At 40.0% G+C, this 144,179-nt stretch overlaps 7 protein-coding genes across 12 annotated transcripts in view; 4 read left to right on the top strand and 3 right to left on the bottom strand.

Annotated features, from left to right (window-relative positions):
• The window catches only part of tspan15 (tetraspanin 15), a 50,746-nt gene extending 16,207 nt beyond the window's left edge, over positions 1–34,539 (top strand). Inside the window, exons 2-8 of the mRNA XM_050037242.1 lie at positions 2,227–2,412; positions 3,493–3,567; positions 9,303–9,398; positions 23,214–23,330; positions 27,516–27,566; positions 28,328–28,444; positions 31,955–34,539. Of these exons, the coding sequence (XP_049893199.1) occupies positions 2,227–2,412; positions 3,493–3,567; positions 9,303–9,398; positions 23,214–23,330; positions 27,516–27,566; positions 28,328–28,444; positions 31,955–32,119 (807 nt within the window). The 3' untranslated portion in view covers positions 32,120–34,539. The remainder of the gene's footprint in view (positions 1–2,226; positions 2,413–3,492; positions 3,568–9,302; positions 9,399–23,213; positions 23,331–27,515; positions 27,567–28,327; positions 28,445–31,954) is intronic.
• A 26,839-nt stretch (positions 34,540–61,378) lies between these two features.
• On the top strand, positions 61,379–64,676 carry LOC126385365 (histone-lysine N-methyltransferase PRDM9-like). Its single transcript, XM_050036983.1, has 2 exons — positions 61,379–61,612; positions 63,651–64,676. Exons 1-2 carry the CDS (start codon positions 61,447–61,449, stop codon positions 64,586–64,588), a joined length of 1,104 nt encoding a protein of 367 aa, XP_049892940.1. The 5' UTR covers positions 61,379–61,446; the 3' UTR covers positions 64,589–64,676.
• Positions 64,677–69,420: 4,744 nt separating this feature from the next.
• On the top strand, positions 69,421–83,121 carry dna2 (DNA replication helicase/nuclease 2). The gene is made up of 25 exons (XM_050035360.1): positions 69,421–69,750; positions 70,202–70,258; positions 71,565–72,465; positions 72,825–72,945; positions 73,184–73,333; positions 74,629–74,812; positions 74,950–75,098; positions 75,248–75,370; positions 75,552–75,789; positions 76,539–76,653; positions 76,902–77,058; positions 77,275–77,466; positions 77,600–77,842; positions 77,976–78,089; positions 78,225–78,334; positions 78,733–78,842; positions 79,027–79,155; positions 79,400–79,492; positions 79,798–79,991; positions 80,218–80,307; positions 80,639–80,852; positions 80,985–81,074; positions 81,245–81,430; positions 81,578–81,726; positions 82,081–83,121. Exons 1-25 carry the CDS (start codon positions 69,721–69,723, stop codon positions 82,130–82,132), a joined length of 4,191 nt encoding a protein of 1,396 aa, XP_049891317.1. The 5' UTR covers positions 69,421–69,720; the 3' UTR covers positions 82,133–83,121.
• A 143-nt stretch (positions 83,122–83,264) lies between these two features.
• Positions 83,265–89,953, bottom strand: LOC126385547 (phenazine biosynthesis-like domain-containing protein 1). The gene is made up of 10 exons (XM_050037357.1): positions 89,698–89,953; positions 89,266–89,365; positions 87,160–87,258; positions 85,756–85,865; positions 85,501–85,530; positions 85,279–85,367; positions 85,046–85,137; positions 84,483–84,566; positions 84,173–84,235; positions 83,265–83,984 (listed from the first exon to the last, which is right to left on the bottom strand). Exons 1-10 carry the CDS (start codon positions 89,779–89,781, stop codon positions 83,872–83,874), a joined length of 864 nt encoding a protein of 287 aa, XP_049893314.1. The 5' UTR covers positions 89,782–89,953; the 3' UTR covers positions 83,265–83,871.
• A 944-nt stretch (positions 89,954–90,897) lies between these two features.
• Positions 90,898–104,517, top strand: hnrnph3 (heterogeneous nuclear ribonucleoprotein H3 (2H9)). 2 transcript variants are annotated; one of them, XM_050036893.1, is made up of 11 exons: positions 90,898–91,035; positions 92,029–92,121; positions 92,549–92,704; positions 93,077–93,220; positions 94,994–95,132; positions 95,997–96,196; positions 97,127–97,222; positions 97,716–97,831; positions 98,716–98,851; positions 100,710–100,766; positions 100,915–104,517. In XM_050036893.1, exons 2-11 carry the CDS (start codon positions 92,034–92,036, stop codon positions 100,992–100,994), a joined length of 1,212 nt encoding a protein of 403 aa, XP_049892850.1. In that variant the 5' UTR covers positions 90,898–91,035; positions 92,029–92,033; the 3' UTR covers positions 100,995–104,517. The 2 variants fall into 2 exon arrangements, with proteins under 2 accessions (XP_049892850.1, XP_049892788.1); XM_050036831.1 differs by lacking the exon at positions 90,898–91,035 and adding an exon at positions 91,092–91,328.
• On the bottom strand, positions 102,155–136,002 carry rufy2 (RUN and FYVE domain containing 2). 5 transcript variants are annotated; one of them, XM_050036239.1, is made up of 21 exons: positions 135,573–136,002; positions 132,272–132,571; positions 127,870–128,173; positions 124,716–124,889; positions 124,473–124,590; positions 123,257–123,358; positions 121,627–121,750; positions 119,980–120,044; positions 119,814–119,879; positions 118,954–119,023; positions 118,340–118,441; positions 118,079–118,195; positions 117,894–117,986; positions 115,938–116,012; positions 115,752–115,849; positions 109,061–109,180; positions 108,611–108,740; positions 108,374–108,468; positions 107,047–107,095; positions 106,849–106,929; positions 102,155–105,734 (listed from the first exon to the last, which is right to left on the bottom strand). In XM_050036239.1, exons 3-21 carry the CDS (start codon positions 128,159–128,161, stop codon positions 105,591–105,593), a joined length of 2,115 nt encoding a protein of 704 aa, XP_049892196.1. In that variant the 5' UTR covers positions 128,162–128,173; positions 132,272–132,571; positions 135,573–136,002; the 3' UTR covers positions 102,155–105,590. The 5 variants fall into 5 exon arrangements, with proteins under 5 accessions (XP_049892196.1, XP_049892282.1, XP_049892359.1 ...); XM_050036325.1 differs by lacking the exon at positions 135,573–136,002 and adding an exon at positions 133,209–133,379; XM_050036402.1 differs by lacking the exon at positions 127,870–128,173.
• Positions 136,003–136,905: 903 nt separating this feature from the next.
• Positions 136,906–141,202, bottom strand: LOC126385623 (uncharacterized). The gene is made up of 2 exons (XM_050037481.1): positions 140,801–141,202; positions 136,906–138,335 (listed from the first exon to the last, which is right to left on the bottom strand). The coding sequence occupies exons 1-2, from the start codon at positions 141,140–141,142 to the stop codon at positions 138,006–138,008; spliced, it is 672 nt and encodes a 223-aa protein (XP_049893438.1). The 5' UTR covers positions 141,143–141,202; the 3' UTR covers positions 136,906–138,005.
• Between the last annotated feature and the right edge of the window lie 2,977 nt (positions 141,203–144,179).

Below are 144,179 nucleotides of genomic sequence, written 5' to 3'. Positions count from 1 at the left end.
ATCATTGAAAAAATCGAATTTTTAGATTTCTAGTCCAAAACCCTTCAGTAAGGATGCAGTAGCTTTGTCTTTGGAAGATCAGTTTCCATAAAGTGGGTTACTGGTTATATTTCTCTCAGACATAGGCACACTCACACGTGCGGAGATGGCGGGTCTTCTTCTTACATCCTCAGAGGACTCTCAGCTTGTGTCTCTGTATGTAACTGTCACATGATGACTCAACACAGTAAAATCTAATAATAAAAGTACGCACTTACAGCAACTTAACACCGCCTGTGCCGAAGTCTGGGGTATCATGAATCGAGCGATTCCACTCATCATCTTCTGCCCCTGCGCTGCTCAGACATGGTAGTCCCCTGCTGAATGTTGCTCAAGGATGGAACGACAGAAAATACTCTCATTGTACTCATTCCCACTGACTGGCCTGACCTTATCATGGTCCGGCTGCTATTCAGATCTGTTTTTGAACAGCGTCTTTCTTTCTATGTTCTGACTAGAGCTGCAGCTTCTCATTGACATTTAAGTACTATACAGGACGGGTGGCAATCCTTACTGCCAGTAGTGCTGCAACTAACAATTCATTTCATTGTCAGTTATTTTCTTGATTAATCAATTAGTAGTCTCGGCACCAGACAATCAAAGATCTCCACCTTCTGATAGCTAGTTTAGTTAAGCAAAGCATCTAAAGACTGACTTGTGAGTATAATCAATTAGTGGTTTGGTGTATAAAATAGAGGCAGCTGTGGCTCAGAGGTAGAGTGGGTTCAATCCCCGGCTCAGTGGGTTCAATCCCCGGCTCCTCCACTCCGCTTGTGGAAGTATCCTTCTGAACCCAAAATTGCTCCCAGTGGCTGCTCCATCGGTGTGTGAGTGCTTGTGAATAGTTACTGAGTAGCAGGTGGCACCATGTATGGTAACCTCAGCCACCAGTGTGTGAATGGGTGAATGTGACGTCGTGTAAAAGTGCTTTGAGTGGTCGGAAGACTAGAAAGGTGCTATAAAAGTGCAGTCCATCTACCATTTACCATTAAAATATAAAATGGTGAAAATTACAATGTTTCCCAAAGCCAAAGATGATGTCATCATAGTGTTCACAACCTTAGAAATATTTTGTGTACGGTCACGTTACTGATTAAAGCAGTGGTTCTCAACTTGTGGGGAGGCATCAAGCGACTGCAGATGGATGATGGATGACCAGGGAAAAAATATGGAGTGAAACAAAGCTGAATTAATATGATTTATGTCAGTAAAATAAACAAGAGTTTGCTGATGTTATCATTCTGACTTTTATTTCACCAAATGTAACATTGATACTTTTTCCTTAGTTTCTCCCGCAATTATTGTTGATGATTGATTTTTAAAAATGTGGGTGAGCGGCTTCTTAATTGGGGTCATGACAGAAAAAGTTTGAAAACCTTTGGATTAAAGAAACCACAAAATAGCCAGATTTAAGAGGTTGGAATCAAAGTATGACTTTTTTTCAATTATTTCAAATTACTTATACCGTCAGATTAGTTTGCAATTAATTTAATTGTTGACAACTAATCGATTAATAGTTGCGGCTCTAACTGCTAGTAGGTAATGTCATATAATTGATTGCCAGTAAGGCAAAAAGTTAAACATTTGCACCATTTCTTATATGTACATTATTCAGTATACTAGTATTTCTGCTAAGGAGTCAATGTTTTTGAAGGGTTGTAGATCTAATGAATCTCTTACTGTAAAAAAAGACAGTAGTTTGAGGTACTGTTGACCTGTTTTTTATTAATAACACATGTCCATAGAATTCAGGTCATCATCCAGCTGTAGAGCAGCTATACACAGAGAAGTGTAACTAGAGTTTTGAGTTTTAGTCAATCTTTTAAGTTCTACTTAAATAAATAAAGTAACTGAAAACTAAATGCTAAACCTAATAGCTAATGTAAGGGATCTGAAAATGAGAATCAGATTTAATAAACCAGCTGTTAAAGCCCAGTTTACAAATGTCTGATCACGTTTGCACATATCATATACTGTGTGTCGAAACCTGATGATTCCAAGGCTTTTTTCTGCCAGCACCTCCTCTACATATAGCCTGACTTGTTTCTCCAGCTCAGTGGTGGCTGTGTAAGCAACATGTAAATGAAGAAATCATGAAGCTTTGGTTTTATTTTGCTGACACCTGCTTGTTTCCCGTCATGTTCAAGCTGATGACTAACTCGTCCTAACTGCTCCTTGTGTTTCCAGTTGATAGGCGGCTTCATCCTGGCCATTGGCATCTATGCTGAGGTGGAGAGACAACGCTACAAAACGCTGGAGGGAGTGTTTCTAGCCCCGGCTATAATCCTGATCCTCCTGGGAATCATCATGTTTATTGTTTCACTCATTGGAGTCTTGGGCTCACTGAGGGATAATCTAGTCCTTCTGAAAGTGGTGAGTGATGTGCTGAGAGCTGAGTAATTTGTCTTTTTGAGCAACAAAGTGGCTTCTAGGGTAGGATGTGAATGTAAATGCTCTATTTATTCTTTGTTATTGTGAGTGACACTCTCTAAGAAAAGTGCATGCTTTTACTGTGTTAATTTTCTTATTTACAAAGCAGCAGTGGTTATGAAGCAGTGTTTGAATATTAACCTCTATTTTTACGGATAAATTCATTTTAAACACTAGAAAACCTGTGAAAAAGATAAAGGTGTAGCAGTTTTCATCTTAAACTGTGCAGAATGAATTGGCAGTAGTGGTTCTTCAGACACTGCTTCACTATAAAGCAAGGTGTGAAAGCATTGTTAGGTGGGAAAAGGCTGATAACATGAAGATGAAGAACTGATTCCTATACAGACCATTTCACTGTTGCAAACACAGATATGCTAAATGGGTTAATTTCCTGTTGTTTAGCTGGATAATAGCAGTACTAGAGAGAAAATGAGAAGCTGTTTCATGGCAACACAGTTATAATAAAACAGTATATTAGTTGTTGAAGACAGAGGGTAAGAAAGTCACTTGACTGGGCATGAGATGTTTCAGATGTTGTTGCAGATTATGTAGGTGGCCATACTGTAGCGTCCCAGGGGCTTGGCATGTAGAGACAGCCCAGAAGAAATGAAGACAGACAGTACTGCAAATGCAGAACTTAGAGACTACAGTTAAAGCTTGATCCAGAAAAACAAGCAACCTTTTATGTGATATGCCTGAGACACAAGTTGTCCTATATATACACAATATATTTAGAAAAGAACACTGGTGCCTGAGTTTAAGACCAGTTGCTGTTTCGTTGAGAAAAGCCATCAGTGGAAGAACATTATGCACACCCTAACTGTGCCTCTAAGTGAAAACACGATACGCATCCAAACTATTAAGAGATACAGCTTTAAGGCCGTGACAACCCTAATTTCATGGTATCGAAGTTCACTGATAACTTCAACAAGACAAAAAACATTATAAAAAAGATGAATGTTAAAATTTGAACTGTATAATGTCTAAGTGTGTAATGAGAAGAATTCCTCTTTGTTGTCACAGTTCATGTACACCCTGGTTGTGTGTCTGATCCTGGAGCTGCTGGGGGGAATATTAGCGCTGGTGTTCCGCAACCAGGTGAGCTGTCTGAGGTGTTGATTTATAACCTGACATTTAGAAACACACAGCAGGCTGACATGTATCCAACACTGCATGTCCCTTCTACATACACAATGTAGTATGAATGAATAAATGAACCATGACCAACTACTGTACATTACATCACACTTAAAGGAACAGTGTGTAAGATTTAGGGGGATTTAGTGGCATCTAGCAGTGAGGACTGCAGATTGAAACCAGCTGAAAATTCTCCTGGTTAGATTTCCTTCAGTGTTCAGGAGCCATATTAGCCTCAGCGGTGTCCTCCTCTCCAAAACAAATGGACCTGGTAATTTAAACCAGTAAGAACACTGAATGAAGCCGTTTTCAAGTAAGAAATAAGTGTTTCTACTACAGACAACTGTCCCTTGCCTACAGTCAAGTATAGTGGTGGCAGCATCATGGTTTGGGGCTGCATGAGTGCTGCCGGCTCTGGGGAGCTCGGTTCATTTAGGGAAACATGAATTCCAAGCAGAGCATGATCGCCCCTCTTCAGAAACTGGGCTGCAATACAGTTTTCCAATGTGATAATGACCCAAAACACACCTAGAAGATGACAACCGCCTTGCTGAGGAAGCTGAAGGTGAAGGTGAAGGTGATGAACTGGCCAAGTATGTATCCAGCCCTAAACTCACCTGTGCACCTGTGGGCCATCCTCAAGCTGAAGGTGGGGTAGCGCAAGGTGTCTTCACATCCATCTGCTCCATGATGTCATCATGGAGGAGTGGGAGAGGATTCCTGAAGCAACCTGTGAGCTCTGGTGAATTCCATGCCCACAAGGGTTAAGGCAGTGCTAGATAATAATGGTTGGCACACAAAATATTGACACTTTAGGCACAATTTGGACATGTTCACTGTGAGGTGTACTCACTTATGTTGCCAGCTGTTTAGATGTTGATGGCTGTGTTTTGAGTAATTTTCAGAGGAAGGTAAATCTATACTACTATACAAGCTGTACACTGACTACTTTAAGTTAAATCAGAGTGTCATTTCTATAGTGTTGTCCCATGAAAAGAGATAATGAAATATTTGCAAAAATGGGAGGGGTGTACTCACTTATGTGAGATACTGTATTTTCAAATTCAGACTTTCAGGAGGTTTTTATCAAGAGCCAAATTATCTGCAGAGGTCTCTTCCTCTCTAAAACAAACAGACCCGGTGATTTAAACCAGTAAAAGCATGGAATGGCACAGGTTAGTTACAAACAGTGTTTCTCCTTCACTGTTAGGCATGTTGAAGACAGGCTGCTAGCCTAGCACATGCTAATGTGTGCCCAGCTTTTTTCTCTGATAACTTAAAATCCAGATGTTCAGGAGGTTTCACTCAGAGGCAATTATCCGCAGAGGTCTCTTTCTCTTCAAAGCAAACAACCTGATGATTTAAACTGGTAAAAACACTGAACAAAGCAGTTTCACATTAAAAAATCTGTGCTTTTTCGAAGCTCCTGTCGTTGAGGGGCTAACTACTGTGCAGACGGAAAAAATGAGAAAACAATAAAACATGAATGGCCATATCTAGAAACCAGTGTTTTGTTTGTCCATTCTGGGCTACTGTAGAAACATGGCAGTGCAATATCACGATCTTCTTAGATGAGGACCCGCTCCCTATGTAGATATAGATGACTCATTCCAAGATCATGAAAACACAAAAATTCTTATTTTCAGGTGATTACACATTGAAAAAAAAATGTTTATCATACTATATTTAATCTCTGCCAATATATCCATCTAAATCCTACACACTGGGCCTTTAAAAAGGGCACTTATTTTATTTTCTCACATTTCTAGTCAGGAAATAAACAGGAACAGTCTAATCACAACCAATCTGTTCAGAGAGGAGATAGGATCAGTATGCTGATGAAACATCCTGCTCCCCTGACCGATCTTTGTGTTTCAGTTGCTTTCTTGTCTCCGTCTTTCTCACTTCTAATATCCCTCTCGTATTCCTCTCACATCCTTTCTTCATTTCTTCCATGTTGTGCTTACTATCGCTGTCTTCAGTTTTTGATCTCATTCCCTCCCTGGAACAAAATCCAATAAAGTTTGTGCGCATACTAACGCAGCATGACCGGTTGTTTTTTGCAGTGGTGACTAGACAAGCAGATTCCTTCAAAATGGGTCGTGATCATCACAAATGCTTTGTAGGGGGAAAAGACAGGAAGGAAAGACTATAAAGTGACATTAATAATTACCTGACATGTTAGGTCTGGAAGTCAACAGTTGATTTGGTGTTTGTATTCCTGGAAATTACTGACACATTGAATGTTGTAACCAGTTCAGGCGTCTAGACCACCTGCCAGGGAACAGTGTGCTCAGCTACTGTAAGAGCTAGACCACATGCTGCGTCTCTAACCACCAGTGAAAGGTAGGCACTGGGTGCTACTCTTGTGCCTACGTGGTGCCCGATTTCAAGGACATGGAACCAGGTTTTGTCTGAGGTTGCTAAGCGACCATAACCATCACTGTATTGTAACCAACTTACCAGACATCCCAAGTGCAGAGGTGATTTTCATCTGCAGACACTGCACTGCACACTTTCAACATTTTCATATTGCCCACCACACCTCCACCCATGCCACCACCACGGACACAAAGTGTATAGAAATGGATCAGGAGACATGGCCCTCTCTTTCTGTCTGTCTCTCAAATTCATTCATTCTGATCGAATATAAACCAAGATTATGTTGCTGCACTGCTTAAAATGTTTTCACATTCAACATATTTTAGTGCACTGTATAGCTGTAATAGTGAGAGTTTGTGAACAGCAAGTGGGCGCCATACTGTTTCCTGTATAGTGAAAATGGTGGTTGAAAAACCTGAGATGAAACAGTAAAACTAAGTAGTACTGATCAAATCTAAACCAAGATTATGTTACTGTGTTGCCTATTTCTACCATAAAATGATTCAGAATCATGTTTTAGCTTACTGTTAATCTGTATTATGAGATCATTTGTTACCAGCCGGGCCCTATTGTGTCAAGCGGACAAGTTTGCGTTACATCACCCACCTGGACTCATTGGTCCAGTATGATCCAGTGTATTCTGGTAGTTGTAGGTTTTTTACCTCTTGAGCAAAAGCAAATGCTGAAGCCCTTTTCCTCTGTTTTCTCTGGTCATGTTGCACCAATTTTAAGTATTTGTGGGGGGGTTTTTTTTTCTTTTTTTATAAAGACCATGTTTCCAGCAGAGAAATACTTCTTTAAGGAAGAAAGGCAAGCTATCTACCGGCCGTGATTGGTTGTTCCGTGTCACATAACATGGGGTGCACGTTGCTGCATTTCAAAAGTTACACTTTGTTCATCTCAGGGTGCAGTTGTCAAGCCCTGAAAAAAAAAATGGCCTTGAAAACGCTTTTGTGCTGCTCTCGCTTTTGAATGCACCTATCCAGCATCTTAATTGGAAACAGTGGAAACCAAAGAAGGCTGGTGACAGTGTTAATTCATCCGTCATCAAAGAGATCAAAACATGGACATTTCTCTGTGCTTCTTTTGGTAGAGGATTGGTTTTAGATTTTAGAAGGAATGAAAGAATAAAGAGGAAGCCATTATTTAGATGAACAGCTACAGGCGACAGAAGCATTTTGCAGTTTGAGTTAACGTACAACAGGTCATCAAAGTAAACACATTTAACTGTGCCGACTCTGAGCCTGGTGGAGAACCCCCTTGTTCCATGGCCAGAAATTCAGCATGTTGGGGATATATCAGGCAAGTCATGAAAATTTCATAAAATACTTTTCCCCAAAGTGATTTAACTTTTAATGCAAAGCAAACAGATGTTTTATAGACTTCAACTGACTGTCAAGTTCTTTTTTATTATTATTTAATTTTGTGACTAGATTTCTGAAATCATCATTTCAGTCCCAGCTATTACAGTATGTGACTTTAGTAGATTCTCTGTAGGAGTGAATAAGGTACTTGTTTCCTCTCATGATTCTCGAACAAACACAGCTGCAGTAAACGTCTATAAATTTGCATCCAAACTAGCAGAGGAGCCAAAGTACTCTTCATGACTAAAGCTAAACTTTTCATCAGATAAATGTCTGCTGTAGGTTGGAGTTAGTACACTGTTGAACTTACTGTGAACTTTTTCTTGTTTTGTTTTTGCATCAGTGCGACATTATGGAAGTCATTAGTAGAAGTAGCGAACATTAAAAAAAAAAAAACAGAGACGAATTTTGCAATATGTGTTTTTTTTAAATGTTTTTATCTCCATCTCATTTGCATGATGATCATGTTACAACCAACGATGCATGAGGCATTAAAGTGCCTCATGCTATTTGTGACAGATGACAAGCTTTTATGTATACAAAGTCAACAGTTTAGGAACTAAAAGGTGTTTCGATTCACGGTTATTACAGTCATAGAATAAATTGGTCGGGTCATTAGACTTCACACGGAAGAAAAATGACACCTCGAGAGTTGAGGAAGTGCTAATGTGGTGATAGGACCATGATCCATGATTACAGAGCCAAATGATTATGACAGTCTTTTAGGGAGATATTCATTACATCAATTTTCTTGATAAAATCTCTCATTCATGAGTTTCTTAATGTGGCTCTGAGGGGGAAAGCTCGATTATCAGGCTCTGATTTCTCCTCTTTTTAATGCTTTCAATCATCTCATTTGCATGACTGTTACATTAAGCATAATAATGGCCTGTCTTAGAGTAACTTTATTCAGCAGCACTGTGTGATGCATTTAAATGCCTATATGTGTTTGTCAAAAGAAAATCTCAATTGTCAACATAATGTCTGTACATTTCAGTGTGTTAACGGCAGCTTTATTTAAGTATATAGAGCTACAGATGTCATATTGTTAATTTACTGTTGTCCTATTTACACTGAGATTAAAAAGATATGGCAGTGCATTTAAACAAGATTTCATTTTCTAGTAGATTTTTAGATGGATTGCTTTTCCCCTCCAGCATCTAATTACCATGAACACATTTAAGATGATAATGCCTTGTGAGCCTACAGTGAGCTCTTTAATAACGGTCCAATGCCTTCTCTCTCAAAAGGAAACGCCTCAGTAGACTAACTCCAAGTCTATAAATTTGCCCTTTATAATGTGGTATAAATGTGGCTGCCCTGCTCCTATAGATTCATCGTGAAGACCTGATGTGTTCAGGGACCGAAGAAAGGAAATTAGATAAAAGGCTCAGTCCCTTTAATCTCAGTGACTCTCATACGGGGAGCGGTATTCTGTCTTTATTGTCTGTGGTTGAAAGAGAAATGACGGAGCATCGACAGCCTGAATGGGGTAAAAAGTCGAATGCTTTGTTGCCCCCATCTACAGTGAAGTATTAATAAGGTAGTGTATCCCAAACAAAGACTGAAGTGGAGTGACATTAGTGGAATATACGAGTAGATCATCGAGTAAAAAGCTCTACATGAGTGTACTCAGTGGAGTTTCAAGAGTTCAAAGTAGCAAATATTTATTCCTGGTCTCTGGATAGATTAATGCATTAACTGATGTGACCTCGCTGCACCAGATTGTGACTGACAGATGTGAGCTGTCCAACTGTCACATTTTAATATTTTGCAGTTCAATGGATCAGTCACCTTGACTAATGAGAGCATTTCCTCTGCAGAGCTGCTGGTCTGACACATTGATTGTAGATTAGCTGTGTCATGGAAACAAAACACATGCGCTCACATGACGTCCTTTATCCCATTAACACACAGACTGTTTGTCTTTTGTATTTCCTTCTCCTGCAGACGGTGGAGTTACTGAACAAGAACATCCGAAGAGGAATAGTGAACTACTATGATGACCTCGACTTCAAAAACATCATGGACTTTGTACAGAAGAAGGTACAGTATAACATTATGTCACTCCCCGTTTTCTGTCTTTTGAATGTTCCTGTTGAACAGGCGACAGGATTGAAAGGTCCATATGAGCTTTTCAAATATGTTATAATGCAACGCATAGTGTATATACACAACAAACTTGTTGAGCCTTACAAGGCTGGAGTCAGGATTTGAAGTGATCTCAGATGATCACAGCAAGTTGTATCCAGAATAGTCAGAGAACTGTGCAGAGCTCTCACACTGCACCTGCTTCCGGAGGACATCGTGCTGTCACACAGCCTGAGCGGAAGATCGTATTACCAAATTTCTCAAGCACATGGGGATGCAGTGTCTGACTCGCGAGATGAGATGAGACAGTGAAACGGAGGTTTAAGCATCTTCAGCTTCTGTACTGTGATGTATTTTCTAGTGAAACTGAATATTTTAGTGGTGCACAGTTACAGGATGAATTTATATCAAATCCTTTGCATTTGACTGAACCGCTAAAAAGGGGGCAGACTTAGGGTTCAGTGTGATACAAAGCCACAGCAGAGCGGACTGTTGGCTCCACACACACCTCCCTTGTTGTAGATCAGGAGGAAGACAAGGGCGAGATGAATGACTTAAATGTCCGCCACATTGTTTTGTAATTGAAAAAAAAAGGTTTTGCCCACTGATATCCAAACACACATCTCTTCCTACGTCTCTCCACAGTGCTGTTTTGGCTAGCGGCTAGTACAACCCACAAGCGGTGAAGTGTTATTTGACCAGTGTTGCTACTTAGTCGCCCAATCGAAGTCTGATTTGATTGAATAAAATTGTATAAACGACCCTGAGTGTAGCATGAGGCATCAACCATCTGAGACTGTTACACAGGAGGAGATAAGACAGGGATTTTGATGTAAAATACTCTGCTACTGATTTGTTTACATATATTTGACATATAATGAGATAAATGATTCATTTAACCAGGGACACAGGATTAAATGTTTTCACTGGGTCTTTAAAGTAGCTATAATCAGCATTATTATAACAACAATGTATGAAATGACAATATGAAAACAACATGAAAAGGGTCACATCACATGTAGTGAAGAACTAGAGAATTATCAGCTGCAGCTTCCCTCAGCTGCTACCTTTACTGAACTTTCTAAAGTTTTAGCTCATTGTTTAGCCTTCAAGCCCACAATGTTACTGTTTTGGTTCACCCTAAGCGCTATCATAGTGTCGTTTTCGGCGAAAAAGCTCCAAAAACCCCACTGCTGATGGCGTGCTCATCACCAAACAGCAGACTGATACAGTTAGAGACTAGCTGAAGAACGCAGTGAGACATTTAGCAGCTGAAGAGTCGAACATTTCCCTCAAGAGGTGGTGGAGACTAAAACAGAGCTAAAAGAGTGTCAATATTGAACTTAAATTTGCAAGGCAGACGTAAACATGACTACAAATTAATGGTAAAGTTGCTCCGTAGCTGCTGAACGTGCAATTAAGCAACTGTTTGCTGAAGGTCACTAGATCGACTGAAAAGGTGATGACAAGTCAAAGCTGTGGGCTAAACATAATTTATATCATAAATAATTGATTTTGGGGTTTTTTTCTGTTTTTGTTTGTCTGTTTTTTCAAACAGCAACTATGATTGTTGCACATTTAGTCATGAATATTTGTTTTTAAAGAGAAATAAGATATGGAGCCAGGTCGGGGCTGCTGTGATCAATATTCATTTATGAATATCTTCGTTGATCAAGAGACTCCACCATCTGTGTCAGCTGCTTCAGTGCTGCCAGGAGTTTTAAGTCAAAAAATGACTTTGCCAATTTATTTTGGCATCCCATCCAGTCCACATTCTCATCAGCTTTGGCAAACTTGTAGGTGTTTATTACCTTCAAAGGGAGTTCCACTTCATCATTACTCCAAACAAAAGAAGGCCAGCTTGCTTCGGAGCACATTTTTAATGTTTATCCTGTGATGTGATTTCTTGAAGATCTTAACTCACCAGCACTCTGATCTGCCTGCTCTGATAACAACAAACAGCGCCTCTGTAATGGTAGAAAGCCATTTGGCAGCTGCGGCCTAAAGCTTCTTCCACAGTATATTTTTCCTGTCATGGTGGAAAGCTGCTGGTTGGCTCAAGTGTCCTGCTCAAAGAGAGATTTAAGTGTTTTCCTCAAGGACTTGGGACGAAAAAACAATCAGAAAACCTTAGCTGTTTCCACATGTAAATGGACTTTGTGGATTGATCTGTGTTTGTGAGGACAGTGGCCTGAATGTGGCCGCGGTCATGTGTTGGTGTTGAGTAAATGAGTCGACGGTGACACATGTTTTCTTGGTTGTGACTAAAAGATGGGAAAAAACTCTTTGTTGTGTGTGGGTTAGTGACTGTGTCATGTGTCATGATGTGACACTTGGTGTGTACTAACAGTGGTTTGTCTCCCTGTTCTTTTTAGTGTGATGTGATGTCATGTTGTAATTGTAATGTGTTATGTGATGTGATGCTGTTAGTTGTTTACACCTCAAGATCAAATGAATGCATGTCTCACATATACACACGCACGCACACACACATACACACTTTCGACGTCAGAGTTGTTGGGGCTAAGTTTGACTATTTTTGTAAATAAGGTCAAGGGCACTTAATTCCTACTAAGCCTTTCAGCTATACCAGCTTGTGGTAGAAAAGATTTCCACACACTTACATCTGTGCAGTGTCTCACTTTATACTTGAGCGTTCGGCCTATTAGACCTTCATCAGGGCATACATGAATCAACAATGGACAGACAGGTAAAAGTAACCAATCTCAGTCTAATCATGGGCAGTATGCAACACACCTGTGCTCAACTCTGATGGAAGAAGCCCCACCTCCAGGAATTGGAGTTTTTAAGTATTAAGTGGAGAACTGTGGGGCAAACAAATGAGAGCCATACTTGTCGTGCAATATTGTATCCAAAATACAAAAAAGGGTGGAACACAGTGAACACAGAAAAACATGTACAATCACAAAGCACCTTATAACAGTATATATATGCTTTTCTACAGATTTGGACCGATTAATGTTTCCAGCATCTTGCCAAGACTAAACTGGGTGCAACATTGGCTATATCAGCTAAAAGGCCACAACATAAGCTGACACTCTTGGTTAACACCAAAAAGAAAAGGATTGGGCACCCAGTAGCACTGTGGGTAGAGCAGGCATCCCATATCCAAAGGCAATGTCCCTGCCACAGCGGCCATGCCACACACAACGCCGTCCCATTAATCAAAGGCAAAAAGCCCCAAAAATTATCTTTAATAAAAAAAAAGGATTCTGGCTTAAATGAAAAATTGGTCAGCTCAACAAAAGGAAAGGACAAAGGAGCATGCAACTGGAGCATTCCATAGTAAACTGTGAAAAGCTGTGTGTAAGCGATTCAGAAAAAAGGCATTGTCGTCTTCAGCAGGGAAAGCCAAATAAAAGCTTCAGATGATGGTGGTAAGAGCAAGTTTAATGATGAAATTATGAAAATGTGCATGTGGCAGTAAAGTGGCATTGAAAAGCAGCCAGCTCAGTGCCCTGATGTTCTCTGAACGCCCCCTGGGGGGTCGATACTGCCCCCGTTGAGAAAGGCTAATTTAGACGAACAAACAGGCTCAGACATAAAATGAACAAAAATATTGCAGGGATGAGGGTTACCATCTCTTACGTCTCATCAATAATGAACATGAACATTTGTGTTCTGACTGGCAGCTGAGGTGACAACCTGTGACCGAGACGCTTTCCCAAACTGACAAACTGACAAGCTCCTCCGTTTGATGCAGCGATTGGTCCGGTGTGCAGAGGTGCAAAAATAGGATTTCAACTTTCCTCTTGAGCTCAGTTGTTTTATTCTTCACACAACGGCTTTCATCATTTTTCATGTGTCCCAATAAGTGTGACACCCTGAATGCCTTCAAAGACCAGCTGTCTGAAGGTGTGTGTGCGTCTCATCACTCTCTATGATGACAGGTTTCTCTGCCCGCCTTTGAGTGCAGCATTTCAGAGCAGGTATGAACCTTTGTGCCTTTTAGATGCATTTGAGACACTGTGCCAAGCATACTAAATGTGCAGTGTTTCTCAGTTGTCAAAGCCCACCTATGCTGTTTGTTCCAGCTGTAAAATTGTGTAGCCCTAAATTTTATCAGGTGTGCAACAACAGGAAATGAGAAAAAATCTCATCCTGGAGCAATAAATCTGTGGATTAGTGGCAGGCCATATTAGATCTTCATTTCAAGATGACCTTTTTATCCATTACGCCTCCGTATTCTAACAGGAATGTGACATTTATTCCACCAGCAATGGCTGGTGAGGGCATTTTGTGTGGTCAAAATTACATAGTTAATCAAAAAAATAATCATCATATTATCTACTGCGGTGTTTTATTGCAAGAAGCTACCATTTTTCATTTCCCTCATCAGAGCGAATCCAAGCAACCACAAGTGATGCCAGCACACATAAATGCCACGCAGCTCAAATATTTGAGCCCATTTTTTATCAGACTTTACACAGCAGGCACAGCGTTCAGTGTTGTCACAGCCGTTGCATCAGGATTTTTGTGATTTATATTAAGACGTCTCGCAGCAGCGCAAACAACAAAGCCATTCAGTCATTTTGGGCAGACACTGACTTCACTTCCTCAGCGCTGTGTGGCTGTTTGATACAAAAGTGATCATGCATATTTATGAGTTCATTTTGGATTCATCACAGGAGGCATTGGTGGCATTTAGGCAAAGCAAGGCAACATAATTGTATTTACAGAACACATTTTATGACGTAAATTCAATGCGCTTTACACGGAAATGCAAACAGAAACAAGCCGTGTGTGCGTGTATGAAAATATGATGAATAATATCAGAGAAAGTGCAATAACAACAAACAGAAGAAAGATGTAGACAAACACTGAAAACACATTAATAAACCAAACACACACACACACACACACACACACACACACACACACATACACACACACACACACACAGTACCGAGGTTTTTAAATGTGAACACAGTTGTGATAGGCCTGAGAGGTCTGAATACTAAATGCTTTATGTTTTATACCCTTAAAGATTTTATAAACTGAATTTATTACAGATCTTGATTTTGTAATGTATTTGAGCCACTCTGTCAGCAGGTTTTATTGGGACTATTTCTTCAGCAGGAAGTAGGTCCAGTGACAACATTTTTTCATACGAATCATTCAGAGTAACAGGCCATTTTTTGACAGATGCTAAGAAAATTGGGACTCATTCAACAATATCTTTTTCAGTTTTTTCTTTAATTTGTTTCTGAGAAAGGTCCTCAGAAAGTCTGTCATATTGATAATGTGCTCTTCAACTGCAGAATTGTTTGCACCTGTGTTTGTATAATGATGAATCCCCTTGAAAGCAGACAGTTGATCATGCCTTTTGTCATATGTGCGTTTGTCTGTCCACAGCCAATCTCACAAACTACTGGACTAATCACTCTAATATTTAGTGTGATACACAAGTTTTTACGATCCTGTTTTATAGACTGTAACTTCCCGTCATTGTCTGCTGACTCCTCTCGCCACTAAGGCAGCTGCAAGTTTTCTGGAAATCATCTCAGCAAGGAACAACAAGCTTTACCATCTGTTGCGGGCCACATTTTGGCCTTTGTCATGGCTCATAAACCGACATCCATAGAAAAGTTAATCTAATTTTGAATCGGAGCATCTGCATATTAATTCCATATTCAATATATTATGATCCACTAACATTAGGCGTGATGTGACATCAATGAATCCCCCGCCATCTTGACTGTAAGGGAGCCCAGAGGGACAATTTCACAGGGTGGCAGCTCTCTGCGGTCAGCCTGTGACACAGTTTTGTTTCATCCGCCATAGAGTGTCGCAGTGTTTTTGAAGTAGAGGTTTTTGCTTGCCCAATTTTGCAGACTTGCAGATGTTGTTAACTTGGTCAATTTCTCGTGATATTTCTACTTCTACGTTAAATTTTTTTTTTTTTTTTTTTTTGTGTCTATTTTAATTATGTGTAGTGTAGTAAATATGCCATTGTGCGAGTAGACCTAGGATGCAGAAATAGGCCTGCTTTGGGCCTATAAATAGTGTGATCCATCACTAATTGTTGGACAGCATCTTTCCTAATTAACATAATTGTTATTGGGTGACCTGTAGTTCACCTGATAAGAATGTGCGCCCCATATAGGCTGAGTCCTCTGCAACAGCCCGGGTGTGATTCCGACCTGCGGCCCTTTGCTGCATGTCATCCCACCTCTCTCCCACCTTTCCTGTCACTCTGAGCTGTCCTATCAGTGAAAGCAAAAATCGCCTAAAATGATCTAAAAAAAGAAAAATTGTTAATGTGAATTTACAACACTAACACAATTACAAAATTCCACATCTAAGACGATATCTTTTTATGTCACAATATCGATATAATATCGATATATTGCCCAGCCTTTGTCAAGAATTCTCTAAGAACCGCATCGAACTGTACACAGTCTATGGGTAAAACTGGAACACATGTACTGGCTTTCTGGTAACAGTCACACAAACATGTAGCCGCTGTGGCAACTTCAGTCATGTGAGTCATAGAAGAAATTCATGTTTAATCACCTGACTGACGTATGACCATTCAACAGGAACTTATGTAACAATGTAACCAGAGATATTTAAAGGTGAATCCAGCATAGTGAATATAATCAATGTGTGGTGTTACTATTGAAGATATTTTAAATGGATAGGTCAACGTTGCCCTCTCAGAACAACAAATCAGTCACTTTGCTCGTCTGTTATTGATACCTGACTTGCTCTATTACACCCACAGAGGCCCTGATTGATCAGTTTGGTCTTTAAAGTGTGTCCATCCATCAGATAGGAGGCTGGCTTAACACTGGTGGGACCAGTCCATCATCCATGTGATATAGATTGTTTGTTTGTTTGTTTTGTTTACAGTAGATCCTCTGTAGCTGCTCGTATTCTTCACAAGAGCTTGTTTTCACTAAAATTACAGGCCATTATCCTCACATATCTACAGCTGCACATCATCGTAAGATGAGGTTCACACTTATATTGTGGCAGGAGTAGTGATTCTATCACATACTGTTTGTTTTTGTCCATTATGTCCTTTTGAAAAGAGAACATTGATTTTGCAATAGAGGAGCTATAGAAAGCCGAGTGAAGATAAGCAGTCTTAAGGGCTTTCATACAACATAGGACATTGGATTTAGGGGGAGATTATGTTAAGGACATCTTTATTTTATTGGAGTTTACAGTGGAAAAAACACCATACCTGTTAAAGTGCACTGATGTATACTCACTGTTGCATCATCATGTTTGGCATTCATCAAATATGTGGACTGTCATGTGTTGAAATCACCTAGACTTTTACTGTAGGCGTCTAAAAACCTTCTGAAGACTTCTTAGTTCAAATCAAACAAACGTGTACAGTATGAGTGCACAAGATTCAGATGTGCGCAAATAAATCTCTTTATAAAGTGTGGTAAATGTTTGGTCAAATATATGCTCCCAATACGTGAATATACTTTCTTGTAATAACATCAGCATTACAAGCATCTTTTTTATTTATTAAAGTTATCAACATGATGTAAATCTGTTTTTCACTGACTACTACAAAGTGCTGCTTTTTTGTTCTTACTTGTAGAAATATTGTTTTGTTTAGGTTTGTTTTGTTTTATCAGTGTATACTCTGTCTCAGGTGTAACATCCTTCTTTACCAGCATAGATACTGCAATCTCGAACCCATGTGTATTGGAGCTGGTGTCAGCTGTTGCCGTATATTTACTGGCAAAATTGTTTATTTATATGCCTTACGTTTTTTTAAAGCTATCTGCAGGACAGTTCAGATATGCACAAACATCAGCATATTCAACTACTTTTCATAACCTTTAGATTGTTTCATTTCACAGGTTCATTTTGGGGGTTTCGAGGTGCTGAACTCTTTATATGTGTGAGCAATAAGGCTGGGGAAATGGGATACACAACTCCTGTCAGGGGAAACAGAGGAAATAGGAGAGGGTCAGAACAAGAAACTAAGGGAAGGAAATTAAACTGTGTGGAGGAATGTCCACAGAGATAGATAGAATGTGTTTTTGCCTACAGTCCAGATGGATGGAGATTTGGAGGAAATTCTGTGAACGCTGCAGGTATTTTTTTCTGCTGAGGGAAACACTCTCCTGTGTCCACCAAACAGTGGATCTTTGTTTTGCAGAATGTTGACATTTTTGTAGCGTCTGATGCATAAAACTCATTCTGTGCTATAAAATGCAGCAGCCGTTCTCTTTAAAGGTATTTGTAACCAGGACCTGCAATTACCTGCACAGTTTCCATCTTCAATTAACTGATGTTGCAGTGATAGCAGATATCTGTGGGGGGTGAGACCCTTTTGTTTCTGTTGGTTTATTATTCCTTTGCTCCCTTGTCTTCTTTCTCTCTGTAGATAGAGAAAAGACATTTGGCAGAATGATGGTGATTAGTATGGAACTGATTATTTTAGATGGAACATTAGCAGTGGCGGTTAAAAGTGCAGGTAATCGGGTTATTAAAGAACCTATTGATCAGTGATTGGCTCCATTTTGTGTAAATAATGGGAGACACAGTATCACTGACTGTAGTACTGTCCTTATATGTTTACCTACATCTCTCTGTTTAGGAATTAAAGGAAAAGGGGTAAATGTTAGGGCTGACACATCTCGCTGATGGTCGGTTGTCAGTCAATGTCGAGCCGTCGGTCAGTGTCTGTTGCTATAGTTTGTGTGGTATGTCCCACACTGTTGGTACTACTCGTCCCTTGTTACTGTTTTACAAGATGCTAACTAGCATCTTGAATCCGTCCTGTTGGTCTTCTGGTTTCCATTTTTAATGACAATTACAGACTACCGCCGCCTGCTGGTATGGAGAGTTATTTCCTCTTTTACTACTATGTACTTGCTAGTTGGCTGTTGGATGTAGTCTCGCTATATATTCAAGCACACAACCAAGACACAGGGTGATGTGAGGTGACGCAACTGGTTACCTTTGTTAGCACTAGTTCTTTGATGTTGTTTTGGTGTGTCTGGGCCTTAACTGAGCAGTGTGTGGCAGAGGTTCCATAAAAGGATAATGGCTGATTAATCTTATGAAACTGGTCAGTAATGACCCAAAATAAGAGAGTGAAAATGAAAAAAAAAAAATGCCTTAACTGATGATAAATGTTAAAATAGAAAAGGTCAGGACTGACCACAGTATCCACCTCCCTCACATCCGAAATCTTGGCATCATTTTCGATAAATCCCTCTCCTTCGACCAACACATTAAACACATCACCAAAACAGCCTTCTTTCACCTCAAGAACATCTTCAAAAACCCTTAGTAAGCTTCATTTTATCCAGAACTCCGCTGCTCGGCTACTCACCCACTCTCGCATCCGTGACCACATCACCCCCGTTCTCCATAAGTTCCACTGGCCCCCCATCCCCCAGAGAATCCCCTTCACAATCCTCCTCATAACGTACGAAGTCCTCAGTAACCAGGCCCCACCCTACCTGTCTGAGCTCCTCCATCATCACACTCCCACACTCCGCTCTGCTGATGCACCCGCACCAAGCAAAAATCCTAGGGTGACAAAGCCTTCTTTATCGCTGCTCCGACCCTCTGGAACTCACTCCCCAAATCCATCTGAGACTCCCCCTCTCTCTCCATATTAAAAAAATTACTCAAGACTCACCTGTTCAACGCTGCATACAGTCACTGACAGTTTCTTGTGAGCCCTTCTGTGTGGAGCTTGCATGTTCTCCTTGTGTCAGAATGGGCCGAGTACTCCAGCTTCCTCCCACAGTCCAGAGACATGCACATTAGGTTAATTGGTGACTCTAATTTGGCTGTAGGTATGAATGGTGAATGGTTGTCTGTCTCTAGCCCTGCGATAGTCTGGTGACCCATCCAGGGTGAACCCCACCTCTCGCCCAATGTCAGCTGGGATGGGCTCCAGCACACCTGCAACCCCCAACAGAATTAGCGGTTATGGAAAATGAATGAATGAGTAACACTATAAGTGGTTTGCTTTTCAGCCTGAGTGTGTTTTGAAGGAAAGAAGACAGCCCTCAGCATAACTTCAGAGAGCGTCAGCTATTCGTTCAAAGATTTACTTTGGAAAAGCAAAACACAGAAATTAGAGACTGAGAATAAAGGAGCCAAGGCCTTGGTACACTTCAGTGTCTTTTACCATTATAAACAAGTTAATGTGGAGCGGTAGTAAATGAGAAGTTTGCCAAAACTGCCTTGAAACCCTTTTTTATGCTAACCTCTAATCATGCATGAAAGATCTGTCACAACACTGCTGCATGAATGCCATGTAATAATGAAGGCAGGGAGCACATGATTGGCTGACTTCTGTCTTGCAACCCACACTGTGAGAAGTCAGCTGGCCAATTAGCCACCCAGTTAGTCACTCAGTCAGCCAGTCTGCCAGTGAACAGCCGGTCATCAGTCAGTCAGACAGTTGGCTACAAAATCATTCTCTCCCTCAGCAATTATTTCATACTCAGAGACACGACTGACTCTTAGGACTGTCTCCAAGTAATTGGTCTCTGATAAATGGTTGTCACCCAGCAGTGACAGAGACAATACAAAACCACAGGAAAAAATGAAAAAGAAAATGGTAAAGAAAGGTTCATCTGTGACACCAGCAGAGCCAGAAACAACAGTATTTGATTGAAACAGAGATGAGGTTGAAGGAAAAAGCATGAAATTGATTTGTGTTGTATTTTACCATAACTGTAGTAAACAAATGGGTGTGTAGTCCGATCGTAATTCTGAAAGTGACAGGGTGAGTCTCTGTGGTCTCTTCCCTCGTCTCCTGCAATCTCACTGGTGTTGACAGATGTTTTGAGAGATTGGTCCTTCAGGTTTGTCTCGTGAGGATTTAAAACCCCCTGAACCAAAGTCGACATCAATCTTTCTAAAGATCAGACTTACTGCAGGACTGTTGGATTCCATTATACTGCACAGAGGCACCTGCTAAACTCGTAACTCAGTGTGATGTTGTCATATTTTTGGACTTACACCCAACACTTGCAGACATTAATTGCATCATAATTGTTGTGCCTTCCTGTGACCATTTTTTGGGTCCTGACCCAGTGCTGGATAAACAGTGCTGTGTGGAGTCACGCCAACGAGAGGAGGGAGTAACTTCCTGGCACACCGGCATCATGTCAGCATACTGATAACACAGCCTGGCGAAGAGCAGCTTCATATATATTCATTTATTCATCCCCTCTTTATCTCTTGTATCGTCCTCTCTCTCTGTCTGACTCATTGTCCGATAGAGTTCTGCAGGAATGAGGCCTGAAACACAGAAATGAGTTGGCAGGTTTGCACTTCTGGTTCCCTCATCCCTAAACTGATGTTTTTGCTTGTTTGTTTTTTATTAGTTTTTGGATAGAAGCTTGAAATAAAGTTGTGTTTGACACAAGCTTAAGAGACTTTCAAGTTTTGTTCTACAACATTAAATATATCAGTTAATCCCCCAATCATAACTTTTGAAGCTTTTACATGTCTTAAAAAAGGTTGAAGCTAACAAGTGGCTAACTGAGACTACAGAGGTTGTCGGGGCATTAAATGTCATCTACTCACTAGTTCCCCTTTCTATCATGGCCTTTACAGCCCTGTTGTGTTGTGTTAAACTGGCATTCTTGCAACTAGTTTAATTCAAACTTTTCACCTTGTAGATTTGTCACTTTATAGTATTTTTGAATTGAAATTAAGTTGGAAGCTTAGTGGTGTTGACGGTGTTGATGTCTTGCGACCATGGTGTAGTTCGTTTATAGCCTATTGTGAGCTTTTTACTTCTCGCAATTGCATTTACGCTTCAAAAATCATAAAAGTTGTATTCATTTGTGGGGATTAACTCGCTAAAGAGAACGTGTAAATATCATCAACTATTTGCAACAGAGCTCATTTTCTGCAATAATCCAAAATCCAATAGAAAAATCTAATAGAATTGTTGGCTGTTTTTTGAGGGCGATGTTACCCAACTGGCACCAGACATCAGTATGACAGTGTGTATGGCAATATTTTAAATGTCCAACATTGTAATTTCATTTTGTGTGGATGTGACATGTGATTGGGCATTGTTCCCCATACCTTCTGACTAAACGTTTTTATTCTACATCAAGGTGACATTTGCATGAGACGTTTGGAAGACACTGGATTCACAGCTTTAAACTGATGAAACATCACCGTCATCTGTTGTCAGTATTATACATCAAAATGACATTGGCATTAGATGTTGTCCTTACAATACATTTTAGTGACCTGACATCAAAACATAGATTTAACCCAATATCAGTCTGACAACATTGGTGGCCAGGAGTAGGAGTTCTTGCAAATGGACACAAACACACATTAACAGGTTTATTGCAGGAGTTAATGAGAAAAGAGATCACCAAGGTGAGTGAATGGAGGAAGCAGAGGGAATGAGTTGGCAGGTGGGCGAGCAGGGTTCCTGGAGCATAGGGAACAAACAAGCATAAGGCGATAACAAAATACACAAGTCACAAGATTGGTGCCCTAAACGTAGCTACCAGAGAGACTGGAACAGTCTGGCAATGAGTAAAAGGAAAGCTGGGGCTGATGGACTGATTGTAGCTTGATGTGTGGTAAACCTGGAGAGGGGAAGAGCTGATTGCCAGCAGGTGTGTTGGTAGGCTGGGTCCAGGTCAGCGTCAGCGCAATGAGATTCACATGCACACACACAGACAAACCTGGGACATGGAAGATAAGAGGAGTGAGGAACAAAGTGAAACACAAGGGAGACACAGGAGCGGTACTGTGGCGGTGACAGATAATGAAGTCGTCTAAAGCAGCCTTTTGTCAATGTGACTCAAAAGCTCTCAGCCAAAACCAATAATAATTAACGTCCTCTAGATAGCTTATCAAAGCTCGTTTGTTTTCCCCGGTGAAGTAATAAAATTTTTCTCTCCAGGGTTTTGTCAGTAATGGCTGATATAGAGGGCAATAAAAAATAATTGGTTGGTGTCACAGTATTTTGTGCAGGTATCAATTTGTTGATTTGTGCTGCAAGTGTTATTGATTCAGGGGCAAACTGTGTGTGAGGCTGCTGATTTCAGACGCTGGCTGAGTGTGGAGAATACAGCAGGGGATTTTTTATTAGAAAAATGTTTGATCCATAGTAATAATTGTTTTCTGACATTAGTTGGAGGACAAACAGAGCTTTAGGTTCCTTGAATTGCAAAGGTTTTGATTTGTTTGCGAGTAATCCGGATAATAACTTTTGAAAGCAGGTTTTTTGGATGTATTGTTGCTTCTGTTGTCCAAATTTATGATTCATTTCAGTCACTTTTTGTCATGTGATAATTTTGTGATTGATTTGCCAACTTTTATCTTTATATTGATGTCACAAAAAAGTTAGAATATTGTATTACAACAGTGTATTGTAATATAATACTGTTGATTTTAACCATATCACCCAGCACAGCTACCACCTGTACACTGATCTTGGCAAAGCAGTAGAGAAAGCAACGCACACACACAAACACACACACAAACATAAAACAGACTCATAATTATATGTAAATTGTTCTTAATTACGGCTCATTTCATTCTAAAATGTTACTGGCATTATGCCAGCACAGTGGAAAATGTTGTTTATCAAGTTGTTTATTTTCGTTTTATCCCTCCGCTCTCTCTCATCCCTGCCTCCCACCTCTCCGTGTCTGCCTCACCTTACATATCCTCCCCCATCACTCGCTCAATCTTTTTTTTTGTCTTTTCTTCTCCTTCTAATTTCTGCTCTTGTCTCTACTCCCCCATGTCTCTCATCTCTTGCAGTTTAAGTGTTGTGGAGGTCAGGAGTATACAGACTGGTCAGTCAACATGTACCACAATTGTTCCGCACCTGGTCCGCTGGCCTGCGGAGTCCCTTATACCTGCTGCATTACTACTAAGGTAGGTCTACCTGTTAGCATTACTGTAAGTATCATCATATAAAGTTCTATTCCACCTGCTGTTACTGTTATACAGTGACATATACTGGCTGTCTGTTGGGTTTCCTGTTGTATCAGATAAAGTGGCCACCATTGCTTCACCTCTTTGCACTAAACTGCTAATGGCACAAAAAAAAAAAAAACAATCAGAGCCGAGGAGTCTCTAATCCAGCTATTAATCACTATTGCTCATGAACTGTGATCAAACTGTCAGACTAGGCAGAGCTGATCAAATGTGAATCAAGATTCTGTTACTGCATTGCCTATTCCTCACCTCAGATGTTTTCAGAAACATATTTTAGTGTACTGTTTAGCTGTGAAATGAGAAGACTGGTGACTTGGCCGCCATGTTGAAAACAGTTGAGCCAAAAGGAAGCACCACACACCAGCCGGAGCACACTTCCATTTTACAGCTAAACAGTACAGCAGTCGGAATGAGAGCCAGCACCTCCAAGTCTCCAAGTTGCTGCCCCAAGTGAAGGAGTTCAAGTATCTTGGAGTATTGCTCACCAGTGAGAGTTAGGCAGTTTGGCATGGCATCAGCAGTGATGCGGGTGCTGCGCTGGACTGTCGTGGTGACGAGGGAGCTGAGCCTGAAGGCAAAGCTTCCAATTTACTGGTCCATCTACGTCCCAACCGTCATTGATGGTCATGAGCTCAGGGTAGAGACAGAAAGAATGAGATAGCGCATACAAGGGGCTAAAATGATTTTCCTCCATAGGGTGGCTGGGCTCAGCCTTAGAGATCGGATGGTGAGTTCAGACATCTGGAGGGAGTGCTCCTTCACATCAAAAGGGGCAGTTGAGGTAGTTGAGGCATCTGATCAGGATGCCTCCTGGGCACCTCCTATAAGAGGTTTTCCAGACACATCTAATTGGTAGGGGGCCCTGGGGCAGACCCAGAACCTGCTTGAGTGATCATATATTTCGCTGCCGCTGGATCCCCCAGGAGGAGCTGGAAAACGATGCTGGGGAGAGGGACATGTGGAGTACTTTTCTCAACCTGCTGCCCCTGCGACCCTGCAGCGGATAAGCAGATTTGGATGGATGGATGCATGGATGCATGGATGCATGGATGCATGGATGCATGGATGCATGGATGCATGGATGCATGGATGGATGGATGGATGGAGTGCACAAAATGTTTCTGAAAACATTTGCAGCAATAAATAGACAATGCAGTAACAGAATCTTGATTCATATTTGATCAGCTCTGCCTAGTCTGAGAGTTTGACCGCAGTTCATGAGTCGTGGTAGACATGATTTACAGCTGCTTGCAGACTCCTCTGCACTGATTGGTTGTTGTCATTCACTTGGGGTTAGGCCCTTATGAGTAATACAAGAAGGAGGAATATGAATTTTTTCTCAGACTATCCGTCTCATGTACTACTACAGTTTCAGCAAATTTGACAAAAGTTGATTTTATAAACATAACTGTAGCTATACACTGTAACAAGTTTTGAAGATCAGTGTTAGATACTATGTAACTTTACCTAATGAGCTTGGAAAAAGCAAATATTTCAATCTTTTTGGCTCTGTTCATTTAAAATGACCCTGAAGTCTTTAACACGGGGTTCATTTTGCATGTAATTAACGTAATAACTGTAATAGTGTGGAGTTACGTTTAAAAAACATCTCATCATCCTTATGATGGTGATTAAGCCTTTGCCATGCCAGACACACTCACGGGCAATTTTCTCCCACACAAAACAGCATGTGTGCTCCCTTTAATTTATTCACCTGCCTACGCTCCCCAGAGTTTAGAGAGAACGAGAGCAAACAAACAAAAACTTTTTAGCGAGACAAGAAAGAGTTTGATGACAGTGCCAACTCTGTCTGATAGCTGGGCTCAGGAAACCACAACTCTGTTATCCTCCTTTATTATTTATCTTTTTCTCTGTGGCCTGCATTTCACATTATTAACTACAACACAGTCCCTGATTGGCTGCTTACATCTTCAGCTATGGTGTCCAGATTGTATTTTGCATACAGAGAGTAAAACAGAATGTTGAGCTCACGTCATCAGGATCGTCTTACCAGGCTACTATGATTCATCATCCCTCTATATTATGTAACGAAAATTGTCATATTTGAGATATTGTGGTTCACAAATTTCCTTATGAATGAATAAATTAAATATGAAACACGTTAGGTGAAGGATGAGAAAGACTGACAAAATACATCACAGCGTATCCCAGAGACAGAGACTTATGGTAGGTGACAGGAGCTCCTGAAGCAAAACACATGACTTGTTGCACCTGATTGACAACTGTTGCCCTTCAAAAAGACTCGTCTTTGCTAACAAACAAGAAATGCACAGATTTAGAGATTTATTTGTACACTTTTTCCTCAGAAGTATTAAAAATACACTAAGCAGGATTTTCCTCCTTTGTCACCTATGACTCACTAGAAGTGCGTGGCGGTGTATTTTTCTGCAGAGACTTTGACCTCAGCCTGTGTGTTTTTATTTTCCTATTCTTTTCTGTGTTTGGAAAGTTTATGGGTGTGTTTCAGTAAGCAGGTGAGGTCGGAGCTTTCTACAAAGGTAGTGAAAACCGTGTCAGACCATGAGCAGCAGGCATCCAAGAGACACAGCCCCGGAAAAACCCAAATAATGTGAGGCGAAATGCCAAACGAGAGTGAATCTGGGGTTGGCTTTCACTTCCACTTTCACTGGAAAGTGTGTTTATAAACAGTACCCAACAATCGTATGCATTTAAAGGTTTAGTGTGTAGGGTATAGTGGCATGTAGCAGTGAGGCTGCGGAACTGAAACTTCTCCCCTGTGCCAAGAGAAGAACATGTAAAAGGCCCTGTCTAGAGCCAGTGTTTGATTTGTCCATTCTGGGATACTGTAAAGTAACATTTTGGACTCTGTGGCAGTGGTCCTACTCCATATTTGATTTTAAATGTCTCATTTTAGGGTAATGAAAACACAATAATTCAAATTTTCAGGTGATTATTCACAAACGAAAAGAATGGTTATGAATATTAAATACCATTTCTGCCAATAGATGCCCAAAAATCCTACACACTGGACCTTCAAGTGCCAGGTGCCAAGAACAGCCGGAGTCTGCACATATCATCATTAAAAATCTATGAGAATACATTACAATATATAACAAAGGACATTTCCTGCACTCCACTACACATACACTAAAAGTGATGTCTTTCTTGTCCAACAATTGTGTAATTAACATCTCAGATAATCTGGATTATATTTAGATAATACATTATGTTCGCATCCATGCATTGTGCATTATAAATTACTCATCAGTACTGGCTTTAATGACTGGTCAAAGTCGAGCGACGATAGCTCAAGAGTTCAGTTTTCTATTTTAATCTTTGTAATTATCTTTGTAATTGCAGGCCTGTGTGTTCATATTAACACAAAGCAGCAATTAACTCCACTTGATGGAACGTCGCGTTTTAAGTTTTACCACTTGATTCCTTGAAATGTGTAACAGCGCCTGCAGTCAAGCTCGTACCTGTACACTGATTTCAGCTGTTGCCGTTTAAGTTACATTACAGTCAATTATAGAAGAGTGTATCAAAGACAGTCACTTTGCAGAATCATGAGCAACAACTGATGACAGTGTGGTGTTGAGTAAATTACCATCCCATTCTTACTTCAAGTCATAATACCGTGGTAATGTTTAAAAAATCTAAAACAAATGTGATTAATAAAGCCAATAAACTGTGTAAAGTGACTTCAAGTGGGTGATCACTCCTCCCCTCCTCCTCTTCCTCTGCCAGACTGCTGAGAGCAGTTTGTCTCCTCTCATTTGAATATATGAATACATTTTAATATTTGAATATGGAAACTCACAAGCTCAAAGTCATAAGGCACATTTACACACACACACACACACACACACACACACACAGTTCCTCTGGTGGTGTCTTCAGCAGTCTTGTGGTTCAGGACTGTCATTTGTGTGTGCGCATGAGAGAGGCTGTGAGTCAGTGTGTGCGTTCCTCTGGTGGTCTACCGGTATTTGATGTTTTCAGTTAAATTCCAACTAAAAACTCACCTTCCTCTTTCTGCTGTTGATTCCTCTCAAGGCTAAAAGCTTTTCGCAGACTTCTGTTTTTTTTTTCCTACATCATATTAACTGTATCTCTTCCCTCTGCCTCTCTCCCCTCCAGCCTAATGAAGTGGCCAACACTCTGTGTGGGTACAAAGTGATGGAAAAAACGGTAAGACACTAAAGACTGACTCATATGACTGAATACGGAAAAGCCTGATGGCTCATTAAATCAGATCCTCTTCTTTAATGTCGGTTTTGAACATTTTGCCTGCTTTGACAGACAGACCAGTTTTTAAGGGGCCCTGCGATGCTCGATTTCAGGTTCATACATGTATTTAAGGTCTTTAAAAGAACATGTTTACATACTGTAATGTTCAAAAAACACATTTTTTTCTCATACTGTCTGTGGTGGAACACCTGTATTCACCCTTTGTCTGAGACACTATATTTTCGTGACCGTCTCTTTATGCCCCCCTCCAAGAAACACCCAGTCTGATCTGATTGGTCAGCGTTTCATATATTAGTATATCTGCACCGTCATTGCGGCTGGGGAATGACTGTAACACAGAATAGCAGTACTTTCTACCATAAAAAAATCACCAATAAAAGTTTTTAAACACAAACGCACATGTTCCAGCAGGAATATGATGTGAAATCAGGGGAGAAAATGAAAAACATCAGCAACCAATGACTGTAGTGACTGAATAGAAATCAGGCCCTGCAGATCCAGGATGTCACTGGGACTTGATCATTTGCATTTTAGTATTTTATAAAGCGAATAAAGTGTTTGTTTGTTTTTATGTAACATTACTTGGGCAGAGTGTTGGATGGTGTGCTGCTGGTCTTAGATAATTCATTTATTTAGAAGACAGCATAATGCCTCAACTGTAACCACCAACTGTAAAAACTGAAGCAGTTTGTGTTTTGCAGCGTTTGGACTTGATTGAGGTCATCCATATCAGAGGCTGCACTGATGCTTTCTTCATCTGGCTCATGGACAACTATAAGATTATGGCTGGACTACTTTTAGGGATCCTACTGCCTCAGGTACACCACACACACACACACACACACACACACACACAAAAACACAGACTTGTCACAAGCCCTTAAACTTGTCACAAACTGTCATTCAAAGGGACTGTTCACACCAAAATCAAAAATTTCAGGCATACCTACATTTGAACTTCTCTGGAATATAGCAGAACTAGATGACACTCAGCTTGTGGTGCTCAAAACACCAAAATAACACATTTAAAAAAACTTAACAGCAATGTCTCTTTCTAAAAATCATGACCTGGTTACTCAAGAAAAAATCAGATCTTGATGGATCAGTCATTCAAGTTGACAATCTTATGATGTACACTGTATAATTTGTTGAGAACAAAATTACTTAACAGTCAATGGAGACCAAAATCATCAACCCACTGAGGGCTGGATTAAAAATCACCCTGATAATCAAAGTAATAAACTGAAATTACAAGCTGATCTAACTTGTATGAGTTTTATCACGACAACTCATAATGTGACTCAGTAGTGTGTACGGTCCCCGTGTGCCTGTTAGCACTCCTGACAACATCTAGACATGCTCCTGATGAGTCAGCAGATGGTGTCCCGGGGATCTCCTCCCAGACCTGGATCAGGGCATCAGTGAGCTCCTGGACAGTCTGTGGCGGCACTTGGTGGTGACGGATGCACCGTTACATAAAGTCCCATAGGTGCTCAGTTGGATTTTGGTCAGAGGAACAAGAGGGCCAGTCAGTGGCATTAATGCCTTCATCATCCAGTAACTGCCTACACACTCTGGCCACATGAGAACAATTTTATGCAAATTGTGCCCACTGGTTCTGAAAAAACAAGACCGAAAGTCAGCCACATTGGCAACAAGCAGTCTTGGGGAGATATCTGTGGGTGAATAATGACCACAAGATTATTATTATTATTATTCTTTTTTAATGGAAGAAATGACTGTAAACTACCCTGAAGACTTGGTTTAAATACTGTATAGCCATGACCACAACATGCTTAACCCTAACTCCTTTCCATGTAGTTTGTCCTCATCCAAAAGTAACCTTAACCTTAAACCAAGTCTTAATTGAATGATTTCTTTTGTGAGGAATTGCATTTGTCCCCAAAAGGGAGGTGAGTCCCCACAATGTGCCCGTGTTAGCAGATTTATGTCCCCACAACACAGACTTAGATGGCCCACTTGTTCCACAAATGTATTGATATCATTGCACAGCATGTGTCACATAAATCTGACTTTTATCAACCTTTAACTAAACTTTTTGCGGCACTTGAAAGGTAGAGATGCCATTTATACCTGTGACTTTCACAGAACAACTTTTGTACTACATCTGTAGAATTTTTGCCAAAAAATACAAATACAGCTGGCAGAGATTTAACAGGTGAAGCTTTAATTTCAGTGTGTCCGGGAATATCAGAAGCGCACTGAAATAAAACTAAGTCAGGGAAAATGTAAATCACTTCACCTTGGCTACATCTGTCAAACCAGCAGTAAAAAATATGCAATTCACTTTTCACAAAATGCTTTACATGCTGGAACATTTAATTTAGGTATGCTGTACATTTTGTTACATCGACCTATCAGGGAAAAAAGTATTTTATAATAAAAGGTTTTGGAACCTGTCTGACTGGTAATTTCTTTCAACATTAAAAAAACATCATATGAAAGATACCTTGATGCTTCAACCCACATATACTCACATTATGCATTCACATTATACATCTGTCACTTTTCCTTTATATCCAGCTTTTTTCTAAATGATCCATTAGAGGATGTGAGCGTGACAGACACAGAAGTTTCATTACTGTGCCATTTCTGCTCTCTTGCATTTCATTTGAACTTGTGTCATACATCAAACTCATGAGATGCACACAGACACCCACTGACAGCCATGAATATAGAGTGTGCTTGCCGTTAATAAGCATGTTGGACTCCACTGAACTGTGAATTCAGGAAGGGAGAGCAGAGGCTGTCGTCCAATTCATATGTGAGGTGCTTTGCACTCTCTATGTGGAAATCGATCCGGGCTGCCTGACAGCTGCCTGACAGTTGAGGGGCGAGGAGGCTGTCTGGAGGAGAATCGAGAGAGAATATCAAAACTTTAGATTTTATTTGAGGTCTGAATTACTATTTAGTAAACATATTGAATCGGTGTTAACTGTAGGTCTGATTAATAAATTTAAAAAAAGCATAAAACTTTCAGAAATCTTCAAAAAGATTTTTTCTTTTAATTTTCGGTCTTTTATCATGAATAACATTATATCAGGGGTCTTTTGTGTTTCAGCTGTAAAACATTTTAATTAAATAACTGGATAAGACTTCTTGTGTGTCAGATAGAAAGTGTATTTTGACTTGAGTTATGTTAAGCAGTATCTTTACAAACTGTAGTTTTACGGATTTGTTTGCAATATAAATACAGAATACAAGTTTTTAATGATTGTGCGGATGTTTGTGATCAACTGTTTATTAACGTCAATACATGGAGACACATTCACTTTTATCAAGCTGGAGCACATCACTACATCACAGCACACCATCATATTGCATTACATTATCCATTTAAGTGTGATTGCAGCTGCGGCAGGGTGTTCCTCTTATGCATGACAGGGACCGCCAGGTAGACCATTGGTATAGGGAGGACAGGAATGTCAAGTAGCCACTGACCACCTTGTGTCTATGTTTTCTTTGATTTCTTGCCCAGTTACTTCACTGACTGTTCATGAAGTCAGTGGCTATGCATTTTATTTTCAGTGTGTTTTGTCAAAATCGTAAAGGAGCTCTTAACGATATCTAGAGCATATTTATGATTCAGAGGTTGTCTGTACACCGTTCTCAGCATGGAGGTTGGTGAGCCTGCAGCTAGTAGCTAACGGCGTTAACAGCGCGACAGTGTAATAGAAAACAAGTGTCCCACGGTCTTGCTCCATATGCATTTCTGTTATTTTGACGATGTTTCGGTCTTTGGGCCTTCTTCAACTTCAACAATCACACTGAGACACAGGTACACTGATCTGTAATACAGGCTGCACCGTAGTCACACAGAGCTGATGGGGGGAACTGGAAGGTGGGCACTACATTTCTGTGATGGTGCTGTGCCTCTAAACTGTTCCTGTGCCTGCATAAAACAATGATCCCGATGGTGTCATCGATCAGTCTATAAATCAAACGGTTTTATAGCACCTTTCAAGCAAACCAATGCGCTTTAAAGTGCTTTGCAGAGTGCTCATATTCGACAGGAACACCCCACCATGGTTGCATTCACATCTATCTATCACATTATGTGTGCAGATATCAAGGTTTGCAGGGCTGTTAACACCTGCAGAAGGACAGGTGATCCTATAAAAAGACATCTCATTCCTCTAAAAGTGGTCCCCTTCCGTCACTCTATTCCCAGTCTCTAACATGGGAGACATTAAGACACAAGGATAAGACCCAAGTGAGGGAAGCAAGGAGACATTTAAGACAAATGAGATGCACCCATGGTGACCTCCCTTACTTAACTTACTTTCCCTCTCTCTTTCTGTCTCCAGTTCTTTGGTGTGTTAGTCAGCTGGCTGTACATCACTCGTGTCGAAGACGCCATCAGTGAGTACGGTCACTATATGGACCTACTGGACTCAAGCGCACAAACGAGACAAGCCAAGAGGCAGGGCCACATGGCCAAATGGTTTAAATGTATGCCAGAGATGGACTGATGGAGGCAAAAACAACAGCGAATGGACTCGAGCCAACACTCACAGTTGGTTAAATTACTCCAGTGGATCCAGATACAGCTGCAGTCGCCTGCCTTTGAACTGCAGGTTTACTACACGCTCCCTCCACTGTGGAGGAATAAATGTGTTGATGTTATGTTTTTTAAGAAGGCAATGAAACCAGATTATTGCGAGTTTGATATTCAAGTGTTCCTTTTTCAGTTTTATTGTTAACTTACTGTTTGTATCCAACACAAAAACATTCGCAGGACCCACTTTGGTTAATTATTAATGACTGTGTTAACATGCAGTGTACTAATGCGTTAGTGGGTTCATTTGGATAGGTGCTTTTAGCTGCATTGTGCCTAAGAGAGTCTCAGGGATAAACGCAGACACCAGTACAACCACTCTAGCTCCTTGTTTTATAATATAACGTGAAATTAATCTGTTTAGTTCCATCACATAGCCAGAATATACAGCACTGACTTTTCTTACTTTTATACCTGTATTCATTCATTGTTTGTTTTTTAAAACCAATTAAAGCATTGCTCAGCTCTTCCATACAACCACTGATGAAGCCGGTCCATTTATCCAACCACTACTGTTGCCATAAACTATAATGCAGGCTATTGTTAGCGAAGACACTATTTATGTCATCTGGAAGCAGGACATGTTTGCCTTATTTGTACGTAGTGACTGGAAATACTCAAAGGTTTGAGACTGAAATGAATTTATATGTAAGTTTGAGTTTGTAGAATAAGTTTTATACACAGTACCGTGCACATCCCCCAGTGACCACAAATAGTCATTGCAACTTCATGATATGTCCAACACAAGTGTTGTCTGTAGTGCTCACATTTGTTTTATCAAAGCCTTAACTTTGACTCTTCAAAATGCATTTCCTGTTCATCTTCACTCAGTTTACTGATACAATGAGGAGAAAAGGCTGACCTGGCACTGTAGGGCCTGATGGTACGTTCCATTTTCACTGGGAATTTGGAATTGCAGAAATTTGTACTCGATCGCTCACTTAGGTCAGATTTCTGACTCGTTAAGTCATATAAGTTGGATGAACCTCACCAACCCTGACTACTAGGTTGGCTGCAGCTGGAGCAGCCACATGCCTCACCCACCGTCAGCCCCCTTTGCTCCTCCTTGGTTCGGAAGCAGAAGCCCTGGAGAAAATGCAAAGTTAGGGTTTAGCTAGCTGTGAAGTATTAGGTCAAAATAGAGGTGGTTATTGCTAAAGGAATACTTCAACCACCAGATGACCATTTGTATATCAATTACTCAAGTTTAAGATAAGTTATTAAGTTTTAATTTGTGAAGAAAACTCAGTGGCATTCATTTAAATACAGCAACCATGTCTCCTTTAAAGTTATTTGCTAGTAACCTTCAAAAACAAATCAATCTGTGACACATGCATTCCACCTGAATTTCATTTTTCAGCATCAAGGCAAAATGTTTTTAAGGAACAAATCCAAACAAGTCACAAAATGTTTACACGGAATGTACCTGAAGTCTTGTGCTTTGCAGGTCCTTTATCCACCCAGACCACTCTCCTGCAAATTATCTTATTATGTTTAATAAATGTTGCCACTGAACAAAATCTAGGCAGCAATTACATTATCTAAAAAATCAGCAAAATGAATCAAAAGTGTGATTTCCAGGAGACATGTTGCCTATAAAAATACCAAAATTGGCTCTCCAAGACTTAGTGTAGATAAAATTACCTTAGAACATCTACAACAGATAATCCAGTGTGATTTTCAGTTTTACAGTTTTGCCCTCATCATAAGTGAAAAATGTGAATTTAATGTGCAACTGAACTTGGTTTGGTTTGATGTGAAGTTGGAAACTGAGACCAAATACATACCTTTTTGAAGCAGATTCTTTTTAATTCACATTACACTTCCTTTGTGTTTTTAAGTGACTTCACTCTACATTCACACTGATACAGTATTATAGTATACTGTACTGTACTTACATCACTGCCAAAACATGTTTGCAAGCATTTCTAGTTGATTCTACTCAGTTATATTTTGTATTCATTAGGATACAAGGCTAAACAGGTTAACATGTTAGCCCTATTTGCACTGCAGGGTCAAATAGAGGTTGCCAGAACTTTATCCTTGTACGTATGATTACATATCAGGGCCAAATATCTACTTATCCAAATTAAAATAATTCAGCTTTTGTACATGTTTCTGTAGAAAAGAATTAAATTTGATTTAAATGTTATTACATGTTGTGTTGTCCCCAGTCTCTGAACCCATCACCTGTCAGTCTGACAGTGAATAAGCCCATGGGGGCACCTGCCAGCAGATGGCCTGGATATCCATTATCCAGACAAGACTTCCTCTTCTGTGCACCATTTTGGCTAATCTCTATAAACTGATATCTACATTTGAATGCAGATTTTTTTTTTAAAAACAGGCTAATCTAAAGCTATGTCATGGTCAGACAATAGCTAATGGGTTCAGAGAGTGCATCTTGGTCAATGTGTTTCGCCTCTTTTGCTCTCCACACAGAGCTTTTCCTACCTGTAATTCAAACATGATTGGTCAATACTACTCAGACTACAAACCAGACCGCTTCAGATACCAAACTCTTGTCCCTCACCCTGATTCGTTCTGTCAGGCCTCAGTTATAAGAATCCTTTTATTACTTAACTGTAACATTATCGGCTGGTGGGTTGAAGGTATAAGTTATTTGTATATAATTAAATAATTGAGGCTTTATTTAATATGTGCCACACTTACTACCTACATTTTGCTGTATGGGTTGTGTTGTTTTATGACGTAATGGTTTGGAAGTAAAGACTTTTTTGGGGGGTTTCCATCCAGGTCACTTCATTTGTCAGCCTCAATAAATCAGGCATATCTAATGATAATGAGTTAAAAGGAGCGTCTTGGCTAATTAACAACACATCACACATTTGAAAGCCTCACTGGTCAGTCCAGAACATCAGGGGAATTGGCAGTCTAAAACTATTTGGATATGGCTACAGAATCATGACACCATCTGCATTCAGATTGGCTCCCTAAAAGCGTAGTTTTCACTGTGCAATCCTGTCTGCCTGCGGGTACGGTCTCCTGGGAAAATATAGCGCTCTTGCTATCAGTAACTATTCCCAGTTACCAAAGAGGATCAGTGTACGTTCTTTGCAGGGACTATCCCCCATAGCAGAAATGTTGAACAGTGAAACAACAGGAATAAGTGTGGAAACTGAACCTTGTAAAAGAAAAAGAGCCCCTTGCTAGTCTCTGAAGAAAACGAAGGGTGATCTGGTTGCCTCTACTTACAGCTTGGAAACACCTTGTGAAGTCTAAGCATACTGTATAATTTATAACCAAAGAAGATCCATACAGTTCCTGCTACCTTTAACGTGTACAGCATTTAAGATGTTTTTCAAGTATGCCACATAATATAAAGTAATGATGAACTTTCTGTAAATATCATCACTGTTGTCTACAATTACAGTACGTACCAAAGCGCCAGTGTAGTCCCTTTATAGGAATAGGATGGTCCTATTAGTTCAATAGTTGTAAAGACATCCAGCACACCACCCTTCAGTATGCCATGTTTTGTGTGCACATCATTTGTCATGTGCTGTATACAAGGAGTGCATACATTCAGTCTGTGGGTGGCCTCACTGGGAGTTGCATCATCTGTCCTTAAAACTTATCGTCACCGTCAGTTCATTAAGATGCCTGAAACTGCACTAATTGAAAAAGTGTGTTGTCAAGTTGTTTTGCCTGGTTGAGGGTGGAGAATAAAATTAATTAAAACTGTTGTGTTGTTTATCTTTGAGTGGACTGTAACACTGAATAAATCTTCCTGTACAGAGATATTTGGAGGTTTGGCTGTTGTTAAATAAATGATGATACAGTATCATGCTGTGTATGTACGAGTCACAAGCAGTGTCTAAATATTTCATGCAAAGGTACGCACACATGTATGTGTACAGTTCTAGGTATGAATCTAATATGGATGGAAATATAGTGCAGACCTTGTCAGAGGACTTCAAAGATTTTTTTCTACTTCTATATTTTAAATAAAGCATATGATTTCAATCGAATTACTTGGATGTGAAACTTTAAATGTCATAAATTGTGGAGCATGCAGTATACTACATAAGCAGTAATAATCATTATTTAATATTCAGCACATACTTAATTTGGTTGAATATTCAGTGAACAATTCAGAAAAAGGCTAATATCATCCCAGAAATATGGCACACTCTGGAGGTCTTTACAGGTCCAAAATGACAGAACCAGAAACTTAAATCAACCCAGAAAATTCACCCAATTGGACCCAATGAAAAATAAAGTTAAAAAAAAAAAAAGGCCCATTTGTGCCTGAGATATAACAGACTCGACTAGGTCTTGGATCTCTCTAGCCTTAGTCATGTACCGGGTCGGGTCCTGTCTGGGTCTCAGTTTTTGGGTCTATTTTATGGACCCCATAAACCCAGTAATTAAGATTCCTACTAAAATGTTTTACTGCTAAAACATTGTGTCATGTAAAACACAACATAGTGTTCTATCCCATCTCACTGTATATAATATGTAATGATGTTTCTGATGTCTTTTTTTTCCCCTTTATTTTTTATTCTCTTGCGACACTTATTTTGTTGTTGTTGATGTTGTTGTGAGCTGCACTTGCCCACCAGCAACCAGTTTACTTTAATTATTAGTGGCTTAATTAGATTGGGTGATGTGAAAATACCTGGGGGGGGACAGCTACTCCTCACATCATATGGTTATTAAAAAACAACGAAAAAATCACATACAAATGAGACAAACACAACTGTTTCATCTTTTTTTTTTTAAATATATTTTTGAGGGCTTTTTAGCCTTTAATGTATAGGACAGACAAGTGTGAAGGTGGGGGGGGGCTGGAGTCAAACCCGGGCCACTGCGGCAACAGCCTTGTACATGGGGCGCCTGCTCTACCACTAAGCCACCGGCGCCCCAACAACTGTTTCATCTTTTAATGAAAAAGTATTCAACTTTCCACCGTTCCTTAAAGCGGCAGCTCAAAATGTCTGCTTAACGCTTTTTTTCTGTGACCATATCTGCTACCTATAGCAGGAAATGTTAGGTAATTACGAACAGTCCATATTAAGGTCTGTTTGTGAAAACACAGTTGTGCCTGCAAAGTTTCTACTTGATGCATGTCTCCAGACTGTATGATAGTCCTGCCATCATGACGTGGAGGAATAAAATGTAAAGTCATCTTGCTTGATTAACCAGTACTGTGTGTGGCAGGCCACATTTATTTTGAAAGACAAGCTGCGGGCTATTTAAAATCGGTCCATGGGCCACCATTGGCCCCCAGGCCGGACTTTGGACATGCCTAGGTTAGATTCTCCTCAATTCAACTGTTCAGTTGATTTTACGGAAACCATGAGCACCAAAGTGTAACTTTGTATGGCATGGTTAACAAGTGTGAGTGACAAAAAATGGTGACTCCCAACATTTGAAGTGATCATTAAGTCTGAATATGTGTCCATTCCCTGATTATTTTATTCCTTTAGCCTGTAAGAGTGTAGCTATTGATCAATAAAATCAAGGGTGTTTCATACAATTAATTTGTGAATATTGTTGGGCTCACTCTCCATCTTTCCTCCACACCGCCTCCAACTCATTGACGCTGTTGTGCCAGTTGGCGCATTGAGTTGCTCTTGTAATCTGATCCTAAGTCAACTTAATCATCATGCAAGTTACATACACAGCACTTGTGTTTTTCTCTCATGATCAGGTCTGATCACGAGTCTTCTCGGATCCACTCAGGTATTTCACATAATGATAAACAGACCCACGGTAATAGAATGGGACCCCGGACCAGTACTCTGAACACTTGCCACTAAGTTTAAATTGGAACAAAATGTAATTGTTGCTTCACATTAAGAACATAAGTGAATAGATTGTTTAATCAGCATGTTCAGATTGGAACTTTCTCTTGAATTAAGACAGGATTAAGCTGCCATAAGATTCTTTCAGAAACATTACCATGCAAAACATTCACTTTTCACATCTCAGTGTTCTTGGCAGTGGTTAAAACGACGTCAGCTCCTTTACACATTAGAGGAGCTCGTGTGGAAACTGTTGCAAAGGAGTATACAGAGGGATTTGGTGTTTGTTTGTTGTATTCTCTTTCTCCCTCTTTCTCCTGTTTCTCCTGCTGCTTCGAGGACTTCCTGCTGGATGGAACCTATTAATATTTTACTCCTACCACCACCACAGAGGAGAAAATTATTTCCCCACCTTATCAACAACAAAGGAAGGAGCTGTTGTGAATGGTCTGGGAGGAGTGGTCGTGTTGTTCTGCTCCACCAACACACAGCTTAAAATAACTTGTTTGGTTTCTTCCCACCTGCTCATATTCTCTACAACTCCACAACCATTATTAATGATACCCGCAGTCTCAGGCTTGAGTTCAAAGTACAGTCACAGCTGTGCAAGGCCAGTCCTCCAATTATTTTTGCTGAGGATTGGATGTACTATGTGTCTAAATGAAATCTTGATCATATTGTAAGCTACGTCTTACGTCAGATATCAGAATAAATTGGCATATGACACATGCAGCGTGTGATGTGCAGGGAGTGTTGTCACGGATGTCACAAGATTCACTTAATGGTGTGATCATGTAGCTCAGTATGTGAGAGCAATCTTTGCATGAGATTATTCAACCCTTAAATACACTGAAAACATTCTTCAATATTTAATCAACACTGCCCCACTCCGGAAACACCCATGAGAGTCAGAAATATTTGTATTACTGTCAGCAAATACTCACTGATATGACATTTAAATTCTTACCAAGAAGTATCTGCATCTATAAGTGTTGGAAGATTATATAACGCACTGTGTGTGCACATATGAGATTGGTCACAGTGGTTCTGCTGCAGCATGAAGCGTCACTGACCTTGCTGACAGTGTTTGTTTCCCTTCTGTCTCTCCTGTGAGAAACTTTGAGTCGATGTGTGTGACTGTTGGTCATCTCTGCCCGTCTCACTCTCAATCTGTCTATCCCTCGACTTTCACTTCTCCTCTTCAGCTGTTCACACCGAGCGACATGAGCAGGCAGATGTACAGACAGCAGAGGAGAGTGAGGGCTGTGCTCTGTCTTACATCACTGTGGGGATAGAAGCAGACAGTATGTTCTAGGTGTCTTTTATAGCAGATGCTATTTGCAGTCATGTATCTGGAGCCAGCAATGCTATTGGTACTCAGGGTATAAATAGCATCATGACAAAGGCAAGCACCCAGCAAGCAACCGGTCTATTTAGCTGTTCTGCTAAAGTTCATGTACACAGTGTGCACTCATCAGCTTTATACTTCCTAAAAACTCAGAATGATAAGTCAACTAAGGTTAAATAAAGATGTCAACCCACACAAGACTCAAACCCGTCTCCTCAGACCATTCTCATTCCCAGGGCATCACATACCGCCATTTTGTTATGCCCCTCAGCATGCGATATCAGCAATGAAGGCGATTTTTGGTGTCTTTATGAGATGCAACAGGCTTTTAACTGTCTTCTGTAATACTTGATGCTGAGAGCAACTGACATAGTGAAAAGAGTGAGAAGGTTGATACCAGATTTTCATCCTGGACGCCACGGTTCATGTCCAATGTGAAACGGGAAGTCAGTATTGTTTTGATGTTACAATTTAAACATGGTCGTCACACACTGATGTCACTCACATGACGTATTTATGTGATGATACATTTTAAACATACGTATTTTAACCAAAAACATAATCTTTTTTCTAAACCTATCCACAGCTGTTTCACAAATTTAACCATGAGTTATACCTGTCACAGTCTGCTTCTCTCCCTCGCCTGCACCCTGCCATCCAGCCACGCCCAGGGATGGGCAGTATTTCTATTACTTGTATTTAAAATACCTATTTCAATTACATTTGAGTATTTTGTAATTTGTATTTGATAAGGCCGATAAAAAGCAAATGTAATTTGTAACAAAATACTTTTGAGTGGAGTAATTTTGTATTTAAAATACTCAAAATACTTTCTCCACAAATCAAAAAACAAAAATAATAGGCTACACATTCTTTTAATATTGGATGTAAAAATATACATTTACTTATTTTTTTAAAAATAAGTTTTTTTAAACTTGGGCCATTCAATGTGCCCTTCAATGACCTAGTGGTCTGTTTTACTGGACTGTGCATAACATAGGAAATTGTATGTTGTTGTGGTTGATGCTTGGGATGAGTATGCTACAAATGAATTGCCTCACGTGGGATCAATAAAGTTGTCTGAATCTAAATCTGAATCAATAAATAATATTTTAGGGTAGCCTACACCAAATTGTGAGAAAACAAGCGCAAATTTACAATAGCTGCGACCGAATTTGCTACTATCACACCATTAATGGATGAGTCATGGTTGTTCTTTCTGGCATAGTTACTTGTGGTCTCTAATTGCAGCATGTACATTCTGAGCATTTTTGGTCAAGGACTTTTTGAGTTATTCACAAAAACATTTGAATCGGTTAGTATAGCGCCACCTATGGACGAATCGTGGGCATTCTTTCTGGTATAGTTACCTCCGCCAAGGAGGTTATGTTTTCGCCGGCGTTGGTCTGTTTGTCTGTCTGTCTGCAAAATAACAAAAAAGTTTTGAACGGATTTTGATGAAATTTTCAGGAAAGGTTGATAATGGCACAAGGAACAGATGATAAAATTTTGGTGGTGATCAGTTGAAGCGAAGTGGATAAAATAATAAAATACATGTATTTTATTTTGATACATTTTGTGGCACCAGTATTTTGTATTTTATTTTGATACATTTATTTGAGGGGTATTTTGTATTTTGTATCAAAATACATTTTGATGTATTTTTGCCCATCTCTGGCCCGCCCCCCTCATCAAGCCCACTCCACTCACCTGTGCACACAGCTGCTTCTCATCAGCACTCCCTGCTTATAAGCAGCTGCTGGCTTTATTCCCCAGTACCCATCCTGCCTGTTCTTGACCCTGACCCTGACCCTGACCTGGTACTCACCTCAGCCGTCTCCAACTCCAATTCCTGCCTGCTCCCTGCCTGGTTCTCGTCTGCTCAGCTCTGTGGCTGCACATTGCTACATCAATCCTGCCTCCCTCAGCTCTCCTGCTTCGGCTCGCTACTTCAGTCTTCACTCCACTAACAGCCTCATGAGAAAACCCACCTGCACTCAAGGTCCAGTCCCCAGAGTGTTGGCTGCCTGCTCTTGTCTCACTCACTCACTGCAGAGACTACAAGCAAGCTGAACCCAAAGACCGCAGAACTGTTGTATATTGGTGTGTGCATTAAAGCTAATAACCAACTGTCTGCCTGCCTCAGTATGCTGCATTTGGTCTGCACTTAACCCCTGACAACAAGGTGTTTTAGCTGTGCAGCCTTTGTGTCGTTATTAGACGTCAAGGACAGTGACAGTTCATCTGTATTTGGTGACCTAGGATGAGAACAGGTTGGTTTCCTATGTGAAAGTCCTGTATTTAACTCATTCACCTGCCACATCTTAATATCTTCGTGGACTGTGTCGCTCTTTTTACTGCATCACGACTTTCCTCACTTACTTTTGTGCACATTTTTTTTGTGTAAATTTTTCAATCTCCGAGAATATGTGAGATTGGCTAGTGGCCCTAACCATGACCTTTATGCACTAATCCTTAACACCTCCAACCTTGGTGGGTCAATGTGGTATATAAGAGCCAATCACAGTACGCAGTGGGGCCCATAATAACGCGTCATTGGGATTGATGGGATTGTTTGAATAGCCTAACAGCAGCAGCGTGATTGTTCTCACTTGGGTGCAGAATAATCGCTGGTGTCGATTTTGATATATTATTTGTAGTCATACAGTATAGTGGACTACATCCAATTTTTGATTTACCAGCAGTAGAGATTCTTTGAGAGTCTTTAATCTTCCCACTCAGTAATACAAGACATATTTTGCGACTAAAAGGATGCCCGTTGACTGTGGCTCAGCTACGACCAACAGTTTAAATCCTGCAGTGAAATATAAATCAGTTCTCTCTCCAAAGGTCCGTACAGCAGCATAACACACTGACACAAAGGCATAAATCTACCTTTGGCTCGTCAGGGCAGTTTACAAGATTTCACTCCACCAGCTTATAACTACAAATTCAGTTCTTATGTGTTGTCTTTTATCTCGTCAACCCTCCTGAGTCAAAGCTCATTTTTTAGTTGAAGTTGCATCCAGAGCTTTCACTGTGTTATCAGTGCACAGATGAGTAACTGAGTTTATTTGCTGTTTGGTTTTTATCTAATTATCTAATAGAAGAGCGCTGAAAGCTAAAAGTACATCAGCAAATACCTTATAGAGAAACTAATGTTCCAGTACAGATGATTTAAAGCTCTCTGATGGCTCGTAGGCAGCGCTGCTGCAGTGTTATTATTACTGTCAAACTTAAACACAACATACAGAGACCAGAGCTGTGACACAAGCTATATTTCCCACTCCTCTGGGAACATTTGGACCCACCAAGCTGGCAAACACACACACACACACACACACACACACACACACACACACACACACACACGCAGAGTCTCCTCCCACCCATTCAACCTCAGCTAATGGACTGCTTGCATGAAGTTAATGGCCGCAGCGCAACTAGCAAATTGTTAAATTAAAAACATGCTCTGGTTGACAATACCAATAAGCTCAATTGAAATCTGAGTCAGTGGAGTGGGAGTGAAGCACTGTACACCATATTTGATAAATCAAAATTGAGCATAAGCTCTGTAGTTGTCAGTACACACACACACACACACACACACACACACACACACACACACACACACACAGTGAAATGGGCCAAAAACATATAGTTCAGTAATATCACAACTTATGACTGTGAAAGCTTCACTTAAATGTTTGAGGTTTGAGTCAAGAAGAAGAAGCAGTTGTGTGCCTCTGCGAACCAGTCAGCAGTTAGCATTTACATCCGTGTCTGTTCAGACTCATGTATAGCCATGACAGTAGATGCTTTAAGTAAGGGATAATGTGTAGTAAGCCGGTGACTGTTGAAAAATAACTCCCTTCAGGGGAATGGGTTCCATTCAAGGGAGTTATTTTTCAACAGTCACCGGCTCACTATACATTATCCCACTTAGAACATGGCTTACTACTAAAACATTCAGAAATGTTAAAAGTCAAGCGTTTTGTCCTCTCCAAAAATGTTAAAAGTGATGTCCTGAAAATTCTGCATTTTGCCACTCCGATCCTATTTGGCCTGTGTGGACTAACGTTAACTGATTTTGATGCTCCTCAGTCTAAGGCCATTGTTATGGCGTCCCTAGCAACGGAGCAGCAGAGCAGCGGTGATACCTCAAGAAATAAACACTGCAGGATTTTGTTGATTGACCAATCAGAATCAAGTTTTTAAGAGTGCCATGTTCTAAATATGGATGTTGCTGCAAAGAAGCAACATTCTAAATTCTAAAATGTTAATGCTTCACACACGTCTTCAACCCAGCAGCACCGAAGATCTGTACGATCAGCAGAGTTTCAAGCTGGACACCCAAGATTAGTGTCACCAATTCAGCGTCTGACCAGATTTCTCCCCTTCTGTTCCTGAAATATGGTGTTGAACAATGGCAAGAAAAGTATTTTTGCAGAACTTCATTGTGTCACGGTGAGGATGACCTTTGACCTTTTAGATATGAAATGTCATCACTTCGTTATTATATCCTTTTACACATTTGTGTGGGAAAATTGTCATAATTAGCACATGAATTCTTGAGTTATGGCCAAAAACATGTTTTGAGAGGTCACAGTGACCTTTGACCATTAAAATGTAATCAGTTCATTGTTGAGTCCAAGTTCCCTCAAGGTGTTCTTGAGATATTGCATTCACAAGAATGGAACAGATCAGGGGTCAGCAACTTTTATGACTAACGGAGCCATTGCTGACCAAAAACAATATTTAAAAAAGTCTGCTTGGGGGGCGTCGGTGGCTTAGTGGTAGAGCAGACACCCCATGTACAAGGCTGTTGCCGCAGCGGCCCGGGTTCAACTCCAGCCTGTGGCCCTTTGCTGCATGTCACTCCCTCTCTCTCCCCCTTTCACACTTGTCTGTCCTATCAAATAAAGGCTAAAAAATCCCCAAAAAAAATATCTTAAAAAAAAAAAAAAGTCTGCTTGGAGCCATAAAACATATTTGAGCCTGTTTATGATTATTTTGTACTTTCACTTTGCAGCGTTGGCGGTGATAGCAAATCAATCTGTCCACACACTATTACATTTTATAATTTGTTTGTTTGTTTGTAATTTTGAATAGTCACTGGCGCCAGGCTGTAAAAGTACATTTTAATTGACGAAATGTTAAAACATTTTTATTTAGTGTATAGGCTCACATTTTTACCACTGGAGAATGGGATTCTTTCTTTCGGCCCACAACAATGATAAATGACAATTAGAATGTAAAAAATATGAATAAATAAATATTGTTAATTTCCATGTATTTTTTGTCAAATCCACATGTAGCCACTGGAGAGGGGCTAAAGAGCAGCAAGTGGCTCCGGAGGTGCAGGTTGCCTATCCCTGGGACAGATGGACAAACTGAAAACATAATGCCTCTGGCCGCAGCTATCGCCAGCGTAGAGGCATAAAAAAAAATTAAAAAATGATCACTTAAATGTCCAGTGTGACGGATTTGGGGGCATCTATTGGCAGAAATAGTATATAATATAAATAACACTGTTTTTATTAGTTTATCATCACCTGAAAGTTAGAGCCATTGTGTTTTTGTTACCTTAGAATGAGCCATTTATTGCTAAAACAGAGCAGGTCCTCCTCCACAGAGTCCACCATGTTGTTTCTACAGTAGCCCAGAATGGACAAATCAAATACTGTCTCTAGATAGGGACATTCACGTTTTTCCATAGGCCACTGGTAGACATTTCAGATCTGCAACCCTCATACAAATAAATCCTACACACTGGACTTTAAATGCAATAATATGAACACAATTTGGCAACACAAATAGGCAAAGGAACATTTATTTCAATGCAGCCAAATTCATCAATATGAAGGAAAAATAAGCCTGAGCAACACACAAAGTAATGCAACACATCTTTATTTTTATATAACACACTCATTTTTTTTATGTTGTTAATGTGCATCACAAAACAAAAATGTGCAACGTTATTCTGTGAAAACATAGCATGAAGTTACTTTCACTTTGCACAAATGTAAATTATTATCTTTCCAAAGACATATCTGAATTTGGCTGCCTGCCCACCAACAGTGCAACAGAAAGTCTTTCATGTGCATTTAAATTCCATTTAACAGCTTAGTGTAGATAATGGGTTGTTTGCTATTAGCTTGTGTCTGCGAAGTTCAATCAGAGAACTAATGAAGACATAAAAGAATGACAGATCTTTTTATCATCTAATTAATTTGGCTGACAGCAAAGGATTTTTTTCAACAAACTATATTCGACAAAATTGTAACTTCTAAGAGAATAACTGAAGAAGTAAACCTGAGAAGCTGTTCAAGTGGACTCGTGTTAACTTTTTTGCCTCTCTTTTTTCCAACTTTAAACACACACACACTTACACACTCTACCTCACACGCACGCTGACACTGTGTCACTGTGTCCAATAATGTGTGGGAGGGTGCTGGTCATTTATTAGTCTGGTAGATAGCCTGGTGTCTGGTCTGATGCTGACATTTAGCTGCACACAACGTAACAAAGTGAGCTAATCAGTTAGTGTGGACAGCAGCAGGAACACAGATGGAGAGCTGTGTCTTCAGAGCCACGTGGCTTTTCACAGACTTACAGAGTGGAACTATAACTAACTGGTTCATGATGCAACTTGTTTCTCAGCTCCAACACGTGTATGTACACATACCACATCAGAGACATGTCTAGAGGTCATATCTTCATGCATATAATCCTCTCTCACTGTGACTGGGTACAGATGAGATGTTTATCTCTCTGAGCAGATACACTGTTTTGAATGTATCAACCAAATGACCACACCATGACAACCAATATTATGTGAGACTCATTTATTGCTCTGGTAATCAGTCTGATCTGATGCTGGCATTTACCACTGAAGACAGCACTCAATAGACTAACAACAGAGATAGATTGAGTCTGAAAAGCAACAACAAACACAACATGCTCTGAGCCAGCCACAATCAAAGATCCAATTATCCAGATAACATGAAACAAATTATATTTTGGATATTTCCCCACAGCTGCTAAAATATGAAGTCAACACTTGTCTAGTCTGCGATCTTTAATGCACGTACACCACCTCTGTTCCTCCGTCTGCACAGTAATTGAAGTGGTCCTGCAGTAAGGGAAACTGAAAATGAAGAGTATGTTTTTTGTAGTGAAAGAGGGCCCCAGGTGACAAATATTTTTACTCTGTTTGGGTTTCAAGTTGTTCAGAGATCATGAGCCAGTGAGCCTGAAAATTAAAAGGTCAGCTAGAGAGACTGAATGATGGACGGAATCTAAAGGAACAAACAAAGATTGAATATTTATAATTAAGTGTGTACCGAATTCCAGTGGCAATCCATGTTACAGTTGTGGAGGCATTTCACTCAAAAGCAAAAATGTCAATCTCATGGTGACACTAGAGGAAAGGTCAGAGCATTACCAAAGTTATATGGGCTCATCCTCCAGGTGCCATGACTGCCTGTCACAAATGTTGAGTAATGCAGTAAGCACCTGAGCTGTTTAGGTCTGGACCACAGTGATTGACTGACTATTGCCATACTTATAGCCATGCTGTTAGCATGGCCACAACACATTTCACAAATTTAGATATAGAACACCCACTGACAGGGGTGTAAATATAGACAGTGCAGGCAGGGTGGTTGCACTGGGGCCCATGAGATGCGGGGGCCCATAGAGAGAGCAGGCCCTCCAAGGCTGAATCCAAATGTCCGTCCTCTGGACTTGCAGACTGAGCCCTCGTGGACTTCAGGCGTATGTAATGTGACGTCTTCACCGTCATCATGTAAAGTCTGCAAGCGCGGGAGACTGCAGTATTATAAAAAGAGCTAATAGACAGGCTTGGAGTCTGTTTCACTCGTTTCCGTGGGAACATCTGAGAGACTATCATGTATACAGTGATCACTGCAGCACTCGCCTACATGGTCGTTCTACTCCTTACGAGATACCGGAGGTCGAGGGTTGTTTTACCCGACCCAGTTATCCAGGCGTTTGCTCTGCAAGACAAACAGGTGAGTTTGGCAGTGACTGTGAAAAGTTACTATGATGACGTTTGTGGTAGCCTATGGCTGTTGGGGTCTCACAGATGGTGATGATGTTAAGAAGAAGAAGAAGAAGAAGAAGAAGAATTTGTATTACAAAATCAATTTTAAAGCTTTATATTAGCTGGTAATTTGGGTATTTCTTTTTCTCTTGTTGCAGACAAGGGCCCCTTACACAACTTTAAACACAAACACAATATACAATTACAATATTACAATTTATGATAAGTTTATGTGGTTTTGTGTGTATTTTTCTTTTCTGTCAGCAATTTGGAAAAATTAAAACGTCACGTCCGTATTGCAATGAATTGTGGGTAATTAAAGTAGTGACGTCTGTTGAAGTCTGCACCCCAAGCAGACTCTCTGGAAGTCTGCAGAAAGTCCGCTTGAGGCCCCTTGTGGACTGAATGAATTGTGGATTTGGACAGCCCTAAGCACTCCTGGACCTCCCTTGAACGTGCCCGCAAAGTCCGCAAGTCTGCAAGTGCGGTGAAGTGCGGACATTTGGATTGGGGCCTTGTGGGTAATTCCGATTGCCACCTTAAATATATTCCTGTCTAAAAAGACAAAAAACCTCACACTAAATACTTTTTTTTTTTTTTTTAAATCTATGACAAAATATGTTATAGAATAAATGCTTTTTTACATAAACTATAAATAAGCTATAAGCTAGTCTCGTTAGAGTCTCGTTTGTCCCTCCCTGATCCCAAAATCTTCCCATCATACCTGTTATATATTAGTCTTATTTGCTCCACCCTAGTGTTCCCAACCACACCCTTGTTGTAAGCCAATCCCCATTTACCTTCTTTTGCCTGTGTCCACCTACTCCAGCTGTGTCTTGTTCTTTTGTTTTCTGTGTGTATATATATATATATATAGAGAGAGAGAGAGAGAGAGAGAGAGAGAGAGAGAGAGAGAGAGAGAGAGAGAGAGAGAGAGAGAGATACCTGTGTGTTTCCCTTTGTTCTTAGTTCGTCTGACTTCATACATGTTCATCCCTGTGTTCTTGGTGTCATTCCCTGCCTGGTATCTTGTGTTCTGTTTGGATTTATTTAACCTGAGTTCATCATGTTATCCTGGTTGGTTTTCAGTTAGTTTTGGTTCTTCTGTTATTTGGACTTTTTGTGACCTGCCTCTTCTGGATGTTTTTCATCAGCTTTATTAAAGCTCGCTTTTTGTTAAACCTCAAACCTGGCTGCTGCTCTGCATTTAGGTCTTGAACTGATATTTGACAATTTCCTTATTTTCTTTGGTATTTTTGTCATACATGTATATGCAATTATCAATTCTGGGTTATATGCATGTTGGTGATATACAATTTCAGTTCTCCATTTGGTCATGGTCATGAGCTCTGGGTAGTGACCGAAAGAATGAGATCGCAGATACAAACGACTGAAATGAGTTTCCTCCATGGGGTGGCTGGGCTCAGCCTTAGAGATAGGGTGAGGAGCTCAGAGTAGAGCTGCTGCTCCTTCACGTCGAAAGGGGTCAGTTGAGGTGGTTCGGGCTTCTGACTAGGATGCCTCCTGGGCGCCTCCTGCTGGTGGTGTGCCGGGGCAGACCCAGAATATGCTGGAGGGATTACATATCTTGTCTGGCCTGGGAACACCTTGGAGTCCCCCAGGAGGACCTGGAAAGCGTTGCCGGAGAGAGGGATGTCTGTGGTGCTTTGCTCGGCCTGCTGCCCCCGCGACCCAGCCCTGGATGAGCGGATGAAAATGGATGGATGGATGGATGGATGGATGGATGGATGGATGGATGGATAGATGGATGGATGGAAGTCTCCATTTGATCATGTGATGAGATGATGTACACAGTAACTAGATTAGGCATATAAATAGTAGCGTGCACAAGGGACCGTCATAATAGGGTGCACCGGGGCCTGCTGTAATTACCTCATGCCACTGCCCCCTGACATCACTCTGAGCTTGAAATTGTATCTATACTTAATGCCATCAGATGTTTTTGCCTTATCTTGTTTTTGGACCTAGCCTACATCATCCACCAGCACAGCTCCTTGTGTCTAAAGAAGTGAAGTAGTTCTGATGGCAGGGGGATGTAGGCTACTTGTGCTGTTTGTGACTGTAGTTATGTACACGATCAAAAGGAGAAACACCACAATGATCTATTATCTTTGCAGGTTTACTGAAAATGCTGAAGTGTGAGATGAAAGAACAGTGACATGTGGGATTCATCACACTGTGTCTGAGCAATCCGCACAAATGTTTGACAGTGTAGACAAAACCATTCATCAGCTCCAATAGCAACAGCTGCACACTTGTTGATAGTGTTGTGTTTTTGTTGCGTTACTGTGCTTTGTACTTTGGGGCCAACACAGTAAATGCCTCCTACTGTATTAGAGTGTATTCCACTTATCTCTGTGACTTCTGCTCCAGATTTATGAGCTGATCTGAAAATCTCTTACACCATCTCACTGGTGTAATATAGGCTACTTAAGAGGAAATATTGGTTGCTATGACTGCAAAGGCAATATTCTTGAGGTCATTGCAAGCCATTACTGTGAAATGCTGTGACAACCACTTTTATTCAGTACATTTGAAATGTCCCAGCTGAGTGAGTCTCTCTCTCTCTCTCTCTCTCTCTCTCTCTGCTCCTGAAGCTATTGGAAGCATCATTTTTATGACAGCCTAAAAACACTGAAAAACAAACAAACAGGAACGTGAATTCCCTCACACCATTATGATGTAATCTACCACTGTATATTTCCGTGTAACCTTCAGTGTGTGTTATTTGGCTGCATTTTATGATTGTTTTAATTTACTGAGTTCCATGTGTGATCATGTGCTCCAGTGCACGCTTCATGGCATCGCTGTGGTTTGAAAATCTGACTTGCTATTAAAATCACCTCTCATCTCAGTTTTATGAAAACAATACAAACTCACACACTTTTGCTGCTGAAGCTGATTTTCTGGGTATATTTATTTCTGCTGGGAGGTGGAGGAGCGGTGGTGCAGGTTGCATTGATTGCACAGTAGCATTCCATTAAAATTTGATGACAGGGTTGTTATCACACAACAGTTTCATAAAATGGATCCCATTTTCAGCATCACGTTGTTCGGCGCGGTGACTGTGACACAGAGCGGTGATTACTGGGTCAGGTACATGGCAAAGATCACAGGTATCATGGTGCACAGCAACAGTTCATGAATACTGGAGCAGCAAATCTTTAGTGTTGGACATAATGATAAAGAAGAAGAGGAAAGAAGTGTGACCTTGCCAGTTCACATTGATGAATGAACCCTCGCCTGCTTTAATACCTTTTGTCCAGGTGCCCTTGAAAAATGCTGTCACCTTCGATCGGCTCTGGTGGAGCTGCTCAATGAGCAACGGTCACGGTCCAGTGGTTGTGGTTGTACTGAACGCATGTGAAGAGGGAGAATTATATGCTCTTTAATACACTGTGCTCCCAAACAAGGGAATACAGGTTACTAATGTCCTCAAAAATAGAGAATAATCACTTACTTATGTCTTATTTTAGAATCTTTACCTTTATTTGACAGATAACAGAGTAGATGGTGGACGGTGAGAGGGTTGTAAGCTTTAAGTTCCTGGGGGTGCACATAGCTGAGGACCTGACCTGGAGTCTGAACACCTCCCACATCATCAAAAGAGCCCAGCAAAGGATCTTCTTTCTGAGGACCCTGAAACGTAACACGCTTCCTCAGGAACTTCTGATCCACTTGTACCACTGCACACTTGAGAGCATAATAACATACTGCTGTACTGTTTGATACTCCAGCTGAAAAAAAGGCCTGCAAGACGGCTGAGAGGATCATCGGCTCCCTTCTACCAAACTTTTGTGACATCCATTCAGGCTGTCTTCTCACACACACCTCAGACACCCCCTCTCCACCACCCTCCCCTCAAGCAGATTGAAAACCCCCATCACACGCACAAACAGACTGTGGAACAGCTTTTTCCCCAGAGCCGTGGACAGACTCCAGAGACTATTAATGGACTCTGTGCAATAACTGTTATGTTTCACTGATTTATTGTTGGAATTTATCACATATCTTGAAAATATAGATATGAATGTGTATGTGGTCATGAGAAGGATGTGAATATGTGAGTGTGTGTTGGTGCATGTGTATGCATTTATATGCTGCTAACTGGATTGCTACATTAAAGTTTTGTTGTATAACACCCAACAACAATAAAGGATCTATCTATCTATCTATCTATCTATCTATCTATCTATCTATCTATCTATCTGTTTTAGCATTTTGTCTGCAATAAAAAATTTAGCAGGATACAGGGATAGAAAACACGAGGAACACGAGGAGAGGAGGGCGGGTGCCATGTAACAAAGGTCAAACCAGATACATCGACTTTACCAGAAAGCATCACAAAAACAGATTTAAAAGGGCAGCCAACAAGGGGCAGAAAGTACAAATGAGTCAGAGTCATTCATTAAAGTAACATAAATACCATCTAAGGTGGGAAGCAGCAAGGAAATGCCATGCTTCACTGAAAAGTCACGCATTACATTAGCTGGAAACAAATGATTCACATTTTTCAACCAAAAAAATGTGCAACTTTTGGATGAATTGCAGCTGCCCATCATAAACATACTAAACAAACTCTCACACAACTCAGGCAGTATAATCCAAGTCTGATTTATGCACTCATATTCTCAGCACTTCCCAAACACATGCATTATCATTAAAACCCTGCTATTCAAAACACTTTTAAATCAACAGTTTCATGCACGCCGAATTGTGCACCTGGGCAAGCATATGCGTTTGGACTCTGCATAATGGAATACACAAGCAGAGTTTAAACACGCAAGACAAACAAAATTTCCCTCATTAATTCAGCATAACATGGGATCAGTAATGTATACACAAATGATTGCTTTGTTGGTGAGGTATTCCTTTAAATTCATGTAACTTGTGCACTAAAGTGACAATAACTCCATGGAAAGGAACCTTGGTCATGTCAAGGCAAAGATACACTGTGAAAATCTGACATGTTGCCAGCCCAAACCAGCAGAGCTCAGTCTGAACATGATATCTACCTGCTGGCAGTACAGGTTGAGTCTGGAGGTGTGTGCTGTGCTATCTGTGTATTCCTGTGTCGTTGTGCTTTATGTGTGCACTGTTTGTCCCCACGTTGTGTTTCATGGGTGTGTGCTCCTTTTTATAATTGTGTGATGACATTTTCAACTCATCCATTATAATTAATTCCTACACCACGCACCACATCCCAGCATGCCCACACACGTACACACATAGCCAGGCAGGTGTCACTGCGCAGGAGGGCCCCTGTTGCTGCTCTGCTCTGAGACTGTTTTTTATTCCATCATCGGCTTACTGAGTGATTGCACTTAAATCTGCATATATGTGGTGCTTTCACCTGTGTTTTATTGTAGGGTTAATTAGAATTGGTCTTATCCTGAGGGTCATCTGCCTCTTTCTCTGTGGTGTTCTTACATATTGAAAGTTTTACATACGGCCTCTAGTACACCATAAGTCTCTTGCATGTCACAGTGGTAAAAGTTCAGTGAGAATAATAAAATTAATGGTGGTTGAATTCCTCGTATCTGCTTTAGTTTCAGGTTTTGTGCATGCAGGTTCACTGACTACATTTGCATGTACAATTTTCCCATTGATCTGTTTACATGGCTAATGAAAATGAATATTCCACTTATTTTCGTGTTTACATGCAGCCATGCATACTCCGAATAACTTGTCCTAACATGTTGTTTATTACAATTAAATATGATAAAGTGGAATGGCTGAGGCCGCTTGTGCCTCTTTGCATCAAAAAAGGAGTTTTTAAAAGTTTTCCATTGGTGGCGGACTTGTTCAATGGTCATACACAGCCTCCCTCTGTCATTCCTTCAACCACCTTGTTGAAGTGTGTTTTTTCGTCTGACCAGAAATGTGGACTTTTCTTTAGGGCATGCATCTCTAAACCAGCCTTGAAAACCTTGACAAGAGGTCGCGTGTTGCAAACTGTGGTAAAATCTTAATTGAGACGCATATTCCAAATGCACTTTATACATGTCCAAAGAATGATCCTAAAACCTAAATAATACCAGCAGATCCCATCCATCCATCCATCCAACCATTTTCTAACCGCTTATCCTCTTGAGGGTCGTGGGGGGGGCTGCAGCCTATCCCAGCTGACATCGGGCGAGTGGCGAGGTACACCCTGGACAGGTCGCCAGACTATCACAGGGCTGACACATAGAGACAGACAACCATTCACACTCACATTCACACCTACAGCCAATTTAGAGTCACCAATTAACCTATCAGCAGATCCCACCTGTCTTAATCAGAAAATGCTTCATTTGGAATATGACGTCATTCGGAATATCCAAACAAAATATGTTGTTTACACGACCCGTATCAAATTCAGAATATACATTCAGAACTTGAGTATTTATTAGGGACACTATTGTAATCCTAGGTATTCTTCTTCTTTCTTCTTTCTTCTTTCTTCTTTCTTCTTTCTTCTTTCTTCTTTCTTCTTTCTTCTTTCTTCTTTCTTCTTTCTTCTTTCTTCTTTCTTCTTTCTTCTTTCTTCTTTCTTCTTTCTTCTTTCTTCTTTCTTCTTTCTTCTTTCTTCTTTCTTCTTTCTTCTTTCTTCTTTCTTCTTTCTTCTTTCTTCTTTCTTCTTTCTTCTTTCTTCTTTCTTCTTTCTTCTTTCTTCTTTCTTCTTTCTTCTTTCTTCTTTCTTCTTTCTTCTTTCTTCTTTCTTCTTTCTTCTTTCTTCTTTCTTCTTCCTTCTTTCTTCTTTCTTCTTCCGAGGAAATCATACTTCCCATGGGTGAAAACTCACCAAACTTTGCACAAAGGTCCAGTCTCATGCCAGATATCCTCAGCTGTAAACTCAAGCCAATAGTCCTGATGGTGGCGCTACAGCAAGCGTCTAAAGTTCAAAACTTTGAAAATTCATAACAAATCAACCATACGTGCTACAACTTCACAACTTTCATCAAACTGTAGCCCCAATACTGAAGAAACTTTTGTACATTTAAACCTATTAAAAATTATGAAGTTCATCACTCTGTTTTTTTCAAAAACTGTAAAACTTCTTAAACCTATCTCCTCCCACAATTTCAATTGACACCAAACTTGCTACAAAGCATCTTCAGACTGTCCTACAAAAACTACAGCCTACAGTGCATCAAAATGTTTGACTGTAAACGGTACTGTAAACATATACATGCAAATTCTTGCTAAATAAATCTTCAACGTCATGAAAAAAATGACAAAATTCTAGAGTCATGGTAGATGATGTGTGGCTAATTTCAGAATTTTATCTCAAAAACTGAATTTTTGACAGCATTTTGAATTTTGCTCTAATGTGAACAATTGGAGTCAATGTAAAAATGGTAATTTTAAACATCAGTTTTTCACTTATGGAGCAAATCAATCATTGTTATAAACAAATTACCAACATCTCCATGCTGTCCAGATGCAATATGTGTATTTTCAGATTTTTGTCTTAATAACTGAATTTTTACAGTGGTTTCAACTCTGCCTTTCCATGCACGGATGGCTGCTTTCCTACACAACAGTGAATGGCTTACTCAATTTGTAAAGCCACTGTTGAGTTGCTACTTGCCAATTAGCTCAGAGCGGTAGATGACCGTCTTAGGTTCCAGAGGTTGCTCAGAATTGCCTAAAAAGGCCCGGACCCGACCCATCGCTGCGCAGCAGCTATAATTTGCATAGTCATTGTCACACTGTCATGGCTTACTTACTGGGAAACTTGAACAGAACTAAACTGTGAATTACTTTTCACGGCTTTGACACAAAATGCATTCACTGACCATATCTTTCAAAATTCAATAACTGTTATCTCACTCAGAGTCAGCACCACCGAAACTCTGTGGATTCATAAAGTAAATGTTGGATGTCTGGACGTGTCTGCAGGAGACTGCCAGGGATGGATCAGGCATGCATAAACATTCTTTCCCAGGTGTTTTGTAAGAGAGGACATCAGGTGATAGTTATCCTGTAGGACTACATGTTTATATAGTGAATATGTATAGTTTCGTATAAAGTGTTTGTATATAGCATATCTGATTTATTTCTGTGACATGTACTGTAAGATATTTTATCATGTTAGTCATCTGACATTTCCACTTTCAGTCTTGCCATCTCTCTATTATCGTTTTATTGTACTACATTATGTATTATTGACTTTGATGCACCTTTTATTTCTTTAATTTAATAATGTATACCTGCATTGCGGCAGATCCTAACAGTATGTGTTTGGGTTTGTTTATTTCTACTTGTGCTTCTTAGCATGAACAGCACAATTAGGGAATATACATAGCTCATACATCATGCCGACCACTGTAAAATCCATGTGGTGACCTCTGTGGAAGACTTGAGAAGACAGCAGGAGGAGGAGAACAAAAGGTGACAGAATGTAAAACACCACTGGGAGGTATAAACACAAGAATGTCAATGAGGAAAAATATAAAGGACAGGAAATTAGAGGAGGGGAATATAAAGGGCAAAAACTGAGGTAAGAGGAGAATAGATAAGTGAGGAAAGACAAAGGAGAGGCAACATGGGTAATTTTATGTACAGGTTAACCTTGAAATTGGTCTTTCTCCAAACGTGTTACTGCTTCCTGGATGACATTTATGTAATATGGTTATGATCCTTTGTCTCTCCACATCATGTCAACTTCTGCCTGTTACATGCATTGTCTGTTTTCAAAATAAACCTCCATTTTCACAGAAGATGTAGAGTTTGCATACAGTCTCTTTCAAAATAAATGCACAACCCACCCAAAAAAAGCACATGGTTGGGTGTAGTTAAAAAAAAGAACAGGATATGGCTTTCTTAAATCTTGCAGGAAGTGAACACAAGCTTCCTGGATGAAAGTCAGTGATTATCCCATCACATTTCCCCCTGACGCCGCCGCCAACTTTAAACGATAACAGCGTCCAGCCACGTATCATGCTAAAGTTAAAGGACACCTTTTTCGTTGGTGTCTGATGCTGGAAGTCAGATTTTGACAACTTTGGAGTGAGACCAGGTTGTACAAACACATAAATGTATTTTCTATGAGAGCCATGTGTAGACAATCTATGAATTATAGATAGATAGCTCCTTCAAGTAGGTAGAAAGAAAGAAATAAAAATAGGAGTCCTTTTCCTTATAAGCTGAATCTGCTTGTGAAAATCCTTTGTTTGATAAACTGAGTTCTCAATGAGCTACACATGACTGTGTGTATTTAATAGCTCAATCATTAATATGTAGAAGGAGATCGAAAGGTCAGTCTTGTCAGCCATTTGGTGCTTTGTTAAATGTATGATGATAATGAGTCTACCAAAGAGCAATTATCCATCTGTCCTTTCTCTCTAATACCCATCTATTTCTTTCTTTCTTTCTGTCTTTCTTTGGCTAAATTTGGCTTTGGCCTTTGAAAGAAGAGGTGGTGAGGCAGGGAAACCTCTCGGGCCTGTGCTTTGACAGAGACATAATGAAACTGTACAAAAAAGGGAAATGAGTGAATGGATGTGTGAGTCAGGGGAAGTGATCGGATCAGATTGTGTAAATATGCAGTAAACACCACAGATTACTGAATGTCATCCTCATCCCTCAGAGGGCTGCGGCCGCTTGATAAATGCATCATGGAGGTTCATAGCCAGCTCGTGGCAGAAACTCTCTCACTATCTGACAAGATAACAGAAGTTTTCAGCAGCGGTGACCTGACAGCTCTGCAGCAAATTCATATCACTGGATTTCAGATGCACAACAGGTGACTTCTGCAAGCTCCATATTATAAAAGTACAATTTGATTGTGTCAAGAAGAAAGTAATACTAAACATGTGGAAATTATGAGATCTGCTGATATTTAAAATATAAAGATTACTCCAACAAATTGGTGAATTCAATAGACTGTTTTTTAGGAGTAACACTACGCTTTTAAAGTTATACAACAGCATTAAGTGATACTAGATGTGCTACAGTTATATTGTTCTTTTACATTTTGGAGGATTGACACTCTGTGGTACAATGACAGAACAATTACAGCTCTTTGGCAAACATCTAACATAGCTGTTCAGAAGGAAATTACCGAGGCTGAATCACATTTCAGGAGAGTGTGAGCGGCTTTCATGGGTAGAACAATTGAAGGAGAGCTTTCATATTAACCGAACTCCTGAACTGAAAGAATCTAATAGACCCAGTCCTCCTGAGAATTACTCATGTGAGGAAGATTAAACTCTTCAAGTGCTATAATTGACACTAGAATATTTTCTTTCTTGTGTTAATAATAATAAAATGAACCTGTGAAGGAGCATGAAAGCAAAGGAAGTGCTAATGTTGCCGCTCTGCATGTGTGACTGACAGTTACACCTGCAGGGGGACAGGAAGGCGATGTAATAAATAAAAATGTTCAGGTAATTACAGTTTACACGTAGTTCATTTCATTAAGGGTAATTGTTCCACTAGACCAGTGGTTCCCAACTGGTTCAGCCCCGGGGTCCAGATTTCTCCTTAGTCATTAGATAAAGGTCCACACAGTTAAATATATTAAGCGTCATACTTGCATTTGACCATGTCGTTGAGCTAGTTCGCTGTCTCTGTCAAGTAGCTGCCCAGTGTCCAGCTGTCAGTCACTCACTCTACAGCAGGAAACAATTGCAAGTCACTTGTGATCCATTCAGAGTGGACCCACGACCCGCTTTTGGACTGCGACCCACCAGTTGGGAACCTCTGCACCAGACTTACTTTATTTTGTTTGTTTGCAACAGGGTCTGTCCAAACAACACTATAATTCTTATAAGATTAACAGTGTTGGGAAAGTTTCTTTTGAAATGTAATAAATTACAGAGTAGTAGTTACCCAGTCAAAGTGATGTAACTAATTACATTTTATTACTTTTGATTACTTTTCTAACACATGTTTTTAACCAGACAATAAAGCTGAAAAAGCTAAAAAGACGTACAGCAACAGAATGAATGTTAAATTCTACATATAAACTTTTTACCAAAAAGAATAAATTCGGCTGTAACTCTTATGTAATGACCAACATTTTCCTCTGTATTTGTAATTTAATTAAATATTTCTCTCAGTAACTATGACTGATTACAATTTTTAATCTATTTACATGTAACCAGTTGATCCCCAACAGTGATGAAAAAGTTACAGATATGAGCTAAAAGATGATGCAACAGTGAAGTAATATCATCTTTATTTTTAGTCTGTCGTACCTGCTGAGAACTCTTTTGCACATGTTTATACCAGCTCACAGGAGAGAGTAAACACACACTATACACAGTGTAACGATGTGCACATGTCATACCAGAAACATTCACAAAAGTGCCACCTGTCAGAGTATCCACTTTAAACGCTTCATTTTACTCTTCTTCTACCCCATTTTTCATTTGACTAACAGCTGAGGACGAAGACCAGATACCAAAACACTATATTGCTCTATGTTGCGTCACTTTAAAAGTGAGGTGTGTGTAGAACAAGCTGGTATGGTATCTGTCACGTTGGCATGTAAGGTTTACATGATGGCTGACCTAATCCTTGTTCTGTTCTGTGTGTGTGTGTGTGTGCGTGTGTGTGTGGGCCCCCACTGGTATGTTATTGTCTGACCACTCTGAAACAGAGGATGTAAATCCTCACGTCTAAACTAACAATACCATGAATGGTATTTCTGGTATTTTTCAAAAGCCAGGCTGGAACATATAGGAGCGAGCTCACAGAAAAAAGCATGTGCATATAGAGTAAGACAGAGTATTATGGTAAAAGCCTCAGTAGTAAAGCAGGATCCATAAATCATAACTAATTAGTCATTGATAATTATTTATCCTTATAATATCTTTAATATTTTTACAATGGACTCATGACAAAAAAAGCATTTTAAAAGGGAATCACTGCAGCTTGTTGCATTTAGGTTAGAAGATAATCACCAAAACTGCATAAGACTGAACCTAAATGATAAAGCATACGATGATGACTCAGGCTGTATAGGACAGGTTTGAGGAGAGTATTTGCTCTGATAAAGCAGGTTGGCAGGTGTCCATCCATCTATTTGAGGATTGAGGGGAAACATGACGAAACAAAGAAAAAACACCACAAACATCTGTAACAAAGTGTCAATTAATCTATCCTGCCTTGTTTTGCATTATTTATCCTGACAACTCTGACAGAGTATCACCACCTTCTGGCTGCAGCTCTGACTGAAGCAAATATCATTCATGACGATAACAGCGTTGGCAGTTTAAAGTGTCTAATGAAAGTAAAGCAGTCATTAATATCATGAAGGCAGTCAAGTGTCTCAAGCTGACTTAACTTTTCTCTAATGTTTTGTGAGTTTCACTCATTGACTGTAGGTCTAATCTGGGCATCTGCTGTCATCTCCTGGTCAGCAGCTGCAACTGCAAACTGGTTAATTCTAACTAAGGCAGGCAGATAGGCATTTAGGTATAGGTAGGTGGTTTCACAGAATAAAACAATCCTGAATTTGCACCTGATTCATTTTCAACATTTCACATTGAAACTGAAAAGTGAATATCCATATAACCTGATATAAACTGACACAAACCACTGTTGATATGGCCTGTAAATGTTTATCAGATAGGCAATTTGTTGAAATAGTTCATTCCTCTGGTTTTGTTTCAGTGAACTGTTTCATGGCCAGTGGGTGGCAGCAAAGCTTTATCATGTAGAGGGAGCAGTCTGTGTTGCCATGTCCAATTATTGTGCTTTAGCTTCCTGAGACTTTCTCAGACCTTTCTCTTTGCTATAGGATTACTAGGACTTGATAAGTATGAAAAAAATCATTGTCTTTTAACAGTAAATACTTTTTGGAAATAAAATGATGTCCTCTCACAAGGACATTGGGTTTATTTCTAGTCACAAGTGTGTAATGAAGTATAAAACAGTTTATTTCAATGCCCGAGCATTATTTGCAACAACTAAACTGAAAACAATGCAATATTTTCTGACTCTATGGGTTAGGGGTCACTGTTCAAGTCTAAAACTGTTCATTTCAATACAATAACTTTGTTATCGTCACATCTGAGGACATTGGGACTTATTACTTATACTATTATCATTGAAAATGTTTAGTTTTTTATACTTATTAGGTCCTACTAATCCCAAATAGGTAGGAGAAATAAAAAATGTGAATCAAACAAAAGTTCAGATCTCAGGAGACCATGAACCATCCAGACCTCTCATCTGGGACAGGTCTGCTTTGTGTCCCCAGAGTCAAGACTAAACATAGAGAAGCAGAGTTTTTATCCACCATACATCTGGAACAAACTCTATGAAAACTGCAGGTCGGCACCAACTCTCACTTCTTTTAAATCAAGGTTGAAGACTTCTCTGTTTGCCACTGCTTTTTATCAAATCAAATATTTATTCATCTCCTACACTTATTATTCAAATTATTTTAGTGATTTTAACTGCACTGTAACTTTTATTCTTGTATGTTATGCCTGCCTTAGTATATTTTAACCTTTTGTTTTCTATTCTTTAGACCTTTACTGAATTGCATTTAAATGTCCTTTTATAATTTTATTTTATTTTTTATGCACCCTGTCTAGATGCTTTTGATGTTTTATGAAGAGCATAGTAAACTCCTTCTTCCAGTTGATTTTTCTGTTATAATAGAAATATTTTATGTCATATTTCTCATGTGTTACATTACACACATACACTCTATTAATGTAGGATCTAAAAATAAAATAAAAACATTTTGGTCCAAGACAGTCGCCCTATAAATATTTAGATTGTGTTTGGGGCAGTGGAACACAGGTCCAGATAGTCGTCACAAAAATCAGATTCACCCTGGCTTCTTTAATATGACATGATTTATTTTAATATATTGATAAATTATTGATTAGTTAACGTCATAGGGTATTTAAGGTTTAAAACCATAGACTGTATATAAACCCGTTTTATTCCCAAGACATTAGGGTGTGTCTATATTTAGGGAATCATTTGCTTGTTTCTCTCGCGATATCTGGCAACTCCGTGAGCAGCCAGTCTCGTGTCAGCCCGTCAGGAGCAGAGCGGAGATCTCTCTGTCAGCCGCGGAAATGTTCAAAACAGAGAAACTAAAAGCTTTGGTGAATGAGCGACTGAAAGCCGCCGCCGAGGAAATATTCAGCCTCTTTGAAACAACTCTTAAAGACTACGAGGAGATAGTTTTACGGTCACAGCAGGAGGTGGACCAGCAGCGGAGGAGGCTGACCGGGTGGAGAGGTGAGGTAACGGTTAACGGCAGGTTAACTCCAGTCTGTAACGTTAGACAGCTGTGACACTGAGGCTCTTTACTCCTGGTTTAATCACACTGACGTTTATTAAGATGTGCTGAAACCTTCAGTCAGCTGGACCACTCCCTAAATACACAGGAGACAGCGAGTAGCGCCATTTTGCATCCCTGAAGGGAGGAGGGGGACGCAAAATGGCTGTTCCTGGCAAAATGCACACTGGTGGGGAATATAGGCAACAGGGTGTGGATCCCATTTTCTACCTCACCTCCACCTCTATTGTGTCAAACAGGTTGAGAGGGAAAAAGATGGAGTTTAAAGGGCAGGCTAAAGCCAATGGGAACAGTTTATTTGATACTTAATTATAAAAAGTAAAAGAAAATATCTTTCATTATGAAGAGGTCCTGTCCTAAATCTACAATATGCCTCATAATAAGTATTAATGCATGCCCAAAATATGATTAATTTAGTACTCAATATTTTGGGCTTTATGCTGTCCTGTTCATTTATAATTCATGGTGGCTATAAAGTAAGTCATATTAATGTTGCTGAACTGAACTGAAAAAAATGTCATCTGAATAAAAGAGAAATTTATTTATTGATTTATTCATTCACTTACACATTTTGGTCTGTTTTACAGTTAGACTAGTTGGTACATCATTTTATTATATTGAGTTATTATTCTGCTTTGTGCTCTTATATTTTAATTAACTTCTTATTATTCACTTGGAGTTTTTATTTATCGATTTATCTTTTTTATATTTTTACCTTTCTGTTGTTCGGTGTTATCTTGCCTCTGGTGTTTCCTCTATTCCTCAGTGCCTGCTCTTAATGAGTACTCTTATTTTAGTGCGTGTGTGTGTTTAATTGTGTGAAACACTTAGTGTTGCAGTGTTGTTTGTATAAAAGTGCTCAAATAAAATCAGACTGAGTGATCAATTGATTGAAATGCATTTGGAGCCACAGTATGTGACACTTTTTCCCCACTCTCAAGTTTAGTGCCAGTAGTCAGCACTTCAGTACAACCCTTGGTGTGTGTTACTTCTCTGTATTGTAAGTGATATTTATAGGCATGTTTGTTTACAGATTTAGTTAATAATATTATGACCCAGGCCACAGTGGATTTAAACCCCCACCATGTTGACAAATCTTTACAATATGAAGAAGGCAGCAACTAATATGGTGGTGTATAATTTGGTTAAACACGTGACTATAATCAGTATGATTGTGTGTGTCTGTGATGCCTTGTGAGCTCAAGGCAAAGAGACAAATTAACACAAAACCTAACATACTTGTAGCCACGAGCATAGGTGTAGATTCTGGAGAGGACTGAGGGGACACGCCCCCTCAATATTTAGACCATGTGCTTTTGCTCAATAAAAACATGAAAGTGGCAGAGGACTTTTACACCATTTACACATTTACACCATAAATTGAAGTAGAAAAGGCACAAATTTTTGCATAAAAATTCACCAAGAAATTAAGCGTTTGACACTCAAAATTTCCTTGTGGTGGATTTTCATATGTGTCCCCCCCAGCGTTGACATATAACCTACACCCTTGGCCATGAGCAAACACAGAGGCACTTGCACCACCTTTATCTAGTCTTTCTAATGGCATTAAAAACACGATGAACCATGACCCCAAAACTTACACCTATTAAACCATGAATTGTTCATAACGTAATACCAAACGAGTGGAGCAAAGCAAACGTATTAACTCTATACAAATTTTAAATCATTGCACTTGTGAGTTGATCTAGGCCTATGTTTTTATACGCTTTTGTTTGAAAAGACATTATCACAAAGCAGACCCTTTAATTTCACAAACTTTTACTGTTGCTGTTACCTTCTTTTCATCAGCAGACCACACATAGTAACAAAACAATGCAAAATTCTAAGATATTTATAATCTTGGACACATTTTGATGTTTTACCTGTCTTGTCTAGCACTCTGCTTAATATCTACAAATCAAAATATTTCATAAAACTACAACTACATTTTCTTTTTTCCCATGTGATGTTGTCCAGGCCCCCTGCAGCTCTCTGTCCAGGAAGAGGACGCTCCCTCTGAGCAGGATCCCTGTGAGAAGAAGACTGACCTGTGTGAGGATGACCAGGAGCCTCCACAGATTAAAGAAGAGCAGGAGGAGGCACCGTGGACCGCTCAGACAGGTGAAAAGCAGCAGGAGGGAGCTGATACCAAAGACTCTATGTTCAGTATAATTTACGTGCAAAGGAATGAAGAAGAAGGCAGACAGCTCCCACATCTAAACCAGAAGGTTGAGGATAGGGGAGACAGTCTGCCCAGCAGCTCATGTGAACAGTTGAAATCTGAACCTGATAAAGAAGACTGTGGTGCGTCAGAGCCAAACAGTGACTGTCAGATGAGCGAAGTAAGTGACGATGAATTGAGAGACAGGATGACGCCACAGCAAGCCGGTGAGACAGCAGACAGACCGTACACCTGCAGCATCTGCAACAAGAATTTCAGGATTAAATCTATTCTGACCCGCCACATGAAGACACACACGGGAGAGAAACCCTACAGCTGCAGTGTCTGTGGTAAAAGCTTCATCCAGCGCTCCTATCTGCAGACTCACATGAACTCTCACTCCGGACAGAAGCCGCACACGTGTAGCTTCTGTGGCAGAGGGTTCACACAAGTCGGAAACATGAATGCCCACATACGAATCCACACGGGAGAGAAACCTCACAGCTGCACTGACTGTGGTAAAAGTTTCAGAGAGAAGGCCGATCTCATCAAGCACACCATAATTCACACCGGTGAGAAACCTTACATTTGCACTGTATGTAATATGAAATTTAGTGCTCAGTCTAATTTAACGCGCCACATGAAGACTCATTCAGGGGAAAGGCCATATAGTTGCACTGCCTGTGGGAAAAGATTCATTCGGCGCTCACATTTAATTATTCATATGAAGACGCACACAGGAGAGAATCCCTAGAATGGAGAAATTATATTTGCTCTATGGTGTTTACTTGATAATTTCCTAGTTAGAATAAACTCATAAAATAAAAACTTTGTACAAACCATTTTCTATGTGTGTTGCTAGTTTTGTACTGAAGAATGAAGGACTTGGCAATAGGGATGAGACTCGAGAACCGGTTCCAAATTGTCCTATTCACTGATATTTGCCTCCGAGCTTATCAGTGCCTCTTATCAATGCTGGCATGATTTTATGACAGTTGCGCATTGCAAAACAATATTGTCAAACTCATGCTTCTATGCTGCTGGAAACTTGTAATAAAAGGTCATGGTGGAGAAGAAGAAACAGCCTCAAGCGTGGCTTCCTTTTTGTGAAGAAAGATGACAACAGTGCTGCGTGTAATGTCTGTAAAATTATCATTTTTGATCATCCTGTAATCCCGGTTCCAAATTAAACAATGGAGCTTTTGCACACCTCAGACACATGCATGCCTTCTTTTATTGTACTCTGCTTCCACACTGTTTGGCCAGGAATCGATAAGGGAATCTAAAAAGAATCAGACTGATAAGCAGAATTCATAACGGCATTGATACCAGTGAAATCTTGTCATTTCCCGTCCCTGCTCAGCAAACTGAGACTGCATGTTTCTCCAATTGACAATCATTTGTGTTGGGTGCAGACATCAAATTTAATCTTTGTTGTTAATTTCTTGTCAACAAGGCACTCCGAATAAAGCAAGGCAGTTTTACCCTCTTCAAAATCATCATCAGTTTGTAAGCGATGTTCGTGGATGATCCATTTTCTTAGTTAACTCCACCAAGGAGGTTGTGTTTTCAGTTCAGTTTGTTTATTTGTTGGTTTATTTGTCTGTTTGTCAGCAGGATTACAGAAAAACTAGGTGGACAGGTGGGCCAGAGAAGAACCCGTTAAATTTCAGAGCACTTTGAATCACGGAGCGGACACATGAGCCATCTTTCACTTTCGTTAACATTGCAGATCGTGAATTTGGCCTTGGTAAAGATCTGCACCTTCCAAGTGCCCTTCTAGTCACTAAATCCCAATAGAGAGAAAAGCTAACTATCTCTCAATACTTTCCAACTTCCCCCCTTTGACTCACCCCTGAGCCAATATATACCTGCTAAAGATATTAATCTTTAAGATCCAGTCACAAGCATGTAGTTTCATTTTTTTAAAGGCTCAAATTCCTAAAACAGCATTGTATTGTTGTTGGTTTTTGGATGTCACTCTAAAAATCATTGAAACATACTGTATTTGTTGGGGACTAATGCCCATGTTCATGAGTGAGACGTGTGGCTTACTGATGCGTTTTGAATAGTTTTTGGACGACAGTGGAGCTGGACAACACAGACCAATACAGGCTAACAATACCAGGATCAATGAAAAATTAGTGTGGTTTCACGGCACAGTTTTATGACACTGTTAGGAAAAAAATAGGGGTTAACTGGTTATGACCTCCATTCTAATGATTCAGACAAAAACTTTCTTTTACATTAAGCAATCCTCCGGTCTATCTTAAATGTTGGGATTATGAATCTGTAGAAATGGCAAAATGGATACTGATCATAGATAATCAAACAGGAGCTGGTATAGGTGAAGGGAAATATTATAGTATTATAGAGATCAGGGAATTTAAAAGATGTTTCTCTTGACATTGTAGAGGAAACCTCCCAACTCCTGGGGTGTAACCTGACTGATCTTCACTTTACTTTAACGGCCACACGACTGAAGGCAGTGGAATTTGCACAGACTAAACATACTTGACAGTAACTGATACTCACAATGGTAATAGACAATAAAGTGTTGTATCTATCTTTCTTTTTTTTTAAATTACGCCTTGTTTAATGTTCGTGTTTTTCGTATGTTGATTTCAAAAGCAGATTTTATATAATCAGTCAAGGTTAAATTAAACACAGTGCTACTGAAAAATTGTCTTTTTGTCTGTCTCCAGAGTCAGAACACTGATTATCACAGTTTCCCCCAGGTGAACATCCTGATTAAACACAGATCAATTTTAGAACCAAGATTTTACTGTAATAAGGAACTTTTTTTTTTTTTTTAAAGATACCAAATTCAGCAAACGTTGACCAGTAAACACCTAAAAACCAACAAAAAACAGAATGTCTGCTTTTGAGAATGACATTTAAAGGGACAGTTCCCCCCAAAATCAAAAATACACATTTTCCCTCTCCCCTGTAGTGCTATTTATCAAACTAGATTGTTTTGTTGTGAGTTGCTGAGTGTTGGAGATGATGTCTTCTCGAGTTGTTCTCTCAAATAAAATGAACTAGATGGCACTCAGCTTGTGGTGCTCACAGCGCTAAAAAATACATTTTAAAAAAACTCAACAGCAATGTCTCTTTCCAGAAATCATGACCTGGTTACTCAAGATAATCCACAGACCTTGTTGTGAGCAGTTTCATGTAGGAACTATTTTCTTTCTATCAGAATACATTCGCCAACTGTATCACTGCGCAGATGGAAGTGTGCATCTGCTCACGGATGAGAGGCCTGTGGTCATGACAGGCTTTGATGTAAACATTAATGGCGTCCTCCTCAGCTGCGTTGTTACATTAACTAGCTCAGTGGTGCTAGTTCCATTATACTCAAGAGAAGGCAGACAACTCTGCGGCCGATATCTCTAACATTCGGCAACTCACATAAAAACAATCTAGAGTGATAAATGGCACTACAGGTAAGAGGAAAAATATATATTTTGATTTTGGGTTGAACTGACCCTTTAAAATCCAAAGCTGAATTGAATTTTATCTTTTACCTTTTTCCCTGTTCTTGTACTTTAAATGTAAGGCAAGGTAACAAAGGTTTTTTTGTGTCGGTCATAAGCAAAGGAACTAAGTGAATTCTTTAAATTGCTGCTGCTTTAAAATAAAAGATAATAATAATTAATTAAAAAAAAACAGTACCAACAAAAATCATTTGGTTAAATAAAATCCATTGTATCAACTGTGGCTGTTGTTTTAAGGTGGAGCCAACTTTATAACATCAGCTGTTCAGCCGCAATTCATGTGACCCATACATGAACATTTGTAACTTCTGATCAAAGTCCACTTTAAAGATTAATATAGAAATTCCAGCCAGGTGTCTGAAACCTGAGCAGAAAAACACCAACAGACCAACAGCAGCTGAGATACTATTTTTTATTTTCCTTTTATTTTTATTGATTTATTTTTGCACATCGAAAGACAAAGACTGTGCTGTACCCATCACCCTTCCTGAGGACACAGGTCAGTGAACACTGCACATTAAAACAGCACAAGTTATGTTCATACTCACTCCACCTGGGTAAGGGCTATATAAAACAGCAACATACAGTACTGTATTTCATTCAAGGCAGTTTTTAAAAGATTAAAGAAAGAATGTTCAAGGAAGGGAGTGCTTCTTAAAGGCAACAACATTTTGAGGCTCATTCCACACCTGGGTGCATGAGAAGAGAAAGCAGCTTTATCAAGCTCTGTGTGCACCCTGTGGACATTTTAAAGAATATGATATGAAGGAGTGCAATAGTTGCTGGTATATAAGGACAAACGACTGGATTTTTAAGTAAAAACCGTGCATTTTTCTCCTCTGATACAGAGAGGACCATCCTAAAGAATCTCCTTCTGCTCTTCACAAAGGGGTGTGATCCCATCGGAATATTGAGCATTTTCCATCCATCTTTTGAGCAGGTTTTATTGGGGTTTTCAATTATAAAAGATATTACAGTCTTACCAGGAAATATGGTCAAGCATCAAATGAAAATGCAATAAATAAATAAATAAATATGAACAGATGTTGCAGTGGTGAACAGTAATCATGAAGTACACATGGGCTACTACACTTTATGATCTTAATTTAGTTGCTCCACACGCACTCCAGTCTTTGGGTTTATTAAACATCGTCACCCTTGTTTCAAGTAGTCAGTGGATCTCCCAGATATTGTCAAACACTGCCAGCTGTGCTTCATGATGATGTACCAGAACAAGACATACTGTGCATCTTTGATGGGATGGAATAGGAAACACATACGGGGCAGTAGAGGAAACATCTATTTGTTATGGTCGAAAGCATTTTGGGAAATTGGTGGTGATCGTGTTTTATTGGCCCAGGTCAGAATTTTCACTAACTGGTACCACCCAAGGTGGCAAATTCTAGTTTAGTATTATGTTGTTTTTTTTAATCTCTAGATTATATTTCAACAAAATAACGCTTCCCAGACGTCAACCTTCAATGGCACCAACAGTTCAACAAAAGAATGAACAAGCCAAGGCGTGTTTCAAGTCTCAGTTTGAGTGCTGATATGCATCATGGTTTTCATGGACAAACACATTTGTATGTGCAGAAAACTGAATGAAAATATGCTTCATCACCCAATTTTACAGACTGTCTGGATTCAATATAGGTCATTGTGAGGTACGGGTACCCCCTAATTGCACATATACATCCAGAACAGGTCATATCTGATGGTTATATGTGAAAGAACATCCTAAAAACTAATGTTTAGACATAAATTATATGATAATGTCATGTTCAGGAGCAGAGATATGCACTTCTTTGTGTGATGCTGTGAGATAATGGCCCCAAATTTCGAGCCTTGAATCGAACTTGATCCACGAGGTATATAATAGTATACTTGTATATGCTTTTATAGTTTTATAACATACTTTTATATTACTTTAATATGTTATTTAGATGTCCCAAGAGATCACAAAAAACCTTGAGAACTCCTTGTCACCTCTGCTATGATGTGTGGCCGTGGACTGCCCCCTAGTTGCGCGCTTCTAAAGGAAAGAAGAAAAGCGGAACTTCATGTGACGTCATTTCCGTTGCGCGAAGCTGAAACTTTGGCGCCCCAGAGACATCAAGAGGATGGCTTTAAACATCGAATCAGTCCAGTAACGTTAATTTACACGGGAAAATAACGTCAGCTAAGTGTGTAAGGGTACTCTCCTGGTTGTGGAGATGCACTTTTCATGTAGGTGTAGCGGTTAGCTGTCCGTTGACAACACCGTCGGTCCGTTAGCTAAAAACATATCGCTAACAAACAGCTCCTTTACCTCTGTTAGACAGGCTGGCTGTGTGGCGTAAACACACATAGTTACACACACACACCTGGCTGTTTAATCAGAGTCACCATGAACAGGACCAAACTGAAGAAGACCCAGGTGAGTTCAGGAGATTTAGCTAACTTCACTTTGTTTCTCTGTGGTAACAATAAAAGCATTTAACGTAAAGTAACGACACCTGTCATCGTTTATTATGTGTGCAGTCTGTTATTAACTCAGTTGTGTCTGTCTGCTCTGACTGACTTTTATTCATCCCTCCAGTGCAGCCATCTTTTATTTGTTTATGGTCAACAGTGAAGGATATAAACACTCAGAACACCTATGTACATACAAACAATGCGACGTTTCACACAAGTGAGGTTTTAAATTGATACATATGTAACTTACATATCCATGTACTGTCTAAATGAACATGAACAATGAGTTATTGCTGTTACCTGGAGCTTCAGTGTGTGTGTGGAGGATCCAGTTTAAACAACATGCTGTGTTTCAATATGCTGGACAACAGCAGTGAAATGTTGGTAACTGTTTGGTTTATGATTTCTGTCAGGCTCCAGGAGGGCAGAGGAACATCTCCTCTTTCTTTTCCTCTCAGAATCACCAGAAGGTACATTTTATTTTATTTTTCTTTCAGTGAGTTGTTTCTGTCTTTGCTGCTTTTTGTCATTTGAAATCTCACCATGACATTATTACGTAATGTCAGTTATTGATAACTCAGTCAGATGAAAAAATTGGGAGATAATTAGTAGTAAAGTGCATATAGCACTTTAATAAGTAGAGGTTTATAGAAAATTTTAGCATTTGACTGTTAATAGCTATAATACCAGGAAAATCAAAATTCCCAGACAGTTAATATTTTTTATAATTTTCTTTTTATTTAAATTCAAAAAAGAAATCATCAGGTACAAAGCCACTTGCACAACATACTTTTTTGAAGCTGACAAAATGCCATGCATTAAATAGACAAATAATAACAGAAAGACGAATTAATTAAACCCTACCATTTAAACAAACTAACTAACTAGCTAGCTAACAAACAAAAACAAGGTAATACAAATTATTAAATAAATACTTGTAGTCAAAAGAAAGGACCCTAAGGTCCAAGTGTAGCAGGTTCCCAGGGGATCCTGTAGTGCTGGGCGGTATGATCGAACAACTGCATCACGATATATCTTTGGATTTTGGCGGTATCACAGTGCATCACAGCACCTCTTGGAGTATCTAGTTTGGGCGTTTTACATTGAATTGCCCATTGAATGCATCACCTTTAGGCCCTCACAGCATGACAGCACACATAGAGTTAGCATCATTCAGGAAATTAACAACAGTACACTGATTCATTAGGTACATCGGCCAGCAGTCTGTGCTATATGGCTTAATAAATTCAGTTTATCCCGTCCAATTTTTCCAAATAAAGCTCTCTTAATTCTCAGCTCAAAGGTTAATTTTTCCATAATATGAATTTCATGCATCACATTAAGCCAGTCAATTAAAGTTAATTAAAATTAAAGTTAATTAAAATTAAAGTTAATTAAAATTCCCAGACATTTTATATTACATCAATATAGTATCTACCATGTGTAATTGCTCTGTGCTTTTTGGTTGTTTGCGACATGGCACATTCTGCTTTTCATGTAAAGTCATTACACTCCTCTTGAAGTTGCTTTTGCCAAGGATGTTATTGTCTTACTCATTTTATTCCTTTTATCCAGTGCATTTGTGTATTGTCTTTTATTCACATTATCTTCTGTTATTTCCTAGCTCGTCTCTTTTTCACCTTTGTTGTTTTTATGTACTTTTGTTTCTTCTTGTGTTGTAAGGCATTATTGCATCTCTCTCTAATTTATATAAACAATCTACTAATAATTTTTAGCTTATATTTTAAAATGCTTATTTGACTGTGTTGTTTTTAGGTCTTGTCATCGTCCACAAAATTATCTGTGGCTGGCTCTGCACTGGCCAAGACTGAACCTCACATCAAAGATGGTGAAACCTCTACATTCAGATGCCATTCCCCCTTAAAGAGGAGTGTCCTTGGGGACCTTGAAAACCTCCTACCCTCCTCGCCAGATCTTGTCCTCTCTGTGCCTGAGACCCCCAACAGTCAGATCAGGCTTGCTTGCTGTTCTCCCTCCAGAGACCAGACCAGCAGAGAGGTGGCGAGCCTGGAGAAGCTCATCCAACTGTCCCCCATCTGCCGTAGTCCGCGCGCCAGAGGGAAGAGTATACGGAGAGTTATGACTGAGGAGGGAGGAAACACCAAGAGGGAGAAGGGATTGTCTGGGCCTGTAAAAAGACTCATCAGCCCTCCTCAACAGTCTCAGGGTGCCAAAAGATCAAGAAATGCGAATCCACTGGCACAAAGAATTGCGCTCAGTCCCACAGGTGGCAACCTGAAAGCAACGACACCTTTGATCGGCCCTTTGAAGACACCTCATTTCTCCAGCTACCAGTCAGAGGGTCGGTCTAAAAGATTAGAGGGTCACAGCAGAGGCGCTGAAGTAGTTTTTAATGACAACAAAATCTCTGTTGGGGAACAGGGAAAACATCAGGTAGAGAGAAATGTGAATGAGAAAAATTCTGGTTTTACTGTGATAACTGATCAGAAAACACCTGAGACAAACCCACACACTCATCTGGATAAGGACACTCTTACTACTCACATGTACAAACCTAGTGAAACTGTCACACCTGTGACGCAGAGAAGAGCCACAGAGGGAAAGATTGATGTTAAGACAGGAGCTTCAAGAACAGCATTGACATCAACAAAAGATGGAGATGACGGGACAAAGTCGGATCAGGAGCGAGCTGGAGGTACACTGATAGAGCTGAAATATTAATTGCAAGCTACTTTTTTTGTTTGTTTGTTTTAGATAAAACTGCATGTTGTTAACATGATAAAATGTTACTATTTTTGACTCTAACGAAAAAGCAGGTGTGTTGCACTGGCTCCACTTGAATGAATCTGCAAGGTTCAAAAGTGTTTTCTCTGAAACAAAGTGTCTGTGTGATGAACCCTAAGTTATTAAAACTGAATGCAGTTTTTTATTTATTTAACAGTGACATCAGTATTATGTTATTACAGTATTCTCAACCATTTCTTTGTACTTAGTTTGCTTTTATTCCCTGCTAACCTCTTTTTTTATTTTTAATTTTGCTATTTTGTTGCACAGAAGAAAATACAGGAACGATGTCTGCGTGTCCTGTGGAAGAGAGGTTGGACGAGAGCTGGTTTGCGGAGCAGATGGATCACAATGAAGGTCTTGTCAAAGAGCATCAATCCAAAAAGCCCAGGTGAGAGAACCATGAATACGCTTGCTTGGACAATGTTGCTGCATCGTTTGACCAGGTTATGTGATGATGAATTTTCTTGTGTCAATAATAGATGGAAATAGGGCACATGACACGTGGAGTATTTGTGTTCAAGCACTTGACTTAGTAAAGAATAAGCTTCACTCAATAAGAAATGATGCACCATGGATGATTGACAAAACATAAGCATATATGACATAAGTCCTCTTTGTCCCTGCAGTAAGGTGCCAGACCATGTGATCCTTTCTGGAGGCCTAAACAACCGCTACTGGGTTTCAGACGTGGAGGAGAGGCCTGGCCACAAAACACTGACCATCTCATGCTCCAGATCTCTAAATCCAACGGAGACATGTCTGCTGAAAGATGGATGGTAAATATGATGAACACTGTATGCTGGTGTATGCATGTGTCTATTTCTATTCTCTTCTTTTTTCTTGTGTATTTGAATTTAACTTGTGAAGTTTTTGACGTCTAGTAGCACTATGGAGCTGTTTATTTATGAACTGATTCCCTTTTAGCGTACACTGACAAGTCATGTTAGCAAACTACTGCAGCAACACACCAACTTAAACCCAGTTCAGACCAAAGATTTGCGACAAGATGAAACCGTTATAGAACATGCAGAGAAAAGTTGCAGCAGTGTGAACCAGGCGGTCTGAGCTCGACTCAAGCCGGCTGATGGTGTCACCTGCAACTCAGCTGGTCAAATCACCAGCGGTGTGTTTGCCTGCTACGGCAGGTGCTCTGTCCCTGCCAAGCCTTCTGTTTCCGTCCTCACGCATGCTGGTTTTGGACAGTGGGTCACTGCTGCTGCTCGCTGTATGTGCTTATGCCCCAGCACACACACATTCTCATTTACTAACTAATTGGCACTGCGTATTTATTATGAGTACAGTCCATCTGATGCTTGCTTTGTTTGTTTTTCACCGTTGCATCACTACTACAAATGCAGCTGTAGCCCGTATCTCACTATCACTATCCTCACTCATATTTTAAGAAGCTACAAGTTATATTCAGCCACAAAATAAGCCTGGAAAGCTGCAATCGGAGCAGAGGTACAGAGAGTGGTTGCATAGAGATGATACACTGTCTCATCTAGTTATATTGGTGTGAACTGGCAGGTTTTTAGAATGTTGTAGAACAGCACATTGCAAGAAGTTGCATGTTTCAACTCGTGTTGTCGCAAATCTTTGGTCTAAACTGGGCGTAACAGACATATGAAACACATAACTAAGATGCTACACAAACAAACATGTGACTTCTTTTGCAGGAAAGATTTCTTTGACCTGCTCCGATGCTGAGCGTGCCTCATTTGGAGATGTCTCTCCAATTTGTTCATTTTTAAGCTCTCATTACTCGTTGTTATTTTCAGGTGTTTATGAACTAATTAAATCATAGCTAGAATTATTACATACAGTTTCTGCGAATAGATGCCCCTAAATCCGACACACTGGACCGGTTGTCATTTCTTTTTGTGTATAGATGTTTGTACATTGATATATGATGTGCATTTGAATTTATTTTCTCTGTCTGATAAATTGACCAAGTGTGATGATCAGGGACTGTGTGTTTGGGTGTATTGATGTATCTTATGCATTAGGTCTTCAGTATGCATGTTTGTGTGTCTGTATTGGTATACATTTTTTATTCTTTGGGCATTTTTAGGGAGATGACGCCTGTTTGTCGAGGTGATGTGGTGCATCTAGAGGGCCGCTCTGATGGTGGATCCTGGGTGATAGATAGGGAGCAGGGTTTCCTAGTTTTACTACCTGATAGCCTCATTTCTGGTACCAGCATCTCAAGCTCCATCCGCTGCATGAGGCGTGCAGTACTGGGAGATATGTTCAAGGTAATACAACTAATATCATGGCCTAATTTTTATGTTATGGTTGATTTGTTTTTCTTAAATTTCCAATTTCATTTTGAAATGGACAGCCCAGATACACTCTTGACCCTCTCCTGTTTTTTCTGTTTGCTGTGACGCAGAGTTTTGACGGTGGCTCCAAGCAAATGCTGAACGGCACCATGGTCCATGAAGTCTTCCAGAGAGCAGCTACAGCTAAAGATTTTTCTTTGGCGACACTGTCTAAGCTGGCTGACGAAGCCCTGTGTCGTCCTCAGTACTTGGGAGACATGTAAGTGGTCAGGTGAAACCCTGCAGGGTGCTGCAGAACTTTTCATGTGTGTAAACATACATTTTACAGATGTTCATAATGGAAAACGGCTTTTGTGTGTATTCTTTGTCTCTTTCAGTTATGTTTGTGTTTTGTCCATTTGTCTGTAGGTACAGTTTGGGTGTAAGTCAGGAAGAGATGAAGCAGGAACTACACGATTATCTGCCCTCACTGGAGCATTGGGCAAAGGAATACCTCTGCTCTCCAACCCCAAAAGCTATCAGCCTCAAAATGTATGTGTATGCACGCGCACACACACACACAGCGCTACAGATTTTCTAATAAAACCTTATTAGTTCTGCTAGAGTCTACCAATTGTTTTGTATCCATGTCTTGCAGTAATCATTGTAATGCTTATGAAAAAAGTGCAGTTACCTAAACCCAGTGGGAAAATAAGGTTTTATCACCTTACAGCAGCAAAGCTCCGAGCAGGTGTCAGGATTCGTCAACTGTTGTCACCGTAGCAGAGCTGGCAGACATAGAAGAGAATGTGTGGTCACCGAGATTTGGTCTGAAAGGGAAAATCGATGTGACGGCACGAGTTCGAATCCAAAGACCACGAGGTGGTAGTCACAGAGCCCTGGAGGAGAAGACTGTCCCCCTGGAGCTGAAAACTGGAAAAGAGTCAAACTCGATTGAGCATCGTAGTCAGGTTGGTAGATCACAGCATGCTCAACGAACATGTCACCTGGTTGGGTCAGGTAAAAAGCAGGTTTAAGGCCTATGCACACCGAGTCTTTACTTTTCGTTGGAAATTGCAAGTTTAGAAATAAATACGACCTCATGTTATGTCAGTTAGACTCCAAAACTTTCGTTTGTCATTAACATTTTCTGATCACGTTTGATTTTCGGCATTTTTTCGCATCCGTCAGAAGCCTTCAGAGAGTTGTGTGATCAACAAGCAGTGAAGACAGTGTGGTGTAACCTGCAAGACATCCGCAACAAGAGACAGGAACTGGGCTATGAGTAATATTTTATAACACAGATAGCTTACTTTTAACAGCTCAGATAGTAATATTGAGGTGGATGATGATGATGACAAAGAGGAGGATATAATAGAGGATGAAGACTGCACACAGACAGAGAGATAGTGGCAGTGTGGAGACGGAGAGGGAGGACAGCTCAGCCCCTTCAGGTAGCAGCAGTGCCAAATGCAAGAAGCCAAAGAGTGGCAACAGCCAGGGAGGTACCTCAAGGGGAGAGAAGCAAGAAAGAAAACGTCTCTTTTGTGCCTAACAATTTTTTATCATATGACAGATTTTTTTTAAAAATACGCCTAAGAAAAAATGTGGCATGGTGTGCAAAGGCCTTTACACTGATATACACAAATTTAATGAGGCTGACTGACTTGCACAACTGTGGTTTTAAGATATCCATATAGATGTGTTTGTCTGTGTGTAGGTGATTCTTTACACTCTGATGAGCTTGGAAAGATACAATTCTGATGCTGGCTTCCTGCTTTACCTCAAGACGGGCAACCTGCACCCTGTAGTGGCCAGCCACATGGACCGCAGAGGTACAGTACATCCACATGTGCTTAACCACCCTGCTCAACATCAGTTGTGACCAATAATATTATAATAAAATTATTTTGTACAATTAACAATTGTAGACTGTCTATAAATGATTAAACACAAACACGCAGCCCCCTTTCAACTAAATTGTTTGCTTGAATTACGACATGATGGTGCCTTGTCTTACTACACTCTCTCACAGCAGTGTCTCCTCCATCTCCTTCATTGGTGAATTTTATGTTTATCACAGAGCTGCTGAAGCTGAGGAACACCTTGGTTCATCACATTCACAACTGTGTGGAGAAAGAGGCGAAGCGAAGTCGTCTGTCTCGACTTCCTGAGATCCTGACCAACAGACAGACCTGCCAGTACTGTCCTCAGAAGAGAAACTGTGCTTTATATGAGAGGTGAACTTTTTAAACTCATTTTAAAAGCCATGGAAATGACGAGCATTAGAATTTATTGTTAGCATAACCCAGTTCATGCAATAAACTGTTAATTCAGAGGGTTGAAATGGCGAGTTTAAACCATAGTGAAATGGTCTCATTAAGCTCTTCCTCTATCTTGTGCTCTTTCCTCTCTTCCTACCTCCTCTCTTTCCTCGTTCTTTACCCTTCCTTCAGGGCGCTTGATGGCAACTCTGCAGACATCAGCGAGGATGTTGTGCGCGACTTCCTGCAGGAGGAGACAGGTCACCTGACCCCACCTCATCTGAGCTATTTCTCCCATTGGCTGCTGCTCTGCTGCCTTGAGGCCGCCAGCATGGAGGCCAAGAATAGCAGAAAGCGTGTGTGGCTTCAGACATCTGAGGAGAGGTAAACAGCTCATATTTAGACATGTAAACACTCCCAGTAAAGTCAAATCCCCCAAAAATCTTGTATAAAATCAGCCCCTTCATACTGTATGAAATACTTAGAAGTATTTGCCCACTCTGACCTGTGTTTCTAGTGAGAAGAATGGGAGCTGTGTGGGGAACGTGCAGCTCAGTGGCCCGGTGACCGAGCCGTCTGAAGGGGTTTTCCTCCATCGTTTCCAGCGCAGCACTGTGGTTCCACAGAAAGGGTTGGCCAGCAGTGGTTTGGCCAGTGGTGATCGCATCGTTGTTAGCGACCAGGAAGGTAATCTGGTTGGTTTGGCAACAGGATACCTGTGTGAGGTCAGCAGAACATCAGTTGGCTGCACTCTGGACAGGTGAGAAGGAACCCACACGTAACTGCTGACTGAAGTATTTCAACCGAAGGCAAAGACGACTGTGGGACATTGAATTGTTTGGACTTTTCTTCCTTGGCTGCTCAATTGAAGTCATTTTGTTTGTGTTTTATAGGGACCTGTCTAAGTTCCGGGGTGTGTTGTTTCGACTGGACAGTGATGAAGGTGTGGTGGGCCTCAGCACTCACCTCACCAATCTCTCCAGACTGATGGAAAACTGTCAGGACAGGTAGGTACAGTAAAATGCAGTATGCATTATGATAGCATAGTACAGCATGTATGTAATGGCAAAACTAACTTATCCCTAGAAAATTAATCAGGTGACAGTTAAAATAAAAGCCTCACACACTTTATGTTTGCGCAGCGATCGTCTGAGGGAGCTGGTTGTTGACCTTCGCTCCCCTGAGTTTATTTCCAACCTCAGTTCTGTTCTGCCAAGAGAGGCCAAGGACACAGTGGCCAACATCCTCAAAGGTGACCAAGCTGCTTTGCTCTTCCTCTTTGCCTGTCTCGTTTACTTTCTTTTGTTTTTCTTTTTTTCTTTTGGCTGTTAAGCAGAGAGTAAAGTCTCTGTCAGTATAGCTTGTGTTCAGATCTTCACTGTACCCTTATCCTGTGAGATATTTAATATCTTGAATAATAACCTAAACTTTAAAAATGACAATTTAATTTAGTTTTCTCTGTCTTCAAAGGAATGATTGAAATGCTGAGATACAGGCCTACTGTTTATATATTTTCAAAGTTTTTTTTTTTTACACCTCTTAAAATCAAGAAGGCCTCGCAACCTCCATAAAGCTTTGGTGACCCCCGGGTTGAGAAACAAGTCTGCATGTTAGGTCAGTTCATACATTTGTGTGTGTGTGTCTTTGCAGGTCTCAATAAACCCCAGAAGCAGGCCATGAAGAAGGTTTTGTTATCTAAAGACTACACACTCATTGTCGGCATGCCAGGCACAGGCAAAACCACGACCATCTGCACCCTGGTAAACTCCTAACATGATCGACTAATTTCACCTGAGCCATAAATCAGCATTATATACTTCCTAGTGAGAGCAGAACTGTAACCCTCTGTCACCCCACCTTTGTCTCTGTCTTTTCTGATGTGCCACCGTCCATCATTCTCTCTTTCTTTCTTGCTCTTTGTCTCTTCTTCACTTTTTTATTCAGGTTCGCATCCTTCACGCGTGTGGGTTCAGTGTGTTACTGACCAGCTACACCCACTCCGCTGTTGACAACATCCTACTGAAGCTAAAGCGCTTCCGGGTTGGGTTTCTGCGTCTTGGGCAAGGGCAGAAGGTGCGCTATAGTTTGACGTCTGTTATTCAGTGTGTACAGCACAGAAAATAAGTCTTCACTTCCAACATTTGTTTTACAGCAATTAAAATAAACTGTGTCATACTGTAGGTACAAATCACTGTTAGATATTAAAGTTATAAAGTAATATGGTAAAATTATTTTTTAAATATTTAACAGTTAAAAAAAGAACATTTTAAAAACTCAAAAGTGTTTTGTCCCCTCTGACTCTTATTTTCTGCTGCAGGTTCATCCAGACATCTTGCCTTACACAGAGGAAAGTGCGAGAAAGAAAGGACTTCACACTCTGTCAGAGTTAGAGCAGCTTTATAACAAGGAGGTGAGGCGCCAGCTACGGCTGGAGGCATTGTTACTGCTTTGTTCGTCTGTTCGTCCCGTTCTCATGAACACGATACTTCAAGAAGACCTTGAGGGAATTTTTTCATGGATGTAAACTGTCACTGCAACTTGACAAGATTCACAGAGGCATTCAACTGTGAGGCAGTGATCCTAGTTGTTTAGAATATTTGATATGAGACCTCAACGTCATCAAGACATGTCACTTATTCATATTGTAACTTACAACAATTTAAAAAAATGACTAAACTTCCGACCACTCAGTACTGATCTTCTCCCTCTGTTTAGCTGGTAGTGGCAACCACCTGTATGGGCATCAAGCATCCCCTGTTCACACGTCGGCGGTTTGACTTCTGCATCGTAGACGAAGCCTCACAAATCAGTCAGCCCATCTGTCTGGGACCGCTGTTCTATGCCAAGAGATTTGTCCTGGTTGGAGACCACCAACAGCTGCCACCAATAGTACAAAACCAGGAGGCTAGGTAAAGTATGCGTGAGTGTAGATGAGGTGTATTTTGATAAAATGAGAAATAAAATATTGCCTCAAGTACATTAATTGTATTCATTTGTCATGAGGGTAAAACATGACAGTTTTCATGGTTAATGTTAAAGTGTGATACGTAAAATGTGACAGTATCAGTTTGGTTATTAATACAGAGTTTAACATTGTCAATAGAAATATCAATTTTGGTCTGTTTTTTTCTGCAGGTCACTTGGGATGGACGAAAGTCTATTTAAGCGACTTGAGCTCCACGGTGAAGCTGTGGTTCAACTCAATGTTCAGTACCGGATGAATAGGTACACCTACATACACATTCGACACTGTACGCCTCAGTCATCTTGTCTTGTTTATTATGTGCTTATCCATTCTTAACTCTACTTGAACTTGAACTTCTGACTGCTAACAGTGCATTAGTACACGCTTTATTATCTTGAATAAAAAAAAAAAATCTGAATTCACTTTGATCTCAGACAGAGAAACTGTGAATAGCGCTCTCTCTTGCTTTAGCCTTGCAGAGAGAACTTAATTCTATTCACATTACAACCACAAAACAGCACAGCAGGAGTCTTTAGGACAAACAGAAAGATTGCCCCTCCATAATTAACAGTGTGTGCTCTGTGTTTGTAGGCCAATTATGTCTCTCAGTAACTCCCTGATGTACGAGGGCCGGCTGGAGTGCGGATCAGAGAGGACCGCCACGGCCCTGCTCACCCTGCCCTTCTTGCTGTCCGTCCAGTCAGAGCTTAGGTCCTACTCTGAGACTCATCCGCAGCACAACCTGGATTGGATACAGGGCACCTTGTTGCCCAGCAACCCTGTTTGCTTCCTAGATTGCTCCATGGTTGGTATACGATGCAAATGTGCTGTGTTGGGGTAGAAATAAGTTGAGAGAGCAGATCTTGGGCTGTCGTTGTGAGTAAGACAGTGAAGGTGTGCTGGTCAACATCTTGTTTCTCTCGACTGTTCCCTTTAGGTGCCAGCACTGGAGTCTGTGGAGCAGGGAGGTGTAAGCAATCACACTGAGGCTGCTCTTATACACAAGTTGCTGTCACTGCTGTTAAAGGTACATTAGTTGCCTAATTCATGCTCAAGTGTTTATGTCATAATGCAGCAGGTTTTTAAAGTCCTGGTGTAAGCTTTAGGGTCATAACGTGTTTTTAATACAGTGAATGAAAGTGAAATAATTGGTGTAACTTACTCGGTTCGACCCCCTGTTCATTTAACTTTCTCCAGGCAGGGTGTAAGCCCAGTGATATAGGTGTGATCGCCCCCTACAGGCAGCAGTTAAAGAGCATCTCTGCTCTGCTGCAGTCCTCTGCTTTCACCGGTGTAGAAGTGAATACAGTGGACAGGTACCAAGGACGGGACAAAAGTCTGATCATTTTCTCTTTTGTCAAGAGCACTGCAGAGGAAGGACACGTAAGTGCATCTCCTCCCATCTGCTTTTTTTTTTGACTCCTCCATCTACATTTCTTTTCTCTGTGCCTCATTTCTGCATGGGGGAACAAGCAAGTGAACAGGTGAGTGATAACCTGATCTGACTCTCTGCTGCGTCTCCTTTCATAGTTGGGAGAGCTGTTGAAGGACTGGCGTCGCCTGAATGTAGCCATCACCAGAGCTAAACACAAGCTGCTGATGGTGGGCTCTGCCACAACGCTACGACGCTACGCACCTGTGGAGAAACTACTCAGCCATCTCCAGCAAGAGAACATGATATCCTTTAATTACAGTATATATTACTCTTCAATGTGAGGATTACTTACTTACAGTTGCTCGGTTTCAACCAGGGTATTATGTAAATGAACTGTGGTAATCTTCCCTCCATCTTACCAGTGCCCAGATCCTCCTGCTCATTTCCCAGCTCAAATTGTTTGCTGGCACTGGGGCTGTTTTCTGTTGAACAGTTGAAGTCGTCAGTGTTCCCAACAAATTGTGGCTGATGCTACAAGACTGCTTCTGTGCAGTTTTTGGATGACTTAACCAGAGTTTTTGTTACATGTCATGTTTGTTTTATCTTTTTTCATGTATCCTGTGTCTACACTGTTTTTTCCTGAACCCTTACTTCACATTATCCAGCTCCCACCAGCTGCTCACAAGGCCTTACCGAGCATGTCCCTGTGATAGAAGTCTGCGAAGCCTTGATGGTGTTCCAGGTCACCTGTCTGTCTCACAGTGGAGCTGCCAGTGAATGTGGATCACCTCAACAGCACTGAGATTTCGTGCCAATCTGCAAACACACTGACTGATCTGGAGGCTGCGATCAGCTGTGATCAGTGGCATTTGCATCCTACAGTCAGTGCTTGTCGCCTAATTTTACAGCCTCATCTCCAAATATTTTGTGTCCCTTTTGACAAAGATTTGATGATGTTTAACTGGAGATACAGATTGCACTAATCAGAACACTAGGAATGACACAAGAGGAACATGTAGGTGTTAGAGGGGATGCTGTCTTTGATTTTTACATTACAAGTTTGATAATAGAATAATTTTAATCAGTCTCTGTTAAACAAAGCACTCTGGAACAGGGGTGGCTTTGTTGTATAAAATGTAAACACTGAAACACATGCTCTGCTCAGCACCTTTCCGGTTGCTGCATGCTTTTGCTGATCAATAAATGGTCAGTTTGGACCAGTAATTCAAACTAAACCTCCACGCTGAACCTCTACAAGCCACCGCTGCTATTTTTAATGTTGATTAATTGTAAACACACTTGAAGCACTCAATATTTAAAAGCAAATATAGACTGTTTCAAGTACTTAGATATTCAGCTGTTATAACACATAACATTGCACTGCATCTGTGAAACTGACAGTGGTGGGTTACTGTACTATGCATTAAACCTGAACAAGGACTGGTCACTATTTATAAACGCAAATATTTTTAGATCAGATATCTCTGTTGATACACTGTGACTATTTTAGACTTGACTTTTGGTGCTTTCTGTAAGTATTCACACACACAACACAGAAAGTCGGTATTTATGTGAACATGGAGACCAAACTATTTATAGCTCATGTTGCTCAACAGTCAGATAAGCTCAGGGATGTCTATCAGTCAGTATACCAGGGACTTCACACCGAAAAATGAAGCATCACAATGTCACAAGAACCAGAATTATTTGTAGTCCTAAGTTACTAAATCAGTTTTTTTTCCAGCTCAACATAAGAAATCTTGCATCAGCAGTACTCTATTTAAATCTGTGAATGAGCTACATTGGTCCACACAGCAAAGAAAGTGAAACAACACGTGTATATAAATCTTAATTTCTCTTTATTCATCAGTTTACAGTGTTAAACTGTAACAATTGGCTGAGGTTTCTGAGTCTGTTCCTTTGTGTACGCAGACAAAATGAATACAAAGGAAACTACCTGCTATCTTGACACCAGTTAAAACTCCAGGAGTTTGTAGGAAACCATCATCTTTAAGAAATATATTTGCCTCAGATGTAATCTAATGTTAATGACCTGCGATGATTTAACTGATGATTAAGTTTTTCTGTAGAGTAGAGCATGTCAGATAACGTCCCGTCAGAAGCTAACTGTGATTCTACTTCGACACAACCTCTGATTTTACCCGTCTTGTCTGTATTTTATTTTTACTTTTTTAACATTGTGATTTTTGCCTTTGTGTGGTGAATAAATAATACAAATACTATCAAAGCGTGAGAGCTTCTTTTCATCTTGTATTGTGTTGCTTGGTGATGTTTAAATATTAGATGATCCAGTCTGGACAATAAGCTGTTTTTCTTTTTATTTAAACCATCTCTATCAAATGTTGGAAACCCTGTGTCTGCTCCTGTGTGCAGGTACATACTGACAGTTCCGTCATCCCCAACTCTCTTTGCTTGCATGTGTCCTCGGCTATAGTGTGATCGTTCCCAGCAGCACAGTGACGGCCTGTCCACCTATGTTGATTCTTCCGTCGTCTCTCACTTCCAGTTCCAGCTCTCCACCTCGCCTGGAGCACTGGTAAGCTACACAAACACACACAGGAGATGATACGAGTGTCACTGTGTTTCAGTTCAGTAGTTATAGACTGTTTATAGCGGGACATGACACATTGTTTAATGTTTTTTTCTGTGGCTTGTTAAAGTGGACTGGTTTAAAGTGACAAGTTGCTGATGAACTCAAATGTTAATGTGGATTTGGCTAAACAAATTACCCAGCATTCTCTTCTTTCCTAGTTTCTTAGACCAGTAGCTACCCAGCACGGTGTGAGCCGACCCTGCAGGGACACAAAATAAATAAAATCAGAACACTAACAGAATTTTACATTTAAAAGACACATACTGAACATTTACCTATTTTACTGTGTGATTGCGCCACATCTGGCACTGTACATGCTTTTGCATTTTTGCCAGTGAGCTACGTGTTGCCATGATATCACACTCTGTAACCCGACAAAGACTGTGTCTGAATGTGTGGCCACTGGGGCTGCTGTAGTACAAGTAGAAGTAGTCGTAGTAGTGTACCAGTGACGGGATCCTCAGGGATGCCATTCCACGGAGCAAAGTATCTGGAGTAGAAGTCGTATCCTGGCTGGCAGTCTGGGGATCCTGTTGGCAGATAGATGAGGACATTTTTATGATCCATACTAATAAACTTTATTTACATAGCCTTTCAAAGCACAGTTACAAAGTGCTTTACAATAAAAAAAAAACACATTAAAAAACATAAAGAATGAAATGAATTAAGAGCCAAAAACCAGGCACATTGTAAGATTAACTAAAAATATAAAAAGACAAAACAAAAAAACCATAAGTGAAATCACAGATCTCTCCAGGCAGATCATCCTTTATCAACAATAACATAAAATCTATTCTATGAGCAAAGGGTAGCCAGTGTAAGAAAGCCAGGGTCGTTAAATGTGGTCATGTTTCCTAGCCCAAATAAAAATGATGGCAGCAGAGTTTTGGATGAGCTGAGGGCAGGAGAGTTAAGGACTTAACAGTGTTCTGTTAACGTGTCAAAATATGTAATTATACATCACATCCCTCCGGTCTAACCGAAGGATCTAATTTTAAGCGCTCGTCACCTTTCATGGTGAGGATTAGTCCTTTGACTCTTCCACTCCTATCACTGCTCTGCAAAGCGACAGGATCAACTCTCAGACTGGTTAGTGCTGACCTGCAGAAACACACACATGCAAAACAAATGTAAAGCTACTCATAAGCATGGCAAAACACAAGTGAGGGATTTAGGAACTGCTGTCCACGTGTAAAGATGAATAACTATTATACTACAAGTGTGTATGAGTATGATTGTAACCTGTCACAGCTGTCAGCCAGTCGAACCATCAGTTTCTTGGTGGTGGAGCTCAGATAAACATCCTGGATTGGGAGGTTTCCAACTGCAGCCTGTATCCCGCAGCGACACAGTTAAACATTCACTCACAAACACACAGGAACATATTCACACCGGCACATGCTGCACATACAGATTCTGCTGTGAAACATGCTCTCACAGAGAGAGAGTAGGTGCCTTACTGACCTGGATGATGTCTCTGAAGTCATTGGGATCCTGTGAAAATGGATTTTTAGAAAAAAACTCTTAAAATAATAGCATTTTGTTGTATTTTAAAATACTTTGCAAAGTTTCTTTTGGAAAATCTAATCTTAATTTAACCTTAAAGCCCTTATGTATCCCTCACTTATTAACATAAATACACATTTTGAGACAAATAATTGAACCTATAACAGTAGATTTCAGCCAGGAGTGCCTTGTCCTTCTGACCACATACTGTACCTGCTGGGTGGGTGGGTTGAGAGGAAAGTCCATGAGGTATCCCTCCCCCTGCTGGATGACAGCCAGATCTCCACTCCTGGTCTCAAACACCAGTTTGGGGTTGACATTCTCTGACAGACATAATATATTCAAAGATAACATTGTGCTCACAGGTGGATGATGAACAATGGTGAGGAGTAAGTAGTTACATTTAACAGAGTTATATGTTGTTATTGTAATCTGTTACAGTAACTATGAAATTATAAGATTGTTGGTGATTACAAAGAAGAAAAACTTAATACTTCGATCAAAACATTCATTTTGTTATTTTGCATCTTTGCGCCGTGCAGGAATGTTTTCTAATATGTTTGGCATGTTTACGGACAAAGCAGGTCACCAAAGCTGTTGGGACAAATTTAAATGCAACACCACCAAGCAGGGGTGTCCAGACTGTTGAAACTTCTTGGAATGGGGGATTAGGTAAAGTGAAAATACCTGGGGACCAGCTGCTTCTCTCATATAAATGGATTATTAAAAACACACACACACACACACACACACACACACACACACACACACACACATAGACATAGAAATGAGACAAACGCAACTGTTTAGTCTTTAAGCTTTAAGAGAAAAAATATTCAACTTTCCACCGCTCCTGAAAGCAACATCTCTTGCTGTTGACTTTAAGCTTCTTCGCTGTGGCCATGTCTGCTACCTAGCAGGAAATGTCTTCTGCTAGGTGACTGTTTAACGCTTGTTAATAATGTGCTATCATGAGGTGAACAGAAAAAAAATGCAAGGTGATCTTGCTTCATTAACCAATATTGTGTGGCAGGCTACATACAGTATATTTTGAGAGACAATGATTGACCATGATTGGCGCCTGGGCTGGATTTATGACATGCCTGCAATCAAGGGTAGGATGGCTTACAAGATGCTGTCTCTACATCCAGACAGGCTCCATTCATTGTGGTTGGTTCTCTTGTTTTAATTTGCATCACTTCCTGTCTGCCATTCAAATCACTGCGCTTTGCTCTAAGCAACAGGAGTCTCCCATTGCCTGGCTGAGACCGGCTGACCACACCAAGGCAGACGGCCATGTCGTTGAAAAAAAAACATGCCTTTAGAGCCACAAATTCAACCGTACTTTCCTTTTGAAATCAGAAATGGCTCTAACACTACTGTACAGTGTAAAGCTGGCTGACAATACTTTAGATTACTTAAGAATTTCAACACGTCTCTCAATTAAACTTCATGAAATTCAGTGTTTCTGTCCCTGTGTTAAAAATTAAGCCAGTGCATGAACGGGATTATAACTGGCAATGAACCTTGATGCACTGTGTGTATTAGTGTGTGTGTGTGTGTGTGTGTGTGTGTGTGTGTGTGTGTGTGTGTGTGTGTGTTTGCTTTGTAACTTACTCTTACAGTTGAAAAGCACTGCAGCAGAGGCAAGAGTGGCATGACCACACAGGTTCACTTCATTGGTTGGTGTAAACCATCGAAGTTTGAAGCGTGATCCTGTTAATCACATATCGGACAGGTGATTTAACACATACAGAACTTGAACATATAGTCTAAAACAGTTGAATATAACACATTGAATATTTCTTAAATGGATAAAAAATGTGTTGATGTGTACAATAAGTTACTGCTTAACTGCAAGAAAAATGTGAAACCATGGAGACTGAATAATATTCACTTGAGGCTTTATTACTTATTCTGTCATGACTGCAAGAGATTAGTCTTTTGGTATAATGGCACATCAATCCTGTTTATTCACGTCCATACAGTGACATTTACAAATGCAGTGTATTTGCAGTAAAATTGCATGTAAACTGTAAAATAGCCGATACTTGAGGTGCAAGCACAGTAACTATGAAGTTAATTTCTTTATCAAATGAAGCCTGAGACCTGTTTAAGTTTTACAGTAATATATGGTGACTTTAGTTGAAAGATTCTTCTGAGTGTAAATAACACACATTCCTCTCTGTGTGGAGACTGAGTGACTGCACGCTGCATTTTTAACTGGCAGCTCACTGCATTGTCCTTCTCACTCCTAACAATGCAAGTCTTAGCTGTGTGGTTAACGTACCTGTCAAAATGCTGAGGACAGGTATTTTTTCTGAACACATAAAGGAAAAATGGCCTCAGCAAACCGCACAAAGGTTCACAGCTATGTCTCTTTAACCTGCAGCCGGCATGTCTTTAAAGGAATACTTAACCCCCTGAATGACCTTTTGTGTATCAGTTACCCACCTGGTGTTTTGCAGAATTTGGAAGAAAACTTTGTGTTTCTGGCATACGAACTCTGGCACAACCCGTGCAGTTTAATCAAAGTCACATTTATCCAGTCGTGTGTTCAGTGCTTCACAAACAGACAGTCCTATTTGGAAACTGAAATAAAAGTGAAACTTAGCCATGACAAAAACAGTCATTTTCCCTCACTGAACACAAGAGCTGCTGGTCCAATGCTGCCTCGATCAGCTTTGTTTGCATTATTGTGTGACTTTGGTGTTTTTAATGGTTAGTTTGGATTCACCAAAGTCACACAAATAATAAAACAAACCACCAATCGAGGCAGTGGTAGACCAGCTGCTTCCATGTTCAGCCTGGTAAAATTAATGTTTTTGTTATTGGAGTCTGGCTGTGAAGACACCATTGATAAGTTTGAATTTTAGTTCAGCTCCGTGTCAAATCTGTTTTGTTTTGTTCTTCGTTTACTGGAGGCATCCGAGAAAAATGAATTCGGTATAATACGAGGTAACTGACATACAAATAAAAATCACTTGGGGTTGAGGTGTTCCTTTATCAGTATCTGACATGCCATTCTAACCTTGTGTCTTACAGCCACTTAATTACTTGCAATCATTAACATGTTCATTATGACTTTATCAGAGCAGCCGCTGAAGTCAGAGGCATCAGTTTGATGTTCGTCTGTTTGCTTCTCATCAGTGCACCTGGATTTTCCAAACCAATCTATGGTGAAGGCAGCAACGGTAAGTGGGGGTCGCCCACACTTAAAAATAAAGCCTGCTCTTTCCTCTAAAGGTAAAAGTGTTTGTGTTTTTCATCCCATGAGCTCTGTGCTTTCTATATTGTAGGCTACTCATAGCTACACAGTATGTAAAGGTGTGCCTATTTCGCATATTGCATACTGTATATTAGGTGGCTTATCCTGTAATGCCATTCTGTGAACAAATGTTGACGCTCTAACCATAAAAAAAATCACTGTTTTTTTTATCCAACACTAATAATTTAAGGTTCAGTCAGGGTCACAGCTTCTACTGGCCACTAGCAGGTACTTACATCTTCATTAACATGTCCTTATTGTTTCCAATATCCACTTATTTGCTTGCAACAGTTTTATTCCCAGTCAAAGAGCCTCAACAATACATGGTTGCACATAGGCAAAGGATCATAATAATACTGGGGTTCATTCTTGTGGTGAAATGCAAACCTGTCCCACAGATGTGCATTTCTATTAAATCCATCTACAGATATATAATTAACTCTGTATTATCTGACCTGTTGTAAAACTATCAGAGGGGTTGATCCTGGTGATGAAAGCTGTTTCTGACAGGTTCATCTCTACTGCTATCTTCTGATACAAGTCATCGCTCAGTTCCTGTTGGAAACGCACACACAATGCACAAATATACACCTTCACTTGTGACATGTAATTATTTCAAACAGGTACATGCACATAGATGGATAGATTAAAAACATGCCAGGGTGCTATAACTATGCCCTGTTCATTTTACAATAAATTATGTAACATGAGCAATAAAACTGGCAAACTTTACTCACTGAAAATGTCCCTTTAATCAGTAAATGTAACAAGGAGCAAACCACCAAACACACACCAAAAGCAACAAGCAGAAGTGTCTTTAAGTCCTAATGCACACCGCCATATGCTCCTCTGCATTATGACATAACTGTACAGTAATCCTTACTCACATGCATCAGTGGACAAATGGCCGCAGGGTTTCCCTTGAAAGGTAAATTAGTGAAGGCATCCAGAGTGAACACTTGAATCTCCATTATGTTCTAAATATGAAAATGACTAAAAGGGTCTCCAGTGAGGACATGGGCTATGACACAATCAGTCCACTGCTGTCTATGGACTTTACACCCAGTCTGTTTGGTTTTATTTCAGGGCCATACTGCCAACGAAGTGCTGCGAAGCGTAGCGCCCCCCTCACTCTGACATCTCTCCAATCTGTGCATGTATAGGTCCTGTTTGTGCATGTGTGTGTCTTTCGGACCTGTGTGTAATTGACAAGCAAGAGTGAAAACATTGAATTTCCCCTCAGGGGGATTAATAAAGGAATTAAACTTAACTTAAACATAATATAACAAAAAAATTTAAAAAAAAAACAAAAAACAAAGTTAATGAAGTACTGGGGAAAAAAAAACAAAAAACAAAGTTAATGAAGTACTGGGGTTGCCAGACAATTCAAAGTCCTTTTTGATGAGTGTGAAATCTACATTTTCAGGGATCAAATTTTCTTGCAATTTCCAAACTGTATCCAAATCATGCTTTTGTAGATGATCATTAATTATAAGCATGTTTTTAATCTGCCTGTCTGAATGCAACAGCCTCCTGAGGCATGATTAGGGTCAAGTTTTTTATTCTTATCAAAAGTGCAACAGTTATGAAGTTGTGAAGTCATGCAAGTAAAAGCAAAATCTAAATTCAAGATATAAAATAGAGCAAGGTAAATATGTGTCCAAAAATATAAGTGAAGTAACAAAACTTTGTGCAGGGTATTGTAAATGAATAAACTGCGTATAAACAGGAATATAGTAAATGTAAATGCATAATGAGAAGTAATAAATAGGCTATATGAAGAGGTGTAAACAGACAGTAGAAGAATATATGGGGGAAAATAATCAGTTAACTGAACGGGCATTCAAAGAATAGGTTGAATAAATAGCCTAAATTTCATTATATATATATATTATACACAGGATGTCCCTATGGTATTATACATTCTCAATTATTTGTTTGGATAAAACTTTAAGACATAACATGCGTTTACACTCCTCCTCCCATAACTCCTCCTCTTAAAACAAGTTTATTTATTATTTTTTATTGTAACGTCATCACTGTTTTTGCTATTAATAATAAGTTGTTATTAAAAAGATAAAAAGATAAACGGTCCAAACGGTCATGATTTTTTTTTTTACCCCGTACCCAAGTCTCGCGATAACATACCTGAGCGGGTTTGCTGGAAACGGTAGTGACACCTGAGGCTCGGGACAGGAGCAGGAGACCGGGGACGAGAGGCGACTGTGAGATAATTTCACTGTTTTCAGACATCTGTCACTGTCGTCTGACATATGTCTGTCCGGGGATATATTTTGATGTCCCTTGGCGGCGCACGGCCGTTGGGAATTAAACTAGTCTGCCCTGTACGTTTGACCGCTGTCAGTGTCCTACAGTTAGCCGTAGCCGTTAGCCTGCTAACTGCTAATGTGCTCAAGCTAACGTTAGCACGTCAGCCTGACAGCAGAGAGACGTTAGCATCTTGAGGGAACCCAGAGTCCAGGCTGACAAATATCCTCCTGTGGCGACCTGCAAAGAAGTAACTTAACTAAAGAATAGATAAAGTCTGTTCAGGATATGTTTGGAAATGTCTTAGGGAGTCGAAGTTTAACTGTGGTTACCGTAGCTAGCAGAGCTCCAGGTTTTACCAACACTTTGAGATACAGTTGGAAGGAGGAAGTAATAAACGTTAGCTTGTATGACTGCTGTGACAGCTGCAGGGACCTGCATTATAGAGCTAAATTATCGGATATTTCCTACTGAGGTTATGTTATTGCATACTGTTTATAATCTCGGGTACGCTGTTTTAGTCTTTGACATGTGTTTGGTTTCCTATAGACTGCAAAACTTGTTTATAACACCGTTGTAAGCTTCGTGTAGAAATTCTATGGTGCTGTTGATGTCTGTCAATTAATTGCATATTTCATAGTTGATTGCTCTGGTTATTATGTACCTTACTCATAAAACACAAGGCTTTTATAATCTCTTTCTTTCAGTAAAGTTAGCTATTGCTAGACTATAAAGACATTTTTAAAGCAGCTTGTTAAACACACATTTATTAAAGACACCTGCACTGATAATGCTCAAGTGGGCCCAGGACTCCACAGTGAAGTGTGCTAGGAGGTCAGGGGACACTGGAAGCACAGTGTTTTTAATCATGATTGTGATGGGCGAATTGTATAAAAGTATTATTGACAGTAAGTTGATGTGTGGCTGCTGTGTTGTTTTGTCTGTGGCAGTGAGGATGTCTTTGAATGAAGAGGGTTATGTGGTTCGAATCAGAGGACTACCATGGTCTTGCACGCAGGAGGAGGTTGCCAGTTTCTTCTCTGGTAAGAATACACACACATTATCTTTACAGCTTGAGGCATGAAAGGTTTTAATAAGTTTATAAGTGCATTTTAGTGACTTCAGGGCTGCACTGCAACATCATTTTTTTGGTTGTCTAGGTTTAAGTGGAATTTAGCTGGCCTCATTGACATTTGATTTGTTTCCAAGAGTCCTCTCTCCCTCCTATAGCCTCTCTTGTTGTTAAGCACAGACGCAACCTGTGGTTTCAACTTTTTCTAAGCTGTTACCTGATTTTTATGTTTCAAATTTCATTAGAGAGAATGCTGTAAGGATCTCAGAATGATAGTGATCGTTTCATTTTATTGGATCCATTCGTACCCTCTTTTGTGAGTTTTTCTTTTATGACAGGAAATGTTTCTGTGTAGGCATCCTTTTAAGGTAATCTCAATCAATCTTACTCCTTTACAGACTGTGACATCGTTGGGAAAGTAAACGGAGTGTGTTTCACCTACTCTAAAGAAGGCCGTCCCAGTGGAGAGGCATTTATTGAGCTGAAAACGTCAGAGGATTTCAAGAATGCCCTCGCCAAGGACCGTAAATACATGGGACACCGATACATAGAGGGTAAGCAATATAAGCGATCACAGCAGACTAATGTGGCGGTGGTTGTTTACTTGTGTCAACTTTCTCTTGGAACAGTTGCTGCATTATATGAAATTATTGATAGAAACAGTTAAAGGTCAACTTACTCTGTTGATGTCGTCTCATCAGTGTACTGTAGAGATATTGTTTCCTTTTTGCTATGCTTGTAAAAGTTTCTTGGCTCACCTGTGTTCAATTACCCATACAAATAGACATTTTCCAGCATGCGTTGTGTCTCTGTGTGTACCTGTGATATGCTTTAAACCAAACTCCAACGAAAAAAATCATTTTTTTAAATTGTCCTTTCAGAGTTTGACGTGCGTGTATTTGTGTCCATCTGTGTGTCTGTCTTAGTGTTCAAGTCAAACCGTAGTGAGATGGACTGGGTGCTGAAACGTAGCGGTCCTGCTGACTATGACAGTTGCAGCGGCTGCATGCTGCGACTTAGAGGCCTTCCCTTTGGCTGCAGCAAGGAGGAGATTGTTCAGTTCTTCTCAGGTACACGCACATTTAATCTTTTGTAACCTTATGGAGTTGTACTGATACTGCACCATTTATGTTAATCTGATGGATAGATTTTCTGATACATTGTAGTTTTGTAGGGTTTTTTTGGACTGTCAACACCAGAGTGTAGGGTGCCAACTGAACTACTGCTAGCATTTAAATATGCAAAAAAGTTTATTAGCATGAGGTGCAAAACAATCAAATGATACAAAACCACTAAAAGAAATGTCAGATGCACATAGGCTTTGCATACATTTTACTCCTCACTCAGTCACTATCTATGTATAGTGCTGTTTCACGTCAAATGAATCCATAGGCATTATTAAATAAGGCCAAGAAATAGTTCTAATGAAATAAGTCTAAGAAACACTTCTAATAGTTCTGTTCATTGTTCCAAGTCTAATGGCCCAGGTACTGAAAGTTATACTATGCAGGATTTTTCTAAAAACATTGTAGAGTCATACAAAAGTAATCCCCTCAATCATCACAGATGACCCACTAGACTTATGCCGCAGTGTATTTCTCTGCAGAGACTCTGCCCATTTTTTTCTGTGTTGGGGACGTTTATGGGCGTGTACCCCCACAGTGCTTAGGTGTGGTTGGGCTTTAAACAAAGGTAGCGACCAACTGCCAGACTGTAAGCAGCAGGCATACAAGAGACAAAGCACCAAACAATGCAAATGTAGCCAGGTGAAACCAGAGTGAATCTGCGGTTGGCTTTTACTTTCACTTTTGCTGGCGAGTGTGTTTAAAAACAGTAACCAGCAATCCTGTTTAGTATACCTTAAAAGCCACAATATGTAGAATTTCAATTTGATAGTAGCATTTAGTTTAACATTATTCTAATGCCAAGTTTGTACAACAGTAGAACATCGGTCAACCTTACATTTACAGGCTCTGTCATAAAAAGTACCACAATATCAGGAAATAGGACTTTGACTGTTTCATGAAAAAGTCAAATTACTGCCAACTGCACTTCAAACTGATTTCCACTTTGCAGATCGACCCCACAAAAACACACCACGACATAAGCTTGCACTTACATTCAAAGTTCATCAACAGATATGCCATCTAACAAACATTTAACATTATGTTTTTACATTTTGGATTTCTCTCATATTACAAAGTGGTATTAATTTGACTTTGAGCCAGCATGTCTTTGTGTCATGGCCCAAAGGCCTAATGTATGTTTGTTCTTGTAGTATAGTCATACTGTGTTTACCAGTTAGTCCTTGTTATGAATTGTGAGTATGCCCCTTCTATGTTAGTGTTATGTTCACACTTTGTTTAGCATGTGTGTGCAATATGACCATAACATCATGCCTCCTAAAGGGATGAATTAAAAATAAAAGATAGGATGGGCTGGGCTGGTTTGGCTGAGGGGAGACAGTCCCATGACACTGATCTGGGGTCAGTACTGTGATTACGCTCACTGGCAGACTTTATCTAAGATAATCAACACTTAAGAATTATTACGGGCCAGTGTCACTCAACACTAATTAGTAATAATAATTTTGCCAGTCACCTAAATTCAGTTGTGAAGAGATTTTTTTGTCTGCATTCACTTTAATTTTATAACATATTCAACCCTCTGAGATGCCCTTTTTTAATACAGTCTAATCAAATACTTCAGCTGGTGTTTATCACAGTTATGACATTTATATTAATCCTGAAAGCTCCAGTGATGCAGTGGGTATTGTTCTATCTATTCTACACATCTATCAGTCTACCTACCGACCTATGTATTTATGTGTGCTTGGGTTAAAGGGTTGAGAATCGTGCCAAATGGGATTACTCTGCCAGTGGACTACCAGGGGAGGAGCACAGGGGAAGCCTTCGTGCAGTTTGCCTCAAAGGAGATAGCAGAAAAGGCTCTGGGGAAACACAAGGAAAGAATAGGGCACAGGTGGGACAGACGGGAAAGGGACGGGCTGGACTGGGTTGGGCTTCTATTGCAGTATTTCATGGGTGGTCATATTAGAGTAATTATGGTATTAATGGGATGGGCTCTGTTATGGTTGAATGATAAGCATGGGATGGTGTGCTAGAATAATTATGGTAAAGTGGGTAAATTAATTGGGTGGGTCATGTGATATTTATTAAAATGATAATGGCATGGGTTTAATGGGGTTATGTATTGTAACAATGGTGACATGTTGAATAATGGGATGAAAGGTTATGTATCTGATCTGTATATTGAAGGTGGTGTGAGTATTTTATGCCATACACAGTTTTGCTGTTAGTCGTTAAATACCTGGAAGCTCTGTTTAACTGTGTTAGAGCAACATTTGGGTACATTAGATCATTTTTATTGGCACTTCCTTATATCCTTTTATACAGTTATTTTTCAGATAATTTACTGTGCAAGAGGGGATTAAGTGTAGATGTATAGCAGAGGTCAGTCAAGGCAGCCTCTCCCATTAAATCATCAAACATCTCTGCAGTTCTTAATATTAAAATGATCAGTGCATCACCTAAAAGCCCTGTAAAGATTCTCCTTATTGTAAATACTAAGGTGAGATTGGTGTAGAAATCCTTAACTACAGCCCTAAGCCCAGTTAATGATGAGAATTTGTTGAGGTTGTTCAGTCATTCAGACACCCTGCTCCAGGTTAAAACTACTTAGACCACTATTTAGAATATTTGTCTTATGTTTGTTTATCTTATCTCTCTGTTAATTATATCTATGTATGTAACCTGAGGTAAGCCATTTCTACTCCTTAACCCTCTCCTCTGCCCCCCTCCACCTCATGGGCCTTTCATTTTGCAGGTACATAGAGATTTTTAAGAGTAGTCGCAATGAGATCCGAGCCTACTATGAGCTGCCCCGGCGGGGAATGGGTGGTCAGAGACCAGGGCCCTACGATAGACCCATGATGGGGGGTGGCAGAGGAGGGTTTTTTGGGCCTGGGCCTGGCCGCGGAGGGGCTCTGATGGACACCATGAGGAGCGGAGGGGGCTATGGAGGAGGTAAGATGAGTTCTGTGTTTCTGCAACACATGAATATTTGTGGCTGCAAAAGTGTACTTGGTCAGTGCTGTAGACAGAACAAAACGATGATGATTAATTATGCAGAAGCCTGTGTTTTTAGTTTTCTATGGTACTCTGAGCAGTAAGGCAATACTCACTAATGCTAATACATCCAAAAACTTGGATTGGGTTGCAAACTCTGTTTTCTGCCGGAGGGTTCAGGCTTCTTTGCTGGTGTTGTGTTGAAGTCTGTTCCCCCGTCAATATGTGTTTCCTGTATCAGACGGCAGTTGGCTTTCGTGTTTCGGAGATACCTAATCTAGCTCACCAGGCATTTGTTTAAATCTCCGGTTTTAGGGAAATGGACAGACATCGCCCCTCTCAGAAGAGGATTGTGAAAACACCTCTCTGTTGACAAACCTTTCACAGTTACAAGTCAGGTCATTCAAGGTCAGACATTTAAGGGGACATAAAAATAAGAAAAACATATTTTTGAGTGGAGGGGAACTTAAAACATGGTAAGGATGTTTGTATGTTCTAGTTTGTAAATGTCTACTTTATTGTTCAAGTGTCATATTAGTCAATTCTCACAAAACAATTGGAACAGAAGAATAGAGTACAGCTTAAACTTCCCAACCCTGCATAACCTACTGCATTGTCACTTGGCAAAACTCAGTATGTACACAGTGAAGCTGGCACCCAACCACACGCTACATAGCAAAGTCTGTAACAGGTATAAAACTTTGCCCTGCCTATACAACGCTTAGTGTCTGTGCCAACTGTATTTTGGGCATCAGTGCCTTTTATTTCCTTTATCTGAGCCAGCAGGAAGTCGGCCAGTTATTCAGTTCTGTTATCTTTGTTGAAGAGCAGTCTGTGATGTGAAAGAATGAGCCCTGCTTTAACTGTGTCATGTTTGTCTGTGTCTAGGTTACGGTGGCTTTGACAGCTACAACGGCTTCAACAACTACTGTTTTGGCAACGGCATGTTTGATGAGCGAGTGAGAGGAGAGAGGGGAGGAAGAGGTAAAGTCCAACATTTATTTACCTTCCAAAGTCCGGCATTTAGAAATGCTGAATAAATGTTTGAAACCCTCTAATATATACTTTAAACTAGGCTTCCCTGCTGAAAGGCTAAAATGTCTTCTAGTAATTGATTAGTTTACATTTCTGGTGTTCATTTAAAAAAAAAAAAAAAAAAAAAATCTTTCACATGAATTACCGTTCGGCACAAATCTAGAATTTTCTACACCTTAACATTTTTAAATTTTAACATTGTTGGTATGAATAAACAGAGTTAGGATTGGGTTTTTTTTATAAAGTAGCAGATTCTGACCTAATTAGAAGTTATATGAAGATTTCACGTATTAAACAAGAAACATTAATAACTTAAAAAGCATATTTACTTTTCTTTTCATTAAGTAAATGTCAAGTTGGTATGTATCGGATTACTTCTCTCTTCTACATTACTAAATGCTACCTTGGTAATCTCTGGATTTATTTGTGTGTTTTGGCTCAGGGATGGGAGGACATGGTTACGGTGGTCAAAGTGACATTTGTTCAGGCTTCCACAGCGGCCATTTTGTCCATATGAGGGGTTTACCTTTCCGTGCCACAGAGGGAGACGTTGCTAAAGTAAGAACACACACGCACACTGAGACCAGGGGTTTCTTTTATAAAACAGTGCATAGGATCCGTTCTTAAAGTAAATGTTCTGATATGTAAAACCTTGCATATGCCTGTCAGCCTTATACCCGGCCCTCTGCACGGCCACATTCAACCTGAAATGGTCAGTGCAAAGCACCTCATGAATGTTGATGCGTAGAAATGAGCCTGCTGATCAGTGAATCTTTAGAGTGAATCTTAACAACACCCGAGAGGAAGAGCAAGAAAAAAATGATTTTTCTGACACAGAAATCGAGGTGCTTGTAGATGAGGTGGAGGTTAGAAAGCACATATTTTTTGGCGACCACAACAGTGGTGTCATAAACAGAGGATAATACAGCAAGTTACAACATGTTGCTGCTGCAGTTATTTCAGTGAATTTAAACAACACCGAATCTGAAATAACAAAATAAAAAAAGTGTTCAGATCTAAAGGCAGAGGCAAAAAAAAATTGCCACGTACAGTCAGTTGTAGTTTATACAATCCATGTGTGTAAGATGTGCTGGGTGAGGTGACTGGAGAAGCCAGAGTATGTGTTTACAGAGAAAATATCATGTAATATAAATTATTCTGGGTCCTCACACTTAATACGGTACGGTAATAGACGTAAGATAGTGAAACAGGTGTTAAATTGTCTTCTGTGTTATTATAGAAAGGTCCTAAAATTGAACCTTATGATATCAGTCTCATTTGGCTGTTTCCTATTTACATTGTCTTAATATTGTATGATAGGTTTGGTTAAGGAAGCTCAATAAGCTACTATATTTGAATAAACACTGAATGTTGAAAGACTAACAAAAAAAACTTTGTGACTTCATGTATTTAAATGTATGTGTGTTTCTTTGTTGGTGTAGTTCTTCTCTCCTTTGAATCCACTGAGGGTCCACATTGACGTGGCTCCAAACGGCAAGTCGACTGGAGAGGCAGATGTGGAGTTTCGCTCCCATGAAGACGCTGTGGCAGCCATGTCCAAAGACAAGAACCACATGCGTATGTTCTCTCTTTTTCCTCTTTCCTCAGCTTGTCTAACCTCTTGTGGTAACGCTTGGGCAGTTTCTATTTTTTCATACCTTAATACTGTCCTGACATTTTATAGGGTGTACAGGATATGACAGTATTAGTGTGTGGTGCTACCTCTCCCCTCCAAACTGGCAAGTTTGCTGTGAAATGCAAACTCTCTTAGCTTTATCAGTCTTATAAATAAATAGTACAAACTCATGAAGTGTCCAGAAAAGTGCAGTCATACACCTTTTTCCTTATTAGACAGAGAAATACAACCATGCACCTGAATTCCAGTTTCTCTTTCACCAAATTAAGACTAACTTAATTGTCTCGTTAACCTGTTGTAAAACACACTATCTTTATGTGACTGTTTGCCCTGTCCTTGAAGACCACCTGATTTTTTACAACTAATTACACAGTTCCTTAAGTTCAGCACAGCTACCTATTTTTTTTCCCTCACACTTAATTTAAACTTGACAGAAACAAAATAAAATTAACCAAAACTGTCGTTGTTAGTCTTTTTTAGTCGTCTAGTTAGTTAGTCAGTTCCAACAATCACCAGCTCTGGATTGGTTGCAATAAATCCTTAATTTACGTCGTTAGATGTGAAAATACGCTGTTTTTCCCTGCATTCTCTCAGTCTTGTAACATTATCTCTCCCACTTGTGGTTGTTTGTCAGCTCAGCTGCCTGTTCGGTAGTAGAGACTGACCCTTGGTGGCGTGTGCTGGAACTACATTTAATACATCTGTAATACTGCCTCTCCATTTGAGGTTAATAGAAGATGAGCTTCTGTATTTCTGTTATTTCCAGATACCCCGCTATATGAGAATACTGTCATACTCTCCAAGCCTACTTGTGACATCACTTTTTCAAGCTACATTACGCAACATTTATGACACAAACTACCTGCTGATGAACAGCAGAGAAGTGGATCAGTTTCTACAGAAACATAAGATTAGAACAAATTCACAGGCCCATCACTCAAACAGCCAGGGTTTTAAAAAGTTAGCTCTTAATTCATTTTAAAGAGCATAAAAAATATCCTGGTATTTTTCATGACACTATTTTGAGATATTCCAGATTGTTATAGGGCTGTGCTGAATATCTTTTTTCTTAAGCTTCTGTTGAGGATTTTGAATTAAGCTTTTAATTTCTGTCTTCATATTTTATGACATCACCTTTTTCATCATCTTTAAATCAATAATAACTGAAGTAATTTACTATAATGATGTAAGAGTCTAAACATTTTTTTTTGTTTATTATGGTTGTATAAATGTAATTTATTGTGCTGTTAGATTGCTGCTAGACTGCCATGTTAATACAGGTGCGTGCATCCCTTGGTGTGCTGCAAGCCAGGGAGCTAACAGTTCTTTTTGACCGCAGTGAAAAACTTGTTCATGAAAGCCCACAAATGGACTGAAGAAGAAAATTTAATTAGATAAAAATATCTTGTGAATTTTAGAAATGATTACATCTATCCTTTTTTAATGAATTTTACCTTTTGGACAGCAACTCTCACAACTCTCTGGAGTTACTGGAGATGTTTGGATCAAACAAGTCGGAAACAATCCTCTGCAGCCACCACCGGGAACTAATTCTACAAAAAGTTTTATACTTATGTGCAACTTTGCAGAAATACTGGGTTATAACAGAATGAATTGACATGTAAAAAAAATAATGTTGATACAGAATTCAAATGTCAGCGTTGTGAATGAAGCTTCGAACTGCTTGGTGCAGCCCTAGATTGTTCTTAAACTGGGAAATCAAGCATTTCAGTTCACATCAAACAGCAGAAGAAACACAAGTTCTTCAATATGAATGACGGATTGATGTTTTTTCCACAGAGCATCGCTACATTGAGCTGTTTCTGAACTCAACAGCCAGTGGAGCCGCTGAGATGAGTGAGTTTTTATTAACTGTTTAGATAAAGTATTAATAAAAGTTAGATTGTAGTTCTTTACCTTTATAGTTTCACTCACACGGTCATCATGGTCAAATGAAGTTACGTCATCATTTTTACACTGACCTTTCTTTTCACAACCCTCTTAGGTCGTGGCGGCAGTGGTTACTACGGTAACTCTGGAGGGGGCGGAGGCTCACGGAGCAGTGGGCTGCGAGGTTCATACTGATGATGTCATCCCACTTTTCCAATCCATCCTGACCGTTTGTCTCGAGTCTCTTCAGGCCACATTCACTCGATTACTTTTTCTAAGCAGGAGAGCTGATCTGAGGTCAGTCGTTGTTTTTATCGTGGAGTTGTACTAAAACTTCACCTCTGATACTAAAACAGACCAAATACGACCTGAACAAGCACTATTATTATTATTCTTATTATTATTACACCATTCCTAAAAGCATTTGAAGAACAAAACAGCTCGTCAACATGAAGATGTCGGAGCTGTTGTAGGTGCTGAACATGGTTAAAGGGTCATATAGGAGACTTCGTGTTTGTCTTATATTTTTAAAAGGGTTGGTTATTGTAATATAGGTTTTTACGACTCACATGAAAAGTAAATTTTCTCAATTGATCTGATTAAGAGAAATCAAGCACCTTTTATTCAGAGTTTGAATGGTATTGAGAGGGCAGTAACTGAATGTGTTGCAGTTTTTCGTGACTTCATTGGAATGCACTTTAATCATCTCAGCTCACGTCTCACTGTTGGCAGGAGACGTTCATTAGTGCAGAGGAGACAGATTAACAACTGTTGGATCTGATACAGGAAGGAATCATTTTGTGCCACTGCTCTGTCGAGGCCGAGCATGGTCACTGCAGCACTAAGAAGCAACGTCAAAACGTTACAAGATTAGAATTTTTAAAAAATTAAAAAATCTTAGTTAATTCTGGTTTAAATTTGTTGTCAGCAGAACATTTAAGCATCCTGTAATTTACTGATTCAAACAGATCAGCTTTTCTGCTTTGAAGGTTTGATAAATGTGAGCCAGTGTGTTTTTTTATGAATGTTTTCACAGTTCATTACAGAATTTAAAACTAAGTTGAATATTATATTCCACTCTCAAAGAGTGGAAGTAAAATAAAGTCTCTATATTTGAGCTGTAAGATAGCTTATGCAGCTGTTGTACATTTTGCCTAATAAATTTTATATTTAATTCTCTTTCTGTCTCCCTGACATCACTTTACAAGAAGTATTTGTGTTACGGTTGTGAATAATTCTCTGTTTATGAGGTGTGTAATCAAGAAACAATCAGAGTTAGCTGATTTAAGCGGGAACAGTGCAACAAGAGTAAATGTTCACACAGAAATGTCAATGTCAAAAAAACATGAAGAATGTTGTTTGTAATGTGGTTTAATCAGAAACTGCTACACAGTCAAGGCAACATACTGTTGGCAATAGAGTTAATATTAAACTGGCAGGATTTAGTAAGCTAAAGGGCCACAGTGATTATCAACATTATGTACATACAACATGTCCCATTGAAAGCTGGGACATGTTTAAGAGCAACACTGTACAAAAAGGTTTCAGGCCTGGGTGCATTTCAGAAACATGTACCTATAGTAATGATATGATAAACTGGTTGAGTTTTAAATACTTTAAACAATAAAAAACCCTCGGTGAAATAAACCCAGGCCTGTTTCATCTCTTCATGGGAATGAATACTTCCAGTTCTTGAAAGGTCACAGGTTGTAAACATCGTATTGAAGTACAAAACCAGAATGTGCTGTGGAACTTGTATAACCCGTCACTGAAGAGTGTACAGTCATCAGCATTAGTTTGAAAACACAAACATTAAAAAAAACAAAAATAGTCTAGAGTTTCAAACTTTCCCTCTCAGGAATGGAGCAGCAGTAAAATGTGGTTCTTCTATATCGTTTCCATCTGCACTGAATTACATCTAACTTCAAGTGAAGAGGAAACAAACAAATTCCCAAACTTCTGAAAGTAAAAATGACTGTGCATAACACAAAATCAAATATAAATACTCTCAAATTCATCTTTCTTACAGCTAATATTGGATTGGCAAGTGTTCAGATATATTTTGTGGCTGTGGTGTCAGACGTGAGCAACACTCAAGTCTGTTCTTAACTTCTAACTAGTCAGTGAAGTGGTCATGGTGTGAGCTGGCCAACAACTACACAGCCAGTTAAGACTGATTTCAAAGTGTCACCAGAGAGGACAGCATCTGGTGCTCTTCTTGGTCCTTAAAGGGATAGTTAAGATTGATACTTCACCACAGTCAGTGTATTACCTACAATAGATGGCGGTCGGCACGCCCCAGTTTGGAGAAACAGGCAGGAGTACCGCCACGGAAGCTAAGCAATGTACTGCTGTGGAGGCAGGCAGCAGGGAAACATATTTTAGACACCTAAAAACCATCAATATCAGTTTAACTGTGCACTGTATTTAGAGTATTTTCACCGCTTTACCCTGCCGACAGATGTCCTTTCCGACAGGGCACTAAAGCTATCATCTCTGGTCTCTTTAAAGCCACCAGACTCCATCATGAAAATCAGTAATTCTACCTCACAGGACACAGGAGTTGCAGGTCTACCACTGCCTCCATCTGCTAGTTAGTGTTATTGTGTGACTTTGGCGTATCTAAACTAGCCCACTGAGGCAGTGGTAGACCAGCAACTCCCATGTTCTGCGAGGTAAAATAACTGCTGTCAAAGGAGTCTGGTGGCTTTGAAGAGAGCATACATACAATGGCTTTAAGTTCCTGTTGGAAAAGGACTGTCTGATAGCAAGGTAAGGGGCCATACACATGCCACATTGTTTGCGTGCTCAAATTAATTGTTGTCAATGAGGATGCATGGCAGGCACGCACAACACTGGAGCGACGCACGTGTTCCCAAAGGCCTATTTTTCAGGGAGCAACGACTGTGCCCTGAGATAAAGAGGTCAGCTTTTGAAGTGCAGCAGCACACATTGCATGTCATGTGACAACAAACAACCAATCACAGCTGACAGATATCTTTCCCTTCTTCCGTAAATATCAGTTTGTGGTAAATATGGAAAAGTTGATCATTTTGGTGCAGGGCTGCCAGAACTTTTCATATGCCCACACACAATAGGCCTACACACAAAAAGCACCTGGAAGAAGATCAGCTCTGCACTTAGGATTTCAAGTAAATAGGCTACGATACAGTTCTTATTAAGGTTGCTTAGCAACCTCAGACACAACCTGCTGCTGTGCTCTTGAAAGCTGGCACAAAAAAGACACTAAAGAAGCACCTAACCTCACATTTTCCAGGTGGTTAAAGACGCGAAAACAATGTCAATATAGCATAAACATACAGATATTTTAGGTGTCTAAAATATGTTTTCCTGCTGCTGCCGTCCACCGCAGTACACTGCTTATTCTTCCATAGCAGTACTCCTTTCTACTTTTCCAAATTGTGGGCACGCTGACTGCCATCTACTGCAGGTAACACACTGACTATGGATGAGTGCCTCATACAACGCAAATGATCCCTTTAAAGCAGCTTCCACTGCATTAGTGTCTCCAACAAACAGTGTAATGTGCCTTTAATCTAGATTTCCTTGGCTACTAGTGACGCCTAGTGTTGCTACTTGGAAACATTTTACTTTAGACTCTCCCTCCAAAAATCCTGTCTGTAGAAATCCAGGGCTCATTTTGGCAACATGAGAAGCACAAGTGCGCAATACTCCTTGCATTCACACAGGCACAAACAACATAATTTAAAAAAAAAAAAAGAAAAGAAAAAAGATTTTCAGTTCCTTTGACAGTCACAGCCACATGGGGAACTAGTCTGCTCATAGTGTGAGTGTAGCAAAATTGGCGTGGAGCTGTGAACGTTCCTGGAATTAGTTTCTCATCGTCACAATGTTCCCATGTTGCTCCTGTACATTAAAACAGGGACAAAAAAACAGTTGTGATCTTCTTGCAGTTATCGAATTAACTTAACTATCACGTTAAGTTAGATTTAGCCCCTCTGTCAGGTTGACTTGAACCTTTGTGCCTGTGTAAATGTTGCCTTTATGTCTGTGTTAGTTTCACTTCAGCCCTACAGAGGGTGCTCTGCAGTCTCAGTAACAAGATCGTGATACTGTATTTATAAATTATATAATCTCATATGTTTGGCTATACACTCACTGTATACAGTTTGAGGCTTAATACATAAATTATAATGATGCAGTACAAAATAAGACTGATAGTTTGATTGAGAGTCTGCATTTAGCTGCAGCAGTGCTCATCACAGTCAGTGCAGTTTCACTTTCAGTTCATCGTGAAGTCGTTCCTCCTTTCATAGCAGAGCTCCGTCCTCACACAGCTCTGTTTCACGTGACTCCCTCGGCCAAGGTCATTCATATCTAAATTTAATCTGAATGGTTTCTTTTGTACAACTGATGTATATTTAAGATAATCTGTCTGCCAACAGTCATGACTGTCTATAAATATTCTCACTCCTTCAGTTTCAAAGTAATACATGTTGGCCCGTGTTACAGTGGGCTGATTGCCTCCTTCTCTTTGTACAGTAAGTAATACTGCAGAGAATCTGCAAACAAAGTAGTGACGTCAAACAAAGACGTGTCAGAGTGACGCAGACACCCCTTATTTTGCCTATAAGGGACTTTTTTCAACCTGTAAATAAAATAATGTACTAAATGTTCATGCACACGGCCCATGTCTAGCAGCAAACTGTGTTGACAGAAGTTGAGAGATGGATCTTACAGAGGGCCGGAGGGCTGAGATTTACCATCTCAGATTGTTTGAAGCTGACGTAGCGACAGTGTGGGGCTCCTTCACGTTGGATTGGAGGAGCATCGCTGGAGGAGCAGGGCGTGGCAGGTGTCACAGACTCGGACTGGTTTTGGTGAGGCGGGCAGAGGGAGCTCATTGTCAGAGCAGCTGTTACAGAAAATCTCGCCACAGTTCCTACAGTGGTGCTGAAGAGAGAGACAGGAAGTTAGAACCACAGTAACTGACTGATCTTCTGTCCACTGAGAAATCAGTCTGATTAATATTCCAATATTATTCCAAAAATGACAATATTCTGAATTTGATACAAGTCATCTAAACAGCATATTAAGTTTGGATATTCCTAATAAGGCCTTTTCCAATTAAGAAGTGGGATATGATGGTATTATTCGGACATATTCAGGGTGCATTTGGGATATATATCTCAATCAGAGTCTTTACTGCAGTTCGCGACACACAGCCGCTTGCCCGTTGTCATGGATACGTTTTACACAAACCAACTAGCAGACAGTTAGCAAGGCTGGATCGAGATGCATGCCCAAAACAAAAGCCCACATTTCTGGTCCTGAGTAGAAACGCCTATTTCTAAACATTATGCACGACTTGGATATTAACAGGTTTTTGGATACACGCAAATATCCAGGTAGGTGTCTGAAGGAGTGAAAAAGGAAAGCTGTGCTCGCATCATTGAGCTCCAGCCGTTCCACTTTTCCATATCTGAAGTGATAAATTACATGCAAGAGTTTATCTGTGTATGCACAGCTGCATGTAAATGTGGATATTAGTGGAATAATTATTTTCATTAGCCACGTAAACAGCTTAGTAGGGAGTATTGTCTTTTTTGTATGAGGACAAAAACAATATTTTCTGCATGTAAACGCAGTGAATTATTCAGCATAGCACTACTGTGGATCCCTTTGAGGCTAAAGCCATGACTGCAACATCAATCTCCTCAAATGGTTGTTGAGTTCCTGCACATTGCCTTTTCAGCCATAGTGGCTTATTTTCTGACTTCTTGTTGCTGCTGGAAACTAAAACAACTTACTTCCTGCATGAAGGATGACTTTGCCGTAAATAACAGGTGACAAAACAGTAAGTAAATTAGAATGCAAAAGCTTTCATTTTGTTTTATCAGTTGGTGTTTACTTATGCAAAAAGGATATGGTTTACTAACTTCCTCACCAACATCAGGGGCCTACAGATGATGTCCAGTCCTAGTTTTGACCGTGTCTGGATTTCAGATGTGTGAACACATGAAATTGGAATTTTTCGCTTCATATTTGTGGTTATTTGTTGACTGACCTTTCGTCTTGAGATGGAGAACTCCTTCTCACACAGCTTGCAGTGGCTGGCTTCCTTGTCCTTCAGCCAAACCTGACCCCCCTGCAACAACATGATACAGTAAATCTCTGTTTCACCTGAACCTCACATTACAGACATTAGTAAACAGCACAACTTCACTAATACAAAATCTATACTAGATTTTTTTTGTTACTTTACCTGAAGAGCTTTGTTTGCTTCTTTGATGTCTTCAATCTTTAGTTTGGATCTGACGACAAAAATGATAAAACTGTTATAGGTAAAGGAAATACATAAAAATCAACCACCTCAGGTCATCAAACATTTATTCGTTCTGAGGGAATTATTAAAAACAGTAGAAACTATTGGAGGTTCTCTTTTTAGTTTCATTTAGAAAAACGTGTTTGTTCTTTCTCAAGAATTGGAAACTTCACTTTTTTGCAAGAATGTAAATTACAAGTAAAACATGCAAAAACACTGGTATGGTACATTAAAGCTACAGTTGGTTTTATGAAAATAACTTAGTGTCATATCTGCTGAAACTCTCTATATTCTGAAAGAAGTACATGAGAAAGATGGTCTGTAAAAAATCATGTTCGTGCTCCTCTTCCTACTGCATCTAGTGACATTTTCTAAAATCGAAGGTGGTGCTCCAATAACAACCAATTGGAGCCAAGAAGTCTAAAGCAGCTGTCAATGCTTGCGAAATATGGTCAAACTAGGCAGCATTGAACAAATATGAATCAAGATTCTGTTTCTCTTCTCAAATGTTTTAAGAAACGTATTTTAGTGTACTGTTTAGCTGCAAAATGAGAAGGTTTGTGACCCCGCCACTGTACCAAGCACCGCCCACCGACTAGACAAACATCCCTAAAGTCGGAGCAACAACTTGGAAAGTCAGATACAAGATTTGTTCAGTTGACTTCATATTATCAAAAACATGGCGGACAACAACAAATATTTGGTTGATTTTAAGAAACTTTTTCTTAACACACATATGTCATATCAAGTTTTTGCTTACATATAATTCATAATATGGTATTAGGTTACAACTGTTAGTTACTGTCCAAGTATAGCATCCTAGAATAGTTAGAAAAGTTATTTATTAGCATTAACCACATTAACAGGTCAGGTAAAGCAATATTTTAGTGGTTTTAAGCCATTAATATATAACACATCTTCTTTGTGGTGTCCTTGTTTCCACGTTACAACCAATGAGCTCATGAACACACCAAAGTCGGAAGAAAGACTTTCTGAGGAAATGAGACCATCTGAAGAGCGTGTGAATGCAACATAACTACAGCTTGTGTGTAGACTGTCCAGGTGCTGTCCTGCCCTCGCAGTTGAGATCTGCCTTTTTTGTTCCATGTTATTCACTAACATTTAGAAAATAGTCAAGGACATTTGTGTATCGATGCCAAATCTTCCACTTCTACATAGCAATTCACCTATGAGTCTTTTTTTCCCCCCACCCCTCATAAACACAACTTTCTAATGGGACACATTTTTAAAATGAAAGCACACATACTCGCTCAGTTTGGAGCCCAGTTCCTCGAGAGCTTGTTCTTGGTCCTCACAGATGGTCTTCAGCTGAATGTTTTCATCCTGGAGACGATGGAACTCCTAGAAGAAAAATGCAACAGATGACATGCATCAGATCAAATCAGATCACGTGTTGCAAATGCTGGGTCACACACACAGGTATGTAATAAAACGTACTACACAGTATCACACACGGTACATTAATTTCTCTCAATCTTCTTACCTTCTTAAGTCCGTTGATCTGCAGCGCCTCTGTGCTGAGCTGAGACACAGTATCCCTCTCTCTGTCTAGATCATTCTGTAGCGTCTGCCTCCACTCCCTCTCTATCTTCAGGTCCGTCTCCAGCTGCTGGCTACAGGAACACAAACGTATATACACACCAGTAACAGGTAAAGATGACATACAAGAGACAGAGATATAGTGAGTAACAGATTATATTAGGCCACACTGCTTTGTATATGTTTGATTTAACTGTATTTTACTGTTTCTAGGTATGAATGAGGGCTGTGACAGTTTCAGTTAAAGGGAGAAAAGCTTTATCACCAACTGCTGGCTCACCATGCTACACAGCTTATGGTGTATTAGCCTCTGTTGTGTCTCTGAGCACTACAGCTTCTCTAGATTCATGTATGTGTGTGCCAATTAATCTGTCTTTGGAGGGGTTTTGCTTACAGTTGCCTTTCTCTGTGTTCGATCTGCCGCTGCAGGCTGTCGGCCTTGTTGGCAAAGTCCAACTTGAAGCGTCTGGTTCCCTCCTCGGCCGAGGTGCGGTGCCTCTCTGCCTCCTGTAATCTGCACCATTATAACCAGGGACAAACTCAGGACCATGGAGAGAAAAAACTGGGATGGGGCGCGGGGTTAGGATGGAAAGGGATAAAATAATACAGGAAAAGAGGATGACTGGGAAGGGACTGGGGTTTCTGGGTGGAAAGATGAAAGAGGGGTGGCTCTGGGTAAATGAAGGTTGCCTTATAACACCAGAGAGTAAAACATAAAAGAGTGCAGGGGTTCAAAACAGTTAGGAACACAAAGGAGTGATGAGTCCAAATAAAGACGCATGATGAAACAATGAGGGAAAACCGCCTTCAAGCAAAAGAATTGACAAGAAATAAAAGAGGACAGCTAACAGAGAGCTCAGACAGAGCGAACAGTGCTGTCTTTTGCAACGTCGTACAGTATATATCCACAGCATTTAGAAAAATATGCCAGTTTCATTGTTTTAACTCAACATTACACAGGGAGGAAACATTTATAGCTTGTTCCCAGGATATGTCTTTTAACAAAGGTTACATCTTAGATACTTGGACGATGAGGAGAACAATCCCACAACACCCTGACTTACAGCAACTGTTGATGTGGAGCTTTATAACTCCTTAAAATCACACAGTAAATGCACGTGTTAACAGCCCTCTGAACGTGGCCAAAAACTCAAACCACACCCAACACTTTCAAAACATCTAACTTTATTGGTAACGGTGGTAAAAGACAGTAGTTGTGAGTTTCCAACAGCTGTACTGAGTGTTTATTCATCTATAAACTGAGAGGAGTTACAGTACTATGAACATGGAGTTAGAATAGGTAGAATGATTACTTCCTGATCTATCACAAAAGTCAATAAATATGCCAAGACGAGACACGACGACACACCAAGTTCCCTTGAGAGAAACTCCAGAGGTTTACTTTTTTTTTCTTTTCTTTTCTTTTTTTACACTTGGCTCAGTTCTGTCTGTTTTACAGAAACAAAGCACATGATTTGAGCTAAAGCTGCTGGTCCCACTGAGCTGTATACATTTGCAAAACCTGACTCGATCTTTAAGTTTTCAGTTCAGGCAAATCTACACAAGGAGGAGATGGGCTGTGTCTGAAATCACTCACTTTTCACTGTAGACTGCACTAGATTTACCCACTCGTCTGTATGTGTGAAATCCGCTATCCTCAAAAATTCTAAAAGCGAAAAAAGTAGCATCCATATCATGTGACCTTCTTTCTGCTTGCAACATTTTATAACATTACCTGTCAGCGATGATGCAAAATGACAATGGTAAGTGCCAGGTATCTTTATTTTCTGCTCACTAGAAACTATTTTAAGTAAGAGAGTAGTGAGTGAGTGAAGAGGGGACTGGTTTCAGACACAGCGAGGGTCATCACAGCCAGTCAGAAGCAGGTCAGGAGGTGCAACACATGCAGAGCAAACTGGCAACAAATTAAAAGCAGGAGGCTGCACAGGCAAACTCCTGTCTGACTGAACATCAGGGATGGGAACTGAGCACCGGTTCCAGTTGAGAACCAGTTCCAAATTGTCTGATCCATCTGAATCGTACGTCTCTGTGCTTATCAATTCCTTTTATTGACGCTGCCATGTTTTTCTGACAGTTGTGTATTGTACCACAATGACGTCAAACTAAAGCTTCCACGCTGCTGGAAACTTGCAACAAGAAGGAGTCATGGCAGAGAGAGGAAGAAACAGTCCAATGCATGGCTTCAGTGCTGTTTGTAATATCTATAAAATGATACTTCAGGTCATGGTGGAAACACCAGCAATACACTAAAACAACTTTCTATACAACATGGGCTTAAATTCCATGAATGCCATGTATTTGACACACGTCGTACTAACATTAGCGCCACACAGGTAGGATCAGTAGATTTTTCTCTGACTAAAAAAACCTACATGAAAACAAATGCTGTACAAATATTCATTTCATCTACACTGTGTTTACACTCAGAGATAATAAAACACTTGCATTGATGCTGAAAACCTGTGTAGGCCTACTTTTTCCCCACACAGAAAATTGATCAGGAGTCAATAAGAGAATCGATAAAGAATCAGAGTGATAAGCAGAATCGATAATAGCATTGATATCAATAAATTCTTCCCATCCGTGCTAAACATCTGTAGCAAACACCACTGACTGACTGTGATGAAATATAGGCAGCTATACAAACAGTTTGTGTAGGCTGTATGAGATTTATGTTCCTGCTCGTGCTTTGGACCCAAACACTGTCAGCTCCATTAAGGTTAAAAAACAGCCAAGCATGAAACAACAAGTTACTCAACAACCTCTGCAGAGCCACTATGGATGCCACTTAGGGACAGGACAGTCATTATTAGGGGGGAGTCCAGAAAGTGGGGAGGGTTGCACATTTTTTTTATTTCTGCTGAGGGGATTTCAGTCTAAACTTTTTGGGAGAGTGGCAGGAGTATTGTAAGTGACTAAACTCTCCATCTCTCCAGTGAATATGACATTTGCCATTTCACTTTATTCAGCATTTAAACTGAAAGCACAGGACAGTGAATTAAAATGTGTCAAAAATGTTTAAGTGTCATATAAAGTGACAGTGACAACTTTTGGTTAAAAAAAACAAACAGTAATGGCAGGAACATTTTTGTAACCAGGACATATGAGTTTGATAGGTTTGCTTCAATAGTGGCAACTGGCAATTACACTATCTATTGTGCTTTTAGCTACATGAAAATTATTACTCCATTGAGAAATGTCGCACATTCATTGTGCAATTTTAGATACTAATAGCAAAATGAACTGGATGTACTAGATGTTGTCTGTAAGCCTTAGATGTTGATATTTGGTTGAATTTAGGTTGTGACGTCAAGTGACCATGATTCAATGTCAGGACAACGTCTAATGCCAGTGTCAATTGATGTAGAATACTGACGAGAGATGATGTTGATATTTTGTTGGTTTAAAGTTGTGTTGTTAAGCAACCAAAATCACGTCTTCCGAACGTTTCATACCAACGTCATTTTGACGTAGAATACGGACATTTAGTCGTAAGGTTTGGAGAACAAAGCCCAGTGTCTGAAAAATGTCTTACATCGTTAGAACTTTAAAATATTTCCAAACAAAATTTAACGTCTTTCTGACGGAATCCAAAGAAAATATTATCAACACTGGGAGGGGTCTTGCTTTTACAAAGTGCAACAGTAAGTTTAGCAACAGCTCCCCTACCCCAATAACTGTTGTACAGTCCCTAAATACTACAGTGACACAACTCCGTTAACCAGTGGCTCTGAATGTTGCCAGATTAAGAAGTGGTGATACAACGGGAAAGCCCACTATACTCATTCTAACTCAATGTAAACAACAACAACAACGACCCTGTGATTACACCTCAGAGTCAACTATCTTACTGTCAGTGTTACTGCATATAAACTGACTACTGGAGACAGGAAGAATGTGTAGCATGTGTATGTGTGTGAGGCTGAGCATGTGAGTGGATAGATAAAGTAGTGTATGATTAATTAAAAATGTTTCTATTAAAGTATAACTGATGTAATATTCAGACAGTTCTCTGACCAGCTAAACCGGGACATTCAGAGGAAACTTATCTCCCCTTATCATAAACCAGCAAGGTTGTCTGAGGACAATTTAACTGAAGTTCATAAAAACATGTTGCAGTGGTCTCACTCTGCTGATGATGATCATGTTTCAGTAATTAAAAAGGGACCAAACCATGCATTCAAGTTTCACCTGATTCTGCGGCTGCTCCCCAGCCATTAAACCATCTGAATATTAAGTGCAAAAAACAGGAATGTTCCTTTAAGTTAAGTCAGTTTATTCATTCGGTCGTAAGCAATCGTGTGTCTGCGTTTTGCGTGGGTATGTGCATGTTTGTCCTCAGAAGGAGATGTCCTTGACTAGCTTGTACTGGTGCTCTGTGTCTGTGCTGGCACACTTAACAAATGACATAGCAAGCGTTCTGGTCTGACTTAGCAGATCCTTATCACTGCACAGGGGAGCAGGGATAAAATCAGGAAATAAACCAAACGTGGTTCCAAGGGAGCAAACGAATGGATGGATGAGTGGATGGATGGCATAAAAAGAGACAAACAGAAGGGAGGAAAGAAGGAGGAAAGAAAGGAAGGAAGGAAGGAAGGAAGAAAGGATGTCAATACATCAGTATTCTAAGTGGCCCCAATTACACTGAACACTTTAAGTGACTCTCAACATCACAAGCACAGCAGTAAGGGTAAATAAAAGGCATTAAAACACAGAAATCTGATTTCAGGCTGCCAGGTTCACACTGTCATCAGATTTGTTCAGTCTGGATATATTTCCCTCCACAGTAAGCATATGAGTAATGAGTATAGGTGAGGAGGAGAAGCACAGAAAGGTAATGTGGACAGATAGATGAATATAAATAACTACATCAGACAAAAAGTGGAGTTTTCAGGTGAAGTGAGCACAGAAGTACGCTATCAACATGATAGATTAAAGCCTGATCTCTCTAAAGTAGACAACACATTAAGTTCTGAGGGGGAGATTTATCTGTAACAGCTGGTAAATAATTTTAAACAGTAACTCTGTCTGAACGTTTTACCTTCTTCATTTGAGTTTTCAGCTTTAACACAAAACTCCCACTGAAAATAACAAGTGTACCGGGGTCTGTGTCCTACCAGCCTACTGTACATACACTTATAGAGCAGCAAAAACATTCAAAACCAATCACAAATAGGATGGAACAGACTCAAACCAATGGGAGAGGAGAGGGGAGGGGTGGACCGTGTTGACTGGTAGACGATGAGGTGAGGAGGGATCATAAGGCACCAATGAACCAGCAAGTCTCATAACAACTGATATGGAAATAAGGAGCATTATACACTGACTGTGGTGCAACACAGCATGCATGGAAAGATCAACAGGGTCATTTATAGACAAGATAAATTAAGGACTGCAAGGTTTCCCCGAGGAAATAGTTATAGGAAATCCTGACGCTTCTTGTCTCATATTCAGTTTAGTTAAAGGGTGATGGCCTGAACAATAATGTTCAATACACACTGCATATGATATGGTGCTTCTGCTCTTTTCCTCTGAAGGTTAACGTTATTTTTCATAGAAATGTATTCAGTTTTACGATGTTATGATGTAAGTGGAGGTGGCCTTTTTTTCACTTGGCCTGAAACCTGCATTGGGGACAGTGACTTCAAGCATATTTTTGGCAATTTTAGTAGATTATATAAAATTGAATCTCTAGGGCAATTGCAAACCCTGCCAAGTCTCTGTCAAGTAAAAGCTTTGGATCTAAAATTTCAGTAAATTCTGTACAAGAAAGACTTTTGGAGCATGCAAAAGTAAATAAATCACAGCTTTTAGCAGTTTTTAGTGGACAATAACAATGTGCGATTTAGTTTCAACTTTGGACAGCATAGAGATCTAAGATGCAAACACTTTCTAGTGTGTCTTTTTGCAGTTTCATGAGAAAAGTGCAAGCTGCCTCCAGTGAACTGAGACTACCTCTCCTTACATCAACAGAAACGAATACATCTTTATTAAATAGAACCTTATAAATCTTCAGGGAAAAGTGAGGAGGGAGGCATTTCACAAAACACATTTGATGACTGTTCAGACTGCCATGGAGTAACCAATCATATCAGAGACTCAGCTCAGTCAGTGACAGAGACTTATCAATCCCATCACACGTTGCAGCGTGATCTAAAAACCCTTCTGTAGTAAGGTGTTGTGCTGTGGAACATTTTTGTAAGCTGAGGGCACAGGAGAGCAATAAGGAGGTTTGGAGGAGACAAGGATTAACACCTTTAACCAATTTCCTATGAGAAACCTTTAAACAGTGATGAGGAGAAAGAGTCAAATACATTTTCTCCATGTTTTCTCCCAGTTCTCTTCTTGATAGCTTCAAGCTGCACTATGCAGACCTCTGAAAGGTTCTGTACGCCACATTCAGAGCAATGATACAGCAGCAAACCACTGTAAGCTACGTACAGATATGGAGGAATAATGGACTCCTGAGCAGAGAATTAAGTCAAGCTACCTCTGTGTGTGTGCTGTAATCCGAGCCTCTCTGTGGTTTGTTGTTATTAGCCAGTGCGGACGTGCGTTTTCATGCATGTGTTTGTCCAATTGGCTAGCTCATCTCCATTGCTTTGCACTGCACTCATACAGCAGTTATCACTAATACCATTGTTTAGTGCTGTTTATGTGATTAACACCATTAGCTGCTAGCTGCCAGCTGATTTACCTACATGTTGAGAACCATGTCCAGACAACTCAAATGCTCTGAATTTCGCATAGAGCCTCGTTAATAACTATGTACTTTTAAGTAAGTATTTAAATAAATAAATAAAATAAAGACAAGATGATGTTTGATGATTTTGTGATTTCTGATATAATTTTAGTTCAATGGTACAATAAAACTTGTTCTCATGTGGGTCAAACTTACTTTGCTAAAGTAAAGTATGTATGTTTTGGTAAATCAAAGAAAGACAGCAGAGAGCCTGGTTTGTATTGAAGGAGAGACTGAGGAGAGACTGAGGAGACACATGGGAGAACGTGATTTTCCTGTTCTGATTAAGGCGTGCTGTTCCTTTACAGGCAGCGAATCTCACCTTTGTTCCAGCTGCTTCATGGTGGCAGTGATCTGATTGGTCTTCTCCTCCAGACGAGTGATCACGTCGTTCTTCTTCTTCATCTCCTCATCAGAAGACTAACAAATGAAAAAGAGTCATAAGTAACAGTAATAATTACAGTACATGACAACAAGTCCAGCTAGGTGAGGATGTGCGTGTTTGTACCTGCATCTTCTGGTACATTTCTACGTTGATGGCTTTGACTTCATCCAGCTGATGTCTCAGTCCGATCAGTGTGTCCTGTTGATGAAAGACAAAGAATTCACTGTTTAGGTCACGTTTTCATGTGACTGCTTCTAGTTTCCTGCAGCAAGTCTCCTTAATTTAGCATGCTCGTCTTTCAATTTTTTCTGTCTTCCATTCATTCAGTCAGTCAGTCATTTCAGGGCTTTATTATTACTATTCATTGTGTATCTATTCATCTTCACAATTATTCATTCACTGGGGGTCTGAGCAAAATAAACCCAGGACTATATATATGTACATACACGCTGTTAAATCAGGCCTGGTTCCAGAATAAAATTACTTGGGGTGCATCTGAAACTGGACAGCAACAGCAATGAAAAACAGTGTAGAATATAAAATATAAATAATTTATTTCAATTAGACACACTCCAACCAAAATTGGCATGGAAAATAACGTTTAATGTGGTTAATGCTGGACATAAAAGAACCAAAATAGAAGGTGCGCATGGAGACGCCCACACAATCTGTGCGCCAAGACCTACCACCTTTCATTGGCATTTATTATTCAAATTTCAACTGAGGGTGCAAAATATTAAACGGAGGGTGCTATGCATGCTTTTGCACCCCTATAGAACTAGGCCTGTGATAAATACTGGCCAGTTTTGGAGCGTGGTCACATTCATGTGTATATACCAACATTTCAAGCCAAGAGCTACCAGTTAGTGAGCCAAAATATATGAAGGACACACTGGAGGTCACAATGCATGATACAAATATTCATATGTCACATACCCCATGCTCCTGTGCAATAATGATGCTCTCCAGTCTGATAGTTGATTCACCTGACGATGTTTTTAAAGACACCATCAACCTCCTTACAAAGCTGTGATGATGCTGCAGCCATGACAACTCCCATATGTCACAGCTCAGCTACAAATGTCAGCTGGTGGTGTTTATGTAGCACAGTTTACATGTTGGTAGTAAAAGGCCTGATGCTGGCAGGTCTGCCAGAGAGAGACGGGCAGAGAAGCTGGCACAGTATTACTGCTCCATGTGAGCATGTACGGGCTCTCGGGCTGGTGCTATATTTTTAGTTTCTGCCCCCAAAGGGCTTGTTATCATGCGCTCTCTGGTTGTGAAGACACCATGTCTCAAAAACAACCACATCATTCTCAGTCTAAATATATCCTTTCTTATCAGTTTTCAGTGTTTGCACTAAATTGGCGTCACCATTGACAATTACCATTTTAGGCCTGTCACGTAACTTCTTTTATTGGATGATATATTGTCACAGAAACAATTGTGATAAATGATATTACTGTTATTTTGAGACTGCTTGGATAGAGGGCTTGGGCGGTTTGCTGGTAGATTTACGGAGTGGAGGACGGAGTTGTTGGAGGGTAAAACTGCAAACGACGGACTGCAAGGGACTGCAACTGTCAGGTGCTGTGCGTCTTCCGCTTCAAAAGTGCAGCTGTGGGCTACGCAGGCTAAGCTTCGCCGTGTCATCTACAAAGTGTCGTTTTATAGGCCATTTATTCTGGCATCATGTTGGTTAAATTGTTGGTGACATTCTCATGTAAACAAGCGCACATGTAAAAACAACGGGCATAATCAAGGTCAGCAAAATGATCGAGGTCATGTCCATACATCGTACGTTAAGTCAATGACATCATTATCGTGACAGGCCCTTTACCATTATATGCAAGTTATTTATTAACCCATGTCTCTTACAATGTTCAGTCTTCATGTTCTGTGATTTCCATTCATCGTTAGTCACTCTGGATAAAACCATCAATTAAATGTCTTTTGTCTTTCCTGTTGTGTACATTTGGTCTATGTTCAGCTCTTGAAATCTTTTGTAAATAAATCAATACTCCACAAGGAGAGCAGAGTGAAGAGGTAACCAGATGGAAACACAAACTGTATGCTGACCTGCTTTTCATGAATGTCTTTCTCCAGAAGTTTCATGGCCAGCTCCATTTCCTGTTTCATCGACACCTGGACGACCAGCTCATTCTCTACATCCTATAAATAAACCATATACATGAATATATTCTGTTATTACTTCTGTTATTACAACATTTTATACACACACACACATGCAGTCCCAGTCTGACCTGTCTGAGCTGACACTCCTCCTTTAGTTGCCTTTGAGCCTCGTTGTACATCTCATCCAACCCCTGACGCGATTGTTTGTACGTATCTCTTTCCACTGTCGCATCACCTTGGGTTACCTAGATGAATATCATCAACAGGAAGAACATGTCAACCGAATCATGAGTCCGTTTTACCAGTTTGTAGTAAGAGCTGACAGTAACTGTTGGAATATTGAGGGCTGTAATTTTATGTTTATTTTATGTGCGTGTGTAACACTGTACCTCTAAATGTTGTTGTGCCTTCAGCAGAATGAGACTGTTTTCACTCCTCAGCTGCTGGTTCTCTTCCTGGAGTTTGATGATGTTGTTCTTGGCTATGGCTAACTGCACACACAAGATAAAATAATTCAGCTGATAGTGAACAATTTGACACTGACACTGTAATTTAAACAAAAAATATTTGATTAAATCATCACATCAGGTTTTATGATTGCTTAACCTGTATTAGTTGTTATAAAGAAATGACCCATATTACACTGAACAATATAAAACAAAGATAATACAATGGTTATCTTATTTATTAAATCTTTAATAACAAAGAAAAAACATTTATGGGTTTCTTTTGTTGCTTGTTCAGCCATCTTACTAATGATTCTCGTAACACTAGGTTTGGAGTCCTGTGCCTCTGAAAAACCTCAGTTTGGAGCCCTACACTTTGCCCTACCCCTTTATTTGTGACAGCCTTCCTTTACACATGAACACACAAAACAAAGGAGTAAGGGCACAGTGGTAGGGGCAAGAGGTATAGTAGGACTGAGCCTTGAACTCTGAGGTTAAGGTACCAACTTTCACCATTAGTCTAAATCTAACACAGGAATGCTGAGTGTGGGTCTCACCTCCTCTATGAGTTTAGAGTTGGACTTCTCTAGTGAGTCCACTCTGCCCTGAAGACCATGAACTGTGGAGCTGGACACACAAACACAGAAATTAAAATCAGCTTAATTTCATTTCTAATCTCACTGAAGTTATAGTACACATTTTTTTTCAGAATATGGGACTGTAGTAGTTGTGTTATATTCACAGCTGAAGTGTTAACATGTAACTTAAGCAGATGTTTTCCCTCCTTTGAATTGATACAGCTCAGTGGATAACAATGTGTAAAAGCTGTTATCAAGTTTCTGAGGTTTATTGGCATTCACAGGTTTTGAGGAGTGACGTGTCTCATAGCTGCAGCATGTCGTGCATGGTTAGCTTAGCATATGTTCAGAGACTGAAAACAGTAACTGACAATGTTATTCAGTGTCATATCACACATGAGGTTTGTGTACAATAATCCTCCTAACTCATGAACATGCTGGTTTTTAGCTCTGTCACAGCTGCAGGATTTAAATAAAGATTCACAAAACCATGACTGCATTCAAGGCAGCAGCTCAACTCACTTTCATTTAAATGAGACACGAGGTTTGTAAAAACAGAAAAAGGAAGACTGAAAGAGGAAGTGTGACAGACAGTCTCTGCTTTAACGAGTCTGTCTGTAGGACAGATGGCACAGAGTTGCACTTCTGAAACAAGCAGTCGGGTTCAAACAAGAACTGACTGAACACTGATTCTATTTTAACATGCAATCAGCCCCCCACCTTTGATTTGAGGCGGCGTACCACTGCTCAAACATCAATCAACAGATGAAAAAACAAACTGCGAGGAAGAAATCAGCCACTGCTCAGGTACAAAACACACAGAAAAACAAGTGTCTTACTTGAGTTGTCGGTTAAGTTCCTCGACGTAGTTCTTCTGATCCAAGATGGATGCTATCTGGCTATTCCTGTTGCCATGGAAACAGATATAAAACAGAGCATCACATTTAGGGGGGCCTTGGAGACTTGGTGTTTTAAAGAAAGGGGAGAGACGATAAAAGATCGTACCTCTCTTCACTCCTGTAGTCATCAATGTCGTTCTTCAAGTACATGGAGAAGTCAATCACCCCAACCTCAAATAAAACAATATATAAGCTTAGTTAACATCACTCAAAAGGAAGGACCCGTGTGTAGGATTTATAGGGATCTATTGGCGGAAATAGATATAACAAATATGAAACATAATATTCAGAGTTATGTTTTCGTTAGCTTAGAATAGGCCCTTCATATCTACACAAGGAGCAAGTCTTCTTCAACAGAGTCCGCCATGTTGTTCCACCATGTTTCTACAGTGGCCCAGAGCAGACAAACCAAACACTGGCTCTAGATAAGGCCTTTGGGGTTTTTACATCACCTGAAGGTCACTGAAAGTTCAGGTTAGGGAGGGGTCAGCAGAGGGGTATTCAGTTGGTTGCAATCTGCAATGTCACCACTAGATGCCACTAAATCCTACACACTGACAGCCACCAGAACATTCACAAGAATCAGGCATGTGCACAAGTACACCGTTAATTAAAACTCTCACAAAACAAACAAAATGTTTGCTGATAAAGCGAATGTAAACAGTTAATACCCATTATATATTATACATTTACTGATAGCGCTAATTAATCTGAAACTACTACAGTCAAAACACAGAGTTACAGTCTAAAGAAACCTTGATGTGTTGATACATAATTAAAATGTAGCAGAGCTGGGAATCAGTTGTTTAGTCTCTTTAATAAATTGAAAAATAATTGGCAACTATTTTGATAATCAACTGTTTCAACTATTTTTCAATTAAAAAATAGTGGGGGGAAAATGTTCTTTAGTTTCAGCCTCTCAAATGTGATAATTTTCTGCTTTTTTTCAATATTATAAATGACTAAATATCATAATTGTAAACTAAATATCTTTGTGTTTTGGACATTGGGCTCTTGGAAGGTGTGCTTGGTTTTTTTTTTACACTGTTTTTTGACATTTTATAGTCTAATGATTTATTGTTCATTTCAATCGATAATGAAAAAAATCTTTAGCTGCTGCCTTAAAAATAAGTAGTTACCCCAATCATTAGTTTTTATCATGAATGGATTTTATCATCTCGGCTTCAGGACTGGAATCAGACCTAATTGACACCTGCTATTAAATGTATAATCTCTTTGTGGTAATTTGTTTTACCCTGTGATCAGACAATGACTGAATATAAACAAACACAGTTCCAGCTTACATCATGTTACAAATATCTGGGCCACATTCAGTCAGGTGTGAACACAGTCAGGGTGTTTGCTTTAGTGAGAAAATGTGTTTGCACTCAGGACAAAGTCTCCACCTATGGAGTAGAAACATGACACCACAGCGTCTGCTGTCCATCTGCCTGGTGCCAAGATAACAATGTGACGAAACAGACAATTCCTGTCTGCATTTCTGCTTCACAAAGCTAGAGTCACTGAAGATCTGCGGTTTCATGTCAATGAACTAGAATGCACAGGAAGTGGAGTAACAGTGCAAGATCTAATCATAGTAAAAACCAGACAGGAGTGTATAATGCGTACCAGCTGTAACGCAGCCACGTCATCAGATGTTTTATACCGACATTAAGAGGAGACTTAATGTCTGGTGTAAATGTGGTTTTGTTTTAGTCAAATGGTCTAAATATTGTCTCAGGGCTGTGGTTACCTGAGAATCCAGGTCCTCGCCTTTGACACACAGGTTAGCATCAATGACGTTCAGGCCCACCAGCAGGCCCACTATCACTGCTCCCTCCTCCTCCAACATCAGCGCTGAATTCTCATAGAAATCACTGCGGAGGAAGAAACAACACATTCTCAAACACTGATGGGAGCTCTGGTAAAAACAAAAAAAGGAGTAGCTTTATTTTAATGTTTAGCTCAGTGGTGTTGTTATTGTGGATGAGAAATCTCTTAGCAAGCGCTTTAATTTTTGATATCAAACTATTTTCAGGGAATTCAGAATAATAATACCTGCTGAATTTGTGCACTGAATTATCATTTAATGCCAAATCAAATTTATCAATTTACTGATTTAAATACTATCCTATTATCAGTATTAGAAATGAAATTAAGATTTGTTTTGCCAAACATTATTGTTGATATCTGAAACTTGTAAACATGTCTAAATTAATGGGATTTGTTGATGATAAGAAAAATGTAGAATATCTCCATCCATAAGGCCCAAAGGCACTTAAAGCGTGTCTGTGTCTGGCCTCATTTGACATGCATCAATCAATGCTCCTACGGTGCACTGCAAGCATCAGACTTTAAATACCAACATTAAAAAAACAGCAATATTTTTAGAAAAAGGTTGCTATTTATAGGTCGGCAGGTACCATTTTGTATGCTTTACAGATGCCTCCAATCAATTTTCTTTACATTTCTGAGTAGCCTATAACATTAAATAAGGCAGGAGAGCAACTGTTGGTTATGTGCTGCTGCTTTCATCAGTCATTTGGCAGTTCAACATCAGTAAAGCCACTGGGGACCAGCCATGTCATTTTATCTTTTCTTTTTCTTTCAGATGGGCGAAAGTCACTTAAAGCACGGCTAATCATAATTCTGTACTATGCAAATTACTTAATGTTGTTACCGGTATGTTTATATGGCAATTTAAATTTTATGACCAGTAAATGTGTCATGATAGATGATCTGTTGCGGGTCTGTTATGCTAACGTCACTACCAAGGGTGTGAGCTTTTATTGTTCTTCTTTTTAGTATCTGTCAAGTGACAACTCAGCGTTTAAGATCCAAGGTAGCAGCCAATGGCTGTTGGCAGTGGTAGTCGTTTTTGTTTAGCACTGTAGAACTGTAATTAGATTGTTCATAAAGTTTTGAGCTAAGGTGATGGAGCTAACGACAGCTGTTGTGACCTTTGGCTGCATGTCCACCTCTCTGTCTCTCCATACCACCTCTTTGCCTCACTGACTTTGGACGCTGGGTCCTTATTTGATGTTCCAATGGTGAAACAAGGTCATAGTAAAGGCATCAAAGTAGTGTGACATGCCTTAAAATCCTTGGATGTGTGTTCGGCCTTTTAAAACAACAGGTGTGCTTCTAAATGTTTTGCATAAGACTCTTTCGGTGCGTGTGGGCCTTTAACTTTTAAGGGCAAAATTGTCAATCAAGAATTTTTATAATGTAGTTTCTGTAGCCACGTTATATTAGCTTATAAAAAGATAGATTTTTTAAAGGTATATTTTTCAGAAAAAGTCAAATTTACCTGCTGCTACCATGTAAATCTCTGTGTGTGTGTGTGTGTGTGTGTGTCACTGTATGTAAATATGTGTGTGTACCTGAGCAGGTCTTTTCTGGTGATGAGGAGTCGTAGGTAGTCAGCCAGCCGTTTCTGCATGAGAGCCAGACGCAACCAAGCTCTGGCCCTGCCTAATGGAGTCCTGGAGAAAGAAAACACACACAGGTAATTACATTATATTTGGAGGAAGTTTATAAGATCAAAAGCCGGTGGGGCGGGAACACTGTTAGATTTTGTCTCTGGATTTGTTTTGTGCTATTGTTCAGATCTAATTAGGTTCTTCTTTGTGTGTATTGCTATCAACATCTAACATGGGCTCATCTAATTAACCCTTCCTTCTTTTCAAGACTTCAATCTGACTGGACGACCGTGTTTCATTTTGCCTTTGTGTCATCTCATCAACTAAAACTGTCTTTTAATGTATAACAAGAGAAAACAATTGCAGTGCCTACTGGGTATGGGGAAAAAATGCTGCTCTGCTTCATGTCCGTTGGTCTGACTCAGCACCACTAAAGGAAACACACTCTGTTCTCCATCTAAAACAACACAACTGTTCCGCATTTTGCTGCATCAGACGAGACCTGAATATTACTCACTTGATTTCCTGCCTGGAAGCTCTGCTATATGGTAACTGATAAATGAACAGAGTAAAGCATGACATGGAAGTCATGTGCACGAATGAAAGTAAAGCCACTAGAGGACACTCCCTGAATATTAATGTAGGATGCACCAGCAGTAGGGATTTTGAAGTTGATCTATTACCACCCACACTGGGCACTATGAACACTCATACTTGTAAGTCATAGTCACAGCAGGAAGTTAGAGTGAAAAATAAACAAAATGCTGATTACACAATCACCTCAATACTGGCAGCAATTATACTACTGCATCATTACGGATTTTGATTTTAAAATGGTGTCTATAACCCAAGACTGACAATACAGTGACGAATTTCAAACTCAGTTTTAACACTGACTCTGACTGTCTTTGGAAAATGTGTCTGCACTGGCTCCAGCAGTTACACAGACACAATAAAGAAGCAGAGAAATAGGGAGAAGTGAGGCAGCAGGAAGAGGAAAGGTGAAGTGAAAGTAAATCTCACACAGGTATTTCCCTGCTCTGGCTCAGATCACATTCTCATGTTACTGGTGCATGGGAGTGTGTGTGGTTAGGCTGTGGCTCATGTTCCTTCAGCTTGATGTCAGGTTAAGTTGTGTGTGTGAGCACAGGTGTGCATGGTTAAATGTACTCCTTACTTAAGTCCAGGCAGGTCTCGTACAGAGGCGGAGATCTCTGCTGCTTCAGGACACAGCTTCTCCACCAGCTCCAGAGGACCCCACAGAGACTTGTTAAATCCCAGGAAGGACTTCTTCACTGCAGAGCGAAGAGAGACACACAGTAGTGAATAAAAATCTAGGGATGATACATTTAGTGAGGGAGGCAAACACAATTGTGCAACTTAGACATCAAATTTTAATAAGCTGAGAGGTTCCTCTTACCTCTGAGGCCATGTTTGAGGCAGTGCTCCATGACGACAAAGAACTGCTGGAGAGGAGGGTAGTCTGAGTCCAGAGTTCGTCCAAAGCTCAGCGCCGACTCGATCAGCCCTTTAATACTCAGCTTGGCCATGTTCAGCAGATTGGCTCGCTCCATGGCCATGGGGTCTCGAAGGGCTGCAGGACAAAAACACGCAACTTAGACTGTGCTCAAAATAACCCGGCCCGAAGCTAAAGGATGGTAACACAATAATGTTTACAAAAGATCATTAGTTATACATGGTATGAACTTTTTTTATTTTACAAATAAAGTTGCTAAATCAATATAGAGTCAATTGCTTTTTCCAAATTAGGGATTTGTAATCATTTTAAGAATACAATGTTGAGTTTAATTTGGGTATTTTGACAGTTTAAAACAGCTAGAGTGTAAAACGAGTGTAAAAAGCAGCGTAAAACAACTGCAGTTCAAATGTTTTAAACAGAGTTGTTCCGATACAAATATCGGAAATGCCTCCAAAACTGCCTAAAATGTTGGATCAGGTATCAGCGAGTACATGAGTCTATGCATCAGTCATATCTTGTGCAACCACTAGCAACTACTGTTTTAGAGCAGCGAAGAAGAACTGATTTCTGATGAACAGTGTAGTGTTAGCCGTGAAAAGAAATGACTGCAAGTTGGCAATATTTTACATTGGAACATCCCACTAGTTTAGGGTTTAACCGAAATCGGTATTGGGAAGGAAAAAAGGGTGTCAGAACATCTTTAGTTGTAAAGTGACAATACATCTACATGGAAAACATACAATATTTCATAAAACTTAATCCATTATTCCTTTATTTACACATAAAATACAGATACAAATCAGTCAGTCAGTCCTCTCTTGATGAATAATCATATCCAATCTAGTCATTCAACAAACATACTCAATCTTGTGAGTATGGGTTATTGGCTTCCAACTGGTCATCATCAGAAACATGCTGACTGTGTAGGGAGGTACGGTAAATGTAATGTCGGTAGTTTGAAGGCAGAATCCACCCTTAATACTGCATGTCCATTTACATTTCTGTGTCAGGTCACTGCAGTCACACAGATCATCAGACAGTATGTAACAAGCACCAGAATCAAACAAGTAAAACAAGGGTCTACCCTAACATGATGAATTAGCTTAGAAATATTTATTTAGACAGTCAGTACCTAGATTTTTTAACTTTGCTAGATATTTGTCTTCTTTCAAACTGGTATTTAGCGTTTCCATACAAGTAAAACTCCATAGCCTGCAAGAGTAACCTCCCAAAGAGTTATGCTTTAAAATGCTCTACACATGGAGCTCTGAGTTAATGTGTAGCCAACACCAGAGCAGGACTGAGAAATGTCAGGTGGAAAAAGTGCAAAGATGTTGCCTAGCAAAGTGAAAGAGCTTTAATTGCCCCAGCAGGTTGGCCCAGAGGCAGAGACGCTGACAGATCAACAGATGATTTCTTGGGAGCTGCATGACTTTTGGGTGCCCTTGGGCTGTGAGCCCTGGGGATATGGGGAAAACAGTAACCCTTTGACTGCCTGTGTCATCATGTGACCGCTCTAGATGTTTGCGTTTTGTGTTCTTACTTCAGCCATTGTAGTTCTCCCACACGCTTAGCACACGGGAGTAGTTTCAGAACTGCAACCTCACCCTTAGATGCCACTAAATCCTACACATTGGACTTTAAGTGTCGGGATGTTTCAATGGCGAATTGAGTTTGAATGCAATTATTGGGATTTTAAAGGGGAACACCACTGAAATTTAGAATTGCAATGTGTTATTTCCACGCCCTAGGAAAGTTCAATCAATATTTGTGAGCATGAGCTACTCTCTCTCAAAGCCAGCAACCAGAGGAGTAAGTGTCAAACTTGTGATGTCATAAGGTATGAAGTCTGGAGCTGCTCCATACACATGAATGGGAGGCTGTTTTCGTGGATCCACAGAAAGTTTGTTTTCCTTTTTATACCCAAATGAGCTTCATTCTGCTGCAGTGTTCTCAATTCTGAAACAGGAAGTGTACCCATATACTCAGAACACTCCCCTGGGTGCTCTCACCGTCATCTATAACAGCTTTTCCAACTCAGTAAGTGCGTTTGCATGGACATAAATAACCCGTTTATGGTCGGGTTTTTGGAGCATCCTGTTTGTGTGTTTGAAACCTGAATATGCTAGCTGGAGTAGTCCTTAAGAAACCAGGATGAATATGGGGAATATGAATAACCTAATTTCTCTGTGCTCATGTAAACACCATATCCCAAATATGATCATAACCGGGATAAGCCTCATAAAAGGGTTATTCAGGTCCATGTAATGGAGCAGTTCCAGACTTAATACCATTTGACATCACAAATTTGAGTTTTAGCACTCTAGTTTTTACATTTAGGAGTGAATTAACCATGTTTACGAATATTTTTGGAACGTCTTAGATCATAGGAATAAACAGTCTGAATTTTGAAAATGGGTGTTGTTCCCCTTTAAATTGTTCTTGAAGGTTATCCTCCTAATTTATTTCCCCATCTTCTTGTTTGAAGAAAAATCAAAAAACATTGAAACAATCAGGAGGCCCTGTTGCACTGAATGCCTGAAACAACTGCTCAGTTGCTTCAAATGATTCTGGTTTTACATAACTCCAATGCAAGTCTGTGATGGACACCAGAAATCTGTCAGAAGCTAAATATAGCTGTGAGTGTGTGGGGAGTCCTGCTGACAGATTGGTTGACAGACGCACTAGCAGAGAACAAACAGAGCCCAGAGCTCTGCTAAAACAACATTAGATGTCACTTGACAGAAAATTAACTTGCATATATTGGTTGATTCAAAAGTATGATCCCCTGTCAAGCATGAATGCCAATCTTTGCTGGTTCCAACTTCTTAAATGTGATTATTTGCTGCATTTTAGTTTTATATAATGGGTAATGTTAGATATGAGAGATGTACCAGTTAGGGCTGTCACATCTACACACACCAGCTGACACTATTATCTGTGCTCCAATTAGCAGCTGACTGAATGATTGATTGTTCCTGAAGATGTCATGTGCCCCTAAACAGTCAGTCACTGGGTGTCTTCAGACTTGTTATTATCAACCTGACACTCCCTTCATGAACCTCACGCCTCCATGATGCTGATAATACTCTACCTTGGACGGTCCAGTCCCCAGGCAGAGACGTCCTGTGCTCCGACACTTTGGGCAGGACGTGAATGCTCCCTGAAATGGTCTCGGATGCTTTCCTGGCCAAAGCGAAGATAGGAGCCTGCCATCGCCCGTCTCCTCCTCCTCCTCCACCACCTCCTCCTCTCACTGTGCTACTGCTGTTAGCTCTATCCCCAGATTTCTCCTCCTGCAGCCTCAAAATGCCAAACACCTGAGCTTTCTCTTTGCTGCTGTCCGCCTCAGACAGCGCCAGGTCGTGCTCTGCGGGCGATGCCATGTTCGTGTACCTCTGAAATTAGTAAAGCTGGTGAGGCTCGGTACCGAAACAGTCAGATTCATGCGGTTAGCTAACAGTTAGCGAGTTAGCTTTGATGTACAATCCATTGTGACAACCGTTAAGATAAAAAAATACCTGTGATAACACCGGCTAAAGCAATGACAGATCTGGCTAAGAGGCAACAATCAACCGTCGATCCGTCCCCGGACTGTAAACTGTAGGCGTCGGTCTACATGGTGGACAATAGCAGCGGCGGCGACAGCGTGGACAGCTGCTCCTCGGGATTCAAACCTTTTCCGTACATCGTACAGATTTGTTTACAGCCAGCAGACCTAACCGACAATTGGCTTCTTACGGTCCCGCTGCACCCTCTGGAGGGGCGGTGTCAACAGGCTCACAAGACACACAAAAGGCAGCACTACGTAATGATTTCAGCGGCTGCTGTGTTGTGGACGTGCCGCCCCCTGCTGGTGAGAGGGTGAACTACACGGCAGCCTCCAGGTAGAGGATGGTACTGAGTGGAGAGGACAGAGAGGCTTGGAAACAAGAGCCCAGACAGCTATTTTAAGATATGTGAGCTTAAAAAAAGAGTCCAGCATTTACTCTTAGAGAAGCTGTAGCTCCCACTGAAATCAATAATATACCTGCAAAATGAAATGTAACTAAATACATTCACTCAAGTACTATAATTTGAGGCAGTTTGAGGCTACTTTACTTGAGCCCCCTGTCCCCATGTTTTTGATTAATAAAATATGAAGAAAAAAATGCTATGCTACGACAGGCAGCCACACACTGCCATTTTAAATATTCTTTAGCAAATGCAGTTATAATCATGAACACATTTAACAAATTACTACTGGCTCTAATATCACGATGTGTGATGTGCAGTTAGTAGGCCTATTGCTGTACCCCAGCAGACAGCTGCTACTAGGGATGAGCATCTGTATCTGTGTCTGTATTTGTTCAACCACCTAGTCTGGGGCCGTTAGTGGCCGTTTTGGTAAGGAAACGGAACCAGGGCGAGTGAGACAGGATCCGGAATTCGATGGATGTGCCTTTCCGTAAAAATAAAAGCACCAAGCTAATAAAAATGCGGTGAAACTTTTAATTTAAAGAATATAATTTACAAGAAAAGCCCCAAGCCATTAAGTTAATCGATTTTCTTACACCCCTCATCACCCCAAATCGATGGTGCGCCAGAATTTAAAGTTTTACTATGGTGAACACGTTTACTTTGGTGAATTTGTTGAATACCGCATCCGCTCCCTAGATTGGTGAATTTGTTGAATACCGCATCCGCTCCCTAGACCGGAACCAGAATCCAGACAAAATTCAGAGTAAACAGACACCAAGAGCCTGGCGACGCGAGGCTATCAACCACCCAATTTATCTGCGTCCTTATCTGCATTTGAGATGGGCGGAGTTTAATGTGGAAGTGGGTGTGGTTTCAAATGAAAGTGGGTGGAACTTAAAACTGGAAGTTGTTATTAAAACCTAAAATTGACAAGGGTTGATCAGAAGTTGCAATAGGCTACTTATTGTTCATTAGATAAGTATTTACTGAACAATCTCAGATTTGAGCGTCATATTATTTTTGATCAGAAGAGTAATAGACTGAACACAGCTACCCAAATGAGGATTTTCTTTAATCACAAGAACGGATATTGAAACATTTCAATCAAATGGTAGCCTACTTGTACTTGTAAAAAGGACATTATTTGTACTGGATACTTGTTTTGTCAGGGTATTTGGCTCAACCCTAGCTGCTGCTATCTCTCTACTTCATCACTTTCAAAAACTGCTATGTAGGGGGGAGTTTTTCCTTATCCGCTGTGAGGGTCCAAAGACAGAGGGATGTCGTATGCTGTAAAGCCCTCTGAGACAAATTGTGATTTGTGATATTGGGCTTTCTAAATAAAATGTACTGTTCCCCACAACAACCTGACAGTGTAATGATGACTTTCAAAAATTATTTTGAGGGAAAAAATGTACAAATAATATAATTAAAGAGTCAAATGAAGGAATGAAATGTGATTTCTTTAAATACTCAAAAAAAAAATGTACAGGGTTTAGTTGGTGACTTGTCTATAGTTTCTGAGGTGGGTGGGGTTCTGCTGGGGGAATTTGGCCTCATGACCTCATTATTTCCAAAGAGCTAGCTCTGGCCCTACTTTCAATTAATATGATGAACCCACAGAGGAAATTTCTTAAATACCAATGCAAGACAGAGTTGAGTAAAATTTAAAAGTATAACGGTGGAAACAATTAACGCCCACACAGGCGCCAGAGAAGAGGAGGACATGAAGAGAGTCAGGATGAGTCAGCTTTGGAAAACCTGTTTAAGGTTTCAAGTGAGACAAACATGCTACATTAGCTGCTACTATTTTAATAATCACTTGATCTGCTGATTATTCCTTTGATTATTCTGATTATTGTTTTAGTCTATAAAATGTGGCAGAATTGCAGGGGAAAAAACATCCCCATTTCCCAGAGGCCACAGTGACAGCTGACCAGCAGTCTAAAACCACACACAGTCTACCATCATAGAGGACTAAGAAAACAAGCAAATACTTCGCAATTGTCAAAGCTGAAACCAGTGAATTTGTGACATTTTTGACATACATTATCAACCCATTGTCCAAACTATAGAATAACTACCAACTAGTCAATTAAAGCTGGGGTAAGCAGTTTCATTTTTAAAATCCCACAATAAACTTTGAGCCTGTTGTGGTTAAAGTGGTCAGAGAGAACTAGACTTTTGCGCCCTCTCTTGGCTCTGTTTTCAGGCTTTGGAAAATATGGGCCGTGATGGTAGACTTTGACCAATCAGGTCATTTCAGGTAGAGGGTGTTCCTATTGGCTGTTCTACAAATGCAGATATGTGTACAGTACACGTCCCTTCAGTGAAAGCCTGATTCAATGGTGGAGAATCCTGCAGAGAAAGTTGCTTTTCCAGCATTGGCAGCAACTGCCTACACTGTCAACAACCCAATAAATGAGACAAAACACGTCTCAGTATCGGCAAAGTGTTTCAGAGATAGAGAAAGAAATGTTGCTAATAGTTTAGCCCTCTGCTAACTGGAGCCAAAGTGCACGGCTGCAGCTTTATGTTCTTGTTTATGTAGGCCTGGTTAACATTAGCTAGAGCCTCGAATAACATTGTGTCTTTCACCTTACAGACCCCCAGTCAGTGACCGCAGTGACACGAATCCAACCAGTGCAAACATGGCTGGGGGATATGCGCTGACCGATTTTTAGCCACTACAGCCGCCGACCGAAGGTTCGTCTCCCGAGCTGCTGCCTGCTCTCCTCCCAGGGAAGCAGTCCACAGCAGTGAAAAGCAAGGCAAAGGGATGGTGGGGTGCTAACGTTAGCTAGCTAACTCTTGTCTAATTTGTGGTGTGATAAACAGAGGGGGAGAGAACAAGGCAAAGAGGGGCTGAGGGGATGAGCTGCGTGCAGCTAAATAAATGAAGGTATGGGAAACACTGTATGAAGCACATCGTATGCCTGTGGTCATCTGACTTCTGCCTACCACAGCTTTATCAGACCACACATTTCAACCCTACTGAAAATGGTATCAAGAACTGTCATTTTCATATCCAGGTTTTACCAATACATGAGTAATTCACAATTTTTATGTTGTCATGGATAATGCAAGGCTTATCAGAGTGTAAAGGCCGCCTCACTGTCTGGGTTGATGGGTGACTCATTTATATGCAACAGTCAGCTCATACTGATCAACTGCAGGACTTCAGCAGAACTAAGATGATGCTTCATTTAATCAAAGGCACTATTAATTAACTTTCACTTACATCAGGCCTCATGGATAACACATAGATCGCTGTATAGCCTATCTATAAGGGTTAGGGTCAGAGTGGAAAAGATGTGAACTGGATATTTCTGGTTGAATGTATTATAATAGACATGAACTGCAAACAGGAGGGATGCTTTGTTTCACTGCAGTGACATGGATACACTGATTGGTAGTGAGCTCTTCGTGAGTCATTACAAGAACATTTTATGAGACCAGGTTGCAGTAGGAGTTGACGGGAGATGTCATTGCATATTAGATAGAGTCACAGATTAAAATAACACTTGCCAACCTACCTTGGTTGTAGGCTAACCGCTCCATGCTCTCACTGTGTGTGATGCCCCAGCGGTGGAGACTCTGAGGGGAGTACATGGTGACTTGGACTCTGCCCACTGCCTTGTTGCAAAGAGGATAGTAAATCAAGCAGATCCCTGAGTCCTGAAGTGGCCTCCTCTGGTCTGGTTTCTGTTGAGCTGGTGCCACACAGTCAAGTTTCCTTAAACTTTCTGATTCCCTGGAACCAGATGACCCTCTAATATGGCGTGTTCCAGTTTGGCCGGTCTCAGGATGTGCTGGCTTCTGCTGGGGAAGACAGCCTGGAGCAAAACAGACAGTGAAGACAGCGCTAATATGATCTAAGAAGCAGAGAGATTAGAGAAGAGTGTAAAAGAAATTTCAGCATCAGCACACAGAGAATGCAAATGCTTTTGCTATATATGCTCCAACTCCAATCTATACACAACACAAAGGGTAATTTCAAGAGTTACAGTGCAACACAACCGAGCTTTGTTAAACGCCAAAACATCCCTGGCTGGGCACAAGCCAGGCACAGGTGGTTCGAAACTGCCGGCCCACCAGGATAAACACAATTTTGAGATGGACAAGAACCGCTGTTTTGAAAAACAACCAACCATTTGCATTTTAAGCCAGTTTCCAAAATGGCCATTCAGTCTGATTATCAAGCCACTAGATTGCCTCAAAATGTACTTGGGTAATATAGACTTAAAGGTGAGTCACTGTTTATAGTCTCTGTCTCAGACCATTACATCTTCGCCTCCCGTTTCTCCTAACTGATTCAAACACCACTCACACATACTCCACACAATGAGACCTTTCACTGTCATCACTAATATAAACCAAAAGGTTCTTTCTTCAGATATTCTACTAAACTCTAATAAATCTTGATTTAATGTAAAAATAGTCACCGAAATACTGAATAGACAGAGGTTTTACCTTTTCTTCGAGTGGTAGCTTATGAGAAATGGCTCCAGTTGGCCTCCACATCACCACGATGTAAGAGGAGGATGTAAAAGCCTTCCACCAAACCGACTATATAAGCTCCATTACAACACGCAGTAAGATAAACTGTCAAAGCATGGAAGCTCCAGTAAACTGCATTAGAAGGACCACTGGTGTTTTTCCCCTATTGTTGTTTTCTCTTGCTCTGCCTCTCTCCCTCTGTTTGCCATACTCACTCTCTCTCTCTCTCTCTGTCTGTCTCTCTCTCTCTCTTTAATAGCTCAGGGCTGACTGGAGGTCATATGACTGGTTTCTTGCAGATCCGTACGTACACCCTTTAGGTGACTGTATACTGCCTGTGTTGATTTTCTGAATGGCTGCATTCAGCAGAGAATTCAAAATTCAGGCGGCTGCCTCCCTATTGTTGATGTCCACTTCTTGTTTTGTTGTTTCTTTTTATGTTTACCTGACTCAGTGACTTTCAAAGTGGGGGGCTCAGCCAAGAAAGGATCAACACATTCAAGAGAGGATAAGGGAAAATGCTTAAAATAAACAAATAAAAACAAATTATTATTATTATTATTATTATTATTGTTATTATAGTAAAATATAACTGATGATAATAATATATCGAAATCTTATTTCCCATGCCCATCATTGAAATGGCCTGCCCGTCAAAACATCATTCATCAAGTCATTGCTGTCAGTTATGACCTAGTAGCAGTCTGCAGCTACCATAAAGCTGCTCTGCTTCTGAAATTTAGTAAATGCTAGTTAACGTAGCATTTGGGGCAGCACGGCGATGTAGTGGCTGGCTTTGTCACTTCACAGCAAAAGGGTTACTGGTTTGAACCCGGGGTGGAGAAGCCCCCTAACCAGAACTTGCATGTTCTCCCCGTGTCATCGAGGATAGTTCGGGCACTCCAGCTTCCTCCCACAGTCTAAAGACATGCAGGTTAGGTTAATTGGTGACTCTAAATTGTGAATGTGAGCGTGAATGGTTGTCTGTTTCTATGTGCCAGCCCTGTGATAAGACATTGGGGGCCCAAACATTTGGGGGGCCCATGCCATGGGAAAGTTTGGGAGCCCCTGACCTGACTGTTAAATGCCTCTCACGCAACTTCTGTGTCTTTATATGTTGTGATTTCTTTGACTAATTGTGTGACTTCTGTTTTTACTTTGCTACCTGTTTGTTTCCCTGTCAATATCCCAACAGTCATTATCTAAGAATATAAAAGCCTCTCAGTCATTTGGCCTTCCCGTGCTTTTGTGATGCTGTTCATACATTCACCAATAACAGCAACAAACAACTATACGTCATCATTTGGGCTTGATGTATTGGAATTAACGTAACTGATTTAATATTATGTAATTGATGCAAGAGACGAAGAAAAATGCCCAACAATGTTAATATCTTGTAGGGCTGCAACTAATGATCATTTTCATTATTTAATATTTTCTCGATTTCTCGTTTTGTCAATAAAATGTCAGAAAACTGCGTGAAACACGCCCCTGTAATTCCCCAGAGCCGAATGTGGCGCCTTTAAATGCTACGTTTGATCTGACGAACAGTCCAAAATTCCAAAGCTATTCAGTTTATTATCATGTATGACAGAAAAAAAGCATCAAATGTGCACATTTAGAAGCATACCACTGGCAAATGTTTGGTTTTTATGTGTAAAAAAATGACTAAAACAATTATTCATTGATGAAAATAGTCACCTGTCAGTTTTTTGTTGTCAATTAATTGACTGATTGTCGCATTCGGAATTTGATGCATGCAGCCTGCATGGTAGCTCATTCTGACTCCACATCAACAGTTCAAATGACACACTCTTTTTCAGTTTATCTCATTTTTCCATCTCTCTGCTGCCGCCCTGCATCCACATTCCTCCTCCACTCTGTCTGTCTATTCTCTCTGCTCTCTCATCATCCCCAACCACACCTAAACAAACACGCTACTTCCAGGGTGGTATGTTTGTACCATATGACCATGTTAATCCCTGTAGGAACACACCCTTCCACATGACGGCCGATGCAACCAATCAGCAGTCCTCAGTGGAACCCCTTCACACCAATGGGGTTAAGAGATGCTGCATCATCGTAGTAACAAGCCTTTCATTCTGCAGCAGTGCTGGAGTGGTGCTGTGCTCACACATTCTGATACTGTGATTTATTTATTCCACTTTGATTAGCAGAAAACAAACAGTGATTATACTGTTCTGTAATAGCAGAAGAGATGGGAGCAAATTTCATAAAGCAGAAGAGCGTGTACCGTAATTAAACCAGCAAGATGTTTCACACCATCGTCCCTTATGAACATGTACAGTATGTTATCATGCAAGTATTTCATCTCACCTCAGGCAGTAGAAGGCACAGAGCTGATCCTTGCTTCTGTAGCTTGTCAGTAGTCTGGTCCCAAATGTGGTAAGTCTATGCTCTGGTCCAGTACGTGGAGTCTTAGGCAATGATTCTGTTGACACAGCTCAGGATAGGCTCGATTCCTCGTCCAAGATGTGTCAGTCCAGCTGTGGCAGCTACAGGCAGCAGTTAGTGGCTCCTACATGTCCCATGATGGACACTTCAGCTGGTAACAGTACTTCCACAGAGATGGTGAGCAGATACAGATGTCCTCTTAGTATGTTCTTTCACATGTTCTTTCAAAACACATCTATCTATCTATCTATCTATCTATCTATCTATCTTACAAGGCTGTAAAAAAAAGAGCTTCTGTAGTTCAGAAGCAGTATGCCGGTAAACGCTGTGGAGACATCACCGACAGAAACCACAACCATCACCCCACACAACACCCAATGACAACAGAGCAGGAAGCCAGCGAGAGGGGGAGGGGTTTGGGAGTAACACAGCAAAGAGGGGAGAGGGAGGAGAGAGGAGAGGAGGTTCGTAGGGGGATGAATACAGTGAGGTTGAGACAGGAGGAGAGAGAGGATGGGAGAGTACAGCAAGAGAGCACTGACTTGTTCTCAAACACACCCCACCCACACATGACCATTAATACACTGCTCGTATGAATGGAAAACATGAATGAATGAAAACATACGTATGTTGGTGAGTAGTGCTTTTTGTGACAGAGGAGGGTGAAGCTTATTGTTACCGACCAATCCATGAGCAGGGAGGGAGGTCCTTTTTGACACAGACCAGGGATTGGTGTGTGTGTGTATGTGTGCGTGTGTTGGTGAATGACTTTGCAGCTACGAGAATTAAATAGTATCACTGCAGCTACAAAGTGCTCTCAGAGGAATATAAGATAAGGCTCATTCTGCTGATGCTTTCCTGTAAACCAGCACGAAGACTGAGCAGCAGAATGAAAGACAAAAGAGATGATTGTACACTTGGGTGGATGATAAAAGCAAATGCTTAATCGCCCAGTCTGCATTTCTACCATTAAATATAAACAATCGTATATTCTGTAGAATTGTGGAGTTCGCATGATAGATTGAAATATCATGTATGTTTCTAAACTGAAATAGTAGCAGGTTACAATTTGTGATAAGACTTTTGGAGTTGAGGCAACCATTCCTGTCCATCTATAAGCATCTATTGTAAAACATCAACTCATTTTAGCAGCAATAGATAATAGACAATAGATAATGATAATAGAGTGCCTTTTGTAAATCTACAGACGAACAAAAATAACAGGAAGCAAAAAACTGTTTTTCCCGGAGCGAGAAAATATTTATTTGTAAAAAAATATATACAGTAGAAATGACTCCTTTCAGAAAGATAAAGGAGAGATATGTATGTACAGTCAGAGAGCTGTCTAATCTACACAAATAATCTGAAAAGAAGCTGGCAGCATTGATGTGCAGATTCACTGACTTGGATGGAATTCACAGTTTCCTACAGTTTAAAGGGGCGGAGCCGGCATCTAGCTAACGGTGCTAACACATATAGTAAGGCGACACGCCAAAGAAGAGTGAATCTGGGGTGGGCTTTCACTCTCGTGTTCTGAATGTTGCATACAGAGCCTCAAAGAAAAGTTATATTTAGGACTTTTTTAATGTGTCTTGGACTGATATTTAAATTTAATTTACTTAGGGTAAGGATCACTTTTGCAACATTGCAAAGAATAGGTCTCCCACTCCCTCATTTGACTTGTATGATTGGTGTTTTGTTACTGTGTTTAGGCACCACAGTACCTTTGCTTTCTGTGTAGGTGTACACTCGTTTTTCGGACTCTAATGCTGGCATTGAAGTTGGGGAAGGATGCGCGGGAGAGACAAGGGTAAAACAACTGGGAAATGCCTGGCATTTGCTGGCAGGTTGTCTTGGTGATTTTCTGTTTTTCACACTGTATGAGGGATTCCACTGTCTTGATTCACATCATGCCAAATTTAAGAAACTTTATGTATACAATACATAAAGCCTCCTATGTATTGTTGTTACAGTCATACATCATAATATTCTAAAATTGTTTAATTGTGGCATTGGTGTGTTATTTTTCGATAGGGAAGTTAATCAACCAGTGGCTCCAAACAAATGCTCATTGCATAACCAGGTTAAACAGGTACACATGCACACACGCTGCCCAGCAGGAGGGAGTTACAGGGCTGTTGGATTTGACTGCATTAGATTTTACTGCATGTGTACCTGATTAACAACTCAATGTTTACTTTAATGGTATGACTAGTAAATAAAGGGTGTCTCCATCACCTACATTCAAAATGAGAGACTTTTCTCTGTCTGCAAATTCAGAGATAAAGCTCTTGATAAATAAAAAACTCTGACAACATGGAATTACAGAGAATAACAGGCTCTAACACCAGCCCTTTAGTCCTCAAACTCTGCAGCGTAGAGCACTTGCTGGAATTTCATCCGTACCTCCATCCTTTTTTTAATGGTCAGTCTCTTCAGTGAAGGCAGAAGGCTGAGCAGAAACAGTTCATCTTCATCTCTGAGGTTGGTGAGTCCATCTGCAGAGCTTATCTCAGTGTCCGTGGTGGTTTGCCTTCTGCGTTTAAGAGAGACTCCCATCTCCTGATGGTTGTTTGAACAGGACTCCGCGAGAGAATAGCTCGTACTAACGACAGGCATGGGACAGTGCTGCTCCTTCTCGTCTTTATCTCGCTCTTTCTCTATGTCATCACCGCTTCCAGCTACCTGTGTGGCAGGAAAACAGCACATAGAATTACTGATCAAAACAGACAACAACAACATTAACAAGCTTTAATTTCTTTGCAGATCACAGCCAAACATATCAAAGTCCCTTATAAAAGATATACCTACTGGGCTGTCACTTTTTCCAAAAAAAATAAGTCTGAATAAATCTAAAATGATGCACAATCGAATGCCCCTCCACTTTGGTTGTTGGTTTGTGGTAAGACATCTTCTTAAAATACTAGGTCACGCTGATAGTGAGATGCTTGTTTTAGGTGAGCCAGACTGACATAGAACCGCGCAATTTGAATCAGATCAGACTTTAAAACATAAACTGATATTTTCAAGAACAGTGTTCATCATTTTCATCTCTATACAATAATGGTGGAACTTCTGTTGCATCCTCTTTCACAGCTACTTCAACTTTTGCAAGTCAACTGAAGCTTGTTGTTGCCTGATCCGCAAAACCAATTTGTTCTACACACGTGTAGTTTGGGGTTAGGCAATGACCTCAGATTGTTAGGGTCAGTACACTAGTTAGCAGATATGAACTGAACAAATCGGGTTTCCAGTATGGATCTGGTAGTGACAAACCTACTGTAACTCCAAGTTGTTTGACTTCAGGTATGCTTTTTGGTACCACGATTAGCTGCAACTGGATACTGTTGTCTCCTCTCATGGCAAGCTGCAGCTCATGTTACACATGCCTAATGTTTAGAGCGCCATCTGCTGGAGCAAACTACTTCAACAGTTCTACCTCCTACTTGAAACAAAACAGGTTGAGTACTGTTTTGAGGTTTACACTGCCTAGTTTAAAGTTGTGTTTTTAGGACTTTTCAGCTTTATTGCCCAGTTTAAAACATTTGTTTGAAATGTAATCAAAATCAAATAAATGCAATAAGTTATATTACGTTGATGAAGTTATTAAAATAGTTACATTACTTATTGGATTTTTAATAGGGTAACTGGTAATCTAATAACTCTTATAATTCAAAAGTAACCTTCCCACCATTGCTGATTAATCAGCAGATAGATATTAGAGGCCACAAATAGCTTAACATAGATACATTGTATTAGCTAATAAATAACAAGACTTTGCACTGCAGAAATGTCAAAGATAGGTTTGAGGTAATTTAGATACAACACAGTTTGTCCATCAGAGAGCACCAACATTTCATTTGTACTTTGTCTTACTCAGTACATATTACAACTCTTTGATAACAACATTTAAAGGTTTTTTCCATTATGCTTGCTCAAGACCATTCTGATCACACCCACACAGGTCTAAACAGCCAAATAAGTGTGTGTTCAAAATAACTGAAATATTGATATATTGATATATTTTATATATTCATTCATTGGTCAATCATTCCTGTATTTCAACTTTTTACTATAGCTTAATTTACCCTCATACTATGTATAGTTATACTGGGCTGCCCAATGTCCCACTTATCTCAATAAGATTTTTCTAATTCAAAAGATTTTTTTAGAGTGTAGAAAATATCAATTGTTAATGTGAGCATAAATATGTACATCTCACTCATGACTTGCCTAGTGTTTTCCACATCTTTTTAAGTCTTCCTCAGACATTCACTCATATTCCACAAGACACGGACTTCTCTTAATCAATATTCATTGAAATACAGAGGACCACCTCTTCGGAACAACCCTCTTCCATCTCTACAATCATCATCTACATAATCATTATTCAAAAAACATCTGAAAATAACTCTAATTTGCAAAGACTCTTAACACTTCATTCATTAATTTGTAACTTTTTTTTTGTAAAATGTACATCTTTAACAATTTTGTAGTACTTTTTAGTCTGGAACTCTTGTTTAATTATGCAATCTTTGTTTTTATCTTTTTCTTTTTATGTATGATTGTTGTTATTTAATAGGGGAGGTATCTTCATACACCATTTTTGGCTTCTAACCTCTCCTGCACATTATTTTACCTTTTATTTTCTTTTTCCCACATTTTCTGTACATGTATGTCCAAATAAACTAAACTAAATCTTTCATCCTTAAAAATATATCTGTCAGGCTCAATTTTGCATTCTTATTTTGTGGAGACAACTATAACATTGGTTACTTTAAGTTTGTAGTTTTTGTTCTTTGATACACACATACACTGCAGTCAGTTTTTCTCACCTGTGTAACGGTTTTCCACAATGTGGTTTTATTTTGAAAGTAAACCGGATATTGTGAGCGTCAAACGTTAGCAATGGTGCTGTCATGTAGTCTGGTTGTTATCACATGATTAGCTTAATAAAAATATATTTAGTTAACGTTAGGAACATTGCATTAAATCTCTATAGAGGGTAAATGTGATGGCAGTTAGTCCACAGTTAGCAGCAGGCCCACGTTAGCTACAAAGTTACCTGCTAATAAGTCACCTAGCTAGCATTTTAAAATCACAGACGTGAATACATTTGACATCAATGAGTGACAGACAGGTGAGCCCACCTCGTCGGTCTCCCCTGTGCTAGTGTCGACCCTGGGTTTGACATATGCGCTGAGCCAGGCCAGCTGGTTGTACAGCACCGGGACGGGCCTCTCCACCGGGTTCTCCTCGTCTGTTAGCTGAGGGAAGTTTCTCTTGGCCATTCGCTTCTTCGCCTTACAGAACTTGTCACGTAGGTTTTTCCACTTGAGCTTCACCTCCTCCTCCGACTTCCCCATGTTGTCTGCGATGTCCCTCCACGACAGATGCCCCTTCAGGTTGTCTTTGTAGTCCCGCCGTGTCTGGTCGTACAGATTCGGGTGTTCACGGATTAAATCCGCCAGCTTCTTCTCCACAGTGTTCATCTTGTTTGCTGTTTATTTACTTCGTCGCGAAGTCCTTTCGTCGGCAGACAACGACCGAGGTTCGCTCTCCTCGCCAGGTTCAAACTGACAGAAGGAAGTGCCATTAGTTCAAAAATAAAAGTTTTGTCATTGACGTCTGTTTTTGGTGGGATAAGTACATTTACTCATTTTTTTAATTTTGAAAGAAATGTTAATTCATTGAATTTCATGACAAACCTCATGATCCTGTTAGGCAAATTTCATATACACAGATCAAAATTTGCAAAATCATCACCCTGTTTCAAAGTTATTGGTTGTTTTTTTATAGATTTTTTTTATAGATCTCTTGAACATGTAAATAACAACCACACATCAATATGACCTGCTATTTGATAATTTGTCTACCATTTGATTTTAAATGTTGTCTCTGATTTTCTTTGTTTCATTTTCTTGGTCAATTTCAGTTTCAACTACTTGTCTTTTTGACATATTTTGCTTTCTATGATGTCTGAATTTGTATTTTTTTCTGTTTTCAATAAAGCTGAATTGAAAAAAGTACATTTAACTTAACCACTGGAGCCAACTTCTGTACAGTTTTGAATTAGTTGAACTTTATTTGTATATTTCCATTTTCCACTTCTGTATACCACTACTCCACATAGGGATGCACAATGTTGGATTTTTTTGTTGATATCTGATATGCCGATGTGTAAAAACTCAGCTGACCAATAACCGATACAGATATTGACATAAACACTTTTTGCCCACCCAATTTTAGAAATCATCAAGTCTGCTCTGTAGTGGAATTAACATCATATTATGTATGCATAATTACAGTACTCAAACATGGTGATAGTAGTCCCAACAGTTAACAACTAAGCACTCCTTATAGCCCCAAAATAAGAACACACAACTGTAAGTGCAAACAAATCAAACACAGACACCATTTAAACTCATGAATGAATGTAATCATTGTTGGTCAGTCTTTCTACACATACTTTTTCTACATGGCCTATATATACAATTTTTAATCCTATATATAATACAGTCTTCACTTATTGTTACCACATACATCTGTTTGAAAATGTTCAAATAAAAAACCCACATCAGACTCTATGTAGTCATAAGAAAAGAGGCAGTAATGTAACAAATTACACACTTATGGCTTTTAATCAGCAGTGCACTGTACCTCCTGCCTGCCTACACTAGATGGCGTATTTGCTCTTTTCTTTTCACCTCTACTTATTCTTGGATTGTCCCTGTGTTGATTCTGTTTAGATGGTTCAATAAACCAAGATCTGGGGTAACTTTGAGGACACACAATACTGTCCTAGTCATAAAAATCATTTTAAATATGCTTCTCCTCTGAAGACACAGAACAGGAAATAGAACCATGTGGCTGAGTGTGTTGGGTTGTCATTGTCCATTATGTGATGGAGATTATAGTATTTATTCTTTCTTGTCCTCCCTGTGTGTGTCTTTCAGGTTTAAAAATATTTTCATCTATGCTACTGAAACATAGTAGTGGTGAGCACACACCAGAAGTGCTGGTTATGGGATAAACTTGATAATTAACTTAATTGCTATCAGGTTTGTGATGGCTTTTTAAGTGCATGTTGTGTGTATATATAAAGAGTATATCCTGGAAAAATCCAATTGTTCACCAAAACATCATCATAAATCATGTAGAGTGGTGTGCAGTTTTCTGGGTTGTTTCTTTATTATATGTGCAAGCTGCTGTTCCTCTTCTGAAAAATATGAATGGACTTGATTGATATTGACTTGTAGTACATTACACAAAGGTTTAGAAGTTTGATTATCAAAGGCTGGGATTTAAATGGAGGCTAATTTAAATAGTTTTTAAATGGTAACCACATGCAGACTCCCGGCAGGTGTGAGGAGTACTCACATCACTGCATCCAGTGTCATTTACATGTGAAGGCCATGATGGCGGGTCATGACAGATCAAACATGGTCTCTGTTGGAGGCAGGCTAAGTGTCACCTGGAGGATTCCTCATGTGGGACAGTCCAGATTACAGGGACAGAACTATGGATAACACCAATTATGAGGACATCAGCTATTATCACGGGGATGTCACAAGTTGACGGCACACCCAGTCACAGTCACAATTACAGTACAACTGACCAGCCTGCTTACACAGAGGCTACAAGAGGGGGCAAGCTGTTATTATTCGGATCCAGAAAGTCAAGACCCCTTCATTTAGAGGGATAACAAAACACAAATTATGTAGACAGCACAAGTGATAGTTAGTTTTATTCCATCTGGACTGATGAACATGTCATTCTTATTGCTGACAGAGCCACAACTCGAGACAAATTGCAGGTGAAGATTCTCAGTCATCCAGGTCACTTATGAACTCGAGACAAAAAATTGCAGGTCAAATACACATGAAGGCTCGTCATAGCTTTATCATGCTTTATGTGCAGACAGGGTCACGACAGATCTCTGGTGATGTATTGACATTTGATTTGTTTTAATACAGTTTATGACTGTTTCTGGGGTTTTCTGTATAGATTCTTTGAGGCTCTGTCTTGGCTCATATGACAGAATGACAGCTCTGTGCATTTGCAAGAATTTTGAGAATTAAAAACAGGATGATGGTGCAGAAGATGTTGAAGGACCCTGCAATAAAAGGGTCAGAAATAAGAAACTCTATTAGAAAGTTTGGAAAAACACTGGAACCTTCTCCAAAAAGAGAAGAACAGTTAGTGCTGGAATGAAACTAAGTACATCTACTCAAGTATTGTACGTCACTACAAATGTGAGGTGCTTTTACTTTACTTGAGTATTTTAGTCTAATGCAATTTTCTAACATTACTCCACTACAGGGAGGGAAATACAGTACTTTTTACTCCACTACAATTATTTAATAACTTAACTTACTAATTGCTTTACAAATTAAGATTTTTGCACACAGACCATATGAAAGTGCAGAAACAATTAGTTTATTGATTAGAAATTTATTGCCAATGATTCTGATAATTGTTGAAATAGCTTTTTTCATGAAAAAACATTTCATGGCTCCAGTTACTCGC

This window comes from Epinephelus moara, chromosome 1 (genome assembly GCF_006386435.1).
Source record: "Epinephelus moara isolate mb chromosome 1, YSFRI_EMoa_1.0, whole genome shotgun sequence".
NCBI lineage: Eukaryota > Metazoa > Chordata > Actinopteri > Perciformes > Serranidae > Epinephelus > Epinephelus moara.
Note: the sequence above shows the minus strand (reverse complement) of the source record. Positions and strands in the feature narration are given on the sequence as shown.

Excerpts from the sequence above, each read along its gene's own strand:
- dna2 (XM_050035360.1), top strand. The coding sequence starts at position 69,721 with ATGAACAGGACCAAACTGAAGAAGACCCAG. Across the intron at positions 72,466-72,824 it reads GGATCAGGAGCGAGCTGGAG|AAGAAAATACAGGAACGATG; the intron begins GTACACTGATAG and ends TTTGTTGCACAG. Across the intron at positions 78,843-79,026 it reads CCACGACCATCTGCACCCTG|GTTCGCATCCTTCACGCGTG; the intron begins GTAAACTCCTAA and ends TTTTTTATTCAG.
- rufy2 (XM_050036239.1), bottom strand. The coding sequence starts at position 128,161 with ATGGCATCGCCCGCAGAGCACGACCTGGCGCTGTCTGAGGCGGACAGC. Across the intron at positions 115,850-115,937 it reads AAATGTACCAGAAGATGCAG|TCTTCTGATGAGGAGATGAA; the intron begins GTACAAACACGC and ends TTCATTTGTTAG. Across the intron at positions 105,735-106,848 it reads TCTCCATCTCAAGACGAAAG|CACCACTGTAGGAACTGTGG; the intron begins GTCAGTCAACAA and ends CTCTCTCTTCAG.
- hnrnph3 (XM_050036831.1), top strand. Across the intron at positions 92,705-93,076 it reads GGGACACCGATACATAGAGG|TGTTCAAGTCAAACCGTAGT; the intron begins GTAAGCAATATA and ends TGTCTGTCTTAG. Across the intron at positions 97,223-97,715 it reads AGGAGAGAGGGGAGGAAGAG|GGATGGGAGGACATGGTTAC; the intron begins GTAAAGTCCAAC and ends GTTTTGGCTCAG.
- LOC126385547 (XM_050037357.1), bottom strand. The coding sequence starts at position 89,781 with ATGGAGATTCAAGTGTTCACTCTGGATGCCTTCACTAATTTACCTTTC. Across the intron at positions 85,531-85,755 it reads TCAACCCACCCACCCAGCAG|GATCCCAATGACTTCAGAGA; the intron begins GTACAGTATGTG and ends CCATTTTCACAG. Across the intron at positions 84,567-85,045 it reads ACTAATCCTCACCATGAAAG|GATCCCCAGACTGCCAGCCA; the intron begins GTGACGAGCGCT and ends ATCTGCCAACAG.
- LOC126385623 (XM_050037481.1), bottom strand. The coding sequence starts at position 141,142 with ATGAACACTGTGGAGAAGAAGCTGGCGGATTTAATCCGTGAACACCCG. Across the intron at positions 138,336-140,800 it reads GCACAGGGGAGACCGACGAG|GTAGCTGGAAGCGGTGATGA; the intron begins GTGGGCTCACCT and ends CCTGCCACACAG.
- LOC126385365 (XM_050036983.1), top strand. The coding sequence starts at position 61,447 with ATGTTCAAAACAGAGAAACTAAAAGCTTTGGTGAATGAGCGACTGAAA. Across the intron at positions 61,613-63,650 it reads GAGGCTGACCGGGTGGAGAG|GCCCCCTGCAGCTCTCTGTC; the intron begins GTGAGGTAACGG and ends GATGTTGTCCAG.